This window comes from Clavelina lepadiformis, chromosome 6 (assembly GCF_947623445.1).
Source record: "Clavelina lepadiformis chromosome 6, kaClaLepa1.1, whole genome shotgun sequence".
Classification (NCBI taxonomy): Eukaryota; Metazoa; Chordata; class Ascidiacea; order Aplousobranchia; family Clavelinidae; genus Clavelina; species Clavelina lepadiformis.
This window is the reverse complement of record NC_135245.1, coordinates 4,997,038-5,139,561: the sequence shown is the minus strand read 5'-3', so window position 1 is coordinate 5,139,561 and position 142,524 is coordinate 4,997,038. Positions and strand designations below refer to the sequence as shown.

At 36.2% G+C, this 142,524-nt stretch overlaps 15 protein-coding genes across 20 annotated transcripts in view; 10 read left to right on the top strand and 5 right to left on the bottom strand.

The window, feature by feature from the left end:
• LOC143461574 (serine incorporator 1-like) overlaps window positions 1-2,904 on the top strand; it is a 2,981-nt gene extending 77 nt beyond the window's left edge. The window contains exon 1 of the mRNA XM_076959339.1: window positions 1-2,904. This exon is cut by the window's left edge and continues 77 nt beyond it. Within this exon, the coding sequence (XP_076815454.1) occupies window positions 1-1,417 (1,417 nt within the window). The 3' untranslated portion in view covers window positions 1,418-2,904.
• A 46-nt stretch (window positions 2,905-2,950) lies between these two features.
• On the top strand, window positions 2,951-7,987 carry LOC143461573 (ankyrin repeat and SAM domain-containing protein 3-like). Its single transcript, XM_076959338.1, has 14 exons — window positions 2,951-3,093; window positions 3,398-3,503; window positions 3,617-3,815; window positions 4,018-4,139; window positions 4,404-4,485; window positions 4,747-4,879; window positions 5,163-5,321; window positions 5,679-5,746; window positions 6,111-6,235; window positions 6,373-6,517; window positions 6,738-6,910; window positions 7,149-7,203; window positions 7,317-7,375; window positions 7,597-7,987. Exons 1-14 carry the CDS (start codon window positions 3,018-3,020, stop codon window positions 7,688-7,690), a joined length of 1,596 nt encoding a protein of 531 aa, XP_076815453.1. The 5' UTR covers window positions 2,951-3,017; the 3' UTR covers window positions 7,691-7,987.
• Window positions 7,988-9,826: 1,839 nt separating this feature from the next.
• On the bottom strand, window positions 9,827-33,758 carry LOC143461571 (uncharacterized). The gene is made up of 14 exons (XM_076959336.1): window positions 33,372-33,758; window positions 32,997-33,242; window positions 32,730-32,881; window positions 32,446-32,621; window positions 32,161-32,370; window positions 31,864-32,085; window positions 13,934-14,143; window positions 13,590-13,813; window positions 13,331-13,428; window positions 13,126-13,240; window positions 12,725-12,830; window positions 11,950-12,267; window positions 11,778-11,834; window positions 9,827-11,652 (listed from the first exon to the last, which is right to left on the bottom strand). The coding sequence occupies exons 1-14, from the start codon at window positions 33,510-33,512 to the stop codon at window positions 11,501-11,503; spliced, it is 2,427 nt and encodes an 808-aa protein (XP_076815451.1). The 5' UTR covers window positions 33,513-33,758; the 3' UTR covers window positions 9,827-11,500.
• A 6,517-nt stretch (window positions 33,759-40,275) lies between these two features.
• On the bottom strand, window positions 40,276-43,523 carry LOC143461899 (large ribosomal subunit protein mL39-like). Its single transcript, XM_076959836.1, has 11 exons — window positions 43,373-43,523; window positions 43,107-43,163; window positions 42,760-42,893; window positions 42,581-42,665; window positions 42,281-42,381; window positions 42,014-42,151; window positions 41,833-41,932; window positions 41,591-41,771; window positions 41,247-41,394; window positions 41,002-41,130; window positions 40,276-40,918 (listed from the first exon to the last, which is right to left on the bottom strand). Exons 1-11 carry the CDS (start codon window positions 43,434-43,436, stop codon window positions 40,709-40,711), a joined length of 1,347 nt encoding a protein of 448 aa, XP_076815951.1. The 5' UTR covers window positions 43,437-43,523; the 3' UTR covers window positions 40,276-40,708.
• A 3,867-nt stretch (window positions 43,524-47,390) lies between these two features.
• LOC143461901 (nicotinamide/nicotinic acid mononucleotide adenylyltransferase 3-like) lies at window positions 47,391-50,696 on the top strand. The gene has a single exon (XM_076959838.1). It carries the CDS (start codon window positions 48,828-48,830, stop codon window positions 49,764-49,766), a length of 939 nt encoding a protein of 312 aa, XP_076815953.1. The 5' UTR covers window positions 47,391-48,827; the 3' UTR covers window positions 49,767-50,696.
• An 8,224-nt stretch (window positions 50,697-58,920) lies between these two features.
• Window positions 58,921-62,837, top strand: LOC143461900 (uncharacterized). Its single transcript, XM_076959837.1, has 2 exons — window positions 58,921-60,930; window positions 61,051-62,837. Exon 2 carries the CDS (start codon window positions 61,069-61,071, stop codon window positions 62,287-62,289), a length of 1,221 nt encoding a protein of 406 aa, XP_076815952.1. The 5' UTR covers window positions 58,921-60,930; window positions 61,051-61,068; the 3' UTR covers window positions 62,290-62,837.
• A 3,787-nt stretch (window positions 62,838-66,624) lies between these two features.
• LOC143462183 (small ribosomal subunit protein eS25-like) lies at window positions 66,625-67,821 on the top strand (the record flags this gene model as incomplete). The annotated part of the gene is made up of 4 exons (XM_076960238.1): window positions 66,625-66,804; window positions 67,221-67,320; window positions 67,509-67,543; window positions 67,757-67,821. Coding segments are annotated over 4 exons (348 nt in total), but the record flags the coding sequence as incomplete, so codon positions are not given.
• A 2,962-nt stretch (window positions 67,822-70,783) lies between these two features.
• On the top strand, window positions 70,784-74,478 carry LOC143461677 (cell cycle checkpoint protein RAD1-like). Its single transcript, XM_076959497.1, has one exon. It carries the CDS (start codon window positions 73,414-73,416, stop codon window positions 74,251-74,253), a length of 840 nt encoding a protein of 279 aa, XP_076815612.1. The 5' UTR covers window positions 70,784-73,413; the 3' UTR covers window positions 74,254-74,478.
• Window positions 74,479-74,505: 27 nt separating this feature from the next.
• Window positions 74,506-78,458, top strand: LOC143461676 (D-glucuronyl C5-epimerase B-like). Its single transcript, XM_076959496.1, has 7 exons — window positions 74,506-75,114; window positions 75,327-75,435; window positions 75,643-75,785; window positions 76,235-76,325; window positions 76,400-76,559; window positions 76,864-77,020; window positions 77,123-78,458. Exons 1-7 carry the CDS (start codon window positions 74,650-74,652, stop codon window positions 77,912-77,914), a joined length of 1,917 nt encoding a protein of 638 aa, XP_076815611.1. The 5' UTR covers window positions 74,506-74,649; the 3' UTR covers window positions 77,915-78,458.
• Window positions 78,459-78,605: 147 nt separating this feature from the next.
• Window positions 78,606-81,592, bottom strand: LOC143461675 (uncharacterized). The gene is made up of 4 exons (XM_076959495.1): window positions 80,899-81,592; window positions 79,803-80,768; window positions 79,464-79,687; window positions 78,606-79,324 (listed from the first exon to the last, which is right to left on the bottom strand). Exons 1-4 carry the CDS (start codon window positions 81,446-81,448, stop codon window positions 79,127-79,129), a joined length of 1,938 nt encoding a protein of 645 aa, XP_076815610.1. The 5' UTR covers window positions 81,449-81,592; the 3' UTR covers window positions 78,606-79,126.
• Window positions 81,593-88,120: 6,528 nt separating this feature from the next.
• Window positions 88,121-97,210, top strand: LOC143461712 (phosphofurin acidic cluster sorting protein 2-like). Its single transcript, XM_076959546.1, has 20 exons — window positions 88,121-88,328; window positions 88,448-88,535; window positions 88,750-88,839; window positions 89,209-89,334; window positions 89,556-89,718; window positions 90,031-90,116; window positions 90,478-90,618; window positions 90,767-90,927; window positions 91,376-91,454; window positions 91,931-91,990; window positions 92,110-92,236; window positions 92,887-93,038; window positions 93,396-93,619; window positions 93,810-93,964; window positions 94,570-94,813; window positions 94,968-95,010; window positions 96,370-96,530; window positions 96,601-96,818; window positions 96,895-97,008; window positions 97,068-97,210. Exons 1-20 carry the CDS (start codon window positions 88,237-88,239, stop codon window positions 97,172-97,174), a joined length of 2,631 nt encoding a protein of 876 aa, XP_076815661.1. The 5' UTR covers window positions 88,121-88,236; the 3' UTR covers window positions 97,175-97,210.
• On the bottom strand, window positions 97,200-101,256 carry LOC143461714 (uncharacterized). The gene is made up of 4 exons (XM_076959547.1): window positions 101,104-101,256; window positions 100,728-101,014; window positions 98,619-98,712; window positions 97,200-97,472 (listed from the first exon to the last, which is right to left on the bottom strand). Exons 1-4 carry the CDS (start codon window positions 101,104-101,106, stop codon window positions 97,383-97,385), a joined length of 474 nt encoding a protein of 157 aa, XP_076815662.1. The 5' UTR covers window positions 101,107-101,256; the 3' UTR covers window positions 97,200-97,382.
• Window positions 101,257-107,961: 6,705 nt separating this feature from the next.
• LOC143462878 (alpha-tectorin-like) lies at window positions 107,962-114,770 on the bottom strand. Of its 3 annotated transcripts, none has more exons than XM_076961183.1 (14): window positions 114,575-114,768; window positions 114,283-114,463; window positions 114,006-114,180; window positions 113,723-113,909; window positions 113,330-113,511; window positions 112,490-112,598; window positions 112,140-112,335; window positions 111,830-111,993; window positions 111,538-111,724; window positions 111,005-111,075; window positions 110,767-110,932; window positions 110,300-110,422; window positions 108,713-108,830; window positions 107,962-108,608 (listed from the first exon to the last, which is right to left on the bottom strand). In XM_076961183.1, exons 3-14 carry the CDS (start codon window positions 114,076-114,078, stop codon window positions 108,367-108,369), a joined length of 1,818 nt encoding a protein of 605 aa, XP_076817298.1. In that variant the 5' UTR covers window positions 114,079-114,180; window positions 114,283-114,463; window positions 114,575-114,768; the 3' UTR covers window positions 107,962-108,366. The 3 variants fall into 3 exon arrangements, 2 of the variants coding, with proteins under 2 accessions (XP_076817298.1, XP_076817296.1); XM_076961181.1 differs by having other exon boundaries at window positions 114,006-114,145; XR_013118223.1 differs by having other exon boundaries at window positions 108,470-108,608; window positions 108,713-108,918; window positions 114,006-114,145; window positions 114,575-114,770.
• A 1,088-nt stretch (window positions 114,771-115,858) lies between these two features.
• On the top strand, window positions 115,859-122,777 carry LOC143462890 (uncharacterized). 3 transcript variants are annotated; one of them, XM_076961197.1, is made up of 7 exons: window positions 115,859-115,967; window positions 116,038-117,679; window positions 118,910-119,135; window positions 119,772-119,941; window positions 120,183-120,335; window positions 120,499-120,691; window positions 122,089-122,777. In XM_076961197.1, the coding sequence occupies exons 2-7, from the start codon at window positions 117,546-117,548 to the stop codon at window positions 122,497-122,499; spliced, it is 1,287 nt and encodes a 428-aa protein (XP_076817312.1). In that variant the 5' UTR covers window positions 115,859-115,967; window positions 116,038-117,545; the 3' UTR covers window positions 122,500-122,777. The 3 variants fall into 3 exon arrangements, with proteins under 3 accessions (XP_076817312.1, XP_076817313.1, XP_076817311.1); XM_076961198.1 differs by having other exon boundaries at window positions 115,903-117,679; window positions 122,053-122,232; XM_076961196.1 differs by having other exon boundaries at window positions 115,911-117,679.
• A 4,625-nt stretch (window positions 122,778-127,402) lies between these two features.
• On the top strand, window positions 127,403-138,038 carry LOC143462992 (uncharacterized). Of its 2 annotated transcripts, none has more exons than XM_076961335.1 (14): window positions 127,403-127,539; window positions 127,696-127,833; window positions 127,997-128,153; window positions 128,350-128,437; window positions 128,803-128,908; window positions 129,582-129,667; window positions 129,775-133,725; window positions 133,795-133,898; window positions 134,153-134,296; window positions 135,096-135,247; window positions 135,473-135,652; window positions 135,993-136,220; window positions 136,419-136,583; window positions 137,088-138,038. In XM_076961335.1, the coding sequence occupies exons 1-14, from the start codon at window positions 127,493-127,495 to the stop codon at window positions 137,167-137,169; spliced, it is 5,628 nt and encodes a 1,875-aa protein (XP_076817450.1). In that variant the 5' UTR covers window positions 127,403-127,492; the 3' UTR covers window positions 137,170-138,038. The 2 variants fall into 2 exon arrangements, with proteins under 2 accessions (XP_076817450.1, XP_076817449.1); XM_076961334.1 differs by having other exon boundaries at window positions 128,335-128,437.
• The last annotated feature ends 4,486 nt before the right edge of the window (window positions 138,039-142,524 follow it).

Sequence of the window (142,524 nt, the reverse complement as noted above, 5' to 3'; positions counted from 1 at the left end):
GTGTTTAGGACTTGGTGCTTGTGCCGCAAGTCAAGTGGCTTGCTGTTGTGGCAGCGCTGCTTGTAGTATGTGTTGCCGTGCCTGCCCATCATGCAAAAATTCCACCTCCTCTCGCATTGTGTATGCCCTGCTGTTGTTTGTTGGCACAGTTGCTGCCTGCATAATGCTCATACCAGGCCTTGAAGAAAAGCTGAAACAGATCCCAACATTCTGCGAAGGTGGTGCTGGCACGGGAGGACTAAGTCCTACCAGTGGTCTTGTCAATTGTGATATCCTTGCTGGCTACCTTGCAGTTTACAGAGTCTGCTTTGCCTTGGCTGGATTTTTTGCTCTCTTTTGTCTTCTCATGATTTGTGTGAAAAGCAGCCGAGATCCCCGTGCTAAGATTCACAACGGGTTCTGGTTTTTCAAGATCCTCATCTTGATTGGAATTACTGTCGGAGCCTTCTTCATTCCACGTGGAGCATTTGGTATGTCGTGGCATTACATTGGCATGTTTGGTGCATTTTGCTTCATCCTTATCCAGCTTGTACTTCTTGTTGATTTTGCCCACGCCTGGAATGACTTCATGTTGGAAAAACGTGAGGATGCAGACTCCCCTCGTTGTTGGACCATTTTGTTGATCCTTGCTACTTTCCTGAACTACGCAGTGATGATTGCTGCTGTAGTTTGTTTTTACATCTACTATGCTTTTGGTGATTGTTCAACAAACAAGTTTTTTGTGTCTTTCAACATGATTCTGTGCGTCGCTGTTTCAATCCTCGCTATTCTCCCAAGGGTTCAAGAAGAACAACCTCGTAGTGGTCTTTTACAAGCATCTGTGGTATCGGTCTATACCATGTACCTCACATGGTCAGCGATGAACAGTGAACCAGACAAGATCTGCAACCCTGGCCTTTCTTCTATAGTGAAGTCAGTGACGTCTGGAGTTGGTATACAAGAAAGCATAAATGGCACTACTCCTGCACCCCCAACCTCTGCTCCAATGTTGGATGGGCAAAGTATCGTTGGCCTTTTTGTCTTCTTCTTGTGTGTCTTGTATTCTAGCATTCGGTCTGCAAGCAACAACAATGTCGATCGTTTGACGATGCGCGACACAGTAATACTCGAAGATGATACTAACGATGACACAAAGACCTTGGTAAAAGATGAGGAAAATGCTGGGCAGAATGTCTACGATAACGAGCAGGAAGGAGTGGCTTACTCTTACTCCTTCTTCCATTTCATGTTCTTTCTAGCATCTCTGTACATCATGATGACTCTCACCAACTGGGCTCTTCCTTCCGATGATTACACGTCCCTCAACAACACCTGGCCTGCAGTGTGGGTGAAGATATCATCCAGCTGGGTGTGCATTCTTCTTTATTCTTGGACACTGATTGCTCCCATTGTTCTCAGTAACCGCTCCTTTGACTGAGAACAGATCTTGTATATAATATACGTGTTGTGTGTTTGTATATACCAGTACAGTATATAATCCATTTAATGTAATGTTGACTTTGTTCACTTGGCTGATACTGTTTTGCTAAAAGAATAGGCTAGCATTAGCATAAATAGTGTTAGAGATTTAGTTTGGATGTTTAACCTTTTGTCAATTTTGATGCTTGTATTTTTATCCTAGTAAACTGAATCAGCTGAACATATCGGTTTTGGTCTGTCTAATTCTGCTGTAGTGCTGTGTTTAAAAAAATACAATTTATGTATGTGTGTGGCATACTTTCTATCAGCAACGAATGAAGCTGTGAGCTGACAAGTTTAATTTTTTTAACTGTGGTTTATTTTGCATGAAACATCTTTGTGTGTAGTTATATGCTCATATTTTGTGTATTCGAACATGTTATGTTATAATATTGCCTGTGTTTTGACACAAGTTTTTTTCTTTGTAAATATTGCTTTCCTAATTCTACTTATTCATATAAATACAATCTAAAGTTAAAAAAACGTTAAAAAGTTAAGAAAACATAGTAGACATTGACTTTTTTATAATCTCTGTTTTGTGACGAAGTGCATGATAGTGATAAAATATATATTTACACTTCGGTGTGGTAAATACTTCATTGAGTTAGTTGTATGTAAAAATTGTCTAGATTATATAGTGTTTAACCAATATAAGGTCATTAGTTAGCAAGTAACTTCGGTTTGTAGGAGTATGTTAGGGTTACCAGTGCTACTACTGTAGATCAAATCCTTGCCTGAATTTATTCATTGTTGAGCAAACAGATTTTTCTGCCTTTTTGCTGTGTATTGTGATACAAGGAAATGAGTTATTTGTAGATCTGTGAGTCGCATGACATGATGTAACAGGTTATTGGCTGTAGCTATACACTGCTGACGTATTACTAACGGCTTGTTATTGTTTAGCACACAGAGTCGCAATTTTAACTTTGAGGTTTCTCTGTGCCAGTCTGTCGAATAAATTTGATTTGCAGACAATTTTCCCCGTTGTAACCATAAATGTTTATTACTGTACGTTTGAGATTGTTAAAATTATAAACTGTGCTTATCATTTCAACTAGCAGACTGTAATGCTTTAGTACACCTTTTCAGTATTAAAACCACAATTACAATATTTACTAAATATGAATACCATCCCATGTACTGTGCATGTTAGAATTGCCATGTTTCAATGTAATATAATGTCTATGTACACTGTACAGTAAGTGCATTTTGGTCAAAAGCTATTAAGTTATCGACTAAGAATTGTCAGATATAATACGTGTTCCACATAGATGTTTAAAAACCAATATAATTTGACATATACCGGTAAGCTAATGGTTAAAACTTCTTTCATAACGAAGTGTTATTTTGTTAATTTTTGCTTTGACTTACTAAGCAATTTAATCACAACATTATTTAAGTAACATTAACCCACTTTTGTACAAATTTTTGTCACACATGTGTAGAGTTTTTGGAAATGTAGGGTGATACTGACCGCATTGAAAGCACAGTAATTGTAATGACGTAATTTTAACTTGTGTACATGGCTGCTAATTGGCAGTGACCAATTTATCCACAATATGGGTGATAGTTTTGAAGAGTCAGCAATATTTGATCAAAGTCTCTCAATCTGGAAAGGTATCACACACAGCAAAGGTAAGAATGACAAGAAGGTGTGAACCTCATTAGGTTAGTTAAAAATAGGCATTAACTATTCTACCAAATTACTCGTCATAACATTACGTATGCTTTCTAATTTATGTGAAATATACTGTATGTTATAGACTGGTGATGCAATATGTGAAAATTCAAACTCTTTATATAAATATTTACTCTCCACCACGCTGCATGTAGTAATGTTCTGCAAATGATTGGTTGTACTGTTACTGCCGCATCAGTGTTTGTTTCTTTTATTGCTGCAACATGTGTAATTAAGATATTAGAAAGTATTTTATTTTAGATGGGTCATTCTCCTATGAAGATAAAGAATTTGCCCCAATACCCTTGGATATATACACAGCAGCCTCACTTGGTGAAGATGAATTGGTTCAGGATATAATTGATAAGTAATACACGAAATGGATATATACCAGTCGTATATGATATACTTTCATCGAATCGCTGCATCTAATCAGGACCATACTAGCAAGAAACTTACACATTTCACTTTTTAATAAAGGTCGGGACTCAAGTTAAAAGAAGTGAACTCGGGGGGATGGAGTGCATTAATGTACGCTTCATACATGGGCCATAATGACACTGTGCAATGTCTGTTGGAAAAGGGCGCCGATCCAAACCAAAGAAGCCCTCTAGGATACACGTCGCTTATATTAGCTTCGATGTGTGGAAATGAAGGCACCATGCAAGTCTTACTTCAAGTAAGTGAAAATTTACATAAAAATCATTCTTTATCCATTGAGTAGCCTTTAATTTTTCTGTTGCTCTATAGCAGCATCGTTTTTGCCAGCAAAAATTATGCATTCTGAGTGTTTTTTGAAACCCAGTAACCAGTAACCTAGTTGTCCATCTCAAATATTGCGATCTGCTGGGGAAATAGTCACTTTGTTGTTTAATGTACAGAAAGGCGCTAATATTGAAGCTGTGGACAAGAGAGGATGGACAGCTCTGTTTCATGCGGCCAGTGCCGGTCATCAGCAAACCACTGAATTTCTCTTAAGATGTGGAGCGAACTGTGAAACAGTGTAGGTTATTATAAAGCTTATTACTATAAAATTTAGTTGCGTAGTTCTGGCATAGCTATATTTTTGAACCGGACACTTTCTCATGATAAACAGTAATGTGTATGTGTCGTGTTAATACTTTAATTACAACATGTCTACTGATTATAGTTTTCCAAGTGAAACGTATAAGACAGGCACATGTATGACCATCGTAAAGCTGTGGTTTCATATTAAGAGTAGTCTTTTGTATGCTTGATATGCTATCAATGCAGTTTTTGATCACAGGGAACCATCGCAAGGCCTCACCCCTTTGATGGAGGCATCAGCATCGGGCCATGAAATTATAGTCCAACAACTTCTCCAAAATGTAGGTAACTTCATTGAGGATATGGCTTGTAATCACATGCTGCCTTTTCCTTCAAACAACTTAATGTTTTCTGAGGTGTTGTTTATTGACTTTGTGAGAGGGCATGTGAATATAAACCTCATTTGTTGCCTAATCGTAGATTTAACTGCCTGACCTACAAAAGTAAACAGAAGTTCTATTCACATAACTGCTACTTAACGTTAGTTTAGTAGAGTCCAAGTCTTTTGTTAAAGTAAAATAATGATTTATTCTTATATGTAGGGTGCCAATATAACCCGTCAAGACTATAATGGTGAAAATGCTTCCACACTTGCCTTAGCTTACGGTCATATGAAGATTGCTAGCTTGATAGATCAATTTATAAAATCACAAAAGCCAACATTTAAATCACCAGGTAAATATAAAGCCAACAAGGCAGATACTGATAAATTATTTTATGTATTTAACTAAACTATTAACTTACCATCTTTACTTCCCTTGCCCACTTGTATGAACTGCATTACATTACATTTGGGTCACAATATGTTTTCATTGTCGTATCTCATGAAGTATTTGCCACAAGAATTGTAGTGTGCTATTATACATGCTTCGGTCTCGTATTCTGTATTATGAATACCACAATAACCATTTCAATATCTAACGGGTATAAAAACTCACTGGTACTTTCTATTCCGCAGCGTACAATTACAAAAATCAAAAGACAAGTGGGAATCAGAACACTAACAACAAGTGTGGTCAGTCTGGTCCAAGCATACATGCAGGACCAAAAGAGTTTGCCCAGATGACCGGGATAGGACCCGATGGAAAGCCACATCCTCATGCTAATGTTCCAATATGTAAGTCGCATTGAAATTCATCATTTATTTGCTTGGCACGGTTTATTCTGCTTGGTTTTGAATATTACTTGGTATGACCTGATACCGTTGGAAACATCTTGCACATTGAATCTCTATCGCTGCATAGGGAATAAAGTCCAATGCATTTGATTTAGTTTTTGTTTGGCAAAGCGTACACGTCATTATTTTTATGTACATAAGTACACCTAATGATAGAAGTTTGAAATCATTAACTATCATTTCATAACGGAATCTGAAGCATGCGCTTTATTTATGCAATTTATGTTTGGGCTGTGAGAAGAATGACGTGATTCATTTTCTTGTTTTATGTTGGAATGATTTCGTATTTGCTTTTAGTTCTGCAAGACCAACCGTCACACGTAACAGATGTTGTTACAAGGGCAGCCAAGTGGGAAGGACCTAAGGTTATATAGACTGTCTTGAGATGTTTTCCGTGTTTATATAAAATTAAGATTTTAGAGGAGGCTCTGGTAGGAGAACTTTATATGTTCTTTTGCAATAGAAAACTTCTTGTATGTTAGCATCAAAATTTGTATGTCTTCGGCATAGATGGTGCTGTACTTAGTTCTATTTGCTCAGACATTGTAATCCAAAGTGAGTGTTGATTTCCTTTTTAAACTTGTGTATTGGGTCATTTTACAACAACTGCAATTAACAACCACAAAAGCATCAATTGCACTATGCACTGCCTCACTTGCGTTAACTTTAGGTTTTACTTGCTATTTGGATTTTTTGGTCCTGTGACTGAATGTTTTGATTTAAATGCAGGATCTTGAAACTCTCTTGACCGACATAGGCTGCAGTAAGCACATACCTGTGTTCAAAGAACAAGCCATTGATCTTCACGTTTTCCTCACACTGTCTGAGACTGATCTTAAAGAAATTGGTATAAAGTAAGTACAAAACCTTTTCTATTTTGTCTCATTTTAATTAGTAGAAGTAGCTACAGCTTCCAGCCCCTTCTGAAATGTCTTAAACGATAAGTTAAAATCATTGCCAAATTTGAAATTTCACGGACGATTTTGATCAGGATATTTGGCCCACGTCGGAAAATGATGTTGGCCATAGATCGCCTCAGAAAGGACATCCAGGGTGGTATCCTCAGTCGTATGGAACAAATTTATGCAGACTCACTCAGTGCCAGTCTTCAATCCACTCAATCCAATCTGAAAGAGGTTTGTTGGTGACCTGCATTTTTTGCCAAGCTTTGTTACCGAATGATTCTATCACCCACTGAGTTTACCCATATCGTGAAGAACTTAGCACATTTATTGAAATTTTTAATTGTTTTTTATCTTTTATTATACCTTATCGAATGTTTTTAGTGTCTAATAAGTTATGACAAGATGGCTAAGTTTGCTAATCCTTACACTACGTGGCATTTTCTCCACCCAGACAAAGAAGGAAGTTGAGGTGTTGGAAGCACAAATTGCTCAGGAACGAGAGCTGAGGAAAGTGACGGAAGGTGTTCTGATGGAGCACAAGGAGATGTGGAGTTCACTGCGAAGGTTATCAGAAAAATGGGCATCAGCACAAGTCCGACTGACACAAGCGGTAGACCAAGTCAAGTAAGTGAATTAACTACTAGATTAAAAATGAGTAATGAAAGCTTTTTTGCTGGAAGTTTGGCGTCATAATCTACGTTTAAAGACTAGCTTATACAAAAGGTTATATGAAACAAAATATTGTTTACATTCTATGATTGTGATTTACAGAATTTTTTTTCTATAATTTATGTTAATTTTATTTAGTTTATAATTTCTAATGTGACTTTCATTATCTAATTCTGATTTACATTTTTCTCAGAACACAAAGCCAACAGTTTGACAAACTTCACACAGTGAGTCGCACTGCAAAAAAGGTAACTAAGCACTTCCATCTAAACAGACTTTCAGATTTTTGCCACATTTTTCTACCAGAAAATGATTTACGTTTCCTGTTAATAATTTTTCTGGTTCGGACTTTTATTTTTAGGACAAAGCTAATGCAGAGAAATCGATACAGGAGGTGGATAACATCTTACTTCACACAAGGTATGGAGAGAAATTAGGACTTTCCTTTTTAGCAGTGCACTGTTTTGTTAATTTTTTAAATACAATATTCCTTAACCTAAAATAAAAACCAGGATATAGTTTGGCACTCTGAAGGTTAACTTTATATTTTTCTATTCTATTTCTACAATTCCTTTACCTGAAATGCTTTTAAAAAATTTAACGCCAACAGCTGAATAAACGCTCTTGTTATCACTTCACAGAGATTACATGTTGAAAATGCAGAATGTATTACAACGTGCTACATCTTCCTCACCTGTGGTATCTAGCAACAAGGTTAACAGTGGAACATCATAACACACATGATTAACCATAGCTTTCAGCTGTAATTTGCGTGATTTCTATTTACATTTCATTTGTACTGGCATTGTGTAGGTGTGTTCTTTCATCACATGGGTAATTTTTATGTCTTCCGAAGAATAGTCATTAGTCACTGCCTGCCCACTACCCGTTTAAGGCCCACAATGCATTATCCTTTTTACTGTATATGTTGCTGATTGATAGTGAAACCTATTTGAGATATTGCCACTGTTTTGTTTTCGTGAGCTTTACCTACAATGTTCTTACATCAAATAAAATCTCATTGTTGTTGCATCTTTTTGCTTGTTAAAGGTATACATCGAAAACATCAGTAACTAGACCCGCAATACAGTACAGCAAACTTCAGTGTACCGTATTCTAAAATCGCGGTTGCTATAAACTTTGCATATTTATCTTTTTGGAAATTGTGCTTTTAAAATTTCTTCTAATATCTACCAAATACTTTCTGAAAGTTCTACCAATTTTTTATTGGAAAACCGGAAGCTTGTAGCATTTCTGTTTCAAATCGTGCACGTTTCGCTGAAGAACACTGCTAGCTAGAAGGTCGCATACTACTGCAGGTAAGGTATTGACGATAGTAGGCTACACAAAACAGTAGGACATACAAACAAGGTTCCCTGGGAATGCACCCATGTGAAATTTGCATACTATATGAGTATGATAACAAATCAATATTAGCTTTATAAGATAATATTTATATTCACGGTTAAGCCAGTTATGAAAGGTAGCATCACAAAAAAGTTTGCTTTCGCGTGCAAAATCGCGGTCATTTCCAAGAATATACGTTAATTAACCTCAATGTACCATTCTAAAGTGGTGTGCTTGGAAAAGTGATAGTCAATTGTTTATTTCTACATGTTTGTTGTAACTTCACAGCTGTTTCACACAGTGCAGTGTTCCTTTGCGATATTTAACACAATTTGCTGTCGTAGCATCTACAATAGAAACGATATTGCTTCACATGCACTTATCGTACAATACGTAGGGTTGAGTGAAGCAAAAACGCGCAATAGGACAAAGATACGTTTTAGCCTGCATCCTGGGCGACCTAGTGTCTTTGTTAACCTCACCACCAGGTTCAAACTTATGACCAATAGTTTCCTAAATTAGGCAAACAAAGCATAAAAAAGTCATTCAAGTGTAATGATTCACACAAAAATTTTATTTAAATGCAAATTATTTTGTCTCACGGTGCCCCTAGGGCAACATTATAAGAGTGATATTTGATGAAGTACGGTGAACCAGTTTTATACCATGCTATTATTTCAATATAATTTTAAACAAAAACAAGCTGTACTTTACTGTACTTTAAAAATCTCTAGAAAACACCCGACATGTCCCAAAACAAAAATTTTCAGCTTCCAAAGGGCCGTCTTAACTACATGCTTCACTCAAACTTGGACCACAAGACTACGACGGTCTTGATGAGTCTTAAGTTTCACCGTGATAAGGAGTTTTCGGAATATTAAAAATAGCCTATTTTTTATACAATGTCATATTGTGCTCCATATTCTCATATATCGAAGTGCAATTGGAATTGGAAGGATTGGATGACTAATAATTAATCGAACTGTTCCATATCAAGAAGCAATCGTCCACGTAATAGTAACTCCAGAAACGTAAAGGCTTCTATAAGTCCGCCATGAAACAAAAATTTCTGTAAAATAACAGCAAGTGATATTAACGTGACTGGATTACAAGCAAGTAATGTAAATTGAAGTTTTTTAAATAATTTAATCAACCACATTTACAAGCAGTTTCCAAAAACATTTTCTGTTGCTTTGACGTCAAGAGGTATATTTCGTAGAAAAAAATATTTACGAGACCTTTTCGCTTTCTTGTTGTTTGTTCTCTGCTCGTCTCGCAAAACCCGCATGTTAATATAGAAAGAATCACAGAAAGGATCTAAATTACTTTTCTTCAGCGAAAGCTGTAACTTTGTAGCTGTGCCAGTTTCTGTCAGCAAAACCACTTTCCTGATTGAGTACAACGCATTTTACCTCAAATGAACCTAATCTCCAGTCAGCGCTAACAAATCATCATTTGCAAAAGTGTTTCGCGCCACCTGTTCACTGCATTCTCTACCAGGTCGCTGATAACAAGCAGGCAGTGTTTGCAAAATGATTATTTTATTAAGCTCGGGAATGTATGCTAAAGGAGTACAAACAATTATGGAACATCGATCTTAACTGATAAAGGTCGATTACGAAAACAACCGAACACACACGCACACACAGTACTTCTTGCAAAGGAAACTCATGAAATTGCCTCCTTGAATCGCGTTACAAAATGGCACAGCTGCAGTGCTGAGAATTGTGTTAGCTTTTTCGAAGATACAAAAAAACGAACGGAATGTGCAAAATGATGAAATAACAACAGAAACGTGTGTGAAGCGATTCGGTCGTTATTGAAATGGACAACAGCTCTGTGATCAAATTATAAGCAAGTACAAACTTCAACCAATGTCAATTCGGTCAGGGCAAGTGGGCATTTATGTTATAGTTAGTACAAACTTCATTTTCAAGCTGTTGTTTCACTTCGTCCGTGGAAAGAATAAACTGTATCGAACATAACAACGATTGTTCAACGTAAAGCTCTATACAACATACGACACGCAAAATGCTTTCATTAAATGCGATAAGCTAAGCAGCAATTACTACTTTCTCGACTACAAAGAAAATATAACGAAAAGTACAGGTTATCTACATAAAAAATCAGCACCGTATCATAACAACATCCCCCAAAAATAAAGAGAATTTTTTTAAAGCACCGCATAAAGTTTGACAAAGGCACCAGTTGGCAAATTAGGCACGGAGTCATTACCGAACTGAAAACATTGAAACACGAAAAAATCATTGTACCACTAAATTGTATAAAATATCGGGTTTCAACAAAGTGCAAAATACTTGGGCGCTAAAAGTAATGGGCAGTTTAGTGCTTTTCTGGATGTTATCTATGTTTTAAAAAAAGGTCCATAAACAAAAATACGATTTGTTACCAAGCAAATAGATTAAGAGGTGCAACAGAAATTTTAAGACAATGCCATAGTACATAAGTCTCGTTTAAATATTGTATAAAAAGCGAGTTAATGGGGTGAAAATTAAACTCAAAACGTACGTATATAATACAGTCATTCAAAATTTGTCAAAGGTATCGTCAAATCAAAAGGCGTCAATAAATAATTCACCCCTTTTTAAAAAATAAAAACTGTGCGAGCAAATAATACATGTGTAATGAAAAGCAAGCAAAGCAAGATAAAATTAAACAAAAAAGAACGGGCACAAAAAAGGCAACTGTCCCAGCTGGGATTAGATTCTTCGATGTACGAGGGAGGTACCAGACCTCAACGTAAAGCGGCTTGGGTTAGAGCAGTTAATAAGGCACGTTGCTTCACAGTATAACTTGGATACAGTGATATGTTGCATCCTCTGACTGCACATTATTAACAGAAAAAACGATGAAGGTGCTCGGTATACAGTAGTACGCCAGAAATTGTTAACATGCCTTCAATCAATAAAAATACAGCACTAGTTTGCTCCATTTCTTGAAAACTGGATTCGCAATCGAGTCAAGGCTAGAGACATTGGTGCATCGTCTCATAAGCATTGATTTTTTGCTTCAGTAAAGTTACATGATTTTTGCTTCGTTAGTTTCATACGCTTCATGTGGGTTTATTTCAATGCACAAACAGTGTTTTCTTCGACGCTATGATCTAAACTAAAACTATGGACACTTTACAATGACGAACTTGAACTTGTAAGAGAGATTCCTCTCGCTCTTCGCGAGTCAATTCGAATTTTCATTCGATTCGGTATCAACTACCAAAGACATTGGTTCCTCATCCTCATCGCACTCTGCTGCTGAGGTTTTTTCCTTTTCGGTCTTGTAAGCAGACGATTCAAGTTCTACCCTTCTGCGTTTGTTTTCCTCATCAAGAGCTAAAATAAAAGCACAATGAAAATCATCACAGTCATCACGATAAGTTAATATGGTGCAGATGATATTAGCAATTTTGGTACTATGGAATATTGTTCAAACAACAATATTTAGCCACTTAATTTACCTCCTTGAGGAGATCCATGATCAAGTCTTGCGTTTATTTCACGGGAGTGTGTTTTACCTGCAATACGAATCAAGTTAAGGATTCGTGAGTAAAACTAACTTTGTAAGCATTTTGAACCAAGTAGGTCATAGGAAGAGATTACGGGTGGAAATAAAACTATAGAAAATCTTACTTTCTGTGTCCGAGTGGGATCGTTTTGTAGAAAGATCTTGAGGAGAGCCAGAGAGAGATCGATCGCTCAGATGAGGAGATTCCGATCCCAGACGATTAGCCAGCATCATTTGGGACATGTTAGGGACACCAGGTGGCGAGATGGTGCCGGTTGACCCTTCGCCCGCAGCTCCACCTCCACTGCTTCCTGGAGAACCTACTCCGTAGTTAAGCATCGATCCGTCAAATTGCGGAAATTTGGCAGATGCGTGTCCGCTGCTGAGATCTTCTGGCTCCAGCAAGTTTCCTGGCATTTGCGGGGAGCTATCACTGCCATTTGCTGAAAAGTCAAACAAATTCAGCTTAGCAACGAGTTTGATTGATTTAAAGACCCAAGTCACGACGGCTTATGATTAGCTCGATATTCAAATAATGGCATGCATGACGGCACGTTTCATTTCCGGGTCGTTTTGTGCTAATAAGTCACCGGTAAATAGGACTTTGTAATGTGTGAGTCCAAAAAAGGCTCATATCTTGGCTACAATCTAAAGCAAATAAATTAAGTAAACGTCGCTTAAAACGCAATAATTACGCTCAGTGACAGGTCTTGCCAAGCGGTTATTGCATGGTGTTAAATGTACGTTTAGCAACGGGCGCAAGTATTTACTTTTGGCGTGGCGAAAAGCTTAATAAAATCGATCTCTTAAGACCGCCACACGTCCGCATGTACAATAGCCTGCGGGTCAAGGAGTCAGTATCGGTGCAGGAAGATAAACAAAGGTCCAAACAGATCTTACCTGGCAGATGAGAATGCATGGTGATGCGAAGGTGGGCACGGAACTCCCCCAGGCTAGTGAATGCGGCGTCACAGGTCCCGCAACGGAAGTTTCTCAAACCGACATGCTGAAAAGTCAATAGAGGACATCATGAGACCTACATTTACCCAGTCGTGCCCCGTTAATATGAGTTCGATTGCTAAGTAAGCAGGATTTGGTTACACAACAAAGCAAAATAACAAAGCTACTCACACTTTTATAGAAAAGGAAAAGAACAGAAATTTGTGAGACTCCTGAGTAAAACAAGAAGGAGAAGAAAAAAGAAAAAAGGTTTACAGAAGAAGATAAACACAAAACATATTTCAGCAGACAAAGTTTTCTTATAGAGTTTACCACATTTATAAATAATGAAGAACGTTTACCTTCATTTTATGCAAGCGAAGAGTGTAGTTCCTGGTGAATCTCTTTCCACATTCATCGCACTCGTATGGTTTGATGCCTGAATGCAGCTTAATGTGCTGTTTCAAGTTATGAAACCTAAAAAGAGTGCACATACAATTACTGATACTTTGTTGTTGACATAGCCTTAAATAAACAGAAAGTTAACATCTTTAAGTGAAGTTTTACCTCGTAAATCTTGATCCACAAATTTGGCACTGATGTGGCTTTGGTACACTCGACTGCAAAGTCCGTCTCCTCACGCTCATGTATTGGCCGCCAGGTGGCTGCAAAGAGCAGAAAATTTGTGTAACTACAGAACTTCACAAATGTTGTACAGTACACCCACATCACGATTCATTTATTGTCTCTTAACTTTTAAAAACGTTGAAAACAAATAAAACAAGATCAAAAAGTCCTGCAAAACCAACCGTAAAACGGATCTTACCACAGCTGGAAGTTCCGGCACCATTTTAGTAGCGTCATCGCCGCGCTGTTGTTGTTGTTGTTGTTGTTGCTGCTGCTGCTGCTGCTGTTGTTGCTGGGTAAAAAGCTGATGTTGATGTTGCAATATCGCTCTATGCACGTTCAATCCATTCAAGGCGGGTACCATAGAAACAGAGTTGTCCAGTGGCGAAACCACCGCTTCCTTATACTTGTCCAATGCAAGTTCTACCGAAAAAATCAAACTCATTAAATATATCAATCTGAGAAAAAGGTAAGTCGCTTTCTGCGTAATCACCGATATTCACGCCATAAAGTTTTTTTTCTGACACTGAAAATTTAACTCACTGAAGCCATTGGTCGTTGTAGCAATCCTGTTCAATAGCGCCGGACTCATGGTGTTCCTCATGAGATTGTTGTTATTCTCGTCGCCATTGGGAGAGGGCTTCCCTGGACTGGAGGACTTGCTCATTTCTGGCTTGCTCTGAAAGCTGTAAAGCCTCTGCAGGCTCTGCCATGAATCCTCGGCATCTTCTGTTGGGCTGTTGGCTTGTCGACCTGGAAAAACACCGTTCATATTTGTTATGAAGTCCGTGGATTAGTATTAGCTAATTACGTGCGCGGATTACATACTACTTCATTGTACACGTAACGCCAAAAGAATTCGATAACAATTTGAGGCATTTTAATGAACATTTTTGTTGTTTGGGTATTCTTATGCCTTTCAGGTTTCGACGTTTTGTTTCGAATGAAATTTCGTTTTTTATTTTTTGGCGAAAATAGAACTGAAAGCGCAAAAACAGAAGCGCATTTCTCAAAAAGGTCGAGTTCACTTTGAAGACAATGTTACTGCTAACAAATAAAGGGGAGTATAATAATGTTATTTTGAGGCTTCCTTAGACACGACAACTCAAGACACAACGTCATTGGCTCACGTTTCAAACTGTGCAGGTTTCACCTGGCGGTTGCATATGATGAAAGGAGAAGGATAATTGGCCTGATTATTAATTTGTTATAATTTTCCGCGATTCGTGAATGAAAGTTCTGTTAATTGCTTACGCAAGAACTGGTCGGCGTGTCCGGCACGGTCTCTGCAGGCGACTTCTCCGTAGCCGTGCCCTTTGGGAGAAGGAAATCGTGCTGAATGAGTAATAATTTAAGATAAATCATGCAAAGCACTGTCATTTTACGAACGACTTACAATTATGTATGTATAAGAGCCGCCTTAGGTTGGAGGAAATAGGCGTGTAATTGTTGACCTTGAACGGATCAAGTGTGTAGAACAAAAACATGCACGTTTCACCAAACCCTACCGTAATTGACGGGTATTAAGACTATGTAGCCCGTGACACCTAAATAAGTATTTTTTGTAACACATCTACCTTTATTTTGAAAACAATAAAAAATGCAAACTGGAATCATCATTTTAAAAGTGCACATTTTCGCTTGTATGTTGTTGATTTGCCAGTGTGGAGATCTTTATTAGTTCAATGCGTGTGGTTTGAGGACTCCGGCCCAATTATTATGCACTTTATCATAGACTTATAACGATAACAGGAAACCAATGCCAATGCACAGCGGCGACTTCGCTTTCCGCACAAAACAATAGACATGCTTATATCTGCGACCACAGCCCAAGTATATATCACTACGGGATTTTAGAAAATGACGTCATGGTTCCGCAGCTGATAAGTGTGACATAATTGAAATCACGTTTGATAAAATTAGGTCAAAATAATTTATTTTTGTCGACTAATTTTCTATCGTCAGAATGACAAACGCTTTACTTTCCTGAGAAGGTTTGTACTCTTGGGAAACCACAAAGCAAAAGTTTAGGAAAAAGGATTTTATAAAATCAAAGTCGACCAGAAGACGTAACCAACTGAGCTATGCAAGTACCGGCTTTTTCGTACCAGTCAAATACAACACAAAAGAAATAATTCTGTAAATGACGATGACATGAACATATAAGACCAAAACACAATTTGCCGGTCCCTGGGCGTGGTGTTAAAGTTTCAATTCTATTTACCATAACGACTACATAAACAACAATGATGAGTAACCTGCTTGTTGGGAGAAACCGAGCGGTCCTGCTATTTCGTGCCATGTCGAGATAGAAATAACCATACTTCAGAGAATGCGGATAAATTGAATATGTAACCTGACACAGACCGTACGAAGTGCAATAAGCGATGACTAAATTTTTACGCAATAACATACTGACGTATAGTGATCTGTTATCCTCAACCAAAGTATCGGTTGCGTCTTGGTGTTTAATAAGTTCATCCGAGTTTAAATGTATGATTTTTATATGTTCAAAAAACCTTTTATACCGCAAAAATAAAACACTATTTGCATGCCATAAACAGTAAATCATTGAATCTGGGATAAATCATTACATCCTCAATTGATTTATTTCTTTCGGCGTTAAAGGAGTCACAAATTTGAAAGGTGCTAAACAATGTACAGCTTTATTTAGACCAAAAATTTTTACAGACAAAAACATATCAACCGGACCAGAAATTCTTTCTATTCTTAGGGGAATTTATCCAAAAAATTAAAATTTTTCTTAGTGCATTGGGGACTTCCAGAAGTGCGAAGACAAACAGGACGCCGACTTAACAGACTGAGATAAGCATGAATCATTATTCATTACCCTGTTACAAAAGCAGGACAAAGCAGCGACCCTTACATGGAAAAAACTTCAAGAACAGCTTACCCTTAAAATAGCAGGGAACTGTGGGAAAAATTATTTTATTTTAAAATGTTGCGATACAAGAACTTTTTCCGGCTTGCGTTGTTAAAAATTTGGTATAGATTTACACTTTAAAAAGCACTTTCTAAGGAAATAATAGAACTGGACTGAAAAATTGTCGAAAGCGATGACTAAGTACAGTACCAGGCGGTTATCAATTAATGAGGCCACCATGAACTTGAAATAGACCGAGCTGTAATGAATTAAAATGTGACTTTTATCGTCAAATTAAAGCCATTTCCTGACAAAAACCAGAACGGCGCCAGCGCTAAATATCACCTGTTTTGTTTTTGCAACCAAGCTACTGATCATGTTAACCTTTAATTAAAAGCATAAGAATTGCATTTGCCCATCACGTTTAAAGGTACACGCCCTAAATGTCAACATAAAAATCATCTTCCAGCAGGAAAAAGAAATAAATGGCCCAGAAAGGTTACCCATTTAGGTCTTGTAAGCTTGAAGACGCTGAAATGGCGTCGGAGTCTTGGTGATAATGGAAATATCATTAAAACAACTGCTGCAAGCCTAAGGCAGCGTAAAGGCTTGTTTTTGTCAAATGATGCTTTAGATGGTGAAGAGTTGTTTCGACAACGGCACTTAATGGCGTCGAACGATTAGAAGAAGGTGAGAAAGTGGCAGGTTCCGCTAAACTAGGGCGGACTTGCCACGACACGAATGGTCACAAGCAGTATTTAGGGTGCTTGAAAATTGCTCCCAACCATTTTTCCTAGTTTTGGAAGCAAAGCCAAGCGGGGTTTTGTAATAACAACGTTTCCGCAATAACAGCAATCACAACAAACCGCGCAGTGTTTCATGGACAAAGCAATTTTCCCTTTACCTATGCGTCGGTTATAAATAAAAGCTGTAATATGAATCCTCCAGGGCGACGGTTGGGCATGAACAACAATGGACGATGAAAGGAAACAGCAAAGTTTTTGTCTATTCAAAAGCACAACACACCGTAAGCGAGCATTCATGTTGCTGCGATGTCTTTTCTTCATCGTCGTAAAAACAACGTAACTCTTTGGTGGTGCTCGTGGAATACAAAGAGCATTGGCGGGACATATAGGCATTAAGTCGGACAAGGTTACAAAAAGCAGGCACGCAACTGAACAAAAGCGAAAGGAATTCAAGAAAAGCATAATAAGAACATACAGTGTTTCGTGCGTCCCACACGGGGTTCTTCAAAACTACATAAATAGGCTGTTGAGTGGCTTGGAACGCAGTTAGATATTTTAAGTTTGCCACACGGTGCGATACAGGTCCAGACCGTTGCTAGGATCCCTTGGCTTGCAGCATGACAACGCATCGATCTTATTCACTAGCACTACACTCTCGCTTGTGCACGCACCGTTGGATATGAATCTCAAAGCGTCCGGTATTGTGACGCACATTCAGGATTTTTGCTTTTCCATTTTCTAAGCTTTAATATATTGCGTCCACTTGGAGTTATATTCATTGCACATTCGCCCTGATGTCACGAACCAAAAGCAAACAAAGCATTTCCTTTAGGACGGTTACCGGCACGCAAGGGCTGCCTCTCCTGTTTATAAACGAATTATTTTTGCTAAAAAAAGAGGCTAAGTCATCGATAATAATCGGCTTGTTTACTACCGACTACTTGAGGAGCCATAAGCACACAAATGTAAACGGAAAGTTTTTGTTTGGTCGCCTCCTGACTTGTGCAGTTTGTTTTTTAGTTTGTTAATTTCAAAGCCACACCCGCTATTATTGCTTTCCCTATACGAAAAAGCCGCGCTTGCAGCAAGTTGGTGATGGATGATTATGGAATGAGCCCTCTTTTGGCAAGCAGATGATGCAACACTTGAGAACAATAAACAAGCCGATGCTCGTCCGACCGTTTGGAGCCTTATATGTGCCTCGCGGTGGAGAGGTAGCAAATACATGCATACCACAATTTTCTAAGCAAAAATACCAGTAATCATCTTGGAATTTTTCTTTTCCATGTATGGCTTAGACCAGCCATCTATAATACTGTTTGCCGACAACAATATCTTGTCTGTCTACTACTTTTTAGACAACTTATTGATTCAAAAGCTAATTAACTGACGCAAAACACTGAAGATATTATCAACAAACGTAATTTTACCTTGTTTTGAAACTGGGCGTGCGCCGGTTACTTTCATTTCTCAAACATATGCTTGTTTATGTCCAAACGTTGCCATGGAGGCTGGCGATGGCCCCGAAAGGCGCAAGATCGATGACTCACATAGAAATACTGCGCATGCGATTTTGGAGATGACTTGGTTATTATCTTGCTACCGTTTTGAGCAATATGATATTGAATACCGTTTACGGTTTTGACATGATATTTCTATGGAAAGGTTGTTGTCGTCTTGGCAAGGAAAACCACAAGATGGCAAATGCGCAGCAGCAATAAAGTGTGGCTTGCCAATAAACGATCAACGGTTTATTAGCTGCTAAGCTGCAATGAAGTTCTTGTACAAATAATATCTTTTTGAAGGCTTTTAAATTTCTTTAGCTTTTTCTTAATAAAGGTACACGTATGATCTGGCGAAACACGCATTACGCATAGTACGTACGTGACACCGCAGTGATTAAATCGTAGGCGATGTCGGCCACGTTTAAGGTTATTTATACAGCAGGATGATGTTATTATCAGGGAAGAAAGTCGATTTCTATTTTTACAAAGTAATCCTGTCTTCTTCCTTGCTAAACTAGTCAACGTGAATCTTGTTACCGTCATGTGGTTGTTCCTTTAAGGACAAGAATAATTATTGTCCAAAGGCGTTTTCGGTTCGATTTTAGCAAACACTGGACACAGTTATAGTGTTACATTGTCTGACGAACTCACTGGTCCGAAATCACGGTCTAAATATAAGGTTACTATTTCATGTCCGTTCTATTTCCTCCAAGTAAATGAAATTCCCACATACGCTTAGGATGTCTGGACGTCGGGAAACGTCAAAGCCTAAGGTCGCCTTCCACAACAGAAAAAGGTAAAAAGTCTGACCAAAAATCAAAGGAGGCAGCGTAAAGAATACAGTGAATAGGAAATGTCTGGGAAAATGCATCAAAGCTATGACATCGAATACATCTGCGAGAAAACGGTCGAGCGATAAAAGAGATCCTTTTGCAAAATTTCCATTTAGTAAATGGAAACTAAGCCATCAGCGTCCCCTTATCTGGCTTTCAGTACCATGAAAAGTAACAGGATATTTGAATAAACTAATTAATGGACACAAGGTACACAAAATTCCACCAATCAACACAAAAGTAGGTCTATGCATGACAAACCGCAGGGACCTGGGGATAATAAATTTATCTTCGTGTATAAAAGCTTGTTGAAAGACTTTCTTCAAATTGCTTACTGACAAAACAATCGCGCGATCTTCTAAAACCCACGAGGATTGGAATTCGTAAAGGCTTTGCATCCAGGCAACCGACAGGTCGCCTCCTCTGTTGTCTCATTATTAGAATGGATTTGTATTCATAAAGCAGGCCCAGTTTGTATTCCATTGTGTCAGTACTTTGGAGAGTTGTTGTTATTAATAAAATGTCTTTTTATGCGGCAACTTGCGTGCCAACCAGAGCCCGAACTTAAAAATCAATAATTCAGTAGGAGATCAAAAAGTATTGCACAAAAGGCAGGAAAGCCCTTACTTTAATCTCCCGACACGGCGGTTTTTTTTCTCCCTATTAATGGTGCTGCTCAATTAACCCGACAGCACATTGCGATGTAACTCAATACGAGACGAGGCATTAACGTTAATTTGGGGAAAAGGGAGCAGTAAGGTGACGGTTTTGGGAGATAATGGCAGCATTGGGGAAAAGTGGCAAAATGCGACACAAAGCTCTTTCTCGTCTCGCCAACTACCAACATTTTATTACTATCATGTCTTTTCATTAAGACCACGTTAAAGTGGTTATTAGGTGCTTGTTCGACAAAGCCGGTACACAAAAGGACGACACGTTTAACGATGCACCTGCCAGCTTTACATGGATGTAAGTGGTCACAACGTAGGCATGCTATTTGGATAGAAGAACAAAAAGCAGTTTGGGCTGAAAGTAATACCCCCTACAAGGGAACAAAACGCATTTGAATGGCATATAATAAGGAGCGACTGCTCGAAAAGACAAAGAGCATGCCTCAGAAAGAATCCCACAGAACAGTCCCAACCCATCAAAACAAGGCAGGATAGCAACTATAGCTTGGCAAATTCCTTTCATTCGAAAGTTAATAATAGAGATGTCTTTATGCTAGGAACGCCGTGCTGTCTTTTCGTTCTTTTGTTGTTATTGTGCATTCGATTCCATCCAAACGTTCCAAGCAGCGCGTCGGGAAGCCGTGTTTTATGGAAGGTAATTCTAGACAATCCCAGGCCTTTCAATAAAGCAACAAGAAAGGTTGATGAGCAACAGCATCGTTGGTAACACTTTCTCAACGACGTATTGTATTGCATTGCGATGTTACTCAACCACAAAAGACTAAACGCAAGGATATCTTGTTTGTAGCAGTTTGTCACACGGTTGCTATTCTGTTTCTGGCGTTAAAACATGACGTGTATGCGCGCCAATATGTATAGATAGAAGATCCTTGCAGGATAATGTATGCTGTTATTTGCGCGTTACGTCACCAAACCTTGACCTGTCTGCTACATTTGGCTACATTATTATGCTGACATACAGCACTTATTGCAACACCTTGACAGCCAAAACAAGAAAATTATTAATGGAAATAACGCTTATGCACGGAGGTGACAAGTATTACGCAAGACTGGATCGGTTCCTATTACCTGCGCAACATATTATTTTATTCCAATTGAGCGATAAAACAGACATTTTCCCTTCAAATTTTAGACGCATATCGCAGCTGTTGCTGTCACGAAACATTAGAAGGGCGACGGTGCGGAAAAATCGCTTTCCTATCTTCTAAAAACAAGACATGTTCGCATCCGGACGCGCCCCACAAGGTGATCAACCAATGCATGCAAAATGACAAGGAGAACTGTTTGCTCAAACGTTAGCTTAACATGGAAAAGGTTTTAGGAAGTCAAATCATTTCCCTTGAAGAGACAAAGCAAACAGAAAACCCTCGGATTCTATCAAGTCTCTGCATGGCTTCGTATCGTTCGTTTCCTTTACATAACGTCAAATAAATAAACGAATACAATTGATTGCCCGAACAGAACTAGATGGGTTGGAAAAGGCTTCGTTAAATACACCACTGCCCTATGCATCCTTACGTCATCAGTTAAATGCCAATAAAAACTTATAATCTAAGATCGTTAAGTTAATTTGAATTTTGAATAGATTTTGGATGTTTGACGCACGACAACAGTAACAATAACCTTTTGCGCAATCATCGTGGCATTTATCTCAGAAGAATAGCTGCGGGCAGCTTTGTGCAAGCTGCAATTTTATACATTGTGTGTTCCTTAACGAGCTGTTAAAAGATTCTAACTTCAGTTGACGCGAGCGTTCCTGAGTATACGGTTGAATGTCACGTAATGCATGGCTCAATAATAGCCCAAGACCAAACCCAAAATTAACCCATGCAGAAATGCACTCTTTTCGGACCAGAAAAATTTGTAACGTAGATAGGTAGGATAAACCACATGGGGTGAGAACGTGAATTGTGATCCGAGTTTATCCAGGCCGTTTATAGAAACGAGAGTTACGATGCAGGTGTGACCCAAGTCATGCGTTAAGTCGTTTGCACGAAATGAATCATCCGAAGCTGTTCGTCATGCGCGTTTTTAGGTTTTATCTTTCACCGAAAGTTGCATCATAAGACTTAGGTCTGGTTTTCTCCATCAAACTTCCAGCTGCACAATTTAAGTTCATTTGGGCAGATGACATGTTTTTGGGTAGCGAAGGTCCTATTTCTTCTGGTAAATCAAAAGGGATCCATCAGTTGGATAAATATGGGCCGTACAGTGTTATGATTTCCATGCATTTGGTGCTCAAACTCCAATTCTATATTTGGCAAACACCGTATTTCCTGACCTTTTATCGCTGGGTGTATATCTCGCACGCGATTGCATGTTTTCAAAGTCATTCTGAGGTTGAGCACGCCCCCGCAACGTCGGCGAGGCACGCATATCGCAAAGTCACAAAACCGCTTACACTTTTTAATTTTGTGTTGTTGCGTTACGCTAACCCGTATCGCTATGACAACCAACAGTAGGCTTGCTTTTATCCAGTCAGACACCTGAACGTCATAACATAAATGGCGCCTGACAAATCACGTTTGAATGACATTCGTGTCCCGTTTTTCAATGTTCACAAAGTCTGTGATATCATCGGCATATCTATTCAAACAAATTGAAAAGAAGTTTTCGAGCAAACTGGATTCGGCATCAAAAGGGTAAATGATGAAAATATTTCTACTTCGAACACTTCCCAGAACCGGATTGAACTAGCATGAGACCGTAACAACTGGCATATTTTCTACTGCAGGGCAAGCGCTGGGCGTGGAGTGTAACCAAAAAATAACCAGCTAAACGCAATTGCGATATCCGGTTCGTCTTTCGACGGCTCTGCCCAGGGCGCTAAAATTTGCACTCCGGTGTGGTAACCGTGAGCAGTGAGCACGTTGCTAGCACGTGGCGAAATAAGGCAGCGAGAAGAGTCATGTGACTTGACTGCATGGAGGCGATAAAGCCAAAGATTGTAACTTTATACATTTGAGCAGAAATAGACCGTAACCATTGTACTATTTGCACTTTCTGCATAGTAACCACCGCCGTTAACTGTTATTGCGTTGGGAAGTAAAACACATTTTCATAAATCAAAAACATGTCAGTCATCAAAGGAAGACCATCTTTCTAAACGGATGATGTTTTTCATGAATCATGGCAATCGAGGTTCCTCATCAGAAAAAAAGACAACGCTGATCCGGTTCGTTATTGTCAGCCATTTATAGAGATTCAATCGAACTGGTAGTTTACTAATACAAAACAATATGACTGCATGGGACGGTTAGACGGTTTTCATTTCCTATCGTTGTCGAGTGAAATGTTCGTCACAATGACGGAGGAAACCATCTATGCTTAATTTGCTTCACTGCTCTTTTAAAGATAACGAACATGCTGTAACTCTATTTTTTCAATTATCAATTCGGTTCAAGTAAGACCCGTGGTTAGTTGTACATTTGTTTCTATTATCGGTGGAAATTCTACAAGTAACAAGCCATATATTAAAGGGAAATGTAAACCTACGTGAACTTAGAATTAATAAAGAAAAAAATGTGTATCTGAAAGAATGCAAAGGTTTAAGCGCAAACCGCAAGTTGCGTGCAATGCAGTGGTAGTAGGAAAAACTTTCTAACACGTGGTGTTGCCTGACGAGCGCGGTTCCGTAGCTTTCATAATTTTCCGGCTAATGAAAGGTTTCCGCTTACATGATAATGCCACTTCCTCATGCAGAACAATCCAAATGAGCGACAAGAAATGTAAAATATGCAGACTGTGTTATAAACACGCCTTTATGGACATACTGATTTGCAGTACCGGGTATGACGTATATGTTCAAGCAAAACACACATTTGTGTAGGCAGTAATCACGGAAATGGCGCAACGAAGTAATAGCAAACCTGACCGTAGGAGACGGTCATAAAAAGTGACCAGATCTATCTAGGCTATATTTGATAACATCAGCCAATCACAACGCCAGGATTCCTTGCCCGGAGGCAGCCACGCGGAACGAGGGAAACCGTTCCCAACAAAGACAGAAATGCAATAAAACGGCATAAGTAACGGCCGTGCCGTCGTGCCCTTATTTGTAGATATTCAAGCCGCCCACGGGTATTTCCAATATAGAAAAGATCTAACCGCAGACAACTGACTGCTAGCCGGCATCCTCCCTTCCTTGCAAAACGTCGCCCAATTTTCAGAAAACGCTCTGTAAACAAGATTCAAATATCAAGGCATTGGAGCCCTCTGGGCAAGCGTTGTTCACCGAAAAAGCATTTGCAAGAAGGCGAATATTCAGCTGATTTTAGGTGTAAATGCCCTTTCTACTTGCCCTTTGACCCAGCCAGTAACTGCAGGCGATGTTAACAAGCAACAAGTCAAAAACAACGTTGGTGCCTGTTACTGTCCGTTCAAGTGTTAACGTCACACGGTTGCGTTCAGCATTGTTTTTTGCATGATAACACACAGGATGACTCACAAACACTGCTGCAAAATATGGGCATATTTTTAGGCATTCACTCTTTCTACAGATACATCCAATCACGAAGGTTTAAGTTCTGCTTCTAAGAAACAGTGAAAACCGCAATGATAAATAACAATCGAAGCTACCACGCCTCGGCAAAGTGTCCTGGTTATATATAGAAAGCGAACATCTAAAAACTAGCATAATGGCGCTTTTTAGAAAGCAACGGTGTTTAGCTTGAAATAAATGACGGGCCGATTTCCAATTACAACTGTTTACTTTTTGAACAGTAGGAGACGTAGTAAGTGTGAGAGTTTTGTAATTTTTGATTAAATAAACTTAAAATTGACCAAACTCGAGAAGAGTTTATGAATCACATAGCTGATTTGGTAACCCCACGTCCAAATTGTCATACGGTCATTGGCAAGCTGCACCGCAGAAGCGTGTTTTCAACGAAGCAAATATTCGGTTTACCTGACGACAGCTCGACCAACCAAATTAAAAGACGTTATCTCCGGTGTTTGTTACGCCCCGACCCTCCTTCGAACCAGTCAAAGTTCCGAGTAGACGCCTGGCTCGGTTAGGAGAAAATCCCCGATCAGGTGTTTCACAAACTTGCAGACAATCTTGTCTTCAAGAGGCCAGATGACGTCACCCGCTTCTGTATGTTCTAGACAACGAGCGCCTTTGATCGATTCTGGGCACAAACGGTGTGGGAAGAATACAAAAGCTCGGGCGTTAATTTGCGGCATAACAAAAACCAACACTCCTACTGGTCATCTATCTTTCGCCGAAAAAAAACACAGCCGGGTCGAATCACGGCGAAAAACAACCCGAAAGGTGAGATAGACGGTGTCATTATGCATTACGCGGCTCACGAGCTTGGCCATATAAGGAGATTCATCATCTTTTCAAGGAGAAAATCCCTTCATGACAACACTATTGCTTGCTTCAGTGTGGTTGACGTAAGCAATTCGTCATAAGATCAGTTTTCTCGGTTAATGGCCGCTCGTTTTACTGTACATGCTAGATGCATGATGCACCGCCCCAGGAGAAAACCGGTGGAAAACTTCATACATTAATATTTTTCTATAAATACAACATGTAACTTAGACTTGAACGTGCGTTAAATCATAGTTCTTGGTCAAACAAACGACGCCACGCGGAGACGAAACGACTGCAGTAACGTGTCAGCGTGATTAAACACCTTGTTTGGAGAAAGAGTGCAAGTATCTTCCCAATTATAGATGATTACCTTGCCCTTACCTACAGGCGTGATTTAAATCACGCTCTTCATGTCACAAGGCGCTGTTTTTGTATAGGCTGATTTTTATGTAGTAAGAGACAGCGTCTGTTGATGAAATCGTTATAAAACGGGGGTATTTTTATGCGGTACTATCGCAGACGTTAGGAGGAAATATGGGTGGCTCACTTTTCAACACTATTTACGTTACGTACCATTCGATTGCTGGTGACATCATTAAAGAAATAGAAAATACCTGGTGCAACACGTCGGAATGCGTTCAGTTCCGCGAAAGTCACGGGTGACGAAATGTACACGGAAGATTACAGGTTCGGGCACACGAATGTGAACCAACATGAAATCGTACATATATGTCATTACCGGCATGCAAGACCGACATTATTTGCCGTTGTCAAACAGAGATTGCGCAACACCTTCTTTGTTGGCGCACAAAAGGAACAGGTATAAATATCTGACCGCTCCAACAAGAAGCTTACTCAAATCCAATGCAGCTAACCTTCCCATATCGAAGTTAAGACATTGTATGCAATATACGTCCATCAAGGTCCGCTTAGGCATTTCTTCTCATCAACCGTCATAGGATATTTTGCGTTCCTTGTGGATTCAGATTTCAGATTCAAGTTGTACCGAGTGGTAACCGGTAATCCAGGAAGAACTCAGACACTATTCTCCTCGAGTTAATATCAACACGCTATAAATGGAACGCGCCCTGCATCAGCAAATTCCTTGGTTTCAGAAAAGTAAAAGACAAAATGTCAAGCGCACAAAACAAAGTAGCGCACAACCCATGATAATCGGTGGTTTACCGCAAATTAGGAAAACTTTTTGTGATTCAAGAAACAAAATTGGAATAATAATATGTGGAAGTGGTTAGTTTAAAGCATTTCCCTTTTGTTGAAGTTAACAAAAAAGGAAATTTCACTCTATTCGTGTCTGTAAAGCATAAATATGTTTCTTGAAGCCAAGATGCAACATGGATATTTCATGAATCAGAACATGAACACAACACAAAAGATTTGAAATTGTCAACAAGTTACAAAACCCTTAACTACGCGGAAACTGTAATTCGATAAGCTAGATAGCAGAAAGCAAGATATTGTCACCATCACATAGGCCAATAAGGGCAGAAAAACAAGAAAATTTAATTAAAATCGCGCTGAAGGCGTTGCCAAACAAGTTGTGTAACTTGAAAGGGCGTAGTGCATGTAAATTCAAATCTAGCTCTATGCGCTCAACACTTCTGCTAACTTGCATATTTAGTCAAGCAAACGCCAGGCATTGGCAGATGAGCAACACGATAAGAAAGAATAATGTCACGACGATTTCGTCTTACTCGAGATTAACACAGATTACAAAGACATGGACAACCAATGTGATGCACTGTAAAACAGCAGAATTAGCGCACTTTATACAACAACAAAGTACGACGTATAAGTGTTATCTTGTTGTCCAGTGAAATACAGCTTCATGATTTACCGTTTAGTTGTTATGCAACTCTAAGCTGAACTAAATAAGGCCTTGATAAGGCGCAAGCAAATCCCCACATGTATTGTATCCGCGAGCAATAAGCTAGAGCTTACCACATAGTAATCAAGATGGTATGCATGTTAAATTAAATAACGCATAACGCCGACGGATATGATAGTCCAACATGGAAAATTATAATCGACGATATCTTGTGATGAGAGAAAAACAATTCCAATCTAATGGGATTTTTGCACATCATAACTATTACGTCATCCAGGTGAGCAGGTAAACAACTGCAAAGGCAGCAACTAATTTTGAGTCGATTCAGCAACTATTTGGCAAAGTTCGCAAATTCACTGCGATTACTAATTGACCGGACGATATTAATCTCCAAGGTAAAACAAGATAAATCGACAAACGCACTAGTCTAAAATAAGATCAATTAAATTTCCACAGATTTTGAAGAAACATTAACAAATATTTATGAAGAACATTAATAAAGAAAAAAGAGAAGAAAAACAATTCACAAACTGCTTTAGTTGGGAACACCGAAAAAATTGTTGTCAAGGCAACGTAAACATATTTTCGTGCATATGTAAACCGTATCTAACCATCTTAAAGTCGTTGACAATCAGATTTCAGCTGCTGGCGTAAAATTTTGAAAGACAAAGTTGTGTTGAAATCCCCGTTAATAGAATCGTGGTGCCATGCATGAATATAAAGTATCCCGAAATATAATTATTGTTTACGAAAACGTGGTTCTGATTAACGGTATGCGGCGTTAAGCAGAACCTACTGCGAGCAATTTCTTCGAAGCACTATCATATGGTGTCGTTGTAAAACATAGTCGTCCGCGAACAACATTTGGAGAGAAAACATGGTTTGCTTGTCTGCACTTCGAATTGGCACAAAAGCATGCCTTGAATGTCATAAATATGTTCAACTTGCCTAAGTAATCAAGTTCAGAAACAAAACCATACAGCGATCCAAGCAAAGATAACAAAGTTAATCCGTTGGTCGCGTGTCTAGTCGACAGCTTATGCAAACTGCATCTATAGATGGGCAAGGGAAAAGATAGGTCTTTAAACAGTTTCTTGGATTTTTACGACGTTTGTTGACTCTACTGTGTGCTTTAAGATGCTGCTTCTTAACGACCGACATATGGCTACGGTAATGCCTAAGGGTGGACATGGGCCTATGTATACAAAGGCATATGCTGCATGCAAAATGCCTTTCATAATATCTTGCCAAAACATACGGAACTCCAGGTGAAAAAACAAAAACGTCGGCACACAATCACGCAGCCATTAGGACGACGAGTTTTCCGAGCGATAAAAAGCCCATCAATTTTGTCCGATCTTGCCAAACGGCAGCATGTTCGACTAGAAAGAACGACAAACCCAGTAATAATAGCTGGTCTAAAAGCCTTAGCAGTGTGCTCCGCAAACATGATTAGACAAACGAACACCATCTGGCATGCGTTGCATGATCATCATAATGATATTCCTTCTTTCCTAATTACTTTCTCCTTTAGAAATTATTATATTCAAACTATCGAGTTTCATTGCATTGCTGCGGATCAACTCAGTAAAGAACCGCACACCTCCTCCCAAGTCCAGGATTCACGTTTGAGTGGTAAATGGGAGGGGATTTCCAAACAATTTTAAGGTAATTTGTCAGATGTTTGGACATTATTTGCATGTCGGAACGTGTCTTCCTTCTAAAAACTCCAACGTTTGAAGTTTGCAGGATGAATAACGATGACAGGGATGGAAAAAGGCAAACACATTGTTCTTGAACATAAAGCAAATGTGCCAGTCATTATTATCGTTAGAAACGCCACTGAAAAGTGCCAACACTTAGCATCAAGTAGGACACCTTGGTGTCTTTTTCTTTTTTACTAAAGAATGATAAAATGTCATATCTTAATACATTTATGACTAAATATATCAAACGTTCGGTACGACGTTAACTAGTGTCAAATTTGATACCGCTCAGACGTAAACACAGACAATTTTATAAACTGACATATAACAGGTTAATCTATGGATTGTTAACTACGCTAAAACGCCACCATTCAGGGCACGCAATTGAGTTGTTTTTTGCGTGTACGGTCATGTACGGACAAAAGGATGTGAAATGGTTTCCACAGAATAAAAATACAATAACAAGACGACAGTTAGAATTGAGAAAAGGCCTCTAATGCTTCAAAAAATGGATGACGCATAAAAATCCATGCGCTACGGAGTGAAAAATTAAATCCGTTCTTAGGTGAAGAGACACTTGAAGACTGAAGCGAACCTAATTTCCCAGACTCAGAACTAGGACGACGATGCATATAACAGGCGATTCTGCCACTTACACCAAATTCCATAATGTTTGATTCAAAGCACCTCTTAAACAAAGCGCAGCACAAGCTTCTACTTAATCTATCAAGGAATTTTTAAAACGTTTCCGAACCGCCAGCATAATGTTTCTATTCTTTATACAATCGAATTGTTTCTTTAACGAAAAACCAGCAAACCACAAATAAACCTGATCATATACAGAAACGCGGGTAAAGTAAATTGTTTTAACCCCGTCGCACACAATTAAAGAAATCGTAGAGACGTAATCCATTGAGTGAAAAAGTCATTGAACTATCGGTTGTCAAATAATGACAATGTTCTCAAACAACGGTTAGCCCAACCCAATCCCAACTATACTTCCATCGTTTCGCTTTTGTCAATCTCACATTGTGCATCGTTGCGCACTTGCATTAAGTTATTAAATATCCAGGTTGCGCGACACTCGGCTGAATTCAAAGAAACAATTAAGAAATACAAAGTAACAAGAAATATTTGGAGTGGAAAGACGGCCTTATTTGAGTTGAAACAGAGAAATGAGAGCGAATGATCAAATACGCAAGAGTAGATGACAAATATAGCTTTTAAAGGAAATGCTAACGAAAATATTTACCGTTGCTGTCTATGTGGGCCTGACTAGTCCCGCCCAGGCCAATACATGAGTCAACATCCAAAATAAACAGATTCTGCTTGTATGTTTGGTGCAACGTATTCGAACCGCTCATGCAACATTGTACCAAATACCGGCGTTGTCTTTTTAAATCGGCAAAAGTCTTTTTAATATAGGGACCGCAGATGAAACCTTATCGGGATTGCCACTCCAACTTTATCGGGCGGGTCGTGTCCGCACACATTCTTGAGATAAAAGACATGCCGCTGCCTGAAACGTTGGCGACACTGGGACGCGTGACAAGTGATACATTAAAATGCAATATAAACGTTGCAAAGTTGCCAAGGCTCCCTATGATTTATAGAAACCGTTTTATCGTCGACTTTCGAAACCATGGAAACCGGGCGGCATGTCTAACGAAAGACGTAATTCACGGCTAACCGCAGTTGCAGGCGTCGTTAAACACCACCAAAAATGTCGTAATTTCATCAAAATACGCTCCCGACGTTCGAAAGTTGGGGAGAAACTAACAACTGTTGAATTTTTCATATACAGCAAATGACACAGCTAAATTTTGCAGGAAGCGAGCTTAAGTAGCAGCTCTCATACAAGGAGATCGATATGTAAAGGGCGCTCGTTGCTCGCCAAGATAGACGGTACATTAGCAATAAATAATCACCGGATGATGACAAAAAATTAATGTACGTTCAACGGCTGCTCGAAAAATCGATAGACTTGCGCCGAGCTGCTTCGTCAGGCCGTTACCCGGTAACCGTAAACACGGTTCTTGCACATTCGTCAATATCGCATGAATATTTGTTCCCTTTAATCAATCGACGTATGTTGGAAGTCAGCACTGTGCTGTTGACCGCGTTTTCCTTTTTACATCTATTCTTATCGATCTTGCATACGTTGGCTGAAATATGACGAATGTTCCAATTAAAGGTCGACATCGACATCTTAATTGCGCTTGACAAAGAAATATTATCTAAGCAACGGGGCGTCGAGATTGGCGGACCGGATGCAAAAAATTCATAAAGGACCCTTTGTTGCGTTAATATGACGTAGAAGAGAGCGAGGTTGGGCCAATTTCGCAATCGCTGCAGGAATCGGACGAAATGTTTGGAAGCACTCGCTTTGTTCTGTGTAAAGCATTTGGCAGCGGACCACTTGAAAAAATTAAACAGGCTGCCAGAGCGTTTTTTATTAAGTGTCCGTGTGTGCGCTGCGCGAGTGCACTTATACAGGGAGCATTGAAAAAGCAGACAGCAAGAGCAGATAAGCGGGCAAAGCACTCCACATTTCCACATTGAAAATCCGCCCCAACCGTAAAAAGCGAAGGAACAGTTTGATTTGAATTAAGCCAAAATCGCTTGGCGGGCATTTCACTGGTTTAGGCACGAAGCACTTGTACAGCACTTGCATTCTTGCCCGTCCACTTGAGAACAAAGAGTGGGGCGGTATGCACTCGCTGCGTGACCAATCAAGTTTTTACGTTAAAAGGGTTTAAAATATGCAAAAACAACCGTAAAAAGCACATTATTTAAATCAGAAAGCGGATTTAACTAACGCAAAATATTTCACGCCCGCCTGCTAATAACACAGACCTTTTGATGCAAAACTTAGCGTTTGCAAAGAGACTCCGATGACTACTGAGGTTCTAGTCAATTACAAGTAATAAACAAAAAAACATACCGTCAGCTTCCGGGGTGCCCGAGTGCATTTCATCATCACTGGCAGTTTCAACTTTCACAGCTACGGATTTTCGGTTGTTACGGTTTTCGTTTTCGGGTTTGCCATTGTTGTTGTTACCGCTGTTGTTGTTGTTGTTGTTGTTGTTATTGTTATTGTTGTTACTGTTGCTGCTAGGGCTGGGATATGCTGGAGGTGATGGCTGTTCATTCTTTGGAGATGAAGCTTTAGGAATACAAACGTTGACGATTTTGAACCCAGTGAATTAAAGCTGTTTCATATGTAATGCAAGACACCCACCATTTTCTTCTGCTGGAGATCCTTTTTGGCTTCTCTCATCATCAACAGAACTGGGGCGCACAGGAGCAGCGGAGGGTTGAAGTGACGTAGGGGCGGCATTGTCGTTACTCCATCCTGTTGAAGGAGAGTTATGTACAGAAGATGATGGGGACATGGAAGATGGTGGAGACGCCATGGCACTGTTAGCCATACGGGAAAGAAAGTTCTTCCCTATAAAGGATAAAAATATGCGAAGTTGATTAGAGATTTCACCAACATTCACTTTTGGACTGTCAGTTAACCCACCAGCAATCGTCTCGGCAGCCCATTGCTGGAGCCCGACTTCATAAGGATTCATTGAAGAAATTGGTATAAGCATGGGCGGCCGGCTAAGCCCAGGTGCACGAACACCTGCCGTCCCGTTTCCGGACATTGCCGACGCTTGTAATAAATTAGTCACAGCTTCTGGTAGACCATTTGATCTATGGAGATAAGAGCACGGGCGAATAAGTAATTTTAACAAATTATTTTCCCTTTCTTGTCCCGCACTCGATTATTTGCCTGTTTTGATGAGTAATTTGTTAACTTACCGCGAGGGAGACGCGGACCCATGCTCGTTATTGTGTTGTCCATTCAACATCAACGGCCTGCCTCCAGGAAGAAGCGGAAGATTGGCCAGCCTGGATTGATTCTGGGTCCACAGCAGATTCGAACGCATAAATTCTGAACATGCACTCGCGACCTATTCGATACATAATCGTTTGAAAATGTAAAAGTCGTTATACCCACGTTATGCGAGGGTGATAACAAAAATGGGGCTTTGTGGTTTTTGCTATTTTCACTCTTTAGAAACTCACATTAAACATTTGCATATAGCTGGCTGCCGATAATACATCGATGACATCACTTGCGTTGACGTTTAAGTCCGACGTGTAGGCGTACTCTAGAAGTGGGGCAAAACCCCGTAAGGTGACGTATTGCAGTTCGATGGTCATGTGGCTTCCGCTGGCGCCGTTTGAGACTGAAACAGACGCCGTCGATTTTCCCCCACAGATGGCGGTCAGAAAGTAATCACTGCACGCAGCCATAACAACTTTGTGCGCCTGCACGTAAAAGTTTTCTTAAAAATAACACTACCAAAGCAAAATAGGCGTGTGAGTCAGTGAGTCCATGCCACCTTTACAACATCAGCGTTATCTCGGACGTCATAATAAGTTGGGCAAATTTTTTACCTTGAATTTTTGCCCTTGTACTAGTATGGTAAGGTCACAAAGTAATCCTTCCCGTCTCAATTTGTTAAATCTGGAAAAGGATTCGCTTGCGTGTGATGGGTTACGGTGCGTCAGCACCTGCGACATCCCAGACATTTTCATCGTAGATTTGAACTGAAGATAATAATCCAAACGTCTTCTTTAAGTAAATTGTTTTTCAGCTCACTGATAAATCAGCTTGGAAGAATAAATAAAACACACAAAACAAACGGCAGTTGGCGGAATCTTCTCGTTCACTTTTCAAATTTACTTTAAATAGTTATTTTAAGTACTTTGTTCATGTAATAACTTAAATTTCAGTTTATCTTAAATATCACTAGTATTCGTCCTGCAAACATAACTAATCATTCAGCGAACGCGTTAATACTAGAATGTCAATAAATAACGGCAACTCTTACAAGGCTACGTGAAAGTAAGGCTGAAAGGCTCTGAAGTTATAATAGGGCGGAAGAACGCCTTACCATTCCACAAAGACCAAGGAAAGGGATATTAATTTGAGATACTTGGCAAAAGCAAACAGAAAGAATGACACGTAACTTGACGAACGTTTGCAATGCAGTCAAGTTAGTCAAGAGCGTTGCGACGTCTTAGGTCTGTGTCAACAGAAGAAAAAGCAGAGTTTCTATGCAAGCACTTTATGGGCGCGCCGAGCACTTTGCCACAAGTGCAGAATCAACAAGAATCGCGCCCCGTGTTCCAGCAAGGCGTGTCATTCCTTCCCTAACGCTCACGTAATGCAGCATTGACAGGTTGGCAGTAAAAAAAACAGAACAGCAAATCCAGGACTGGTAGGGAGTATTAGTGTGCATTTGGGCGAGAGATAAATTATTATCAGCCATAAAATTCTTGAAAACATAACAGCGCCACATCTGCACAAAACCACTACTTCCGTTTTCCTTTTCGCTGTCGCGTTACGCAATTTTTTTCCTCCACCGGTTCGCTATTGGCTGCCTTGCAACTATCGTTGGTGTTCTGCCACCATCATAAGCTCACCAGGTTTTGCTCGCCAGCTCAGTTGAAGGCAACAATATCAGCCCTAATCGCCCGCATAAATTAAATAAAGCGCAGTAGAAGAAGTGAATATAACCAAATATGAAGATAATACTGGCGCCGTTTGACTCTCCCTAAGGAGCATAGTCGAAGTCGTTCGGCAGACGGGCCGGCGTCTATAATGCACCTAGCATCGTTATGCATACACCGAGGCTGGTCAACCGGCGGCTGGCGACCGTACGCTATACATCTTAGTGCAAGACGTTGGTCTACGCTCCCATGACATTGTAAATATAGCTGGCATGTTTAACGTAGATATGCAACTGCGTTTTTCTTCTTGTCTCTGCGCTGGATAAAGAATTTGGATAAAACACATTGGTCGCTATCTGCACTATTTAAACAAGATGCTTTCCAGGTCGCTGTATTTTAACTGCTTTCTATAAATACTGGACGTTGATAAGAACGTATACAAAGAACCACTGTTTCTTGCTACATGCAGAAAGCAGAAAACATTTTCTTCGGTAAGACTACCCACGCAAATTAAAAAACGGTAACTGTAGTTATGTAGTAAACATGTATCACACTTGTTTTTGTTTTCTCTATATTATTGGGTGGTCTATTATATTAAGCTGACTTGTACTAAGTGATATCTTACGGATGGAAAATTCCAGGTGTACGGACTAGTAAAAATCGACCTCTTGCACTGAAGTAAACAGCAATTTTGATTCACAAGCGTCTCGTATCGCCGTAAATACAATATGCCGCTGATAACTTTGACCAAACTTTTCAACTTATAGACGTAGAGGGTAAAGCGTAAGTTGCAACGATAGATTTATCAGTGTATCGCCTTGGGTCAATAAACCGAGTACTAAATTATATCGAAGTCATTGCAATAGAGAGATAAATCCAAAGCGCCTGACGTCTTTATCTTGGCTTCTTCTGGTACCTACTAATGCGGAATTCGATACACAGCGCGGGTCGCGTTTCCAAGTGAGGATCGCGGCGAAACATTGCAGCTTTGGAAGAGACCAATTTCGAGCAGGTGTAACGCCCCAGGTCAGGCTATGCATCTTCCTCACAAACAGATTGCCTTGCCTATATCGTCACCTTCTGAGCCCTCCTAATACTGCCTACCCGTTTGATGTCTGAAGACATATTGTGCCACCAGTCGATTGCATCAATTACGCTTCCCAAAAAACGAGACAGGGTGAAGTAAGTAAAAAAAGCTGATCATCGATCCTCTCTTTTGCTATCTTTTTATCCACGTTTCATATTTTTGTTTTTGTTCTCCGTACCGTAACAATCACCAGCGTTGTATAGAAATAAACTTTACGTTTAAACCACCTACACGGAACCGCCAACATTGCTTGGGTGGACCTGGCAGGGTCTGACAAGTGCGTTTAGGTTCTTCGGCTAAATTCGACTTATGCTCACGTCAAAAAGACAGACGTCACGGAGATAAATATCGGCTTAGCAACGGCCCGATTTTCTCGCTGTAATTTTTGAAATCAAACTTCAATTGTGATACGTCGCCTGCGTCATAAGTCATATCCGTTGCTTAAGGCTTAATGCCACTTTGTAAATGCATGATATGACGCAATTAATCGCCAAGACTTGCAACCATAGCGTTGACATAACCACGGAGACGTCTCAAAAGGCCAAATTTATGTTCAAGTTTCTCACGTCTCATCCACATTTTTAAAATAGGCCGCAGAGCATGTTGAAGCTAACTATTAAAGCTTATTGTATATTCAAGAACTAAATCCGAAATGACACCAATTTTCGTCAACAGGTGACACTCGGTGCCCGAAGTAAATCATGTCACGAAAAACGCGTTATACCAGCGTCATCCGATAAAATAAGCGCAAACAACTTTGCAGCGAGTGGGACAATAAAAATTCTTACTTGGTAACTGCTTCTTGTGTTTTATATCATGCCAAAAGACAGAAAAAGAAAGAATTAACACATAGCTGCTGTAAGCAGTATAGGTTTTGTCAAATATCGTAAAAGGTTATAACTTCCTTTCCTGCCGCTTAATTGTAGATATAAAAAGTGGCTTGGTTCCTGCATGTTACGTTTGTTGAGGAAATTGTTCAAGGAAAAAGGCGATTTTTGCGAATCCAGTCACCTGATCCGCCAACGCGCATCCGCAATCAATTCAAATGACTTCAAGTTATGTAAACAAAATCTAATTTTAATCTAATGTATAAATATTTTCAAAATTACCAGCATATTTCCAATAAAGAGCTCTGCGGACTTAATATTTATTGGAGTAACCAATGGAACCGTTATTGCTTGTTTGGAGTTGCGTGCAAAGTTTCCATGCAAGAGGCAGTTAAACGCCTTAACGATTTCCGAACCGTAAATTTTTACGAGCTAGCCTAACAGGAGGAACCTTGCAAATATTTGCGAACGTTTAAGAAATGTTTTACACAGCTTTATACAACACTTTGCACAGCAGAAGATTAATTTCCAACGTGCAAGAGCTCGTAAAATTGATTGTCATGTCAAGAAAAACGATGAGGAGCGAGAAAAAAAACTTTCCGTAGAAACAAAACACTTCCTGAAACCTACTAGAAGCCCTGAACAAAGTTAAAGGAAGTTTCTGACGAAAGCGTTTGTAGATGGCTTAGAAAAAAGTCGTTAAATGCCAAATTAAAATAAACCGACCTTTAACCGACCTTATACTTTCATGTTCAAATGAGTGATCAAAGGCAAATTGACAGTTAGTTGCATTTTAGAAAATTATCTTAATTATGCAAAACCACGTTGCGGTATATCTCAAGATTAAAGACGATATGCATTTGACTATCTTCATAAATCCAATCCTGCCCAGCTGGTTGGTGCAGAGAATGGCTTTTTCAAAGACAAGGCAACATTCAGGTATCACACAGGCGGATTTACTCAAATCAACAAACCTTCCAATACCTTTCGGAAGCTATAGATGTCAAACCCAAGATTTTCATCTGCTTGTTATTGGCTGAGTCTTATGCAAAAGTATTACGACAAAAGCGTTTAAAATGGTTTCAGATCATTTTCAACAAAAAAAATTACACACTTCTAAGGCACTGAAGCGAAAATAGAACCTTAATCGTGCTAAAAATATTACTTTGTTTTTTCCCTTAAACTGAAACATCCCGTTTCCGGATTTAAAAAAACAGCTCCGGGCAAAGAGAGACACCGATTTTGCCGTTTTTTTTCCTTTTTTTCAAAGTTGACTCAAGACCAGACCAAGAAGCTTGGTTATTTAAACGAGTGATTTCCAATGATGCAATGCTGTTCTGAACAACAAAGCAGCACGTCATAAAAAGCTGCCATTGAAATAGATATCACATGACTAATGCTTTCTGCTCAACGCGGCGATGGTGTCATTTCTCAAATTGACCCAACTTAACAACACAACTAATCAAAAATAAACACAAAAATTCGATTCGATTTTCAACATTTAACTCGATTGAAATTTAAAAGAGGTTCCAGAAATTTATTTTGAAACCACTCAGCTATAGTTTGTATTTTATCCAAATATCTGCCTTCCTAGTTTTCATAAAACTAAGAACGAACTTACTCATTTCTATACAATGATATCAAACAAACATTTTCATCACTGTCCGTCCTCTGTCAACGTACAAATATTTTCATAAGATATCCACAAAAAAGGATTTCTTTTTATTTTCTCGCTGCCTTTTCAACTGCGGGCACGTTATTGTTGTTCGCACGCTACGAACTGACTAACTTACCGCGCTCGGTGACAAACCTCGTGGAGACTCCGGAGGAAAAAACACTGCAATAGCATCAGTTACACTCGAATAAACCCAACTACTACAAGCTGTCCTTAGCAGCCGAAAGTGAGTAAATAAGAGAAAAAATGCTAGAAACTCTTTTCCACGCAAAGTTTTTGAATAAATGGTGAACGACACGTAAATATTTTCCACTCACCACTTCGTGGCACCGTCTAGCGACAAACATTTACCACCGGACAAAAATATTTTTCCCAAAATTATGATTAGACACACTCGCATCAAATGCGCTTTATACACAAATCAAATGTGATTTATATTAAAATTTATATGTTGAAGTCTATATTTTTAAGAGTAACTATTTATTAAGCTAAATTTTTCTTGGAACATGAGACAATGCTTTGCTGTGGTCCAAGCGGGTAAAAGATTAACTTATTTCATTTATTGTACAACGCAAACTTCTTTTTTTCAACAACATGGAATTTTTTGTAAAAAATAGCTGTCAGCTAAATTTGTATTTCTCCTTCATTCGTTTTTTTTTTTTTTTTAAAGTGCTGAGTATCCAAAAAGGTTACTGACCTTAACACGTTTAATGTTTTCATCCTTTAACGCACGTCTTATGTGGTGGTCACTTTCTCCCGCCCTCTAAACTCGTATAGTACGAAAGTATATGATTAAACGATCTGGGAAATTATAACAAACCACATGATGTTAAGAATAAAGAGAGAAAGATTAAGCTCTTCATAGATTCTGTTTTAAAAATATGGTTGTTAATAAAAACGGCTGAGATTTATAAAAAAACACGTTGGCAGTAAACTCCAAAAAAGCAAAAAACAAAGCAAAGCTCGCTAAATTTAAAGCGTACTCAGGAACCATTGTCGGTTTATAAAGTTGCTATGTTCAAGATTAGAGATTTTAATACAAGTTTACAAAAGCGTAAATTTCAATTCTACAAAGAAAAAATTAATTCAACGCAAATTGACATCAAAATGTTGAGTTGCTGGTTTTATCACCTATCTGACAACACCAAAATAATTGTGTGGACTAAAGTCATCATTAAAAAAAAACACCGTAACAGATTGCCTTTATGTGCACGGCGACCGAATTTTTAAAGCCGGTTCTTCAGGTACCGGTATATAGGTCGACATATAATTTAAAATTCCAGTAAAAGTTATTAGAAAATCGCCTTGAAATAATTAATCTATACTTTCAACAACCTTGGCACAGGCAAGTGGTAACAAATTACTTTCAAAAACCGCCACCTGAACTGTGCACGTGACGGCGTGCATGTCTGTGACACACCTCGATTGGCACACGCACATTTACAAAGCAGTTCGACCATGAAAAACTGGTGAAGTTCGTTATTTAACAACTTGAGCGTTTATTGCGGTAAAAGATTTATTGCAAAACCGATTTTGACAGCGACTTACAAAAATCGTCTTTTACTTATAATGGTTAAAATTAAGCACTTTAGTTAAATCCGCAAGTTTCTCGAATCTCCTCACACCACAATCAACACGCCCTTGTTAATTTCTGTTTTCTAAATCTTCTATTTTCTTTAAAAATTAATCAAGAATTTTTTGGTGAGATTTTTCAAAATATTTTTTGCAATGTCCTTAAATCCAAAAATAGAACTTTCCAATTTTGCTATTTTTCAAAGATTTTCTAAGAAATATTGCTATATTTCGTAATTTGAACAACAAAAAACAAGAAAATTTCACAGGTCTGTCTGCTTATTGCGGTGCTCTTGCAAAGCTAGTTTACTGTAAACAGATCACGTATTATCTCATGATTTCGACTGCTTCTAGTACTTAAAAAGATATACTTTGGCCGAGGGCTGCAAAACTTTCTAAAATTTACGAACATTCTATATTTGGCAGCTAAAAGCACTCCTTGAAATCACCCCTGACTCAGGACCAACTGTCTACATACAGTTGTAATATTAGAACTAAAAGCTACAGTGTTAAATTAAATGAAGAAGCGCACTGGCGCAGGAAATTTAAATATAACCAGTGATATTACTCCGTACTATTCCAGTACAGCGTATTCAGTCACTACACCACGTGGGATAAATATTTTTCTGCGCAAGATTGAACGGAAGATGGCTTGCCACATCACATTCTTGAGCAAAGTAGTAATCGAAGGAGAGGATTTTTTATTGTTTTGTTAATGTCAACTGTGTTTGTAACCAATGCCAGCTAACCTCAAGCCCACTGCACGAGTACAGGCGATCTGAGTTTAAAAACAGGATATTAAACCACTTGTTGTTGACAACGAAGGTAATATTGTCTAAACTTCCATTTCAAAATTTTACCAAGACCAAGCGCCTCCGTTAAAACATATACAACAAAAACCAGAACATTTTTTGCACAGGGCTGCACGTTCAATTTTAAACTGTAAGTGCTATACAATTATAAATATACGGCAAATTTTTCTGAATCAAAAACTTCGTTCGAATTTTAATTTACGCAACTGTTTATGAAACTCCTGAAGTGATGTCGTTATCACGATCGTTTGTTGAAATGTCCGAGAGACGACAAAGCAAATTTCATTGCCAGAAAAACGGTCACATTAGGCTACTTTATGAGGTTTTCTGACAAATTTTATGTCTCGAATCTCGATAGTTGGTTTCAAAACGTCTTCGGTTTTCTTCCAAATCCCTTCCCTCCACTGTCCTGTGCTTTTCATGTATTCCTTCGTCTCGTTCTCTATGGAGCCGGAAATTACGTAATTCTGCGCCTCATCATTTCCGACAGGAGGGTGAGGAAGATTCTCTTTAACCTAACAAAGCAAAACAATGATAACCTGGTAACATTTTCAATGCCAGTAGCAAAAATCGCCGACGAATTTTGTCAAGTGCACACCAGTTTTCTCGCCCTGTTTTCCAGCATCGACCACACCGCATGATGAACTTTAAGGTTTTGCGGTAAGGAGAGGGCTTGGATTCGCCACGGACACATATCTGCATCTTCTTCAAATTTCAGCTTGTGTACCTTGAAACACAACAATTACAACTGTTTTAATTGGGGAATGCTTCGTTACAAAAGCTTCATATCGTAAATGCAGGCGCTGTTTGATAACACAATTTTCTACTGCACAACAAACTTACCGCTGTAACAACGTAATGATAAATATGTGAAGTATTAGATATATGAGGCCCATTGGATATATCAATGTACTGTCCAAAACGATACAAGCTGATTTTAGCGTTTTCTTTTTTATCACGAAGTATATTGGATATTCGATCTAACTGGAACCTGACAAATTTTTTTTAAATGAAGGTAAATGTTTTGTATTGATAGTAAAAGGTAATATGTATTTATTATTTACATCGCACTGCTAGATATTTTCAGTGTTTAATGTAGAATTAACGTTGTATAGTTGTTAATTTAGAATAAATCGCTTTGATCTACGAACCAAGTTAACAAGTGTTGTAAACATAAACTGACTTACCGATTATTATTGAACATTTTGATTGCGCTTTCCCTGTCGACTTCAAGTCTTTCAAAATTTAAATTTTTGGAAATGATAGATCTCGCAATTTTAGTCAGAAAAATTAAATCTCTCTCCTGTGGTTTCCAATCTCGAAGAGATTCTTTGGTTATGACGTCATAACAAAAGGCTCCCCTGTTCACTTCCATAAAAAACAATTAATCAAGTAGTGTATTTTCAAAGGATTACCAATTGCAAAATACCTGATATGTGAGGAAGTTTGTATAGTCCGATGCTGTAGTTTTCTTTGAAGGCTTCTTGAATGACAGCTCCAAGAATCATTGCACAGGATTGCCAATATATCTATAAGACAAGGAAAGCAATACACAAAAATACAGCATAATTTCAACATGTTTACACGTATGGCAATGTTGATGTTGTAACCTTATTGACCAAATCATGGTGCCACTGGGTTGATTGGGGCATGTTAAAATTCAATATTTCCAGTTTGCAATTGAAAGGTAGTGGACGGTGCATGTCCCATGGTATTGGTTGGGGTTCTGTATCATCTTTAGCTAAAACCTTTTGAGTTCAAAATTGAAATGTTTGAAAACATTTTTTTCCATACAAAATTAAATAGTATTGTAATACTTTAAATTTAAAGTTATAAATGCTGCCTCCAGGTATCAATAGAGGTCATGAAAATATCACCTCCTTTCCAGAGTGAGGTTTTGCTTGGAGTAAAGAGTTATTTTCATCGTTTGGAGTCACAAGTGCTAAGACAGCCGAGTCCGCAACAGTTTTAGAGATATCTACAGATCAATATTGATAACAAGATAATTAGAGGTAAATGTAGCACAAAATTGAGACAACAGGTACACAACAGCCTAAAGAAGGTAAGAAACAATAAAATGTGGAAGCTTTGACCAAAAAACAGTAGTAGACCAGATAAAGTTTGAAGACCACAGAAAAAAATTAAAATAACGTTATCATATTTTGGTCAACACTCACGCAAAGCACAGTGGTGTGGGGTAGAAAGATGTTTATTCATGTACATCACAGCACTATCAGAGATTCCCCGGCCCTTATATTTTATCTGAAGGACAAAACAAATTATGACAAAACATTGTTGAGAAACGAATTGTTTTATAGTACACAACAGGCATTAGGTATAAGGCAAATAACTTTACTTCAATTTTCTCTATTCTTGGAACTAGTTTTGTCAGTTGTTGCTTGCGAATATCGTCAAACGTTTTGTTTTGAAAATTCATGATTTCAGTTCTTGTGCAGGTTGTGATTGGCTGACAAATATTAGCTTGGGGTTCTGTAATTTAGTTAAAGGTCATCAAAAAATAAATCAAGCAGAGTTCTGATTCAATACTACTTCAAATACTTCTGCGGATAATTATAAAATAGGGTGTATTTACATATGGACAAAAACCATAAGATACGGATACTTAAATTCAAACTGCTACAGTAAAATGTACGTGCTGTACAATCCAATCATCAATCTTAAACACATGTGTATACATGGTACCTTTTTGCATTTGCATTGCTCCAGATGACACAAAACATCGAAATGATGCAAAAAGCACTGTGAATATAATAAAAACATAAAATCTTCAAGCAGTATCAAATTTCAATAAAAAGATTGACAATAAATCTGTTTTGCCACTATCTAACTATCTAAATATCTTCAAAACCCAGTGTTTACATAAGTTTCATTTTTTAAAAAGCTTAACTGTGAAGTAAACTAATTATGCTTTTAAACTGACAAAAAATAGTAAAAATTTGTGTTTGAACCTGTGCTTCCATTACTTGCATGTATGCATCGATTTAACCTTAATGAACTCTGATGGCATAGCATTACTCTCAGCTGAAACGCTGGTCAAAATGTCATACAATCAAATCAAGGCAAAACCTTTCTTATAATCTACATAAAAAGTGCAAAGTAATTAACCATAGTTATTGTCGAAAGAAATTTGGATTTAACTGGTCATATACACCAAACCAAATGAGATATAAATGTGAAGTTTAACAAAAACCATAATTATTCCAAATCACTCTGTTGGCTCCACAAGAGCAGGCCTGGCAATTTGAAGTGGGCGATCACTCAAGCCTGCTCTTGCCTCAATAAATTAAAGCAAGCAATGAACTGCTCTTCTAAAGTGGAGGTAGTCACTCGCCTTGCGAGGGTGAGGTGGCATAGATGCTTAAAAGAAACGACAGAAACACATTTGACAAAATCACTTGTAATAGAAAAATAGTTTCTATATGCAAGATCAAGAAAGTTTTGAGTTTGTTCCTTGAACATGATCTGAATTGAAAACATTCTGATGATGCCCTTGTAAGTGAAATATTTCTTTCACTTACAGAATCAGTGGAGTGTTCCGTAAACAATTTCTCTTGCATATTCGAAATTCAGCTAGACTCAACCAACAATATTTCCAGTACATAAGACAGAGGTGACGAACCTGCGGCCCGCGGGCCGCATGCGGCCCGCCAAACAATTTTGTGCGGCCCACCAAACGATTTGACAAACGCCCATACATGCAAGGCATATAAGTTAGGACTTATAGGAATTAGGGTTGCCGTGCGGCCCGCTTACTCAGCTGTAACTACTGAAGTGGCCCGCGACAGCGAACGGGTTCGTCACCCCTGACATAAGATAAAGAAAAACCTTATAAAATAAATTACCACTTGTAATTCTATAGACAATCTATTATTCTAAACTTATATTAGTGCTTCTGAAAGTTTTTAGTGCGACCCTTATTTCAAGCATACAACGCCTTTGCAACCAATCAAATCACCTTTTAAATAACTAAGTTTAAGGAATGCAAAGTTGGTCTGAATTATTTCCAATCTTACTCTTCCATGTTAAAACTGACTGTAAACTGCACAATAAATAATAGATTACAAAGCTGTTCTTTTCCTTCATAGACACAATAAAAACAGTTGTGATGTGAACAGCAATTTTGTAATGCTGTGCAACCCCATCATATAATCTTTGCTCTATTCGCGATGCGTAGTTCAGATGCCAACATATTCTCTGTTTGACAGTGTGTTGGAATGTTAACCACATCATTTATAAACTACATTGTTGTGTTAAAAATTTGGTTCTCATGTCTATTCTATGCTTTATAGGAAATAGTTTGTTTTTATAATCAATTAGTAACTGTTTCATTTAAAAGTGAAAATTGGCAAAAGTTGGTTGGAAGGCATTGTGGCACTTGTCGAAATTTGACAAAAAATAGATATATACTTATAAACGGCCATCGACAACAAAATAACTGCCTGAAGCTTTGTGAAAGGATGAGCAATACTTTGGTCTGACTGAAAACATGAAGAGAGCTCGGTATCCTAAAGTTGAAGGAACTGATAAAATTATTTTGAGTTATTTGAAGTTGGCAAAAATTGGTACCAAATAACCAGAAAAATGTGACTGGGAATAATTGACGCACCTTTAGCAACCAATAACTGTGGGTCCTGTACATAAAGATAGAAATTTTGATGGATAAATAAAAGACTCAAGAGACTAGCAATTAAATTTCTTACAAATGTTTTGAATGATGCATAATTTATTTGCAATACAATGTAAGCAACCTAGATAAGCTGCAGCCTTGGATGAAGTGATCCTTGTGAGGAAAAAAGATAAGGTTTATGCATTCCTTGTGGATTTTTACATAAACTGTATGACATGTTATGTAACTCAGTCATACCCAGGCCATCCTAAACAATGATAATCCGGTTGAGTGGGAGTTGGTATCGATCATGAAATTGGAAAACAACATGCATGCTAAACTTTCCATTCACATATTTAAAATAAACAAACGAAGCCAAGTTAGTTGTTTGACTGTCAATTTATAATAAATAGACTTAAAGTTAAACTAAAAATTTGGACCTAGTGCACACTTTAGCACCTAACTTTGTGTGTCTTCATGCACAATTTTTGCCAAAGCATGCCATACTTTTCAGTCTGTGTGCGAACAGTGTGCGGTATTTCAAACAGTGAACTTCATTTTTTACAAACTGAAAAAAAGATAAAACAACTGAAAGAAAAACGTATTGTCAAAGTGTTTATTACATCGACTTCTGGCCACTAAAAGTAATAGTGCCGAAGATTGGTTTTCAACTCGTTAATCTCAGGAACTATTTGGTGGGTATGATAGCCATGCTAACCTACCACCTTAGCACAAACCTATTATTGTTATCTTGCATATTTTAAGCTCTTTGACTTTGCCACTTTTTCCTGCTCGTTAATTAGGCTATTCGTGAGCATGTGTTTTATTGTGTTACAACTACAAAGGTCAGCATCTTAACTGTCGCCCCGCACATTTAATGCCTGGTGGTTAGTCCTACTGGAAAGTAAGGCCGTTTTGAACGAGGAATCATGCGTGCAAAGATCTATAGACGCTGCCAAAAAAACGACACGATTAATGACACATGTACTTTACCTTGTAGCCATGCCTAATGCATTTAGCCTACCAGTATCAAAACTCGCCTTAGTTTGCTAGGGAATTCCCCATTTAAGGGTTCACGCTGTTTTGACTCATAGAAATCAGTTGATGTTTGCTAAACCAATGCCTTATAAATATTATAAAGTATTATAATTGTAACAGATGTGTTAAGAAGTTTATTTTTAGATTGTTGCTGACTGTAAATAGCGCCAATAGTGGTTTAATCTCTACTCATAATGCATCAGCTTGCTTGCCAATGTGCTAACATACCGGTACGTATCATTCCAGATTATCTGTTTTACACATGTGTTCTCTTTTCACTTTCATATTAAATATGTTGTTAAAAGCCTCAAAGCCTGAGTCACTCTAAGCAGAACTCATTACAGCTACGCAGCCCGGTCATAAGAAAGCCTGACTCTAAACCTAATATTAAGAAAGCGTGCACTTTCCGGTGTACACAGAGTCAGGTATGCTATTGGACAGCAGAACAACACTCTAAAAAAATTCTTTAACGGCGGTCACACAAGAGAGGAAGTTTTCGACACAACCAAAAAGCAAACAAGCAGTGGTAGCTTTACGTTTGGAGAAGGGAAGCGGGGAGGCGAGGTATGACGTGATTAAGTGTTTGTAAGCCCTAAAATCACGAGTAACGTACCAACTCCCTCTATTGGGGCCCGGGTCATGATCCTCAGGAAAGTTTTGAATTTACATGGTCTAAAATGAATATTTTTTTTTCAAAAAGCAAACTGCCCGAGATATTTTTGTGCATTTTTTCTCGTTTTTTTGCTCCCTACATTTTGCTCTAAGATCTCAAAACTTTCATTTTTTGTTGTTGCTATCCAGCGCCTAATAATTCAGAAGTTTGCCAGGAGAGAACACGACTTTTTTTCGTCTCGGCATGATGTTTTAAATCACGTGACCGTTTAAGCATCAACCTATATGAAAGCAATCTCAGAGCAGGAAATGTACAACATTAACTAATGAATGACTCCTGTCGTGAAAAACTTTGAATAGTTAGTTAAGAATAACACTCATATCCAGTCATTTACTCCAGTTTTTGGATTTAAATGTATTTGGTCTTACTGACCATGCCAAAATTTCATCACAAAGCATCATTGTGCATCACCTTGCACGTTTCAAGCTCACGAGGCTTTGCCATTTTTTCCTATTCGTTGATTGTTTGTGAACATATTTTTGTTCTATGCTACTGTAAAGGTTAGCACCATCTTTTTCTTTTCCCGAATGATTGGCGAAAAAATAAACCATACGATGACGTCGAAATCCGTAAGTTAACAGATCCGCCTTTTAGCTATTGCCTTTACGACACATCAGCATACACGTTTGGTTTTATGTCACGGTCTATCTATAGGCTATGGCAAAGGTGAAAGGTGGGCAAAGTGTGGCTCGCCGACATGTTTTTTATGGGTCTTCTAGCTGAATAGTAGTATCCCAAATTGACAAACATTACTGATTTTGCCGCTCGCTGGTGTTTATAGTTTTCCGCAAGGGACTCTTTCATTGAACGAGTTTGCCCACCCCTGGTCTATGGTTTCACACTAGTACCGGGGTTTTTTCATTATACCTGATTGTGTTGTGATTTTACTATCATGCAAATTGGAGCATACTTTATATGTGATGGTGGGAAGACAAACTCGTTTTTTTAGGCATAGAAAGCCGATTTCATGCCGTTGAGAATATGTAGTTAACAGTGTACTCAAGCTTTTTGTATTTAATAATTAAAATTACCACTGCGTTTAATTTGGCGGTCAAGAGAGAGTTGGCTTAGATCGCGGGAACGCATACATCGCGCGAAACACTTGTTCTTGGCAATTAGAATTAGCCGAAATATGTTCAAGCAATAGCAACCAATTATATGTAGGCCTACACTAAAAAACGGTTTGACATAAGTTTGGAATGCGTTCAGTCGGAACTCGCACAACAGCTAGCTCATACTAAGGAAAGATTTTCGTTAGTCTGAGGTTGAAGATTATCATACCACCACCCCAGTGACCCCACCAACGTTAGGATCTCTTTCTTTTTACACTTCCAGGTAAAGGCTCGAATGGTAAGGAGTTAGACAAAAGAAGTTATGACACAATAATTTCCCGATATATGATTCAAACAAGGGAGCGCAACCTATCATATACAGTCAGACCTAGTTAATCCATACCCCAGAATCTATCCCCGCTATCCAACAGAAAATTGTTGAGAACATATTTCTTTCCATGCGTTTTCCCCTTAAATCCGGGTACTTCTCTGTCCAACTCCGACACAGCAATTTAAGAACAAATAAGCCAGATCAATATAAAAAAACTCACTAATCCAGACTGTGACAAGTGTTACGTATGTATTTGTGCAGTACAGCTTGTCATTAAAAAGATTGTTTATGCAATAATAGTTAGAACGATAAATCAGCAATTTTATATGTTCCAATTAAGGTGTGTTCTCCTTTAGCTTGTAGTGCTTCACTGTAATTACGAATTTACTAACCCGAATACCTAGCTAAACCAACAAGTTTTTTACTCAGTTTGACTGTATATGTAATAAACTTTACATCTAAAACTATCTATTCACAACCTTGAATTTTATTACTTGTGTTCACCTGAATCTGTTGGCTTTTTGCCCATAACCAGATGTATGGTATGTAATTATTAGTATAAGTACTTTGTTTGTAACAATTTGAACCTGCTATGGGAATACAAAAGCCAAGACATATATTTTTTGTGTCAAGACAAGTAGGGACTGGTTGACTTCTACGGTATTCTTTTTGATTACTGGATTTACTTTTTCTATATCATGTCATGAGCTGCTGCCGCTTATCAAGCCAACTAGTAACTTTATCAGAATACCAACATTTGTTTAACTATCTTTTAAAAAGATACAGATCCAGAAATTTTTATGCACCACAACAGATTTTTCAAAGTAGGATTACTGAGCAAAAATCTGTGATGTCTATATGTAAAGACAGAAATATGAATGTTGTAAATGACATAAACTTTTCCAATATTAATCATAACCAAAATGAAAAGCAGGATGTGTATTTGGTAGCTTGTGGCTCATTTAATCCAATTACATTCAAGCATTTAAGAATGTTTGAAGTAGTCAGAGATTTTCTCCATGCACATTATTCACAAATATCAGTTAAAGGTGGTTTCCTGTCTCCAGTTTCTGATGGCTATGGAAAAGCAGAACTTGTGGATGGAGCCCACAGAAGAGCTATGTGTTTAGCGGCTACAGAAAATAGCTCTTGGATTCAAGTGTTAACATGGGAATCTGAAAAGGAAACTTGGACATCAACAGTAGATGTCTTAGCACATTACGAAAAACTTCTAAATGAGAACAGAGACAGACCTGCTCGAATTATGCTTTTGTGCGGGGCAGACATTTTGCAGTCTTTTGTTATAAAGGATCTTTGGCTGGAAAACGACATAAGGAAAATTGTTCAGAAGCATGGTCTGGTAGTTGTAAGTAGACCTTCTTATGATCCACATGTAGTGATTGAAAATTCGGGGTTATTGTCTGATCTTAAAGATGATATACTGGTTGTTTCCGAATTGGTAGAAGATAACATTAGCTCTACCATAATCCGAGCGGCAATACGTCAGAAACAAAGTGTGAAATACTTGATACCTGACTCAGTAATTGATTATATATTTGAACACAATCTATATTTCGTACGACCGCCAACACTAGTAAAGGAACTGGCACCGTTTGAAATACACAGGAAACTGCAAACATAAAGGTGTCAGATTATACACCTAAAATGCATGGAGATATGTTTCATTTCTTCTAGTTAAAGTACCTTTGCTTCAAGTGAAATCTAATCAGCACTAGTTTTTGATAGTTACAGTAATTGAGCAAATGCTGTACTTTCGTAGTAATGCCGAGATATATATTTTATTTTTTGTGTTATTCACTGTCTTATTACTGCGGTTTCAGACAAGTGCCTTAACATAGCGACAAATAATCAATTCTACAAGTGCCTTTTAGCGTTTATCAATTGCCATCCTTTTCACGTACAACTCATGAACTATGCAGTTAAGTGCGACATAGTTCACTTTTTTTGGATTAAAGTACCAGAATGTTTTTCAAAAATTAAGCTATGAGCCCAAAGAATGCCTCTGATCTCACCAAGCACTGTTCTTTGTGATATTTCAACCTGTAGTAATCCTGTACTGATGCTTGGCAAGGTCGGCGTCAAAATAATAAGCTGAGATTAATCCTTATCGAGGATGGTTACCTGCCCAACTTGTCTTACCTGAAAACATGGTGGAAGGCAAATATTGCGTGTGGTTGTTTCTTACTTTATGTAGAGTAGGCTGGTTTCCTAAAGTATTAATGTCTTGGAGCATGGAACAAATTTTTGCAAGACAAATTTAACTTGAAAATAACCCCTACTGGAATGCAAAAATAAAATATGGCTTTATTTTACGCAAAACACATTTAGTAACAGATGCTTTTTTGCTGTATCAGAAAAACAACAAAAAATCTTGTAGTCTAGAATCTGTATGTATTTCATTTGTGTTATACTTACATTATATTGACTTTCCTTGATATGCATTTTGAATAATATTATAAAACACTGTATCACTCTAGTTATGTAATTACTTAAAACTTATGTAAAAAAATAAATATACTGAAAATAATTGATGTTGATCTTTGTTTTGAAGTTGATAAGTGTTGATAGGTATGAACTAATTAATAAGATTTCTATGTTGGCCATGCTACAGCCATGTGCTCTCTTGGTTGTGCAGTGTGATTCGTATGTGGAGTAATAACGTTCATGTTCAAGACTGTCTAAATACAAGAGATTCTGCCGAACGTCTTATCGACTTAGTTCAACACATAATATCACGAGAGTAGCGATATTAACATGGTGGCAGCGAATCCTGTGTTGTAACAAGTTGCTCCTACGAAGTATACTAACATAGACCTACAATACTGTACCGTACTAGCCTATTTCCTGATAGTATCCATCTGCAATGGAAGGATTACGCTTACCAGAACCTCTAGACATACATTCAGCGTCTTTAGCGGAAGACTACCGACGTTGGAAAGAACAGGTAGAAGTCTATCTTATAGCCAGTGGAGCTGATGCAAAACCTAACAAAGTTCAGCGATCAACCATTCTTAATTGTGCTGGATCTGGTATGATAAGTGTAGCCAAGCACTTCATTTACACAACAGGTCAAGACAAGGACGACCCGGCAGAACTGTTCAACAAAATGGCCGCATATTGCAACCCAAGGCAGCATGAGTCCCTTGAAGCATACAAATTCTGGAGAGCCACATGGTCAACAGGCAACTTTGATCACTTTTTAATAGAACTTCGAAGTCGTGCAGAAACCTGCAATTTTGGAGACATGAAAAGTCGCATGCTGCGTGACAAGATCATCTATACTGTACCTGATAAGGTGCGCCAAGTGCTACTAAGAGAAAATGACCTCACTCTTGACCGAGCCATTCAAATCTGTCGTTCTTTTGATTTGTCTGGTGCACAATCGCAACAAATGCAAGTTGACGATGGTACCGTACAAAAAGTCAGTAGCAACAAGCATGAATATGCCAACAGAGGAACTCGTCGTCACACATCACTCCTGTCAGAGTGCAACTTTTGTGGTAAAAGCCATAAACGTGGAAAATCATTTTGTCCTGCGTATGGGAAGAAATGCGCAAAATGTCATGGTTTGAATCATTTCAAATCAAAATGTCGATCACGAGTTCACTGCATTGAAGATAAGCAAGCTACATTACGAGAGGTGGAAAATGAACCCGAACAAGAATTTTTGCATGCCGTGCACGATGGAAAAGACAGACTGACTGCTTTACTTCAAGTAAATGGTTGCACGGTACGATTTCAATTGGATACCGGTGCTGACGTCAATACTATATGTAAGAAGTATGTGCGATATACTCAACTCCAACCTTGCACCAAACAGCTGACAATGTGGAACAAAACCAAAATTAAGATAGCTGGTCTTGCAACGTTAAATGTCACCAACACAAAAACAAATGAGGTATATCCTGTATTATTTCATGTTGTTGACAATAATTTGAATTGCTTACTAAGTTATAGCACAGTAACAGAAATGAATTTGATAACTGTTAATGCTGATTCGTTTATTGCAAATGTTATACATGATGATGTTATTTTGGGTGATTTAGGTACTGTATCTTTAACTGTTGATAGTAGTGTCAAACCGAGAATTTTACCTTGTCGCCGCATACCTGTAGCCTTGCAAGAAAAAGTTAAGCAAGAGCTTGACAAATTGGTTGCTAGTAATGTCATTTCAGTCATCGATGATCCGACTGAATGGGTCAGCCAAATGGCTATTGTATCCAAGCCTAATGGAAAAATAAGAATCTGCATTGATCCGCAGCCTCTCAATGTCGCCTTACAGCGTGAACATTACAAACTGCCTACCTTGGATGATATATTGCCTGCTCTGAAGGGTGCAAAAGTGTTCAGCAAACTTGATGTTAAGCATGCCTTCTGGCACGTTAAGTTGGATGATGACTCCAGCCGACTGACTACTATGATTACCCCTCACGGTCGATTCCGATGGAACAGACTTCCGTTTGGTCTGAAAGTGAGCAGTGAAATCTTCCAAAAAAGACTACACTCAGCCCTGTCTGGACTGGAAGGTGTATTTGCAGTGGCAGATGATGTGATTGTTATTGGTTGTGGAAAGACCACAATCGAGGCTGAAACACACCATGACCAAAATCTAACAAAACTACATGAGAGATGTCGTGAATGTAACATCTTACTAAATGAAGAAAAAACTGTAACCAAAGCTTCGCAGATCACATTTATGGGTCACTTGATCTCCAACAACGGAATAGCACCTGATCCTGCGAAAATCGAAGCAATTCAACGTATGCCTTCTCCTGAAGATGTTTCCGGTGTGAAACGATTTTGTGGCATGGTACAATATTTGGCTCGTTTCCTGCCAAACCTAGCCAATGACCTGGAACCCTTACGGAAACTGACGAGGAAGGATGAGAAATGGAAGTGGAGCGAAGAGTGTGAGAAAGCAATGAATAAAGTTAAAGAAAAGCTCTGCGAAACTCCTATTCTGACATTTTTTGATCAAAGAAAAGATCTAATTCTTCAAGTAGACAGTAGCAAAAGTGGTTTGGGAGCAGTGTTGCTTCAGAAAGATCAACCCATTGAATATGCTTCTAGAGCCCTGACAAAGACAGAGCAAAATTGGGCTCAGATTGAAAAAGAGCTTCTTTCTGTTGTGTTTGGTCTGGAACGTTTTGATCAGTATACGTACGGACGAAAGGTTATAGTTCACAATGATCATCGACCCTTACAGTCTATTTTAAAAAAACCTCTGAGTCAAGCGCCAAAGCGTCTCCAAGCTCTCATTATGCGCCTGAATCGTTACGATATTGTTTTTGAATATGTCCCAGGCACTGCATTAGTAATTGCTGACACATTAAGTCGTGCCTACCCGGAACTTCTCGATCAACCAAACCGAATCGCGCAAGTGGTTACAGAACCAATTCTAGATGAAATTCCTGATGAACGGTTAAAAGAAATAAAGAATGCAATACAAAAGAATGAGGAATCTCAACTCCTGCTCGAAGTCATCAAGAATGGGTGGCCAGACAACAAAGAACATTTGCCTCCCATCATCAAACCCTACTTCTCTATTCGTGACACACTGAGTCAAGAAAATGGCATCATTCTAAAAGGCGAGAGAACCTTCATCCCTCAACCTCTTCAATCAGAAATCAAATCTCAACTCCATTCAGCTCACCTTGGTGCTGATAGCATGTTACGAAGAGCTCGCGAAACCGTTTTCTGGCTAGGAATGCCAAACGAATTAAAACAACTGGCTCATGATTGCACAATATGCCAACAAGCAAAGCCAAACAACCAACGAGAACCATTACTGCTACATCCCGAAGGCTTATCACCATTTGAAAAAGTTGGTGTTGATTTATTTGAGTTGAACCAAAAGTCTTATTTAGTCACGGTTGACTATTTTTCAAATTTTGCTGAAATTGATGTCATGACCTCAACAACTGCAAAGCACGTCATCATTTCGTTGAAGTGTCATTTTGCCCGATATGGAATTCCTAAATGCATTGTATCTGACTCTGGACCCCAGTTCATCTCTACAGAATTTCAAAGATTCTGTCAAAAATGGGCGATACAACACTACAAATCATCACCAGGACACCAACAATGCAATGGAAAAGCGGAAGCTGCTGTGAAAACACTAAAGAACATGCTGAGACGTACTGCACAAGATGGGAAAGATCAGTGGCTGGCACTTCTGGAATTGCGCAATACGCCACGACAAGACGTCAACTGCAGTCCTACAAAGATATTGTTTGGTAGACCAACTCGATCAGTGATACCGATTCACATTCCAAAAAGCAAACATCTTGACATCAATCGTCGTCATCAACGCCGCACCTCAGTCAAGCAAACCTATGATAGCAAAAGTCAACCAATGTCAAAATTGTATATCAACCAACGAGTTTATTTCCAAAGTGCGGAAAAGAAGGGATGGCAAAAGGGTAAAATTGTACGCATACTTGGGCCTCGTTCATATTTGGTAGAATCATTGGATGGTTTTCGTTATTGTCGTAATCGAGTACATATTCGTGTTGACCATAGCAAGTCTAACAATGTGTATGAAGATACTGATTTTAACTTTACATTTTCGACACCTAACCAAAACAGTCAACCCACAGCTAACAACTACACTGTTGCTAACACACGACCTAATCGTACACATAGAATGCCAGTAAGATATAATGATTATGTACTGTAAATACTGTGTTTGTGTCACCTTGTTCTGTACTGTAAATACTGTGTTTGTGTCACCTTACCTTCACTGTTCTATTTCTTGCCACTCATTATGCATGTAGCTTTAAACTTCAAGTGTGCCTCACATATATTGCGAGTAGTATGTTATTTCAGTATTTTCTGTGTAATGTTATTTCAGTATTTTCTGCGTGCTCATAAAGCCTTCTCACTGTTAGTCTTTACTTAAAGAAAGGAGGATGTTGATAGGTATGAACTAATTAATAAGATTTCTATGTTGGCCATGCTACAGCCATGTGCTCTCTTGGTTGTGCAGTGTGATTCGTATGTGGAGTAATAACGTTCATGTTCAAGACTGTCTAAATACAAGAGATTCTGCCGAACGTCTTATCGACTTAGTTCAACACATAATATCACGAGAGTAGCGATATTAACAATAAGTTATTATGCTAAGTATTTGAGCTTGACCGTGAAAGAAAACTAGTTCTTTAAAAAGCAAAGATTGATCGAGTTGAGCCTAAATGCCTTATTGAATCTAAGCATTAAGAATCTGACACCACTATTATAAACGCTTTTATCACATCATGAATAAAGCAAAGAAAATCCCTTTTGTCGCTAGTTGACTTTCCTGTATTTGCAGTTAAAAAAGAAAAATTTACTGTCAGATTACCAACATTGGTCATCTATTCACTGTCTATTTTTTTCCAATGACAGGCATTGGCTTAAATGTTGCAATAAAACTCATGTATAGTGAATATATATACGTGAATTTTAGGCTGGTAATTGGTAAGCACACACCCTGTGGAGTCAAATTAAATCAGTGCTTTCTTTCTCAAGTCCTCTATAATCAGACTCAAGTGTTTCATCACACCTCAATCTACGTAACTAGCAAAATATCCTTTTATCTCACCCAGTTCACTTAAATATTAAGCTAGTGTTTGGAAAATATCTGATGTGTGCAAGGAAAACAATTTACTCACCAACCTATTCACCAAAGGAAATTTTCACCTGTTTGCATAATATTAACACTAGAAAGACTGCGAATTTTCTCTACCTAAAAAGACCACTGCGGTCGATTTTGACCACGTATCTGTTTGCGGCTATAAAACGATTTTTAATAGCAGAAATGTACTAACTTATCGGTTGCAATTAGTTTCACAACATTTCTGAAATTTGTTTAATGAAGGCTTCAAACGTTTGAACAAAACATTACCACGGTAATTACAAGGAAGTAAAACAGTAATCGGCTATCTCGCTAGCATTGTTTTGATAACGTCTGGTTGCCTGTCACAGGGAAAGACAAAAGCATGCAGGGTCAATTTTGACCGATGGTCTTTTTAGGTATATTGCTGACCTCGTTCTGGAAATTGGGTCCTTGTAATTTCTTTGTTTCCTGTCACCACTAGCAAAGCTAGGAAAACTCACAGGGTGATCAAGATCCAATTTTAACAGACAAGGCCGTAATAAAGAAAAAATTGAGAAGCATGACCGCTGATCTTTCTAGTGTTAAGCAACTTAACTTAATTTATCAGAATATGTTATTAGCAAAAACAACAAGGAAAATAGATGTCATTAAATTACAAGATTGCTATTTATAAGACTACTGCACAGTTCCTACCTGATTTGGCCTCACGTATCTAAAACTACTGTAAAAAATGTTTGTGAAATAAATATGTATAGGCTAAAAGAATAGAGTGGTTATACATAACATGTATTTAATAATATTGCTAATGAAAAAGATAACAAATGTTACATTACAGTGCAAATAAATAATCAACCAATTTAAAACAATTACAATAGAACAGTTGTAAAACCAATTAGTATATATTTGTAAAGTGTAATAGCCTCGGTAAACAAAGGAAAGTCAGTTGGACTTAAGTCTCATCATAGTTAATGTTTCAGTTTGAATCAACTTAATCATGTATAATTATGACAAATAAATTTTTGTTGTTGTACTTGTGTGATGTATTACACAACAACCATCTTTGCCATAAAGGACGACTACTCCAGCGGCTGTTGTTACAATATGAGCGAGGTACAATTGAAGATTGATACTTTGTTTTGCTTCTGCTGCGATGCTATGAGTTTCCATTCCTTAAACGGCGTGACTATTGCTGTTAGTTGCTTAAATTCTGTGTATACATATTACTAAATGAAAAAGTTCCCATTTTTATTTATTATCCGACACAAAGGCTTATGCCTTTGGGCAAAGCTTACTGCTGTTTAATTGCGCAGTAGTAACAAGTGAGAGAGAGAGATTGCAAACATTACATCAGTATATATAGCAGTCACACTAGCTCAAGGTTGCTCAATTTATCTGTACGTCATATAGCAGGGGTGGCCAGACCTGCTTCATGCTCGAGCCGCATATATAACAAAATCCAGTTTTAAAAGAGCCACAACACAAACACAATAAAAAATACAAATTCACTCACAATGAAGTGTAGCTATTGATTAATATTAGTGCTGCGTGGTGATACTATGAGTCTCCACCTGAGCTGCAAGATGTTTGAAATTAGGCTGATATGATGTTAAAGTAGTTTCTTCAAGTGTTGATTTGTCAAAACTGAGCGGTATTTTGACTTCACCAATTTCATCACGGAATAAAATGACTCACAACAGTAGGATGTTGTGCTGAAAATAAAAATCAGCCGGATAGCTGTTTTTTTAGGTTCGGGTATTTTGCTTCTGGGACTTGTTTCCAGAACTCAGAGATTTATGAACCATTTTCAAAGCGAGATCTTCATGCAGTTTCATTTCCATTTCATTTCATTTCCCATTCTGTTTTAAAAGTTCTATTTTCCTCTCCATACTTTCTCTTTTTGCAATTATTCCTCAACGACATTTCTTGGCTAAACTCTTTTTGCAATTATTAGTATAACCGTAACCAAGACTTGAAACTAGGTCAGCCCTGACGTATAGCTTCAATCTGACAGTTTACTTAACTACAGTGTACAAGTTAGCACACTTCTGTACAATAATGTACTTTTCGGAGTGTACTTTCATTATTACTAACAATTAGTCCATTGTTACTACGTGTGATAAAACGCATTGTTTCATAATCTGATCAAACAACCCGTGTAGACCGGGAAAATGCATGTCTAATTCATCAATGCTAATTCATTAAAGAGCCGCAATCAAAGGCTCAAAGAGCCGCAGTTTGGCCACCCCTGTCATATAGTATTTAAGTTTGGTCAGCAATTGTATCACAAGATCCCAAAATCAAATTTCAGCATTTACAAAACAACCCGTGACGTAACCGTCACATAATAAAGATGGCAAAAGCATTCCCTCAAAACAATGGCAGAAAGAATTGGTTACAGAATGACTAAAGCATTACTTTACGTTTATCTTTAATACCCTAAGCAAAAACAAATAAAGAATTCAACACCAGTTGAACATTTTAAACAATGAGTACATCCAACTGAAGTGAACACCATCTCAAGTTTTGTTGGAATTGATTCAAAGTTATATTGACTTGAATCAAATCAAAAACTTGCATACTAATTATATGTTATTTATTCTAACTCATCTGGCATATTTCTCTGCAATCTTATTTTCTTCTACAAGCCTGTAATTTCAGCAAACTTTTGTCTAAATACATTAATCATAAAATAACGTCAGAATGCGCAAATCTAATTATCTAGATTTGTTATACATGTTACGGTGTCAGTTTTTCCGAAATGGCGCTAGTTTACACGGTATTTCCTAAGCACTGACGTGCATAGTAGAATAGACCTACGATATTCCTACCGTATACACCAAGGAAAAGTATGTTTGACTAACATCAGTGTATATAAGGCCCACTATATTAAGTGCAGTGAACAAATCCCGCCGATGCTGAACCAGCTACATGCTACATCCGCATTCAAGGTTGATCATGACGGGATATTCAACTGTTCTATTGCATCGCTAGTACAGCATTTCCTAAATTCCGTGGGGGTCCGGTAAGCAAACAAGTTCGCCGTCTTTCTTTCACAACTTGATTCGTGCTGTATAGCCTGTATTTTGTTCTAGTTTTGTTTGTTGTGCGCATGCGCAGTTATCCGTCCGCCATCACTACTTTGCGAATAACTGAACGCGGTACAGTACGATATTAGCAGTAACATACAGTGTACACCTGCAGCTACTATATGTTTGAATGGTGCTTTTCTCAATAATAAGTTGCTTAGTTGATGAAGAAAAGCAGGTTGCAATGACAGTTCACTTTTTATCTATAATAATAGACTTACGGTACTTCCAGCGTATTAGGCTACTCACTTTACCTTGATTTAGCATAAAACAGATCTGTATTTTAGGTGGTAAGGGTTAGCTGAGGTTATGCAACTTGCACTATAGAACTTTGGAGGACACTTTAAAACATGTTGTTGATTGGTACAAATAGAGACTATGGAACAGACCCATTAGCACAGTACAGTACTAAATACAGTTTTCATATTTTTAAGTAGCCTACTCTGTTTGAAAAGGTAATTTTCTGCTGTAGTTTTAGATGGTGAAATTTTTTGAGGGTTACAGCTATACAAACAGTCAAAATGATGATGAAAAGGCAATATTCCTCAACCGTGATAATATGAGTTAAGCTGCCTAATTTAATACTCTTCAAAAATAGAAAAGGCAATTTCTCAGAACAGCTTCAGAGTTGTGTAGTGTGTTCTATCAATCATCAAAAAGAACTGCATTGCAAAATCGATCTTTCTATTCGGTATTAAATCTACAGCAGTAGCTATTACAGCAAAGATATACATGCAGAGAGAAACTCTTTCAGATTTTTTGTTCTACAAAAGGTTTGAGTGAGTTAGTTTTTAAAATCGGTTAGTTACAACTTAAAGTTGGGTTAATGTATAATTGAATAAGACTTCTTTTGCTGTAAATGAATGAAACAGATAAATAAAATCAAACAAACTTGTTCAAAACTTCGTTCAATTCTGAAGTCCATTTACTTTCATGCAAGTTTATCAAAAATTACAATACTTAGCATTACCTACATGGTAAATAAATTTCATCCAATATAACACAATACACTGCTTTTGAGGTTTTAGCATGGTTGGGAATTTTTTAGGTATATCTGTTCTCACATTTTGCAAAGTAAAGTTTATATCAAGGGAAAAAGTTACCCAGGTTAGGTATTGCAGCCTTAGTCATATTCTGCAACATCCATGATGACATTTGATTGTTTTGTATGAAGTAATGGCAATGTTTTAACTATTGACTTTCATGCATGCTAAAACTATAAAGTTATCATATCATCATCATACTTTATCATAAGCTTAACTTGGCTGTAAATTGTACCTATTTTGGGTGAAAGATATATTTGTTATTTGTTTCTCATTTTAAACCAAAAACAAAAGGAAATAAACTGATGAATGAATTTAAAGATAGACATAGATTTTAACTAGGAAAAACAGATTTTGAAAAGAACTTTTTTAAAAAAGGTGGAATTATTCCAGATTTTAAATGATAGTATATTTATAATTAGTACATTTAAAATATATAAATATATAGTTTATAAAATATAAGTTACAATGAAAGACATTTTACAGAAAAACCATGTTAAATTATTTAATGAAATAGATTCACGCTTGCTACCATGTCTAGTTCTTTATTTCATGAATGTTCTATTTTTTCATACAGCACAATTATTACTTGTGAGGGTTAACTTAAATTGGCTCAAGTTGAGTCAATTCAAGGAATTGGATCCAGTTAAGTCACTTATCGATGGATACGAAGAACCTTATGTAGTAGATTCATGTTGTAAGAATGATTAAATTATTAATCTTTGTTAGCCCAGGAGTGAAGCAAACTACACATGTAGTATCCCTTCATTGTTTATAACATATTTAAATCTTAGTTTGTCTAGTTTTGTTATTTGTAGTATTAACTTTGTAAAAGTCTCAGCTGGGATTACTACAAATTACTCTTAATACATTAGTAGCTTATTATTATGATAGTATGTTGTGCTATAAGTTTTCAGTGTTACTATTTTGTTTAGCATAATTTGAAAGGTCAGCTTACACCAAAATATTTCTGAATAATTTTTTGAAAGCTGTTAGCTCAAATCATTCGTGGTAGTTGATGGGTAGAAAAGTTCGTGTCATAAGAAAATTGATCCCCAGGTACCCTTCAGTTAATCGTTATTACTTCGATCTAAAGTACTTCTTGTTTTTATATAAAACTCAGGTCTAATAGTGATATTTTGCTAACAATGTAATAACTTGTTCTAATTTATTTCTCAGGTTAAAGTGATCGAAGAAATGGATACAGAGCCAATTCAGACTGGAGAAAATCAGTCAGTTGCATGGGTAGTAGAAAATAATCACTTGCAAAGCAATTGTTCTAAAACTCAAAATAACTTGCCTGCTGTGGAAACAACAAATAGTTTTGTCTTTCCATGTGTGCCATCAAAAAACAAATATGTATTGGAGGAGAACATTAAGCCCAGAATATGTGCAATTTCTTCCCCTTACAGTTGCGCATGTAATCCAGTAGAGAGTAATTTTGAAACACTTTCTCAGGGTTGCAGTAGCCCTGAGTCTGGATTTGGTAGTGAACATCAGTATAGTCCATATAACGTTCAAAATCATAGCACTGACGCAACATATCACGAAAATAAAGAAAAACATAAAGATATTAACGAAGAAAATTTCAACACACCGCCACGTGAAGACCTTCAGATTATATGTGTAAAAAGTTTGGCCTTGTCATCAAAACTTGAAATTCCTAATGCGTCAGCTGCAAGTGTACTCAACAGAAGAACAGACGAAACAAAACCGGAAGTTAGCGTGACTATTGAAACACCTTTGGAGAATTGTAAACGTCTTTGCATACGAGTTCAGGGAGGGAAACGGGTATTAAATTTGAATTCTAATTTCATTGGTGACAAGTCAAAATCAGAGGAAATATATAAAAACCATGCAAGCTTCACCAACTTGCAAGGTCATACTGTTCCTTTTAGTGGGTTGCCAGCGCTTGTTCACAGACACGTTTTGTTATCTTTAAGTCATCATGCTGCAAAAACTTTTGTTCTAGATTTACTCTCAGCAGACACTGAAAATATATCTTCGTATCCTGAAAAACCTTTGGTTTCAACAATACCGAGTTTAACGAAACCTACTAACACCGCTGGTGCAGAGGCAGTTCGGAAATCCAGTCGGCTTAGACGATGTAAAACAGAACCTAACTTTGTGTCGAAGATATCTGTCAAAGTTGCAAGTAAAGAGATTGATACAAGTGGAAGCAAATCCCTAGACGTTATTTCACCTGACGCTATTGCCGCAGACAATGTTATAGCAACGAAGCGATGTCGTTTTTCGTCAAGCGCTACCACCTCTACAACAACATGCACCGAAAATGTTCAACTGGTTCCAAAATCACCAAACGAAAAACTGGACAGAATCAAACGTCTGAAGGAGATCTTACGAAAGCGAGAAGAAGATTTAGAAAAAATGCGTAAGAACTGCGGTTTTATTAGCTAGAAGGCACAGAAGTTTTGTCTGACGCAAACTGGTTCCTGTAAAGTCACGTATCTCGTATGTTATTTCGCAATGTTTACTAAGTTTCTGTGTATAAATTGTTTTCAAAAGTATCTAAACTGCCATATATGGATGCCATAATATGCCATGTATGGATACCTCGAACATTGCTGTTGAAAAGCATTTTACTTCGTTGAATTCGTTTTTTAAAAATGTTTTTATTCATATTTGTTGCCTTAATGTTTTACTTCAGTTTAAACGCGGGCGCCACACAATGCAAGTTGTTCCGCGTTTACTTTCATCATTACGTTCCCATATGCCATATAGTATATGGTCTCTAATTTCCTTTTTGAACGATCTGTATTTGAGGAATATTTTTCTGTACCTATAATATATGTTGTAATGAAACCAAGATTTGTATAAGTCTTTCATATACTGTTTTTTATATTGCTGGATGTTTGCCAATTACGGCAAATACCAATGACTGGCTTTTGTATTTTGTTAGTCTGCTTCACTTGTTGTAGCAATAAGATGGCTATCTGTTTCGCGGATCGTTAGTCATGATTCCACTCATACGGTTTGTTTATTGAACTCCACGCGCGTTAGATTGAAGTGAGACTCTATAGTTTAGGAGTAGGTAACTGGAGACTGGATGGAAGTGGTCTAATCGGTTATAATATTTCTTCAAATTCAGGTGAGACTTAAATTTAAGTTGGTATCTTCGAAACAAAATTTTGACCTGTAGTTCTTGTATTGAGAAAAAAGACAATTTTTTTATTCATGAAAATGGGTTAAAAATAATGGCAATATTAATATTAAAAAGAAATGTTACCTTTACTGGATTAACAGGGTTTAAGCTGGGGTACCGACAAGAAAACATAAATGAAAGTCATTAACGCTTATGTCAGTTCAACCACGGACAATCTAAGTAATTATAATTTTATTAGTTTAGGTATATAAAGACTCTGATGAGGGTTAGGATGACCAACCTCCCGATATGTCGTATGTCAGCTCAGCCCACTTTCCAAAACGCACGCAGTTTGTAATGCAAGTAGCGGGGTGGATCTCAACTTAACAAGATACCTTTCGTGAACTAATTAAAAACTGAAATTCGGTATGTTAATTTCCTGAAATTTTGTTTTTTCAGAATTATTTGACAACTGTTGGAAAGACACCATGAATGAAGTTTTTTGTATCAAAATCCGGCAATACTTTATCACAGGTTGATGTCAATTACAATATAATTGGAACAAGTATTGAAGCAAACGTATATTTTCCAAGGAAACTTACTAAAATAAGCAATTGCTTAATCTATCTCAGCACGGAATAATTCACTAAAACAATTATTTGGTAAGACTCCGTCATGCAAAGAAACTAATTCCTCGGTTGTATATAAGATTTGCTTTATGTGAAAAAGTTTTTACTGAATGTTGCGTGCTCTTCATACGGGTGTAAGATTTTCTTTTCTAGGTTGATGTGAGATGGTGAGTGGTTTTACATTAGGTCCAGAGTAATATCTAGGTAGCATATCTTTAAACAACAAAAAAGTAGATTTAAAGCATTTTTCTCGATTAAACATTATCTTAATTTAAAAGTGTTAATAATATTGTTTGCTGTTGGAATTATTATGTCATCACGATATGATGGTTGAATGGTTAGGGTTTAATTTTCGTTTTTTAACAAACATCGATGAAAAATGAACAATACAATATAGGCTACTAACGCTGGTCCAAGTTTAATTTATAACTAGCGTGTGAGTCATGAAATCAAACTTTTAAATTAGGCTTAGGGAGCAATACTATTTCACCGACTGCTTGTTAACGAATCAAAAAAAACTGCTCCAATATACGGCCAACCAGTTACGTAATTGGTATTTTCCTATTTAGGTAACCGGACGCCGTTAAAGTAGACCCTTAGCCTATTTTACCGGATGCTGTTTAAGCTACCGAAGTAGGAAAATACGAATATGGTAAACAGCAATAAGGCTAGTTTATGAATTGCAGTAGATACTAGGGTTGAATAGCCAGTGTCCGAATTTTACTACAAATCCGTTAATTTAATATCAATTTTTGGTTTAGTTTGTAGTAATAATAATAACTTAATGGTATTTTTGCCGCTAGTAACCGCAGGTCTTTTAACTGTACACTGACTTTCAAGTAGGTTTGTTCAAACATTTAAAGTCAAACGCATTGAACTCACCTTAGAAAAACTGATTTTCAAGCCTAAAAAGAATTTTTGATGTCCCACGCAAAACCTGTAGGTTAATATTACACATAAAAACAAACTCGACAGCCATTTTTTCATACAATTGCGCATTAATTGTTCAGCTTGGTAACCGAGTTGTCTAAGTGGTTAGTTATGCAATAACTCCTTAACTGAGAATAAATATTATCATACCAATTCCTCTATTTCTTAAATTTTTAAAGAACTTCCTTTTCTGTAGCCTAAGTTTCTTTTTTAACCACTTTTCTCTGCTTGGGTCTGAATTATGTGGCGGAGCCAGTGTGCCAAAAAATCTGCTAAAATGCGTTCGGTTTTTTATGGAAAGCAAGTTATGTCTATGGAGAAGTAGGCTATGGTGTACGGTACATTTGCGAAAATGTATGCTTGCTTGTTTAAGTTTACCTGACAGTTTTAGGTGATGCTTGGAAAAGATCGTTCAAAAATTAAATACCGTATTTTCTTGAATAGAGGTCGCACAATTTGATTAAAAATAAACAATAGAAGCTGCAGAAGACAATGATGAAATCGCTTCTTTACTGATAAAAGACCTATAAACCTTTTTGTCAAAAGAGCGCAGAATTTGATTGTCACCAAATCAACACTACCGGTACTTCCTTTTGGTTTTGTTTGCCTTACACAAATGCGGCAATAATAGCAGCTGTCGGATTAGCGGTTTTACAAAAGGAGACAATAAAATTGCAGCGGACTTACTGTTTCTGTTTTCTTGTTACCGGAACTTATAGTAGATATACTCAAATGCCCACTGAGCACCAATTCGAAGACAAAAACGTTCATGTAATAAAAATAGAAGCCGCAAAAACATTCAAAAATAAAAAATAGTACCCGCGGTTTCTATTCAAGAGAATACGGTATAAAAACATACGATCATGTTTAAAAAATTCACCAATCAAAAAAATGGCAGGATCAGCACAGATACATGCCAAACTAAAAAATTTTGTGGAAATTACATAGACTGGTTCCATTCAAAGAAAAAGAGTACACTGCAGAAGAGTTGCAATTACTTGAACTTTTTACTAAACCTGGCAGTTTAAAAGTGTGTTATTTTAGATTCTGCATGTGATGGTATGAATTTTGTAGTTATACGCTGAGAATAACTTTATTTTGCTCAACGTATTTGGGTTGGAATCAGCAGCATATCATAGTTTTTGGTACACTAGCTTCTCGATTGTAATCTTCAACCTAAAATGGCATAATTAAATGTAAATTTACCTCAACTAATTTGCTTTCAACTCAATTCAAGTCATGGAGTTAGGTTTTTTAAAAGACTAGATTTGTGCTTAAGTGCTTTAAAGCTTCGTCTTAATGTGGAGATGTCGGTTGACTTGACTCGAATCACAAAACAAATTCTTTCCAATCGATAAAAAATTACTGAAAATTTTGTTGAATGTACGAAACTGTCAGAGATAGATAAAATCAGATTTTATGCCTATATTTTTGTTTTGATGATTCGGAAAGTGTAAAATGAATCGTTAATAGTGACTTGATTTTCACTTGAACTGTGTTAATGGAAATTGATTTGACTTGGCTTACGTGACTTGTATCACGACATTGACGATTTGCTTCCATCTTTACCTCTGACACAAACTCATACTTCTGTTGATTAAATTAAACAAGTTGGGCAGCGAATTGTAATATACGCTAGTTTTCTACTTAAAATGACATACTTTGTTTGGAAACTTATACTTTTATGACCAAATTACCTCAAAATTAAACTTGAACGAAAAAAGTAGTCAGGTATTGACAGGATTCGAACCCAAACCCCAGTATACGGGCCCAAACACTAACTTCTACGCCACTGGATTTTTTTTCTCTCGTCCAAAACGATAGTAATAAACCACTCAGCGGAAATCTACTGGTCATAGTATTATGTTATTGCAAGTTAAATGGACACCGCTGAAATAGTCACTTCAATAGTTATTTAAGATAATTTACGGTATGTATTTTTTTCCTAACGTGTTGAACCTTTTACAAAAAGTGCTTTCTGACGGTAAAATAACCAGTTGCTTTTTTCTGATTACCTGAGATCAACTCCTTGTTAGTTTTTGACTAAAAGTTTGTTAAATTTATGGCTTGTTTATTTGTGTTATTTAATCCATTATTGCATTTCAGCCACCAAAGCAACAGCAGAAAGGAGGTAAAACTTCCCAGAAAGCCGGCAAACCATCCGGCTCTGGGAAGGCCAAAAAGAAGAAGTGGTCCAAAGGAAAAGTGCGTGACAAATTAAACAATCTTGTTTTATTTGACAAAGGAACATATGATAAGCTTTATAAAGAGGTGAGTGTTTGCATATATTAAATTTATTAATGTTTGGGGGCAGGCAGGTGGTTGACTTTTTGAATATTCTCTAAATCTGTTTTGCACGTTTCCATAAAGGTTGCATAACTTGGTTGATCTGTGAGGCTACATCATGTGGCTAATGGACATTAGAAATTGATAGATGGGAAAAATTTAAAGACAGAGTTCTTACAAATACAGAATTCAAACTTTGATAGCAGAAATGCAATGTCGACAAATGTTATATGTATTTGGTTATAGCCTATGGTTTTTATACATCTGAAAATAGTTTTAATGAAACAAAAAATAATAGTTATTGTGGTTAATATTTAAATCCCACCAAAATGTAAAAATACGGACAAAACATTGTTTTTCAGTCTTAAACCAACATGTAAACTTGGCATTTTTAAATGTAGGTCCCAAACTATAAGCTCATCACACCAGCGGTTGTGTCTGAAAGACTGAAGATCCGTGGTTCACTTGCACGGAAGGCTCTTATTGAGCTCTTAGGAAAAGGTTACAATTTTGATTTGAATTGGTATCATGAAATATTTTATGTTAATTAAAAGTTGTTAGTGTGCGGTATTATTAACTTTTAAAGCTTTGAGACCCTTATTATGTTGTAAATCATTTTAGTGCCAATTGAAATTAACAGCCAACAAATCTAGCATGTTACTTTACCACAACCTGATTTATAATTTCAGGGCTCATCAAACAAGTCACCAAACACAGTTCTCAAGTAAGGCATATAATCTTTGTTGTGTGTGTTTTTAGGTTGTGATGTTGTACTAATATTTTTGACCTATTTTCATTATCAAAATCATGATTCATGAAAACTTGGTGTTTAATTTAAGTGTAGTTTTCAATAATTTGTATGTGATGAAAAGCTGTAACCGCATATTGGACACATGTTTAAATTTAGGCTGTTATTAACTCTTTGTACCATTTCCAGGTTATTTATACTAGAGCAACTTCAGAAGCGTGATCGACGATGCTCCAATAAATACCTAAAACCTGTTTTGGTTTCATTGATTTGTCAAGTGTCAGTGGTAGGACCAAATGATAAAACTCATAAAACAGGATAACACGAAAGCATTTGAGTTTTGATAATTTGGTTATAATTTCAAACCTAATGTTTTGTGTGGCATCATACTGTCAGTAATGCAAGAGAAGTGAACGGCAGCCTGCCTAAGGTTGTTTCAATAGTAATGGTTTTACCATAATTGGGTATGCGCAGTGTTCTTGCATTACAGGTCAGCACACAGTGAACAAACTAGGTTTCTGTAAAAGCTATTTCACTATGAATTGGATAAAACGGCTCTCAGGAATCTAAAATATAGCACAACGCAACTCTGGCATCTGTGTTTGAGCACATGCTAACAGGAATGCCCTATTGGAATGGTTTAGTAAGGGTATACATTAGGGTTATGACTTAAAAAAAAAATTTAAAATTTTGTGTGTCCTGTAATTACAAATGATGAACTTTTATGTCCTGATTTGAAAACTCACAAAAGTTAGGACTGTTTAAACAAAAATCTCCCGCACCAAATTTTTCCAGTTTTCAATGTATGTAATATATATATATATATAAATATCGACTAATTTGAATTTGCCTGACATAATTTTAATTGCGAAGATTTTGAAATTTTTTTTTTGGTAAATTGTGTGAGCAGTTATAAGAGATGACAACAATGCAAAGCTAAAATTAAAATAAATTATGAAAGAGGAGAATAATTTCTGTTTACACTTTGATGGAAAAAAGATTGGCAAACATGAATATCAGGTAGTATGCTAAAAAAGTCCATCAAGATAAATCAAACTGGGTGTTCTAAAATTCGAAAGTGGAACAGGTCGAGATATTTTCAGCAGCTTAGAAAACCTACTAGATGAATATGATGCATGGAAAAATTTGAAAATGATCATATGTGACACAACATCTGTTAATACTGGACAGCTGAATGGCGTTGTTGTGAAACTGCAAAATGCAAGGATCAGCAAGGGTTTTGATAAACCACAGTATATTGGTTGCCAACATAATATTCTTGATAGAGTCTTAAAGCATGTATTATAGTTCTTCAATCCAACGTCTTCAACAAAACCAACTCTCAACTACAAATTTGTAGATGATGTGGTGAAACACTACGAAAACTTTCAGCAATCCTACAAGCCAGAAATTGAGATGGAAATGGTTGAAAACCCAGGATGGAGGGATGATTTCAAGTTTCTCTTTGAGTTGTGCAGAGCATTCCGCTTCTTCAAAGAAAATGGTAGATTTCCACTAATCAAATGGCATAAATTTCCATCTCTACACAATGCTAGATGGAATTCAAGAGCCATTTATGCTATGATTGCCTACTTCCTCATCCCTAGATGGAGATTAACTCTGGAGATATCATGCTCATTCATTGCAAATGTGTGGCAGGAAGCCTCGTTTTCTAACAAAAGGTTTAAAGATGGAATATACCAAAGATTATTTGATGCTATCTTTGAGCTCGAATGTCCTGCAGCCTTAAAGTGCCTTAAAACCCATTGGAATTTGGATAAGTCCATGTAGATGTACATTTTTGTAGATGACCCACGGCCACGCACTAACATAATTGCAGAAAGGGGAGTCAAATTGATGGAAGAACTTTACCAGAAGTGCTAAAAGGACAAATATTTGAACATTAATTTTGTAGCAAAAATGAAGTTTTGAATTGTAATTTTTTTTTACTTTTGGACCAATGTCAAAAATTAAAGTCAGTTTGTGCGGGATATTTTTTACGATTTGAACGAAATAATTATAATTTTCTAAATTTATACCAAAATGTTCATTGATTCCTGCTACAGGCAAAAAAAAAATTTCCTAGTCATAACCCTAGTATACATACATATTTTAGATTTATGCCATTTAAAAAACCCTTGAGTAAAGAAGAGTAGTATGTTGAAAAATTATAGAAGAATCAATATGAATTTTTCCTAAATTCCAGTTTTAGTTCAATGAAAGGATTGTAAGGGTAAAATTTGTACTCTTACCAGCATTGCCTTAATTTCATGATTTCTCCTACACTAAGGCAAAGAACTACACAAACAAGATAGTAAAAAATAATGGTAGTTGTATTTACACATAATACACACGCAGACGGTACTGATGCGCAGCAATATGGCGTTACTACAGTAAGGTATAGTGCAGTATTTACTTCCTTGCAAAAACGTCGTTATAAGTTATAGTGACATCATAATTACGTCAAATACGACCAGGCAACCTAAACCGTCATACGAGAACGTCGCGGAGTGAGAAGAGTACAACTGTCAAAATAAACAAACAAAATGCTCTTGGGATCAAAACGTATCGCTATAGGCCAGGGGCGGGAACTTCTTCGATCGGCGGGCTTGATATGAGAAAGTGAAGTACTTGGCGGGCCGGATTCCTGAATAAATACATTAATCGTGTATTTATCCTCCTATGCGAGGAATAAATCGTATTTAATGTAAACTTTAAGTTTTAAGCATAGAGACCAAAAACAGTATCTTAAAAAATAACTAACAATCACTATGTTTGACGTAGTAAGCAAGTAGTGAGGGAATGTCAGACTGTGGCCGCAGGCCACATTATCATGTAATACCGAAAACTGTCTGCGGGCCGTATGTTGCCCGCCCCTGCTATAGGCGAACTCGAATGTACGTAAAAGATAAGAATTTCACCGGAACCAACGAAAAACTGACGATATAGGCGAATTCTACTGTAGTATATAATTACCTAGTGTGTCTAGCATTTTGCGAATCGCATTATAACTCTTAAATTCTACAGTTGTTATTCAAAGGACAGAAATAAAAAGTTGTATCGTATAACGTTTGTCTTGAGAATTTTAATGACCCTGAGTTGAGGAGTTCCATAACTAGAAAGTTAGGGAAACACTGCGTAAATTAATTATCATATTCATTGAATCCGATCCGAAGCGCATCACGTAACCTTGAGTTCCTGTGAAGATTTCTATTCATTTGCTGTACGAACAGACAGCACAATGAGTCACTGTAATTCAATTGATTGCCAGTTAAAATTCACGGCGGTTACAGGTATCAAGGTTTTTCACATCCAAATCAGGATGGAATATTAGCTTAGTGCCGGATTTACAATGTAGCATTTGCTACGGGTCCCGCGCTAAGACCGTCTTCTACCTCGTCTTAACATAAAAGAATGAAAAAGACCTATGACAATATGGTAGCATTGACTGCAGTTATTCTCAACCAGGGGTTCGTGGAAAAGTTGCAGGGCGGAGATCCGCAATGATTTTTAGGAAAAACACGTTTGTCGTGTTGCCGATATAACAGTTCATACATAATTGTAAACAGCGGCATTTAGCATTACATTTCACAAAGTTTTGAAATTAATTTGGACATATTAGGGCCTCGCAGATTTTTTGTGTTGCAGGCCTCGCACCACTGACATTATTATACTTTTATTTGATTCGTACTGTCTATCTTTTAGTGCACATGTGAGCCTCAATATTGTGCCCTCTCCTGGCCACAGAAACAGGATTCCTGTAGCCTACCTAGGATGGAGTTTCTTTTGTGCGGTTTTCTGTAAACATCCATTTGTTGGGCACTTAAGATATAGGCCTATGTCGCTTTATATATTTATTTCAGCTATTAATATGCGTGTTTTCAATATTAGGGAACATGTCCTCTAGGCCTACATCTTCAAACAGTGTATTTGGTTTGTTGTTTGTTAATTTGGCCTTAATTCAGTTAAACTTATAAATTATTTTTGGGGTTTGGTGGCTATGCTAACCTACCATCTTATACCACAATTGCATTATTGCTATGTTGCATGTTTTAAGCCCTTAAGCTTAGCCACTTTTTCCTGCCTGTTAACTGTTTGTGAGCATGTGTTTTTATTGTGCTATATCTACAACGGTTAGCATCGTAACTTTGGCTATGCACAGTTAATGGCGAAAAATAAACAATACAGTGATTGGAGAACAACGTTGTCATAACGATTTTTGTGGGAGTGTATGACTGGTCAAACCAACCACATAAGTTACTAAAGTAGAAGACTAGAAGTAAGCTATTTTTACTCTTGGGCAAATTCCCTCCATTACAATTAAGAGGTTTTGAAGAAAGTATATCATTTTAAACTGTGGCTCAAGCAAAAGGTAGTCATCAATCGAAAGAAAAAGTTGTAAAAGCACAAATTATACCACGAGCTTGCTAAAAGTAATACAACTGCAGGGAAATACATGATTTTATGAAACTAACTTGTTTACAACATGCTTTTGTCAGCACTTGGTCACAGCTAATTTGAAATAAATACGTGAAAGTCTAGCTGTAGACTGTGTTTCGTTGATTGCAAAGCTTTGTTTAGAAGTGATTTTAAATGAAAAATACTACAAATTATCTTCTTACCAAAACACTAACTAGCTACTTTCTACTTTAGCACTTGGTAAACCTTCTGAAATACGTTACTTTGGCCTAAAAATCTGCTACTTCAGTAAAAGTAGAAATATCCATGGACAAAACCAATAAAGTTAGTAGTTAAAATAGAAGATATCTATTTACGTTGATAACTTAAGTAAAACTATACTACATAACAAATCACCACTACAAAAGAATATTGAAAATCCTTGATTTGTACACACACCAAAGACTTGTATGATGAAATTTGTATTTTACCAGCACTGTAAATGTTGTCCTGGTTACAGGAATTACTGTAAATTATATTTATGTCCACCAAAAGGTTTGTATCAGTATCAAATGATTGTATCAGTACTACAAAGCACAGTTAAAGCAAATCACAGAGAAGAAAAAAAGAATTATGCACCGAGGTCACTCTTGCCTATTCAATAAACAACGGCTAAACTGTCAGACTGTGTTTACTTAGGCAGTTGATCAACTGAGTGACACATTGGTAGGTACTGTTCAAACTACAGTAATGAGTTAGGGCTAGGGTTAATTATGTCACTCGAATGAATAATTTATGTCATAATTATGTCACTCAAATACTGTCACTCAAATGAACTGTCACTCAGATGATATACACCCATTTACTTACTACCGGTATATATTAAGATTGTTGGCATACTGCTATCCACACATAATTATAACCCATTGTAGATGTAGTAATCTGCAAAACAAAGGTAACTTTAATATTGACATTCAGACTATTGTTGTTTTTTTTCTGGATTGGTAAAAATATCTGATTTTTACAAGAAATATAGCATGCACAAGTCCAAGTCCGGCATGTACTAATGTATGTCACTATGTGTGCAAAGTTTTATAAATCCTGCATTTGTTTATCATTAATAGGTAAGTAACCAAATTACTGTGAGGCATATCACACATGGGTACCTCTACGCATTTGTAAACTTTCTTTTAGCTTACGTTTACTTTCACAATTGCGTTGTTAATTTTAGCTTTCTAATACTTACTCTGATGTATCTATTGACATGACCACCCTGGCCACCTGGCAGATGTTTTTTTAGTTCTATTTTAATGAATGTTGTTTTTACTTTGAAGTTTAGCATAATAAGCCTATGTGTATCAGGTAGCATGCCATATAGGCCTTACAGTATATGTATAAATAGCACTGATTCTGAAACTCGTTTTGTTTAGCTTTTTTTCGGAACTAACATGGTTTTGCTAACTCAAAATGAAGAGGAAAGGTATGCCTTCAATGCAAACATGAATAATGCGAGAAATTTGTCACATATTTTGAAAGCAATTCATTTCAAAGACACTGCCACCGTGTTTGTTACTGAAAATGGAATGAAGGTTACCGTTGAAGATGCTAAATGCATTCAAGCCAATGCATTTATTCAAGCCCAAGTTTTTCAAGATTATATTATTCGTGAAGATTCCATTACATTCTGTATTAATCTTGACATCTTGCAAGAATGTTTGAGCATATTTGGAAGCAACCCACCATCAGTTACTGCCATGAGAATGATGTATAACGGTTACGGAACTCCTCTTGTAATAACTCTTGAAGAAGATGGTGCTGTAACTGGCTGTAGTATTAAAACGCAGGAACCAGATCAAACACTGGACTTTGAGTTTTCCGCAGCAAATGTAATTAACAAAGTCATTATGAAAGCTGAATGTTTGAAAGAAGCATTTAATGAATTAGATGTGACAAGTGAAGTTTTGCAAATAACCATGTCTCCAGATCATCCTTTTTTTAGGTTGTCTACGTTCGGAACACTTGGCCAGTCACATCATGATATCCCAAACACATCTGACATGGTTGAGTTTTTTGAATGTAATCAAACTCAGTCAAACCGATACAGGCTAAGTCTCTTGAAACCTTCAGTCAAAGCTGTAAATCTTGCTACAAAAGTTTGTGTAAGAATGGACCATCGTGGTTTCCTATCCCTGCAGTATATGATTAAGAATGAAAATGGCCAGATTTGTTTTGTTGAATATTATTGCTGCCCTGATGAAGAGCTTGAAAATAATGATAATCAGTTTTGATTGCTTCAGTTATTATTTGTTTTCTACAAACTAGTTTCATTATTAACATGCTTTTACTTTTTGTTAAATAGAGATTTGTTACCATGTTGCTGTAATGTCACTTTATTCTGATTTTTATTGTTAAGAGTTGTTATATTGTGATATAAATATTGTAGTTTTTATTTCATCCATTATTAATTTAGTTAATTAGTAATTTATTAATTAATTTCAATTGTTGTTTATTAGTTGGCTACTTGAGATAAAAATTTACAAGCTAGTCTTTTCTGATAAAATTTTCTTATTAATATTTTAAAAGGTATATACTTTTTCTTACATTTTTTATTGACTGATTACGTTTACCGGATGGATGAATGTTAAAAACATGGAAACATATTAATCTGTGATGCTTTGTCCTCCATGCAAAGTAAGATGCTGTGGCAGACCTTACGCTATCTGAGAAGTCTGTTTGCATTTAAAAAATATGCAATTCTAGCTGCCTTAATTTTAATCCTTCTTGTACTTCTCTTGATACAAAAAGACGACAGTGTTGTTGAATGTGATACTAACATCAGATCGCTTTACGACATACCTCCTGAAGTACAGGAGCAATTGAAAAAGCAATGGTTAAGTGAGCAAAATCAACTTAATCCCCAGAAAGTTCTACCGGATGAACCTCCCAATCAGGATGCTAACCCACCACCAGTTGCTCCATTAGAATGTCTGATAAACGATGATTACCCTGTGCAGTGTCTCAAAACAACTGACAAAGATGAAATTGTGTACATGCCTTTTAGTTTTATTGAGAAATATTTTGAGGTATATGGGGCAATGAAGCATTATGATGGTTATGATCGATTCGAATTTTCTCACAGTTATGGAAAGGTTTGTATAATTCAATACAAAGTTTTTACTTTCTACTATTTAGTTCTACACATATTTGTTATCAGAATATACCGGTGCTCAAAAACGAAAAACTGTGATTGTTTTCATATATGTTAAGTGAATTAGCCTTAATATTGCACAGTCTTGTATTTCATTATACAGAAAATGCTCTTGAGCCGTTTTATTAGAATAATTCGCTGTTTTATTTACAGGTTATTAATGAATTGCCAACACCATATACATACCATGGTATGTTAATGAGCTTTGATACATATAATGTGGAAGTTCGTGACAGGGTAAAGTGTGTATCTGGAATTGAAGGTATTCACTGAATAATGTGGTGCTTTGATAGGAAGAAGCATATCTGTGAAAAATGTGAAATGCACAAAGTTTATATATGTGCATAGTTTACTAATGCATAATTGTGTATACAGAAATGAGAGATAACAACTGTATGCATACAACAAAGTACTGCTGAAATACTGTTTATGCTCAATTCACAATTCTTTGTTTGATAAATTTTGAAAGGCGTTCCACTCTCTTCGCAATGGGGTAAACATGGTTATTTTTATGGAATTCAAATCTGTCAATATGGCTTAAGTCATTACTGTAAAAATCTTGTGCAAAAGTTACCCCAAGAAACCGTTTATGAAGATGCTGACACCATACAGGTCTGTAGTTAAAAGTATCTTATTTGAAAATATTTAAGAGAAATCAGGTTGTGATTTAGATCTAGCAAAAAAATTTGTGTTCTAATGATTTTACTGATGCTTAAATCATTTTTTCAAAAACATAGACTAATTATGTTTGTGTTTAATTTGTTGTTTGTTGATTGTTTGATAGTGATTTGTGCCATAACATTTAAATATTCTGGTTCATTATCAGTTCAACAACATTAGATAAGATGAGAAAACCCCAATCTAAAACAGGACTTTGCAGAGCTATGATAGAAATGTAGATGCCTCATGCAGCTGCTGTAGAGATTATTGCTTTCATTTTAATGCCTGTGCTAATAGAACTATAAGTGTATAATACTTTATAAGTGTATTATATAATGATAATGCATATTTTTATTTTTGCCAAATCATGCTTTTTGTATTCACTCCTGGTCTCTTTGCAGCCTGTTTGGAAGCAATCTAATAAACAATGCATCACTCAATATGTTGACGACCCATTAATTAGGAACAAGGTTGTCAAATTTACCACACCAGGTACCACACACTTGTTTGCCTAAATAAGTTTGTTAAGGGCTCGTAGTTTTCAATTTAAATGATTTTGAAAACAGATTCAATACCTTTGGGAAGCGGACTCACCCTGCATATTGGTAATACGGTTGAGCGTGTTCTGTCATTCGATATTAGATTTGTTGGAAATGGATCCATATCAGTGATGGTGGATACCAATGACAAAGCAAAGCAATACACCATACATTACATAACAAACAAGTATTGCTGAAAAGTTTTTATAACAACTGTAGCTGAATAAAAAGTTATGTTTTTAGAATATATACTGGGATTTTGTTATTCACCACATATTAACCCAAACATCTCACTGTTATGGAACGTTTTTTCTCCTATTTACGTACATTTTATTTCATTTTGTTATTCTGAAAACCTCACTTATCCCCAAAGAATTCTCTAGAGAAAATGGTGTATAGCAATGAGATCCCATTGTATGTGCTTTACTTCTGAATGTCACTTTTGTTGATTTTGATATGGCAAAAACATTTGCAATACATTTAATTTGCAGTTTGTTGCTTGACTTCGATCACCGATCAAATATCTTTTATGGCATCGGTGCAACGCAATCATGGAGACATATTGCTCGTGATCTTGTTACTGATTTGAGAAAAGGAATTGGTTTGTCCAGTACGAAGAAAAAGAAGGTCAAAACATCTATTACAAAGGTAGAATATATGTTTCAGCCGTTCTGTTCAAAAATTAAAAAAATCTCCAAGCCATTTTTGTTTGTTCTTTATATTCAAACCATTTTGTTTCCAAAATCCTAGGTAACTTGCCTTATTGTTCGCGGATCTGGGTTTATCGATAACATCACTGTTTCCACAAGTCAGCACATGTCACAATTTCAAGCTGCCAGCGATTGGATTGTAAAAAATCAGGATCCTGAATCTGGTGGATGGAAGAATGACATTGAGAGAGTGCTTCCAGGTTATGACCCTATTCCTCCCGGTTGGCTCTCAGCAATGGGACAGGGCCAGGCATTGTCTCTTTTGTCCAGAGCATACTATGTTTACAAAAATGAATCTTACCTAAAAACCCTTGCTCTGGGATTGCTACCATTCACACTTCCTTCTAACAAGGGTGGTGTGCAAGCTATGTTTATGGGAAAATATGTGTGGTATGAAGAGTATCCAACCTCTCCTTCCTCTTTTGTTTTGAATGGCTTTATTTATTCTCTCATTGGATTATACGACTTCAAATCTTTGTTGGAGGATCAGTTTGGAATGGGAAGTGAGAACCTTCCTGCAGACACAGTTACTCAATTTGAGAGGTTAGGTGTAAACCTTCCTAAAGTATACAGTCAAGCTTCTAAGCTTTTTCAAGATGGTATGACCTCTTTGAAAGCTATGCTTCCTCTTTACGATGGAGGAACAAGGACATTTTATGATCTTCGTCATTTTATTTTAAAAATTCAACCAAAAATTGCACGATGGGATTACCATGTTACACATCTTGACCAGTTGGCCCTCATGTCATCAATTTCAGATGATCCCATATTTCAACAGGTTTTTCAGCGCTGGAAGGGTTATACAGTGGGAAAGCCATCACAACACAACTGAAATTTTTTCACTTTGACTCGTTTTTCTAACCTTCCATATTATTTCTAAATGATGTCATCCATCATCTCACTATGTCCCCCTTTTCAGAAATTACATATTTGCTTAAATTTGTAACCTTTTCTGAAACATTATTATATGATTTGCCAACAATGCTTTGTTTTTGAATTGTAGATGATTATTACGTTACTGATATTTGAACATGTGGTGCTGAAAAGAGAAATTTGCTTGGATTTTTATTTTTAGATATTCATTGCGTTTCACTGCTTTTTATGTTTTTAAAAATTCTTTACCATCAGTATTTAGGATACATTTATTGTTGTAATTTTTTTGCCAATTTGTTGCAACTCAAATTGTGTATTTCATACTAATGTGATGTACCATGAACACATTATTTTGAATTGAACATATTATATGTGAAATATTTTTACTGCTTTGTTCGTAGTCACCTCCTCTGGCATGTCACAGTCAATTTCAAGCGATCACCTTTGATTAGCATAACTTCTGTTTATTTTTACTTGACATTAGTAATTCCTGTATACGTTTATTTCAAATTGTCTGTTCTTAGCTGAGCACTTATTAGGCAGACCAGAGATTCACTGAAAGTGTTACTATGGAGGATTAGGCAAAATGACACACACTGTATGTGAAAGGTTACATACCGTTACTTCAAAAACAATGTTTCATGCAAAGCTGTGATCAATGCAGTTTATTATTACAAAGTGAGAAGCATGCACAGTTTAGTCAATCGCAAACAACTCTATTCAATATGTAAGGTCTACACAAAATAATAATACATAACCAAAATTAACATTTCTGCGACTTTCGGTCATTTGTTTTCGTCACACATTCAACATTACATAATTCTTTTCCTGAAAGTACAACTAACATCTAGAACAAAGCAGTTATAGCTAAATGAAACACTTGGCTATAACACAATGTAATTGGATTTTACTATTTTGATATCAGAAGGCTATGAGAGTATATAAGGTTAAATTACACATTCACAAGCAGTTTACCATCATTCATAGGCAGTTTACCATCTAACAATGTTACCTCAATCTCCACCCCATGGACACACACAACATAGTTAAGTTACTAATTAACAAATACGGTTATTGCACAAGCATATTTATTTCAGAGCAGGATCCGCCATACCACTGCACACTGGAGTTAATTTTGGCAATTGTGTGGTTAGCTGGAAAAAGCTCAAGTTTAATTTTCTTTTCCACTTCCTGACAGCGAAGCATGCCTGCTTAGTGAGTTGACATCAAGAGACCTGTGACATTTATTTTCTTCTAAAGCAAGGCTGACAGAGTGGGACCTAGTCACCAATGTGCCTCTGTAGCGTGGCACTTTGCTTGTATTTCGTAGATTTTCTTTTAAATTTCTCCTCTCCCCGGAACCAAAACCCTAAAAATGTGGTGAATTATTTTCCGTTTACGTCCATACTAAAAGAAATGAGTAACATAAATTACATTGAAACAACTTTTTAGGTAAAAGAGGGAAGAGAAGTGACAAAAAACAGAATAATAATTATAAAACTGTTTACCTGCTTGGGTTCTGGAGAATTACTATGACCCAGGACAGCTAAAGGTGATCGAAATGACTTGGTAATTTGAGTATTATTATGGATTTTCTGCTTTGGTTTTTGAAGGGGCTGATTTTCACCTTGAATGGCTGCAGAAAGTACATTTGTTTGTTCATCTGCGGCAATTTGTAAAAAAAGCGAAGTCTTTGATCCAGCACTTAACAACTTATGATGTCCTGGAACACCTAAAATGGACAGGTCTTATGTAATGTACATAATAATTTTGTTATATACTACAGTATAGACCACAAATATTATGATTACGACTTCCAATTTATCATTAATTACATGCATCTTTACCTTTTATAACTGATGGAATCTGAGACCTTTTCTTTAATTTTGTATTTGGCACTTCATTTTGGTTTGCTTTATTGGCAGAATTCTTTAATTTTAAATTATTTCTATGGAGCACATTTTCGTCTTTCAAGAGTTTTATTTCACTGTTGTCTGGTTGACTGATGTCAGATGGAGAAGCAATACCTTTGCATTTGTCATTATCTGTAAGCAATGTTTGGACAGCATTAGGATTGCATTCACCTAGAGGCAGGTTGAGTTGATTGACATTTTTAGTATCTGACAGCTTTTGATTAGATAAGTGACCAGGTCTATCTTCTGTTACTAAATCTTCTTCACTATTTATATTTGCTTGTACAGGTAATTCAGAGTTGTCAGTTGTGATACTAGGTCTTGTTGATAGAAACTCTTCTGCAGTTTCTTGACAATTCTCATTGGTTTCTGATGAAAATGTTGATAAAAGTATAGCATCTTTCTGTGAAGCATCTTGATGCGATACTGATCCAGCTGCTACTACAAATGCATGACCAGTGCCATTGACATCTTGGCAAGCAATTACATTATCTTTACAAGTCACAGAGTTGTGTATTACGGCTGTTTCTGCTAATATAGAATCTTCATTGTTTTCAACCAAATTAACTGCATCCATTAAGTCTATTTCACAATCCTCAGCCTCATTGAAGTCAGTTGTGTTAATGCTAGGGCATTCGCTTCCACAGTTTACAGCAACACTAGACATAGATATATTTGAACTGCTTGAAGAGCTAAGATTTAAGTGAGCAGCAAAATTTATATCTTCTGGGGACTGCACCTGCGCCACTTCATCATTAGTTTGTCCTACAGTGACATGGGTTATACTGTCATCTACCACATCATCCTGCAAGTCCACTTTGAACAGCTTTGATTTTTCCACTACTGCAACTGGTGATGACATCAAAGTATTGCTCAACAAAACTGTTCGTCGCAGATTCTCTAAAAATAAGCAAATGTTTAAAAAAATCAAAAGGCAAATTAGACTACACTAGTAAATTTCTTAGCAAATGACACAATCAAAACCATATTATATGCACATGCTTTGCATTATAACAATTTAAAATCACACCTTTATATGATAATTTTAGTGGTGTTCTTGAAAGCTCTGTTGTTGGAGATCGAGGGTCATGTAAATCACGGCTTACTGCACTAGCTGTGTTATTGTCAGATTTAGGTTGCTCTTTGGCAGATATAGGTGTCCTGTCAATCCCAACTGTTGGCGATCTTGGATCAATGAGAGTTCTCTCTTCATTCACTTTGTCAGGCAATCGTAATGGGGTTCTAGTAATTCCTTCAGAAGGGGAACGAGGATCAAGTATGTCTGAACCGATGCAATTAGAAACTGTGTCATTGACAACCTTTGGGGTTTGTAGTAAAGATTCAGAATGATCTGTTTTTGTAGTGTCTTTACATGCTTGATTGTTTACTTCAACTGTAGACACAAGACTGGGCTCTTCTTTATTCTCTTGAAGACAGCTGATTGGTGTTCTACATATTTCTGCTGTAGGAGATCGAGGATCACCTGAATAAACTAATTCATGCTCGCCTTTGTCCACACTGGGGGATAGATCCTCCTCTTGTTTTGATATTTCACAGCAGGTACTTTCAGAATTTCCCATGATTTTCTGTTGAACGATTTATTTAGCCAAACTGTAAACGTTTCAACCTGTTGAAACATTACCATGATGGTTATCAATGAGGCTAGTTTCCAAACATGGTTTAGCCTTTCAACCAATTCTTTGTTTGCCTCTAAAATTGATACACAAAATTTAATCTTCCATTAATTAATTATTTCAAAAGAAAAGGAAAATCAGAAAACACTGTCCCCTTTTTATAAGAGAAGCAAACAAGGAAATGGTTTAATGACATTGAAAACAGTTTGTAGGGGCGGATCATAAAAAATCCTAAAATCATTTTTAAGATACACCCTAATATAGAATCTTGTCAAATAGATTTATTACTGAAAAGAAATAGGAGCCACTCTTGTTGAGACACTGCACAAAATGTTTTAAGAATAGCAGGTGCAGCTCCTATTTGAATAAATACATCAAGTTTCATGGATGCATATATTGTGTGTGTCACACTTTGCTTTTTTGTGTGAATTGACTTTGGAAATATTTAACTACAAAACTCTGATGAACCTTATGTCACTTGACATTTACTGGAATCTTGTCTCGTCGTGTTACACCAAAAATTGTGAACATGCACCACTTATTTTGCAAGTTGCAACTATAGTTTTTCCAACTGAAGGTACCCTCAACATTGTTTTTTCACAAGATACCTTGGAGTATAGAGTAACACACTTAAGGTGCGTTTACTATGCATACTCGGGTATAGTGAGGGTCATTTCATACAAAATCAACCAGAAAAAATGAAAATATACACTCTTACATCTAAGATTTTTTTGTTTTACTTCTGTTATAAAGAATCCGAAAAAAAAACAAAAAATATAGCTTTCTAGGTCAATAGAGTTTTAAGATATATTATAAACCCTTGAAATTTTGTATCCACTGGCATTTTTTTTTAATAAAGTATGGTAATTTCTTCTCCTATATTACGGATTTACAGTATAACTACTACATATTGTATATTGTTTAAACATTTGTCTTGCATAATACATTGATTTCAGTCTATTGTGGTTTTGTAATTCTAATAGCAAACTAAATGATAGCTTTAAGAAAATTATATTTAGATAAAAGTGATATTAGTAGTGATTGCAAAGTTGTCTTTGCAAAGTATATAAATTGATATACCGTAAAACCTCTATTTGAGCGCCACCTCTATTTGAACACCACCTCTAATAGAACGCCACTTTTAAACAAGAGTTGAAAAATAGAGCGCCTCCCTCTAATTGAACGCCACCTCTAATAGAACACCACTTTTAGTATATACCGGTAAATGTGTTTGGTGTTTTTTCTTTTCATTAATAAACTTTATTTCAAAATTCTGACCAGCTAGTCGAAAAATAGAGCGCCAACCTCTAATTGAACGTCACCTCTAATAGAATGCCACTTTTAAACAAGAGTTGAAAAATAGAGCGCCATGGCGGTGAAATAGAGGTTTTACGGTATATAAATAGTCAATTTGCCAAGCTTTTTTATGCGATTAACCGATGTATGCGTTTTTCACCTACATTTTCTCCGCTATTCTCTTTTAAACACCGGCGCACGCATTCTTGCTCCTCCGCCGATTTTTGGAATGACACAATGCATTATGACGCAACGAGTGAGCTTCCTTCTTTTCGATTTCGACACAAAAAAAACACAAAACAAAAACGGAAGGTTGCGCTTTGCGACGTAACAATCCTTAAATAAAAATTAGTCTTGTTGTTCTATTGTGATGTAACGATCCGTAACAATCCTTAAATGAAACGTAGTTTTGTGGTTCATAATCACTGTAGAAAAGGCCTTTTTTCGTGAAGTTTTACTTTATTGTTCAAATTATTTACGTGCTACTGTCTCTATAGCCTTCAGCCTTGCGGTGAATTTAATCACAGCTGTCTTTAATTCACAACTGCTGTCTTCAGTGTCTTGCCGTGTATTTAATCGCTGCGGGTTATGGGAGATCTTGCGATGATTTTTGTTTATTGGTGAGGATAATCTTAAGCAACTTAACACTTCATCAAAGGAAATATGCGGTTAAGTGATACAAGTCTACAAATCAATCAAGAATTCCTATTCGATTAACCGATTTATACGATTAACCGTTATGCGATTAACCGTTGAATTTTCTTCACAAGTGAATGGGAATGGTTTGGGATTATGCAATGCTATGCTATAAAGCGATTTATGCCTTTAACCGATTTCGACTGTATATAGATCTGCACTTTACTTTAAAAAAAAATTTATATATCTATAAAAACAATTTTACTTTTCAACTGTCATGAATTATCACTAAGACTTGAATCTTCGCTCGGGCGCCAAAACCTTTTATTTTATTGTTTTATTTCTAAGTCCTTGACTGCAGAATATAACAGTTTTTACCACGATTATGGTGGTGCAGAAGCAAACTTTTGTTGCGCAGGTTTGCTTTAGTGTACTATAATGGTTGGTATTGCAATTCTCTCTATGCGGAGTCAATGACAAAAAAATAAGCGATATTGTACAATACACTAAATGGGCTAGCTTAATACCTCACTTAGAAAAATAATGAACAGAAAAACAAGAAACAGTTGTTTCCAGGCTTATGAGTGGAGATAAGACACTGTTTCGAATGAGTATCTGAAAAGATTAAAAATGGAACGGATGGAGTCGACCTTGACATTGGACTCGCCTGCCACCAGCTAACTACACCGAAAAAAGATTAGCCTAACTAATTCTAATTCACTCCTCTGAGAAGTAAGGGAGCTTGGCATTTAAATATGAATGCGTTGCATATAGTAGTAGCAGTACAAGAGTTGCTACATATCACACAGCTGGCAACGTCTTCATTTTCATGTAATGCTATGAGAAAACCAGGTTTTCTTCATGTGAGATTGTCAGAGATGGTCTTAATTTTCAGAAGTACAGTCCAGGTAGTAGTTAAGAGGCAGGTAGTAAAGAATAAAGATAGGGATTTTATGGGAGTTTTTACAGTGCAATATAGTCTCTTGACTGAAGTGATTAAAAAGAAAGTTAAAGATATGATAGCTGTCTGTTCACTTAAAATTTGGCATGTATAAATATAAGTTGTCAATTTTGCCTACAAAAATTCATTAAAAAAGTGACACTAACAAACTTAATTAGTGATTTTTGGAAAAATTTCATACATTAGTTACTGTTTCAATGGAAAAAATTGTACATTCCAAGCTATATATCATAGTTTCTTGCTAATCTGACTTAAATATTATATTTTATTAACCTAAATCTTCCTTCTAATCTAAATCTCATTTCAATCAAACCCAACATAGTTTAAGTTGACAGGTCTAGTGCACAAACACGTGACGCAATTGCATACAATTCCCCTGATACCGAAATTGTGATGTCATTTACACAACTAGATTGGGAAGTTTCGTTCAATGCACCGAATAAATGTGCTAAAAATTGTTTCAACTTAATTATAAACACGAATTCTCACCCAGAAACAGCATACTTTCCAACCTGGGTCTAATAACCTAAGTAAAAAAGATTAAACTGCTGGTTGGAATTTCAATTTATAACGAATAAACAAAGAATTCAGCCTTAAGTGAACGTTGTAGCGTAAAAGTTTTTGTGCAATTTCCCTTCAAAAACTGCCATACTTTCCAGTCAGCCCAGACTGCAGAGTATAGCCGTTTTCAGCAAAATCTTGGATTTGCCAAACTTCCAAGAATGACAAGTGTCTTGCGCAAAATGCTCAGACGCAATGGAAGTGCGCTCTTAGGTGCGCAATAGCAACCTGACCTATAGGCCATAACAGTGATCAAATAACTCTAGCCTAGCGTAAAACACAAGGTGGTTGAAACCTAAAAGTTTGGTGGTGATTGATGAATGCATATCAGCCTTTCCGTTTGCAAACTTTTTAGCCTGCATGGAAAACTCATTATGACGAAAAACTTGCGTCCCAAATCCTGCAGTTTCTGCTCTTGCAAGGTTAAGGTTAGGCCTGGACGCCGTTAACGATGGCCAAGTGAGACTTCTAGTCATAAGCTTTTTCCGTACTTTCTTTCGCACAGTGTATTACCCACCAGCCTAATAAACAATGACAGCGGAATAACGACTAAAGTATCAAAATAGTACCACATCACAACAAGTCTTTCTATTTTAATGATGATCATGTCAATCATCGACATTTTTAAATCTCCCCAAAGCATGTAGACTCAAAGCAGTAGAAGAATATAATGTGACGTCAATCTAAAATCACTGCAATCTGCAATGCAATCGTTACAACGCTTTTATGCGAAGTTGGATTGTAAATTGTAGTAAATAAGTAAATTTAATCTGAACAATACTTTTTGCGATTTTTGAAAGCATAAAGATATTGCAACATCATTTATATGAATAGTTTTTCGCACAAAGTGATTTTTACTTTGTACAATATTGCCAGTAAGACCGAATAACAAAATATTTCGCTTGTGGATTTAATCACTTCAACTCCGCATATTTGTATAAGAAAAGGAAAAAATGCGGAAAATATTCGATAGACCTTGCAGAATGCATTTTTTTGTAAAGAATAAAATGAAGATACAGTAGTTTTGTAGTTGGGACATTAACATGGTGTTCCGAAATGTTTTTTCCTTCTTGTTGTTATTATCCGAAATGGAAAAAGTCCCTAATCAAAATCTTTTTTGGTAGCTTGACCTATACACAGGGTTGCCATCAGTCTCAACTGAAAAATAAGGACGACTAGAAAATGAAAGACGAATACCACCTTAAACAGTGTACAACAGGAGAAAGCAACCAGTGTTCCTAAAAAAAAAAAAAAAAAAAAAACAAGACACTATCTGCATGTTCATAATTTTGGTATCTCTTTGGTACAAAATGGTATCGTAAAGGTGACAAAATGCCCAAAATACGAACCTCCGCCCTAAAAATAAGGACGAAAGTGAAAATAAGGACATTTCTTAGAAATAAGGACGGTATGGCAACCCTGCCTATACATGATTCCATCCACTAACATAAATTAGGAATCACAGAATAATGCTTTTATCTATTCTGCTACTTCACCACTCTGGTGAAACACTTTATATTGTATATTTAATTAAGCTGGTTGTTTTTATTTTAATTTCTGGGGAACTTCTAACGTAAAATGTATTTTCAGCACACGACCTTTTGGTGGTCACATTATGCTGCATTGTGAATTTGTCATAAAATAATAAAGTGATTTGTTTTCATTTGTTAAAAACTTATAATTTGTAACATATTACAAATTATTACTGGCAAGCTTTGCATCACTATGCACTGCCATACTGTTCCAATTACTTCCATTAACCAGTCCTACAGCTTATATTATACTACATTTATTTTAAGAAGTTATGCGTTATCACTGAGCTGACAAAACCAAAGGTTTCTGTTTACATATTTAGCATAATTTTGATCATGAAAGTGGTTTCACAGTGTGCCAAACAAACTGTTAGACTATTATCTTAAGCCTGTAAACTATGTTACCTAGATTTGCTTGGGTCAATAGTATGCAAGTGCACAACCACAGGATGCCTTTGTATATTAAACCCCGTTGCTCAAATTGTGACGTCGTCTATTTTTTGTTTTTTGAAAGAAACATGCTCAGTTGTGCAATAGTCAACATACTTAGCATATGTAAGTTTGTACAAGTGAATTATATAAGTTCACAAGACAAGAGGTTCCATAATTACACAATCATTTTCAGGAACAAGTGATTGGGAAAACCCCCACTTTAGTCAATTAATGGGGACACAGACAGACTGATGATGTAGACGATTATGGGAGGCTTAAATATGTGGCACGCTTATGCATGGGGTTCATCAACATGCACGACGAACTTTTACTTGTTCATGCTGATTTATAATAAACAAACCCTGAGACGAAGTTGGTTGTTTGAATGCTAATTTAAAATACACTAAATAAACAATTGAAACTTCAGTGCACGCCAATCACATCAAATAAGTCAACTAATCCTCAAAGATTACAATGAGGTTGAAGAATGTTGTTGCAAACCAGAACCCAACACCGCCTGTTTTTTGTGATATTATTACTATTTTTATTTCAAGAACCTACAGTAGATCATCAGTTAATTTTCTTGGCCTATTAGCGCCCCATTCTTTTCTAAGTTAGTAAAACTTGCAATGAAATAAAATTCTGATTATAAATATTGCTGCTGATATCACAAAAAGTCCAAAACACTGCCATTCTCTTCCACCTCCACAACTTCTGCCATCATTGTGTGGAAGATCACCCAGAAGTTGAAAATAGTGTTGTTTGACATAAGAGCACTTAAAAGTAACTGCTCTTATGGGTAACATCATATTAATTTGTTTTACAATTTAAACTTGTTGCTGGTTCCCTACCACTTGGTTATATTGGGTTTGCATTTCTGTCTGCATTTTACAATAGTTATCCAGTTTTTGTTTTTTTCTATTTTGATCATTCTCAAACTTGAAAAGCTGTTAAGTATGATATATCATTGTCAATGATCACTTGAATTTTTTAGCCACTATGATGAAATTGAAAATACAGAATGACATATGACACAATCTAAGAAATGCAAGTTATATATTTGTAATGTTACAATAATGTCTGTGTTTTGTACGTATAGCCCTACCCTTTTATTTTCTGTTTTTATTTATTGTAGTTGTAGTAAGATCTTAACTTGTTGTCTCCTTCGTTATCTAACAAAAACAGTACATGATAATGTTTTAATCTCAAGATATATATTTAGCTGATAATGTAGGTTGATTATATTTACATTAGCGTACGCAGTGATTTTAGCAATAAATCCAATTGTAGTTCTAGCAGAAAAACATTGTTGCAGAATGAATAAGACCAGTGGTGGACAGGCTTCTGTCCCAATGAACTTATTTGCCACTTGGGACATTGATAAATCGTCTTCAAATTGTATTCCAAGGTTTGTTCAATTGCCGAATAATGTTGGTTATTCTTTAAAACTTTCACCCAGTATTGGTAGCTTGTCCTGGCCAACGTTGTTGTTATAATTTACTCTTTTAAAAAGTTTTTATCATGTAGAATATGCACCATCACAGTTTGTAAACTGATAGTCCTCAAAGAGTTGGACAAGGACTTGCCTTCAGTGTTTATTGCTGTCAAAATGCAAGTATGTATTTTTAGTATGTTGTTTTGCAATAGTTCTAATGCAGTTAAGAGTAGATAGTGTAATTCAGAACTTTACTTTAATGTTAGACTGAAATCATATACAGTATATAGAATTGCTAACTTCTTTTTTCACACCCCAAATTTATTTATTGATGCTTTTAGCTAGCAATTTGCTTGATTGCTTACCTTGTAGCTTATAAATACTTACTTTACAGGGTTCAAAGCGTGTCTTTCGTTCAAATGAAATTTTTTTACAAAGCAATGGACTTGCTAACACAAAGCTAGAACTAACCTTTTCCCTGCAGGTGATTTTTTTCCAACTGAATCATTTACGATATTTTTGTGTTGGTTTATACTCCACAAAGCCCAGAGCATGCTATTATTACTTCAAATGATAACTTGAAAATATATTTATGAAAAATAATAGGTATATAGTATATCTATGATAAAAGTAGTATAAGTAAGAATTGTTGTAAAACAAAAGTTTTTTGTGTTGCTAAATGCTAATTGTGCTTTTCAAATAGCGTAAAATCTCATTTACATCCGTTAATTAATCATCGTACCTTTGAAAATAATTTGTGAAATGTCTACACTGTTGTTATGAAAGCAATGTGCAATGTTCTGTAAAGCATTTTTCTTTCGTAACTAATTTCTGAATTTTTTTATTGTTGTAGTATCCTCATTTTGTGAAGAGAGACGAGAATAGGTTGCAGATTATGCTGCAGAGAAAGAAAAGATACAAAAATCGTGCAATGCTTGGGTATAAGACGCTTGCTGTGGGTAGAGTTGATATGGCACAAGTAATTTGCTCGTTTTCATTCAATTTCACTTTTTTAATTTGCTTTCCTGTACAGTTGTGTTTATTAAAATGTTGCATTTGAACTTTAAATATTTGAATTTATTTTACAGCATTTTACTTTACGTATATTTGTGAAAGTTTTCAATGAAGATAAGTTGCCTAGACTAACATAGAAACCTCAATCCCTGTGGATATCAACCTGAAGTTTTCATTGATTTGCAGATAATTCAGTGTCCTATCGTGTCTGAATCTGCCCTGGATGTGTTCACAGCAGGAAAGGACCAAGAACTTATTTTAGCGGCTCACATACTAATCTCAAGCATGAACAGTTTGCCCATTGATGCTGATGTGGAATCTGACAGAGCTGGAAAGCACAGTGGCGCAGGTTTGATAAACATTTGGTGCAATACAGCTTCACAACTAATGTACTTTGAACAAATTTTGTATCCACTGGCATTTTTTTTAATAAAGTATGGTAATTTCTTCTCCTATATTACGGATTTACAGTATAACTACTACATATTGTATATTGTTTAAACATTTGTCTTGCATAATACATTGATTTCAGTCTATTGTGGTTTTGTAATTCTAATGATAATGATAGCTTTAAGAAAATTATATTTAGATAAAAGTAATATTAGTAGTGATTGCAAAGTTGTCTTTATTTTGCAATTAGTCTATTTATTTCTTTTTGAAGATCGATCTCCTGATGTTGATAATTACTCAGATGATGATGAGGAAACTTTCTCCTCAGACCAGGACATGGGTAGTGATAATAATCAGGTATATATTTATATTCGCTCAGGAACCAATTCCAAAATATATATATCCAAATCCAAAATATTATAGGATTATCTAATTGTAAATAATTTATACCACTCCTGTTGCCGTGTGTAATTGAAGAATGGTTGTATGGTTGTATGGACACAGCTGGATGTGTCGTCACTCTGTAGTTTTGTCATGCTTAGTTGTGCGAAGATAAGCGATTAGAAGAACTACTGTATAATATCGCTTGAAACGACAAAACATTGTTCTATGCATCATGATAATTACTAGCCATGACTGGTGCTCACTAAGCTTATCTTAAATTATTGTCAAACTGTATTGAATAATGACAGATTGCAAAGTGTATGCCGTCTTATAGGAATACGTTGACACAGACGGGCGAGCGCAGAAGCATAAAAACAGGAGAAAAGTAAGAATGTCATCCTCATCTCGGCAGCAAAATTTTATAAAGACAAAGGTTGCTGCACTTCTCAGAAAGTTTAAGCAAGTGGCTGATGAAGTAGGTGTTAATCTTCTCTCTATAGGCAGCAATGCTCAAGCTTTAAATTTTGATAAAATGTATTCCACTTGCCAGTGTGTGTCACTTATACTTGAAAAATAAAGCAATTTGCCATACATAAGCTATTTGTAATCTAATTGTATTTTAGGGTCTGGAGCCAGATATGGAACAAGATCCAGACAGTCATCCTCAAGTTCCCATTGATTACGATTTTCTTTATGATGAGTTGGAAGATTTTAACTTAAGTGACAGTTGTCCAGATATTGAAGACAACATAAGTATTGTTTCCACTCCGAAGCCAACACTTAGGTTTGCCTGCACATCTTTTTCATATTATTCAAATGTCCATTTATTATTACTAATACGGCTTGCATTGTAAGTAGAGGGCCATATATATACTGCAATAGAAATTGTGAAATGTTCTGTACATCTTAACTCTTAAATGACATCTGAACTTTTATATTGTGGATGATCCATTCTATGTTAAATATTGTGTTGTTAATAAACTTAATGGGCATTAGTAAACTCAAAAAGACATGGTAACTTCTGATTTGAAATAACCCAAGTAACACTCTGGGAAAATATAATAACAATAGGGATATAACCAAAACATGAGCAATTTGCTGTGGATTTCTTTTACAATTTTTATTACAGGTAAATGTAGATAATAATATGATTTCTTGATAATAATAATAGGATGATAGTGTTATACTTTTCCATTCCAAGATAATCGCATCATCTTCTTTTCCTGTTTCAGGCCGTTTTTTGATCGGATTTCTCATTCAAGTTCCCAGACAGAAATCTGCAGCTTAAGAGAGCAAACCAGTGCAGACCAGGTGAGTTAAACATATTTTTAGAGTAATTTTATGATAACTAGTCATATCAGAATGTTTCTTGTAACATTATAGAGTGAAGTTGAGAAGATGTTTGCAAAACTTACCAGTATAAGCCATATGAAATTGAATTTTTTGTTTCAAGATTATCACACATTACTTTATTTCGCGTAAGGAGAAGTTTCTCTTGTTGTTACTAATGTTATAACAATAATATTAATACCGTAATAAGCAGAGTCACCACAATTTTCTTTCATGTTTTCCTGATTTTTTACATGTTGAAAATGCTACTATTAATAATGTCATGGGGACAAATCCCCCGCCCTTTGTTGATATTCGTGTCTTTACTCTGTACAAGTAATCTTTCTGTGTCAATGCCACTAACCATTATGCTTGTTATATTATGCATTGCAATTAGACTAATTCTAAATCGTTTGTCGCATGTTTGTGTTCATTATGTTACTTTTCATGTATAACAGAATATCTTTACAAGAGATGTCAGAAACCTTAACAACTCACAAACTTTCATTGATGACGAGGTAAAAAAGTAATAGATTGTAAATCACTTGTAAAATATGCCCATGCCTGTATTTATGCCATTTCCTGCCATATTTGTGGTATTTTAGATTTTTGTAATATGTGTAGTTGTTGCTACCAGATATCATCTCTGCATGTCTCCAAGAGGTTATCTGGTTCATATGATTCTGTTGAGACTGGAAATCAAATGGCAAATGCTGAAGTATGTGGGCAAGCAAACATGACATCGCAGTATTCACTATCACCAAGTATGTCTATAAATGTGTATATAATATGGTATATGTCATGGAAATTTGGTGCATAACAGTTTAATTTTTTGCCTTGTCATGTATGGTTTTGTCTTAATGGTCGGCAAACTGTGTACTGTATATTAATAATAATGTAATGGGCAATATATCAAATTGAACTATTTCATTGACATTTATACGCATTCGTTTACACTTTGAACCGAAACTGAAAGTTACAAATTGAAGTAATCAGGCTTTAGATTTTTATTAACTGTTCGGTCCTCATCACTGGAAAATTTTACGCCTTTCTATTGTTTAAAAATGAATTCTGCTATTGTTAGGTACTTAGCCCAAACTACTTCCATGTTTTCACCACATTTATTGATGTTAGAAATAGTTTAAAGACCGATTAACTAAGGGTGAAAACATGGTAGACAGTCAGTTATACATAATGAAAGATTTGGACTATCATAGCAAAAGTTGACCCACCACTAATTTAGAATATTTAACTTGGAAATACTTAAAAGAATATTTTTTCAGAGACAGAGGGTTATATTTCATGCATTGCATGTATGCAATTACATTCTCTACTGGAAATGTGAAGAGTGAAATATGCTATTTGCTAATGTTCATGAAGTTATGAATTATACATAGGTTTGTGCATGTTGTAGGACAAAACAAAGCAACTTCCAAAACTATTTCTGCCCCAAGTTCGCCAGAAGTTAAAAGTGCCAAATCCCATGACACTTCCAAGAAACCTCATTCACGATCTGCATCATTTCGAGAGGCTCCATCTTCAGAAACACACAAGGAGAAGTTGTCGGTATGAAACTCTTATCACATTTGTCATAATTCAAGTGCAGAAGAGCATGTTTCAAGCTTCAGTTTTGTTAACAAGTTATGAGTATTCAATACACAATTACATAAATATTTATGAAAGATTGCTGGCTGCAGCATGAAAACTACGGACTGATGGTAAAAGTGTTGACCATGTAGAATAAAAAAAGCATTAAATGTTATTTACTCCTATAGAAAAGCCTAAAAATCAAAATATGTTACTTTTTTCCAAGGTTCACTTTCTGTTTTGTTATACCATTTAGCATGTTTCAAGTCTTGGCATTTTGTCACGCTTTTCTATATTTTGATTTTAAAACATATTTTTCCATTCTTTTATCTTCAGGGCACTCATAATGAACCAGTTAGCGGCGAATCTCTTTTCACTGTGGATCTTGAAGATGGCTTGCCTGAAAGTGTGCTCTTGATTGATGGCAACGACAGATATGGTCGTTACTTTGCTAACGCTGTAAAGCTTTCGTTCCTTGGACTTCCTCCGTCCGTCGTCACTCATTCACTGCAAGATGTTCAAACGACATTCACTGTTTTTCTAACAAGATTACAGAAATAGTGAGTTGAAGCAGGTTAATCTTTGTAAACTCTGGTAATTATTATTCTTTGCTGACCTTCATGTTAAGATACAAATGATTGCCGCTTTTATCCTTTCAGGTTTCATTCATAACGGTGTATGTATTATTGTATTTGCTATACATATGAAAACATCGTTATTTGTCCGTGATTAGTTATACAATGTTTTTAGCTTAAACAGCAACTCGCAATCGCCCACGCCGGTGAAAGTAGCTGTAATAGGATCAGACGCTTTTCTCAACTGCGTTCTGCGCCAGTTCGTGGAACATTTGTCAACCAGATCACCAGACTGGCAAAGTTATCTCATTTTTTTCGTTGTTCCACTTGGTAAGAGGAAAACTTGTTCATTTAAAATGTTTGATAAAGTTGTCTTCTTGCCTGTGTAAGAGACTGCCAATTGAAGTTCAAAGAGAAAAGGTGGCAATAAATTCTAGCATTGGAGAGATAGCGGTGACAGGCAGATGCGTTACAGTGTTCATGAAATGACCGAATATATCTAAGCCCGATTGCATTATTACATTGAAATCTGTGTTTTTACGGGCCAGATACCATAACATCAGCAATCGCATAGTACGCTTTGAAAAGTAAATGTATATAGGGTCCATTTGAATTAGACATAATTTTAAGTGATCTAAATTAGCATTTCTTATTTTGCATTTATTTAGGTAAAGCATTAATAGACAGATATAAAACTTATATAGATATGTCATCGGGACAAGTTAAATTGCTGTGTTGAATGAAATTTTCATTTAAAGAGAGTTCAAAGAACTGTCACGTTATAGTTGTACCAAGTTTGCTTGGCAACCTTGGTAGTTGGTACTGTATTGGGTTATTTGCTCGATGAACTCTTTTCAGTTCTATTGGTTTAGCTTAAGTTGTATAGTGAGGAGGCATTCATCAATCTTCAGTAACTTCATGCATTGTCTTTTCAGGCTCCCATAAACTTTCCAGGCATTTATCGAGCATTGACGTGAGATACTCAACGCTGTTTGGCGAATCGTCGTGGAAAGAATCAGTTGAAAAACTCCTTGATTTGCCTGCAAGTCAGGCAATGTCGAATGACCAGAAGCAAGTTGTTTTGACTGTCGCCTCCAAACTTAAAGAATACATTAGCGAAGCGTCCTACGTCACTCCGCTCACAATAGCCGAAGCTATGCTCACATTTCGTCAAACGAGGTTGGTTAGGCAGGAGTAGTATTTGTTGCTGCATTTGTGATGTGGATGAAAATAGGGTGTCCTTTTTTGTAAAATATCCTTTCATCGCCTTTCCCCGGCTTTAATGGTAACTTTTCCAGTTCTCTCTCACGACTTTTGGTTTTGTATTTTACAGCGGTGATGAAGATTGTTCTCAAAAATTTCTTCCCTTCATATGTGTAAGTAACTGCTGTATTTACCATAAAATACCCCTTGTAAAATCTATTCAAGGGGCTCTGCGTGCGAGTACGGACTTCATGCACTATCTTGGCAACAAGTTGGCGATAACCTAATCGCATAACCTTTTTCCTTTGACCTGATAAAGATCTCCCATGAGCATGAGTTAGAGGAATGTTACGACCAAACGGTGCCGTAAAACACAAGTCCTTCAACGCATTTCGTTATCACCTTGTGAACTTTTACAAGTATGTTAAGTTGAATAAGGCAAACGTATTTTACCTCAGAATATTCCGCCAAACGAATGCAGTGCAGCTTGTTAACTTGAAGAAATCTTGGAAACCACTTCGAGTTTTCCGAGGTTGATAAAATTGACGAAAAATAAAGTCAAGACTTAACTGGGCGATAAAAAACGTATTAAAGAAATCAAACGTTTCAACTATGACATGTTTCTAACACTGTTGCAACTTTTAAACTCTGAAAACTTATGCAGTGTGTTCACTTTGGAATTGCTCATACGTTTCTCTATGGCAGTCCTGCACAAACGTCAATAATTTCCGGAGTCATATTTAGTTACTGTATATAGTTTATTTTGTCGTATGGTTTGGTACGGCAATCTTTATCTTAGGACTTAGAAAAGTGATCGCAAGACTTAAACCCGTATAAGCGATAACGTAACGCCGTCCTGACTATTTAATAAAACGTGAACTGAATAATCGTTTGTAAGTATTACGTTTGTGATATAGGACATTCTATTTCTACTACTATAACGCCTTTGGCGTTGGCGTGGTGCGAGATGCCGATCCAGGTATCAGAAAACCACCTGCATCATTGAAGCTAGATTTGGGTTGCTGACATTTCGCTTAGGTTGTGCTATATACAGTAACTTAGCCCAAATGAAAACTTTCGAAGACGGGATTATGTGTCACTTAATCACATAAGTTGCTTGTTATGTACCGGCCGTTACTATATTGGAACGAAAATTCAATTTGTTACCTTCTATAGGCGTTGTGTGTACCGTAATCGCATTCTGCTTTAGGGTTTGTTTGTGCAGAGTGTTATTGTAAACTGGGGTGCCATACTGTGTAAATAAGTTCACGCTACTGATTAGACTAGCATGATTGGGTCCGCCTCTATGCGGGTTAAGAGCCTTTTAAAAAAAACGCAGAAGAAAATCGTGCCAAACACATACAGTGTTTGCGTTGTGTGTAAGCCGGAAATGAGGTCACACGGCTTCCGGGCATGACGTGTAATGTGGCATCAGTAGTACCACGCAGACTTCTTCCCTGAGTTAGCTTCTTCATTTACTCTGCACTACTTAACGCTAATAGATGAAAAACGATCTCTCCCTGTTTTAATAGGACGTGAAGGTTGGAGAAAAAGAGTTGCTAGCTGCTGTCGATTCGGACAAAGAAGAATGTATTTCAGCGTCCGCCAACCCGTCAAATCAGTTACCGGTTTCTGCCGCTGCAGTGACGTCACCACCTCTTTCGCCCTCGGTCGCAGTTGCCCCCCCTGTATCGTACGTTAACTTCCATTAAATGTCCGTAGTTGTTTTATATAGGAATTGATCGTTTATTGTTTTAACGAAGCACCGCCGCTCCACCGGGCAATCCTGCTGGTTTAAATCAACCATCGGATGTAAAACTTGGTCTTCAAGTCGATTACTGGAAGGAACGCGACGCAAGCAAATACACGTTAAAAACGAATTTCAAGTCTTTTCAAGTCAGCAGGATTCCAACTAACGGAGATAGGCAGTTTTCACCCGGTCTAGCTTTGGATGTTGTAACTAAGGGGAAAAAGAATTTAAGTAAGATTGTATTGCCTTTTGCTAGTGCACTCTTTATTTTATGTAACTTAACCACAGTGCGTTTAAAAATTATTAGTGCGCCTCCCCGGAAAGAAGGGCAAGGAAAAGGATTCTGACTCAAAAAGTCAAGCAGTTAGCAATATTACTCGTTTGATTTGCGCTTCTAAGCACCAGCACTGCCTATTGCAAGGTGAGAAACGTACGTGTGGTGTGAGTAAATAAAAGCTTTTTAACGTTTTGTGTTTGTAGTTAAAATCGATGGAGTTGAATGGCGTGATGTCAAGTTCTTTCAGCTCTCCTCACATTGGTCAAGCCACGTTAAAGCTCTTCCTGTTGCTGTTTTTGTGCCATTATGAGCGTACTTAAAGTAATAAAACTCAATTCTACCATGATCTTTTATTGCTTTCATACATATCTACAGCAACACACAGAATTAATATGGGGGTGGGAATGTAGTGAACGCGCAGTTAGTCTGTTGCAGTATCAATCAATTAATAATTTTCAAGTTTTGTCATTCTGAATATGAAAACAGTACAATTTTACAACACTTCAGTGATGTGATGTTCATCTATCACAGCCCATCACTCTCTGTGCTTTTTTTTGCCCCACCTTGCTGAATAGTTCTTCCGCCTTCAAATCAGATAGATCTTGGCACTGAATTAAAACCGTAAAGAAGATAATTAAATATAAAAATAATTAAAAAATAAAAGTTAACCATAATTAAAAAGGCTGCAAGTATGTTTCATTCAAAAATAGCTATATTTGCTTGTGCAGTCAAGCCTCGTTATAAGGTATAGCGGGCGAATTGAAAATGTATACCTTCTAACTATAGTTTGTTGTGACCTAAGCTATTCAAGTAAGAAAAAGATCAATGTAAAGAACAAAAAAAATGTAAAATAACATTGAAAGCATCGCATTTCACGTCATTTGCCATCTAGACTCATACATAATAATGTCATTCTGTACACGTGAAACAGCTTAGATGTTTGTTGGCAATTATATTAATAATGTGGTACAGTATTGAAGTGTGTGAGCAAATACGGTGGTCAGAGCTTTAAGGGAACACCACTGAACGTGACATGTTTCAAATCTAACTAAAGCAAATGAAATGATTTAAATTGAACTCCACGAAAATTCTTGATCGTAAAACAACAAAACAGCCGTTTGACGCTGCCACATCCATTTGTGCAATTAAAATATGCTTCTGCAATAAGGCAATAATGGGCTAACAAATGAAATGATAAGCGCAGTGTGAGTTATCACTAGCCTTCAGCGTAGGAGAACCATTGCAACAACTACTGTACAATAAACACACTTTCGTATGGTTTAAAATCATTGCATGCAGAAATTATGTTCTTTTGGTTTAATATAAATGGAGAAATACAAAACCACAATTTTCTTTGCGGAAATCAACGCAAGTGTCGTCAACGCAACGTCTGTCATTTTTGTATCAAATTAATATACCTTTGTGATATAAATAATTGTTAATTGTACAGTAATAAATGCTTTTATCAATTAACAAAGCACATTTCAAAGCAAAACTTTGACGCTGAATCCATGTTTACGTTATGATGGTGTTTTCTGTTACCGATATGAGCAAAAGGCAATGGCTTAATTCGCGACTTGAAAATTTGAACATTATGGAGATATAAACCTACTAATAAATGGGGTAGGTAGTAAAGAAGTTCAACTGTAGTAACTAAATGGGGTTACAATTAAGCTTTTTTACAAACAATTTTTGAGTCACAAAAAATTCTGTTTGACAAACACTGTTCTCATAGCTAGTGCACACCCATTTACCTCCCAAAGGACAGGGGCATCTAAAGCTTGCCTCACAGATGTTGCAGTTGAACCATACAACATTCTTTGCTTTACTCCAATGTTGTCTGGAATCCTATTTAAAACATTTTGTTTATTAAAACTCTTATCTTCATTACTCATTTTCCAATAATACTTTTAATAGAATAGAAACCACAAGATGTTTGATGTTTTAAACATTTTCTTCATGAAAATTGTACTTAAATTTCTACAACACAATAGATCAAGGTTAAGTAAAATGTGTCAAAAACAAGAAAGTTTTCCGCATTTAAGTGGTTGTGATCAGCTGGAGTTAAATCAGCAAGATAGAACAATTTAACAGATACCAACTTTTCTGACCCAAAATTCCTTTGACTACACAGCTCTGTGTGACACGGCACAAGTATGTCACACAATTGGCTGAATGTGACGTAGTACAAGTTGTGCTTACCACAGATATGATCCTGATTTTATTACTATGAGAACATTACAAATGTAACAATAATAGGGATGTGCCGCTACACACACGAAACCAAATATATTCGGCAAATAATAGTAAATTAGCAGTATTCGTGTTCGAAAGAATAATGTGTACTATTTGCCTACAAATATCATTTACCAATGATTATAACGTTACTGCTTCAACAGGGAAAGTTTTTACATCAAACTAAGCGCAAATTACGTTAACCAATTTTAGTTTCCTTGCTTTTATTAAATCATAAAAAAATTTTTATTATGCGCTTTTGTTGTTGTATTCACATAAAATTGCAGTAAAGCGAAAATACTTCAAGAGTTCACAGCTTTTTCCGCTTTATGAGTTTCCTAATTTGAATACATTACTTTTAATATCAAAAAAATAATTTTGGCAGGGTCAACAATGTTAACTTCAATGGTATTGCAAAAGCACAAAACAATAGCATCTCAAAAGTTAATTATAACTTATTAATGCGAGCTTGAGCCTGTTTCTTTTGGTGTAAATATACGATCAATAATTCCGTTAACTTATTGTTTAAAATTATGAGTAGTGTTTGGTTGTACTCGTACCCCGTTTTAAAAATCAAAAAGCCAACAAATTTTCCTTAATTCAATGAACACAATTCCATTCGTTCTTCGCTATGTTAATACCAGAAAAGCGCTGACCCTCTGCTTATGACACCTAGTTAAGTCGCAAGACTATGTTTAACTAAATAAAACTAGATTAGGCTACAGCGTTACTTTGATGTAATATCAGATGCTGCCTTGCTTGTCATTGTTTTTTACTTCGACATTAAACAATCTAATAATCCTTTTAAGGACAGGCTTCTCCAAAAACAACTGGAGTAGCATTGAGCGAGTCTAATGCTTTACTCGTGACAATGTGGAGTGTTAGACATAATTACTTTACCAATTATTCAACTTTACATCGGCTCTGACGCAAGAATTGCGTTTTTTTTTAAATTTTTTTATTTGCATCGAGTTTGCATTATCAAATGTTATGGAAAATTACATTGGAAAAATATTTAGTATCGTTAATCGAGTTACTGGCAGACAAACAAACTGACTTTCTGTTGAAGATAAAGTTGCTACGTTGATCATAACAAAGCTGACGAGAGGGCTAGTTAGATGAGGAAAATAAAACAATAGGTGCTTGAAATACCCAAATGATTGCAAGTTGTCTTATACTGCTATTACGGATTAAGTGTAGAACGATTAAGTTATCAAAATAACGTAGCCAAGACACAAAAAACACGAGTAGAGCAAATTGATGTTAAACGCGTGTTCAACTGATGTCAAGATTTGAGGCCGGCAAACAGATACGGATAAATTTCGGTTCGTTAATACTAAACAAGATACTTGATGTCGCAAAAACCCAAATAATTTTTAGTTTAACACATCTCTAAAAAAATACTTTTACTGTGATGTGTTACAATGTAATGCAGTGGTTAAAAAAATTTTAAATTAGTAACAATGATCTAATTTTGCGATGAACATAACGAAAATTGGAAAAATTCACTTTTTTTCGAATATTATACTCAATGTGTTTAACGATGTCTGCCAAGTGTTAAACTTTACACAAAGGCAAACATACTTTTTCCTGTAGCCGTATGTTGCAGATATAAATAATAAACTTACCACGAAAGAAACACGAGTGTGGAGCTTTTTCTTGAATCATGTGAAACATAGTCACAATCGAAGAGTAAATATGCAGGTTGATCGCCACCACATACGTTATTAAGAAGTTCAACTACTTTATCAAAATGCATTTCATCTTTGAAAAACGGAATTGTCTCAATCATTCTAACTACTTCAAGTTTGCTGGTATTTTTTACAATTTGCATGATTAAAGCTTTGTAACCACCAACTTTCCCACATTTCAATGCTTCAGTCTTGGTTTCCTCTTCAATTTTGATTCCACTAGCCTACAAATAATTTTAAAAAAAGTTAATACATTTGCTTACGTGCATTTTATAAATTTAATGTGTGTTTAAGTAGAAAAGAATTAGCTTACCATTTTACTAGGCAGTGTCTGGTTATTGTAAGATTCTTCAATATATACACTCAAAACCTATTTTCTGTAGAAAATTTTATTGTTATGAAATGCATTTTATGGTAAACAGAAACTAAACTTATGGCTTACACTGACACATTTAGGAACAAGAACGTGATTATTAAAATCCCAAAAATTTAATTTTGAATGAAAGTCTGCATTTAAAAACGTATTATGACTTTTAAAAACACAACACTGTGGTAAAGTAAGGCCATGGTTATGACACAATGAAATATCAACAAACAAAGGCGGGTCTAGAAAATAAGGAGGGTGTTAACTGTTCAGATTCACACAAAACAAAAATTTTGCCAAGTTATACAATTGGTTGGCATGCTTTCATATCTGATATCTCCGTCAACATTGCATTGGTTACTGAGCTACAAATATTTGTGCACTTTTAAATATTAAATCTTACTTAGCCTAGTTCACTCCACTGCTTGCTTTCACTGTTAAACTATCCGAAGTATAAAACTATATGTAAACCTTCAAGATTTGGTGCTTGCCTTGCTTGCTTTGGGCAACGCATTTCGTTGATTACAGTGCCTGTTGGTGATTGATACGTTCGCAGAAACAATAAATGCATTCATTAACGATGCCGTCATCCGAAAAGCAATTGTTGCATCACAACTCACATACAGCTTCAGAGCACACTGACACAGTACAAGCCTATATATCAGTATTGCACCAGAGCCTTTGATAAGTTTTAGTTAACGAGATAACATAATGTCAGGGGACCTATGTAAAAACATCTTATTTGCAAAAAATTTGACCAAGTTTTTAAAATGAGAATTCTCCAAGAAATAGGAATTTTGCCGCTGGTGTACTTGCCTTCAAATCGCCATAGAATATTTGCTAGAGAGCCTAAAATATTTGCGCCATTTTTTAAAAGACTAATTTGTTCTGAGCCAAGCTCACTTCACTGCTTGCTTTCCTTGTTAAATTACTCAAAGTAAAAGACCGAATGCAAATCTGCATGGGTTGTTGGTTACCAAGGATAATGCGTTTTGTTGGATACTCTTTGGCCATTAATAGTTTTGCTAAAAATGAAATGCGTTCATTAACGATGCCAAGATATGTTATCCGAAAAGTGATTGTTAGATCTCACACACAGCTTTAGTGCACATGGAAGCTTTATCTATATTGCGCTATCGCTTTTGATACAAAGTGTTTAACAAAACCAGAAAATCAGGTAACGTTAAAGAACTTATCTAAAAAAACTTATTTGCAGAAATTAAACGCAAGGCATAAAGAAGCCCACATATATTTTTGTATGTCATATTGAGATTGGAACAGTTTTTTCTCTATTTGTGTTAGTAATTTTTTAGCTTAGCCATGATAATTTGAGTGACAACAATGCAAACTGTGTGCGTTGCCGCTCTCGTTTATTAGCGCAATTAAAAAACTCCTTGTTATAATAAAACAACATGCTCTATACATGCCTAATTTTTTGGAATGGAAATGGTTAAAAAACAAGGATGATCGCTTTTGGTACAATCGAGTGAAACTTATTCTACTTGATTGCACATATCTTGTTGTCCATTGACAAAGTTGGAATTTAATTGAAAGAGGACTATAATAAACATGCTACTTTTGTCTCGGCGATGTGACATCTTGTTAAGTGAAGATGACCAGATACGTCTCCATCATGAAAAACTGTATTTATCACGCTTTGAAAGTCTGCAGAGGTTTTGCGCCGATCAATTTGCACAGCATAAGAAGAATATCACCATAGACTACTACTATTATAGAAGATGTTGTTTCTTTATTACGTAAACTTTATCAGGTATGGTTGCGGCAATTCTTGTAACTTTTGTGTATTCCGTATGATCACATTTAATACGCAGTTATGACAACACACCACATAATTATGCTCCTGTAGGATCTGACATTGAGTTTGGAGCTAATGCGTCGTGTGAAGTTTCAGAATGATGGTTTGTAAAATAATTGGCTTAATGCTGAAGTATTATTTTTTTGCAACTTTTACGGCAGTTTTGGAAAACTTAAATCATTTTAACACATCTTAAGATTTCAAAAAAATGCAACACCTTGCGCCAAAATATGGATGTTGTACAGACTCCCTAATTTGGCAGCCGTGCATAGAGTATAGGTTAAAACAGCAATTCTTCCCCAGAAAATTGGCACAAAAAACAAGTATTAAGCAAGCTTTCCAGTAGGGCCTTTGGACTGGAAAATACGAGCAGGGAGTTAAATATGCTTGTTGAATATTATATTTTAATGTTTGTATATATGTAGTTTTAGTAGGTATATAAATTAAACATTTCTAACATATCCAGTATCGTAACCTGCTTTTCCATAGACATTGAGTAACTTAACTTGCTATTGATAACATTGCATTTTGCCATATTTGATCTTATTCATACACTGGCTCCACCACAAATTTCACACCCAAGCAGAGAAAGTAGTTATAAAAGAAACCTAAATAAAAGATGGCTTCCCGAAAATTTTAAGAAACATAGAGGCATTAATGCGCAAGTGTGCAAAAAAGAGCTCTCTAACTTGTTTCTTTCGTGAGATATCACAGTTTTTGCGCTGGACATTGAAATTTCAATTAAAGTTTCAAAATTAGGTTTTTCCGAAGTGAATGAGTTTGACGCGATAAAAATTAATATTTATTGTACGTAGAGACTTCAAATTTGGTTTACAGGTAGATGAAGAATCTTGCTTATAACCTGCAAAAATTCCAATAAATTTAAACAAGAATTAATATTAAAATAGCAATGTTTTGGTAAAATTCGGACACTGGGCCCTTTCGTAGACTTGCTATCCGACCCTAATTCATTATTGTTTATTATAAATTGGCGTTTAAACAACCAGTTTTTCTTTGTTTATTTAGCTATTATAAATCGGCGTGATGGGTAAAATAATAGGCGTATAGATGATGAATCTCGTGCGTGCAGGTTTTGTTGTGCGTCTACTTTCCTTTGTGGCTTACACCGGTAGATATAGGCTAGTTTACTTCTACCACTGTATCACACAATAGGAACTCACTGTAAATCGATAAAAAAAACAATAAAATCAACTTCACCGCTTTAAAATGTGCCAACCGACTACTTTATAATTAGCCTAGCTATTGGCAGATTAGGCTTAATCGTTACTGAATACATAAACTAGCCTACACTCAATTGACTTTCACCGAAACGCAGTAGTTTCGTGATCTGTTGTCTTACCGTACCGACTGATCGGTTATAGCCTATCGGCTGAGTGTTAAACTGGAAAAAGTAAGAGTTTACATCTTTCGTCTCCAACATTTAAGGCGAAAAATAAAGCGAATGAATGAAGACAAACAATCTCTTAAACCAAATGAAAAACGTCTACCGATAACCACAACATTTAAAAATCTTTCATACTCGGCATGGTAGCTGTCAGCCGGTTAGCTAACCATAAAAGGACATTCTTTCAGGTAAGCCAATCACACCATACCATGCCACCGCCCAGTTTCCCAAACACACAAGGAAATGCTTCATCCAGCGTAATGAAATATGCCCTTATATGGAAATGTGGCGCTATGCTTACGTTTATCGTTACATGGCGTTTCGTATTTTATGTTTTTTATCGCCACCTTCTATTTCTATGCCATTTTAAGCAAGTAAGTAAAAAACTGAGGTTGCACATTAGAAGGAAGATAAGTTTGAAACAGTTATAACATAATAGGGGAAGTGTGATAACAATGAGACCAAAATCTTCTCATTCTTAACTAACAAAAAAAAAAGTTTTAAAACATTTTGTTTTGAAATGTTTTGTTTTGTTAGATTGTATACTTAGTTGAAATATTGGAGGGCTCAATTTTTTTCAAGGCACTCAAAACAACCTAATTTTAAAATCAAAATTTAATGTTTATCTGCTTGCTGGTCCACTTGTGGGATCTTTGAAAGAGACCATGTGACCTGTGATATCTATCGAAAAACTGCAAATTATAGTGTTTTGCGTAAATGTTTGGTGTAGTGCTGTTAAAAGAAAAAAATTACGTTAAAAAATAAAACATAAATTAATAGAAAAATATGCATGTTTATTGTTACGCTTTTAAGTGTGCAATAAAATAAATATCCTACGCTTTATTTTGAACCTATATTAATTTTTAAATGAATTAATCACTAGATTCAGATAAGTTCATCAAATGTTGAGTACTTGATCAAATGAATGTTATTTTATGGTTTGTTAATGTAAATTTTTCTATTACAGTACAGTTTTATGGGGCACCAATTTTTAGTGAGTTGGGCCTCTAAAAATCTTAATCCGGCCCTGATCATTATAGTAAGCTACTGTTTGCGTGATTGTGAAACCATAGCCTATATCAGGGGTGGCCAAACTGCGGCTCTTTGAGCCTTTGATTGCGGCTCTTTAATGAATTAGCATTGTTGAATTAGACATGCATTTTCCCGGTCTAGACGAGTTGTTTGATCAGATTATGAAACAATGCGTCCTATCACACGTAGTAACCATGGACTCATTGTTAGTAATAATCAAATTACACTCCAAAAAGTACATTATTGTACAGAAGTGTGCTAACTTGTACACTGTAGTTAAGTAAACTGTCAAATTGAAGCTGTACGTCAGGGCTGACCTAGTTTTAAGTCTTGGTTACGGTTATACCAATAATTGCAAAAAGAGTTGGTGAAGCCCAGGTGGAGACTCATAGTATCACCACGCAGCACTAATGTTTATCAATAGCTACACTTCGTTGTAAGTGAATAAATTCGTGTTTTTTATTGTTTTGTGTTGTGGCTCTTTTAAAACTGGAATTTGTTATATGCGGCTCGAGCATGAATCAGGTCTGGCCACCCCTGGCCTATATCAATATGCCTTCTGCAACTTTTCCTAAATAAATTTCATCCATATACCTTTACAGAAAATAAAACTGGCCGTCGTCTTTATCGTAGTTTGAACTACAAGCAGTGCCCGAAATATTTTTCGGTCACCCAAACTGGACGTTAGGATAGAAGTTGAGCAGCCCCTAGATCATCTACTAAACAATGCACTGACCGACAGACCGTGTTTTCCGCCAGGGTCTCGATTGATGGAGCAATAAAGTATGACGTTAATTGATAATGCCACTTTTGAGGCTTAATGCCCTTGGGCATGGGATTAACGATGCTTGCTTCTGTTCAGTGGACCTAGTAAACAGTTCAAAAGCAAAGACTTTCTTCAGCTTCACTCCGAAAATAAAGATTATCATTATACCATAGGCATACGAAAAGTTGTCTGCACTTTGCTCCTCCAGCCACACTCAGAATACGTAGAGTATAGCCTACTACCCTTTATTTCTGAAGAGTTGAGATATAAAGCGACCGACACCGGTTGAGCTGTCCTACCCATGCCATCCAAATTCAAATCGAGAATCCAGTGGGATTGGAATAGGCGTCGGGAAAGAAATTAAAATGTCTAGCAATGGCATTCCTGCTTCTTTGTATTTCGCCACGACTGCCAGTAGTCCGCCCAAAAGACTGGATTGATCTAAGTCATATAGCTACATTGAGGTAAATAAGTCGTTTACTTCCATAAATATTGTGGAATTCTGGCACAAAATATTGTTAACGTTTAACAGCATACTTAACCCGGAAAATACTTGACATATTTGCCTCCGTAAAAAAGTTTTCTTGGCTTGTTGATATCTGAGTTCTCCATGTGACTAAACAGCTGGATTTTCCAACAAATCTTTGCTAATCGTTAACGTTAAGATATACTGTCAAATTTGATTATACTTTAAGATACATACACTACAACGAATTAAACCATCACCTTGGCCGCACAGGCCTAATGTGCTTATAAATTTTTCGATCCAACAATTAACTTTGGTGTTTCTTGTCCAGTGTTTCAACAATTGCAGAAGCTTTTTATTGAATTTCAGTTTTTATCTGTGCTTCTTGATGATTTTTGTAAACTTAATTGCAATATTAATCTCATTTTGGTAGCCTATAACTTTTGCAGTAACCTCACGATACACTTACTGTAATTTTGGAGCTGCTTTCAAGCTGGAAGTAAACAGCTGTTGTGTTCATACTGCATAGTTCTTTGACTTTAGCTAGCTAGCTTCCCAAAATCCATTTGATTTTCGTCCTTAAAAAAAGATGTTTGTTTCCAATGTTCTTTGAATCGGTCGTCGATTTGTAACTTATATGATTCGTTATTAACATTATAGCTGTGGTTAACTAATAAGATAACAACTAATTATGACGAATCATTCAAAATGAGATTTGGTATCATTCGGAAACAATAATTATGTCCGACAGAGGAAAAGAGGGCCAGTAAAAAAGGAGTCCTATAGCTAACATGAAACCGGACCGCGGTATAAAAATAGGTTGGAAACCGCTGCGGTTATGATCTTCGAGCGTAGCACTTCTCATAATGGCTACTCAGGCCCGATCCGAGCAAGCGCGGGACCCAATGCGAGAACTGATGGCGAGGCCGCCCTTTGCCGATTTTAAATAACATAATAATAAGGCCAAATATTAACACTTTGCAAATCATTTTCCATCAAAGGTTTAGTTCGTAATATACTTTCAGCAAAACTTTTTCTTTTATTCGAGAACAAATTGGAAAATCACAATGTTATCTGTGCAAAACAAAAGCCAAGTTGTTATTTTAGTTCGATGCTAAGCAGTGTGGGGCTCAGCGCGATCGTATTGGCCTTATGCGGGTCCTGTAACTACTGCTAACATATAGATATTTTACCAGGGAAATTTAACCAAGACTATATTATTCTTGACATTAACCAGCCACATTGCTCAGTCAATTGTTAACATCAGTAAAACATCCAAAAGGCTACTAAACAACACACAAGATGCAAGACACAGATGAGACTTAGGTAATATGCACTGATACTATTTCCCACGAACAAAAGTACACGATATGATTGTTGCTCCACAAAAATCACATATAAGTTAGAAACGCTGTAACAACACAGAATAACAACAACTACTGACTTAAAAAAGAAATGATGTCTGTAATTTATACGTTTTAAGCCAACAATCTGATATTTGTGACCAACATTTTAGTAATACTACTAATATTATATCATAAAATACTACTAAAATATATACGTATACATGCTGATAAAAATTGAAGCGTTTATTTATTACGCTCAGTAGTACGTTAAAGATTAACAATTCCACCCGTGGTTTCGATGGAAGGTGACAAAGATCGCACATTTTTTGTTTCTTTACAGGTAAAAAACTACATACCATATTATCTCAAAGAAGAACCACGTTAAATATAATGTGCATCTTGTACCGTCGAGAAGGTAGGCTGAGTTTGTCGAGGTAGTGGGTAACACCGGCCTATTACTTGTTTGAGATGAAAGTACTTGTTAGTGAAAAGTACAAAAACTGTCATTGCAATCAAGAAAGCAAGAAGAGCGGCACTTCCTAGAACGATGTCACGATCAACCAGTATGTAGTCTTTCTGGCCAGGTGGAACATTAACGGGTTTGTTCTGAACACGTTCATTTGCTGATAGAAAACAAAACAATTGTTATCATAAAATATGTTTTAATACAGTTGCGTATTTAATGCAATCTTAACATTACAAAGGCATTTAGGGAAAATTAACTTACATTCCAATAGCTCGATGCAGAGTTTTTTGTTTTTGTGTAAAGTGTAACCAGGTGGACAAGAACATTGTGCCACTAGTGTGTTAGTGCCCTTACAGAAATGAGAACAGCCGCCATTGTTCTAAGTTGACAAAATCACCAAAGTTTATAACTGTGCCTGATGAGTTAGGCCAACGTATATGAATCAGATGTGTACCATTTATTGTAAACTGTGGTAAAAAAAGGAAAATATTTATGATTAATTTTGTAGCAAAGTACACGTTTACCTTCAACCAAGTTATCTACTTTCAAGCAGTACAATGCTTATCAATTTATGCGTATTCACTAAACAAGGAGACCACTGCAAACATAATTGTCGGGTTATCGTCTTGCATAGTTCACAAACATTTGTCTTTTAATGCAACCCTCATTTATTAATCAATAAACAATCTGAAAGAGCTAAAGTTTACAAGCTACTGTTTACTCCCAATTTCTTTGCTTCCTGGTGATTTCTTAAACTCATAAAGACTGCTATCTCTTTCTTGTTCATACGATTTGCACCATTGCTTGCCATGAAATCAGAGCTTTAAATTACATTAGCATAAAGTAAAAAGTGCTAGACTCCAGTACCGACTATTACGTGAAGTTATGGTTACCGGTTCCCTGATTTCGTATTCAGTGAATCATTTCGAGTAAGAATAAAATTTCCGGAATGTTGGTAAACTACGTTTTCTACCATGTTTTCTAGTATTTTGGCTATTTCATTCTTACCCAAAATCACAAGTTGCAAATATTACGCACTGAAGGTAAACATTTAAATGTTAGTTTGATTATTTATGCGTATACTGGTTAACCAAAAAAACGAAAACCAGTTTTTATTGTTGGTTGTTTATCCACTCAACGCTAAAGTAATCCAAACCCCGGAATAAAAAACAAACTAAAAAATTCTTTAATTTATGCAATAAGCCAGAAGTTGGGAACCTATGGCTCGCGAGTCAGATGTGGCTCTTTTTATGACGGCATCTGGCTCGCAGATAAATCTAAGCTGGCATTTCTCAACACGATTGTTACGAAGAAAACTCTTCTGTTATTTGTAGTTCTGTAATTTCTGTACCATGCAGTACCAGAAATCGCATTAACAGTAAGTAGCATGTTATTAAAGAGTAAATTCAGACATTTACCTTTGTCTAAAATTGTTGGTTTTGCTTAAAAATGCACACGTTAGTTGCATTAATTGCTGAAAAATATTATATGGCTCTAACGGAAATAAAATTAAAAAGATGTGGCTTTCATGGCTCCCTTCGCCAAAAAGGTTCCCGACCCCTGCAATAGACCTATATTTATAGACATGGACAAACTAACTCATATATAGCCATCTCTGTAAATTGTCCAAAAATGTCGGAATTTAAAGTTTTATTTGTTATACAGCTAACTTTTGAGTCGTGGTAAGCTATTTAACTTTTTCCATTATAAATGTAGTTATTTGTTTCCCTTTTTATCACTAGGCTAATCTGCGATACCAATTCTATTTTGGACAATCCAAATACTTTTAATTGCAATTTAAAATTGGTAAAATCGCAGCTTTGCATAAAAAGCAGTTATTAAACTTACTTGGGAGCATATACTTTTTGACTCTAAGTGCTTTATTTTTATTGGACCAACAAAAATATCATGGGAATGCTTATCTTCTTCATTAAGCTCCAATAAGCTCCTTTTTTTCTTCTTATCGCAATTCTACCAACAAACAAAAAAACAAGATGTAAAACTTTTTCAGTTGGTTTTAAAAACAAGAAAGGAAATCGGAACTGTGAGGCTGTCCTTTATAGGTCTTGGCCTACTTGTGGGTTTGGTGGCCATGCTATCCATCAAATAGCACAAGTTTATTATTGCCATCTTGCATGTTTAAAGCCTTTTGGAGTTTTGCTACATGTAATAGGCTAATTGTGAAAAATATACGATAAGTTACAATACTATAATACTATACCTATTTGACTGCAGAGTGAAAAGCGCTGTTTATTTTATTTCTAGCTAATACAAACTAATAAACTATTTCAGCATATTTTTCTTATTTTACTGACTGGTTCGATTTCGCATCCGGAGCTTGCAGGATCGCACAAAACAATTTTGCAGACAACAAAAATAAGTTGCTCTACGTCTGGATCTGCCCATTCGAAAGAGGTAAAGCTGAAGCGGTTTCGCTTATTATCGGTCTCCAACAGAACAGCTCGCTCAGCTACAGGGCATCTAGGTTGAAGGCAAAATACTTGATGTCGAGAATATGTTTAACATCATTGTGGAAAACAATGTTGCACTTACTGATCATTGATAATAAGAAGTTGAAAAACGGGATTCAACGGATAACTGTTTGATAATTCGCATCTTTTTACCTAAAATTTACATAAATTCAGCTGAGAAAAGTATGAAGTAAATCAGCAATGTGCCAAACACGAGCCGGAAGCAATTTCAACAACTCATAAATGAAGTAATTTAAACAAAAACGTTTATTAGTCCAAATATGTCCCTATACTATTGTTATCATTAATCTAAACAGAATGCCAAAACGGACTTTTTAAACTGGATGCCTTTTGGCATTTTCGTACACCAGAATTTTCAGCATCACCTGTAAAACCTGTGTTAGGTCTGCAGGTAAGCAAAATTCTGTTACTCTATTACTATAATCAGTTTATAAACATAACATATTGGCTGCTTACAGAAATATTTCCTATATTGGTCTTAGAAGGATATTTCCAATTGTTTTTTTTAAGGCGAATGTTTGAGGTTCTGTGACCAACTTGTATACAGAATGCAAACACGTTCAGATATATATAACTCAGAGCCTGTATTGATACCTTAAGACCCAGTCGTTCAACGTCAGAATTCAACTGAACATTAACAAAAATTTCGTCTGGAACAGTGGTTGTGGGGGGATTCCCCTCAAAATCGCTTTCGAATTCAAATAAAAAGTCTTCGTCTTGAAATATAGAAATATCAACATCAAACGATCCTTCTTCAGTGTCCGCAAAAATTTCGACGGTTCTGAAAAGCAAGAAAAGTAAGTTCAACGTAAAGCTTATCATTCACATATTTCGCTGAGATCAAAGAGTAAGCTACACTAGACTACCAAAAACATTAATACCGTACCTCCTAAGAGGTTCAACTCCAGGACTAGATTGAACGTCATATTCTAGTGGATATGAACAACTGAATTCCAATTCTATGTTACTGGTAAGATCGACAATTCCGGCGAATGCTTCGTCACGTGCGGTTCTTATGTGGTAAATGTAAGTGATGTGCGTTGTATTTTTCTGTAGCAACAATTATTGACGCTATAATTACTTCAAGCTCGAGTTCCTATTAGTAACTGAGGGATTGGTATATTTGCATGCTAAAATTTAGACTTAGTGTCATATATCAGTATTTCGCTTACGATAAATCTCATCACAATTCTTACTACGACTTCTGCTCCACAAGTATCAAAAGAACCTTGGATTACAAATACAATGTCGTTGAAGCCTTCCACGTTGTACAAATCAGCTTCGCATTCAGGCAGATGCATTTGAAGAGTGGCTTCTGAGTCGTTTTCTCCTGCAAGGATCAGTTCTTCCACAAAATCAAATCCGAGATCGATCAGGGTGCAGCGAAACAGTCTTTTATGTCAAAAATGAGGAAGAAAAAATAATTTTTGCAAACAGCTGTAATATAGCTCACCTCCCATAAAACACTTAACCTTGAATCCTACTAACAAGAAACAGGAACAATGATTTCCGGGTTAGATTGATGATGGAAAAGAAAGTTTCTTACCGTACTTCTATTCGGTCAGACAAGCAGCTTACTCGAAGGTTAAGTCGGTCATCTATGTCCGTTGCAAATCCAGGAAGGTACGTTGTGTTTCCGCATATAGGATCGGTTACTGGCAAATAAATATATACCTTCGCAAGTAAGGTTGTAACGTGGCCTTTAACTCTATTTTCACTAGGTGTGGCTTCTCCTGCACACAGTCACAGAAAAACGTGGCGTACAGTTGCATTGTTTGCTGTAGAAACTTGAAATTTGGTGACTTTTCCTAAAAAATGTTCAGCAATCTGTCCATGTTTGTTTTATAAAGTTGGAGCTTGTAATTTTTGAGATATTGTCATATTTTCATAATTTTGCTCTCTCTCCGCATTGAAGCGTATTACTCATTTACGCACCACTAACTCGACTAGCTATTCTCTTGCGTTCTCTTCTCACGGTCAGCTGGTTTTCCGCACAGCGGGGGCGCGGCGTAACAAGAAAAATTTCTAGAAATGTATCACTTGTGGAAATACTTAATTTACACTGAACTCACTTTCTTTTGCTTTACAATTATGATGTATACAGGAAGCCAGATGTTTTTGCTACAAACCTGTCAAAATCCGATCCGTTTACGACGTATAGTTTTCGAGTAATTAACGATTGAAAATGTGTGTGCAGTGTCGGCCACACCTAGTTAAAATAGTAAAGTCGCGAGCCCGGTATGGATAGGGTTAAAGGATAAATGGATAAAGGTTTTATAAGGCCTTCAACAGACCTAACTACTGCCGCTGCATTAAAATTTTATTCATCAAATCTAGTTAAAGTCCTCCTTTGTGGATACATGTGTATACTTCCATTTTTCCATACCGGTTCGAAGATGATTCGTCATGATGGATGATCGTCCTAGGGGCCTTGCCAATAAAGAATTGCTGATAGCCATGGAAGCAAACTTGGTTGCCCAGCAATCATCGCATTCTATAGCTTCATCTTCATAATCGTATTCCAAAAGAGTTCCAACAGATGAAGAGAGTTCTCGACACGTACAAGATCTGAGCCAGAAACAAACCAGATGTAAACTTAGACAAATGAATACAAATGGTTCGTTGAGAATATCGTGCATAGCTACACGTTTTGAGCAAACTGCGATCTGATTCCGCTTGTAATCTTTTTAGTAATGTTGTAAATAAGCTAATTGTGTCACCAGTTAACGTGGATACAATATTACAAAATAATAAGTAATCGGCGGAAGTGACTACTTACGTGCAAATCATTTCATTCTGCATGACGTCAATTACATCCGAAATAAAATCAATGCTTTCGTCCGTTTCATCGGTCAAGTTTCCGGTAAATTCAGCAAGAAACATTGCATTAAATTCTTCTGGCTGTATCACTGGACAGCCCTCGCTGTCTTCTCCACGCTGTGTTCGATTAGATAGAAATCGTGAGCCTTTTAAAAATAAAGGAAGATGGTTACAAGCATATGCACAGAGCTGTTACGGACTTGCGGTAAGAAATAAACAAGCTTATACCGGTATAGGCTTACCCTGGTACTGCATTCCGGTGGTATTCAGCGTATAATCAATGATGCAGTCTTTAAGCTGATCTAAAAGCGGCATACTTGGTGAAAGCAGGTCGTTTGCTTGCTCAATCCAACACTCTGTTAAGATTGTTTGAGAAGATCCGCTGCGAAAATATTCATTTCAGGCTAATACAGTTTCCTGTCAATTTTTGATGCATATAAACTTGTGTCTGTAGTCAAGAACTTGTCGGCAAGCTGTTCAACCACGCCAAATAACAAATTTGTCTAGCTTAGCCTTTACCTGCATAGCGAAATTGTCTGGGAAAACCATTGCGAGTGCACGACTACAAAATCTACTGGACCAGCCCATCTCAAAGTACGAGCGTTCTGCTGTAGGCAATCGCTGAAAAACGTGCGAACAGCCGCAATATCTTCTGCTGCTCGCTTTTTTCTTTTAATGCCCAAATGTGGAAGGTGGCAACCTTAAAAGAAATTTTGTCTGATGTTAAAGTTTAGCAATAGTGATACAAGCGATAACATAAAACTACTGCTTTCATACTGTCAATTAAAATTTGGAAAGACGGCAAGCTCACCTTCAATTTGGGCTATCTCAAAGCTAACGCTCATTATAATTATTGACAAGATGAATACATCAGTTGTCATTCTCATTTTTTCTATAGCCTACTTGAGGTCGACGTCCAAATACGACTAGATACTACATACATGACAGCAATAATAATAATAGGCCTTAGTGCATTTAACTAAAAAAATAAAGCGTTGTGCTAACGATAAACTATTTGGGTAGTGTGCATCGTTTTACCGGAAATGAATAATTAATTGTTAGGAAGCATTGTTATATTGAACAGATTGTCGTCTCTTTTGTACGTTGCGTAATGCTTCTACGAATCTACGGCATAAACAAGGCTTCCGAGAAGTTTCCATACACCGGTAGACCTACAATAACAACCTCTTAGGGTCCCATGGTTGGTAATATTCTTTCCAAATTGAAACTCTAAATGCTGAAGCTTTCACGAGTTCCATAAACAAGTGCAATATTTATGCTTTGTTCAAAACCAAGCGCCATAAAAGGAAAAAAAACGGTCGCCAGGAAATACCCAGACACAGTAGCACAGTTAATTACAACTACTGTAATCGACGTCGAAACGAAACCGAACCTCAACGTTCAAAGTGGAAGACCAAATGATGTCCTAATTTCTACGTCACATTTACAGATGTATAGGTGACATTTTACAATCGACACTGGATATTCGTAATATTAGCTCTTGCTTTTATACGCCCACAGAAAGTAAGAGCCGCTACGTCTTTTCGATGTATAATTTAGACCAGAAGACAACGTCGAATTTTTTTTCGTAAATGTAAGACCAGATGACGCAGAAATTTTACGTTTCATCTACGTTCAATGAGAATATCTTTCACACGTTTGAAAATCGACGTTGAGTATACGTCAAGCTTTATTGGCGTCCACACCACCCCAGTCAGTACATTTTAATTTTCCCGATGTCTGATTTTAGTCAAACCCATAGCCTACGTCGAAACCTTTCACAAAAGTAAATTGAGACTGTAAACGTAGACGCCCACAGGACATTCAACGATTAATTATTATTGTTGATAAAACGTACATTATTTATTGTCATACACCAACGAATACATAAAAAAGCTTTCCTGGTAAAAATGTGAAAGTTAGGTTTACGCAGTATGCACGATAACACTAGAACTTCAAATTCTTTCATTTGTCGTAATTATTGGGGACGAAAATATGTGCTGACGCCGGTGGTCACAGACACATATGCAATAGCGATGACATTTACCACAGATAAGTCAGTCAAATGTGGCAAGATCTCGAAGGGAAAAACGTGCTTTATGAAAGCACTGTATAAAATGAAAGAATAAAAGGGGACATTAGGGGAAATCCCATTTCCACCTTCATGGTCGGGGAAGGTAAATAGGTAATCCAATCTATCCAAGGTAACTTCACATGAGAGGCAATAGATTAATAGAACTACACTTTGTTTTCTATTAACTTTACTTTACTCAGTCATGGAGTCGGAGTAGCCGGACCACAAGTCGATTCCACTATTCCTGGACGCCGGCCGGAGTTTGGAAGTTATACCGAAGCCGGAGCTAAAAATACAGACGTACGCATTTCGTAATTGATAAATATTTTGGGAAACAGTTCGTTGGTAGGCCTAGTCGTTGGTGCAATAGAATATTGTTATTAAGTCAATCATATTCCAGAGCCCTATACTGCAGAGTTTAGCATAGGCGCACTCAAATACAGTTTTCCATAAACAGATGAGCTACAATGGTGCATTTTAGGTTCATAATTTTTCACTTAATGAATTGGACAGAACTTCTGCGCACTTCACTTTTAATTGATTTAGAAATTGAATTAGTCAAACTGTTTAATTTGCGCACTTCAAGTGCATCCAAACATATTTAAGGTTTCACTGCATGCCATCATGCCTAAATTTGTGTTTTTGCATGCATGATTTCTGGTTGAAAACTGCCATATTTTCCAGTTGACTGTTGCTGTAACTGGTAACTTTGCTTTAAATACACCTGATAAGTATGTGGAATACGCCAATGAATTTACCACTAAATTTGCACCACACCAACATAAAATCTATAATACATTGGAAAAAAACGCTAATTCTGGGCCAGTAAAATGTAATAAGACTTTTTAGGTTCCCTATATTTCACAACAAAAGTTATCAACCCTCTTTGGTTCTTTTTAAATAGCAAAGATTTTACTCAGGTGGTGAGTAGCACGTTTAATTCTCTTAACACAATTAAGAGTAAAAATATGTTAAAGCAACTTTTACATAGAATGCTGCACTAACCAAGTACCATGATGTCATAATTATCAAGTGTGTAGGATTTAAAGCACTTTAAAATATAAGCTATGTAACATTCTCCCAATATATTTTTGGTATGTAAAGAAGTTTGTATGGTTGTAAAGATGTTTGTATGCTAGTCACCAGAGTGAAATTTCTACAGTGCCAAAAACCAAAAACACTTGCATTTTAAAATGGAATCAAAGAGGATAAAACAGTGGCATTTTAGATGACAACATTAAATGCATACTCGGGCGAACATTGATTAATTGCTTGAACATTGGGCTGGATGAGGTGTTGATAGAAAACCAATGAACAAAAGAAATATCCACAAATGAAATTTAGTTGTTTTTAGGTCAACTAAAATTAGCTTTAAAACGTTTGCTCAACAATAGCTAGGAACAGTTTCATATTTTGTCTTTGTTGATTCATTCTTTAGTGCTTCAACTTATATATCTTGTTCCTTTACATTTTTCTTGCCAACACTTGTTTTCAATTTAGATTTTGCATTTATTATTCGTATTTTTCTCTTTACGTTTTCATGTTTTTTTTTACATGTCTCTTTTAGCATTATGCACAGATTAGATAAAAATAAGGAAATATTTAATTAGCTGAAAAATCCTTAAATGTGCCGAATTTTCAGATAAAAGTGTTACTTGCAACTATAAGAATCTGCAATTTAAGTCTTAATTCTGTGTTATCAATTAAAATGGACAGTATTTATTCGCCCGAAAGTAACAAACAATTTTGGAAAGAAAAAGTTGTTGCGTTGGAAGATAAGGCTCTCAATCTAGAAGTACAACTTTTGGAGAAAGCGACACTCCTGGAAACAAATAAAAGCAGGTTTATTATTATAATCTTTTTGTTTTTATTTGCTTATTTATATAGCACCATGCCGTTATGTTTATAATAAAATTCTGTGGTTATGCTTGTATTTGTGTTAATATATAGTCATTACAGCAAAACTTGAAATTAATTCGCTTCTGGAACTAAGTTGAGCTCAAAAAAGTTTGAATTCCAAAGCAAAGTTTCTCGTGAGAAACGATTTATAGTTGATTAATGCATTTTCAAAATATCATTTATTTTTGATGTAGTATTGCCTGAATTCAGAACTGTCTACCAGGTCTACTGAACAGGAGTGTTGTTAATGCCTTACCCAAGGGCATTACATAGGTATAGCGCCACTGGGTGTCAAACACGGAACACAAGCTTGCAGCATTTATTGTGAGGCCAGCACTTGATCCACTTGGCTACCGAGTCAATGTAGATTCATATCAGATCTCAAAACCCATTGAATACCCTTTTTCTGAGTGGATTCCCCTAGGCATCCTGGCTCTATAAAAATGGGTGCCCCTCAAAAAGTTCGGATGCCCTAAGCTTAATTTTCCAAAAGACACAATCAGACAATGTAGCGTTTTTTAGGCCTAACATTTCATAAAAGCTCTACTTTTTATCTCCAATTTTGTGGTCACAATTGCCAGAGTAATTTCCTGCAAATATATCTCTTTATATATACAATTTACTCATGCTGTGCACTTAGCTTGGTCTGGCGCAGATCAAGCTTTAAACAGTGGCATTATCCAGGCATAAGTTGCATGAGCAACCTTGTGCTCTGTGGTGAAGGCTGATCATTAGAAAAACAATGGGTGCCCAGTGGGCAACCATTCAGGTCAATTTTGGATGCCCAATACAAAATTTGGTTTCCATGGCACCTGGACACCAATTAAATCCCAACCCTGAAACCCCATAGTTTAGGTGAGAAAAACTGTGATAAATACCTCAATTTATGTTCAACAAAAATTATATAAAGCAATACAGTTCACATGAAGTTAAGAGTGAAAACATGACGTATGACAAAATTGTTGTAATGTATGTATATATATAGTTGGTCATTATGTTTGAGTTCCAACAAAATTTTGACTTCTGCAGCAACATTTTCCTGAAAAAATTGTTTGGAAGTTGGCTTGTTTAAGTTTAAGCACTACTAAGTTTGGAGGGTTTACTGTATGTACTTGGTATTCATTTTAACGTGAAATTTAATGCATTGGTGTTTAATTTCTTTGTATTTTGTAGATGTACTGACATGGAAAATCAGATGCAAGCTCATGTATTGAATAATATTGCATTGGAAAAGAAAATAACGGAACTTGAATCTAAATGTAAAGAAGTCACCCAACAATTGGGAAAACTTGAGAATGAAAAAGAAGTTTTGTTAGAAGAAAAATGTGATCTTGAAATTATTATTGCTGAAAATGATGTCCATACACAAGCCCTACAGGAACATATAGAAGAATTAGAAGTTAGATATGTCGCCTACTAATTTGTATAACATTTTGTTCTTTTTACAAATGGTTCATTCTTTAACATGCTAACAAAGTATATATTGCTAACCTTCTAGCTTATTGGCCTAATTTAATGCAAGAGTCTGCACCTGTATTACAGTAGAATTTGACTAATTTGACACTTTGTAAGAATTATGAAAACGTGCAGAATTAGGCAAACTGCCAAATTAAACAGGCAGTAATACACTGACAGACACATTCACACAATTTAAATGATTACAAGCATTCCTTATACAAAACATGTTCACTCACACAATCAAAATGTGTTCACTACGAACACATACATTTATACGTATAGATAAATGGTGTTCATCACATTAGACAAATAAAATTCTTTTCGGGATGAAAGAATAGCGTCAAAGTAGTCAAGCTGTTGAATTAAACAAAATTGAATTAAAATGACCATTAGAGTGTGTACAATTCTGCCAAGGCCATAAAATGTGACGAATAAAGTGAAGTTGAATTTGGCAAGTTGTACTGTATCTAAAAGACCCTTTTCTTTTTGCATCCTGACATTTAGTGATGATATGGAAATAACAATATTTATTTCATTATTATTCCATGCTAAACAATGTACTTCTGTCTTTTGTCAGAGCACATATTCCACAATGCGAGACCAAAGAGATGAACAGCATAATTACTTTCTTCAGAGAGAAATATCCATGAAAAATGAGTTGCATGAACAAATGGAGACAATAAAAGATGAAAAATCTCTTCAAAGCAAGGATTTGGCTGTTTTAAAAACAGAACATCTCCTACTAAAGTATACTTCCAATAGATATTACATATTAACTGTTATTATTGTATTACAGTGTTAGCACTAGTAGAAACATGCTTAGTTTTCTGCAGACTTTTGCAAATGAAGCAACAAAAGGAAATCCATTGAGTTTTTTACCTAGCATTTTAACATTATTTTTATGTGCTCCGCATATGTTTCGGAGTTCTCTGTATCTTTTGAGCATGTTCTCCACACCAATGACACCTGACTTATGTTTTCACTGCAGGGATGACCTGAACTATATCCAAGCTCATCAGGGATTATGGAACAAAGAAAAGGAAATGTTAAGACAGGAAATAGGGGAATTAACTGATAATTGCCATTCACTTAAAAATGATCTTGAAGTTGAAAAAGAAACTGTCTCAATGCTGTCATCCAAGTATAATTAATGAACAATTATTTTTTAGCTGGTTCTTGCTTAGTTGCTTATGTCCACATTGTTTTACTAATATAGGTGTTACTCATATTGAGAAAAATTATTTTTTATGCAGACATTTTAATTTTATGCTTTTGCATTGATATAATGATCTTTTTTTACTTAGAAATACGAGTCTTGCTGAAGAACTTTTGACCAGTAAAAGTCAGTTTCCTTCTAGCCCTTCCTCATTGCCTTCAAGGCATCTGACAAAGGAGACCACATCTGAAATTGAAGAACTTGTTGAAAAATTCTACCAACAAAAATTTAAAACTGCTGAACAGTTCAATGATGACAGGGTCACATCGCTGTTAAACCAGGTACATATTTCATACATTCAGTGATTGATCAATTCATTTTTTAACAAAAGTGGTGTGTTGCTAATGTTCTTTCTCTTAACTCTCTCACACTGTGTTAAGTTGAAAAATTACATAGTTATGTAATAGAATAGTGAGTTAGTTAATGGCTGGTTTTAAATTAATTTGGAAATTCAGTTAAAGGGTATACCGTGAAAGCTCAACTCAACTCAACTGTGCTCAACTCGAAATTTTGAATCAGTTTGGTAGCTTTGCTAATTCTTGATCACTTATTAAAATGCAAATAAAGAACTACAGTCAGAACTCATTCATCCAAACCATAAAATCTGCAATCTTCGCTATCTGATGTGAAACTGCAGTAAACAGTCTTTTTCCATCCTTTTTACCCTTTAAGTTCATAAACCCAATTTTGCAATGCAATTTTGCAATGCCAAAAAGGGTATGCCAAATCAATAGAAAAATGACTGCTAATCCAGATTTCGACAAATATTACATGTTCATAAGTTAGTTTTTATACTTGTCGCACATTAATATTTGTTGACCAGTTATTGACCAAGTTTCTGACTTTCTTCACTTGAAGTATTGATTTTGGATGCAGTTGGATCTTAAATACAGTTCTTTTTTGCAGCTTAATCTACCTGTACTTGGTCCTAAATGTATGCTATCTTACGTAATATGATTTGGGTGTGGTATTTTTTGGGTTTTGATTATCCCAATATATACATAATACATCCCTAAACCGATATTTTTTTGACAAAACAAAGTGGTCTGGATTAATGAGGTCTGACTGTAATCCTATTACCTTGATGTGTTTCTGTCGCCCCCAGAGCATATTTGAATGTAGTCAAAGTTCATTCATTGTAAAATAACTACAATAATGATTCACTTTGTTAATATTCATAATTATTTAATGATAGCTGATGATACATGATAGCTTTACTGATTGTTGCAAAGACTTAATCAGTACTGTGAACAAAATTTTAATAGTCTTCCTGCTTAGGAATGGAAATTAAATCTGTTAGTAAGATTGTAAAGCAAAAAACGCTGGTTTACTGATCACTAAAATGTGTCTGTCATTACCCAGTCTTGCTTTCATTTGTGGCCAATTTTACTAACTTTAAATATCGTGATCTTCTGATAAGTTACAGTAGCTGCTTAATCCATTTCTTCAACTTTGATTTATCGGTTTTTCACTTATATTTTGATGTAAAAATATGCAAATGATGAACAGTTTTGTGTGTTAGACTTCCTTGTAAGTTTCCTGTAGCAATTTTTTGGGATCATTTTTAAAGCCAAACTAAATAATTTCAACTAATAAGTGCAGTTTTGATGTTCAATTTGTTATCTAGTTTTTGTCTTACCAGGTTAATGCGCCAATAATGCGGATGATTTTGACATAGGTTTCTGATTACGAGCAACAACTAACAGCGGAAAAGCACTTGCGTCAGGAAACAGAAGTGAAAGTTGCTGCTTTGGAGAAAGAGTTGCACAAAATGAAGCAAGAGGCAGAGAGCCTCTTATCATTAAGCATAAAACGCTGCCGAAATGGCCTTAACTTGTCGCAGAAAATGACTTCAAATAGACTAATGGTTTTGAGTGACATTAGCAATTTAGATGCCACTTTTAATTCAACTATGGATTACAGAACAGCTAACTCTAGCGTATTTTCATTGGCTGATGGTGATTCATCTGCAAAAAACCTTGTTGCTGATACCAGCTCTCCCAGTCAGCTTGATTTCTGTTCCGAAAAAATTAAACTTGCCAACGAAAGAGCAATAGCAGAATTAAAAAAATTGTCAATCATAAAATGATCTGTTAGTCATACAGAATTGCAATTTGTTTTAGATTTTACCACTTTTTATTTTGCAAGGTGTATTTAATGTATTCAACACCTACCTGTGCTTTTTACACTGATATATTCCACTTGGTTTTCCAAATCTGCCGCCGTTACCACTTAACTGCCTTTTTATGTTGCAGTTCTCTTATTGCACATTCCTATACGTTTTATTGCTGCTATTTTGTTAATATTCATACACATATATAGTTTTTTCTGCAAAGGCTATGATCAAAATACAAGTTCCCCGAATTACCTGTGTTGGTTTACCGAATTATGTGCTTTGGTCTAGTTACAAGAGATGCTCTTCAACAAACGCTTCAAGAATTGTGAACAGTTGTTCTTTCAGGAAGTGACGTTTGAATTTGACTTTGTGTAAGGTACAGATGTTGGTGTCGATGTGTGGTTTTTTGTTGGTTTGTTACCAAAAGGTTTAAGAAGCCTCCACTACCAAGTTGATGGATTTCTCTATGCTTAAGATGGATTAATCCTTAATAGCAAATTATTTCATTCAAAATTATAAATCAATCGGTGTTTATATATTATATATAACATTCACCATTAAACACTCACCAACGATTTACCTTCGTTCACTGAATTCAGAAATTTCTCTTTGTTCTCCGTTGTCATGCCAAATTTGTTCCAGGCAATGTGACGTTGACATATCGCATGAATCAAAGTAAGTTTTCTGCTCAAAATCCCTGGAGATTGCCGTGAAGATCAGAAAAAACTTACAAGGTTAGAAACTTAACTTACAAATAAGAAAAGAACTTTAAGGGAAATCCATGTTTTTGATCAGAAAACGCTGACACATGCGACATTTCAACGTCACACAATCACAATGCCTGGAACAAATTTGGCATGACACCGTGCAAGGATAAATAAAGACTTACCAAATATCAAAAGTTCAATATTAAACCTATCATAAAGAATTAGTTGAAATTCAATGTCAAAACCAATTAATATAAATAAATGAATGTTTGTTAATTTTATTGAATACTGTATCCTAACATTTGTGACAATGTCAACATCATCAGCTGGTTAATGAGTGTAGTCAAGCGTATCTTTTAAACAGATAAATTACTAACGTTAAACCACAAACAAAATACTTATTACAAAAGTAATCGCTGTTAGCTAAATTTTATTATTTTATAGTTCTGTGAGTTACACAAATATGAAATCAGGCTTTGTCATCAATTAAACTTTTTGATTTTTTCTATAATTGTGGCATAGTTTTCTTTAAAGTTGTTGCTAGAATACATACGCTAAACGAGAGTACACCACTTGGCTCTTTAGTTTGAACTTTGTCAAGAAGTGTTTACATGACAAATTTAAACGCATGGGTTGGAGTACTAGACCTAGACTAGGATATATTGACTTATGATTACGCTAAAATTTAGCTGGTGACGGCCATGGAATGGTGTAACAAAGTAAGCACCATTTTTTGTTTCTTGCAATCAATGGTGAAAAGTAAACAAAGTAGCCTTAGTTTGAGGCCTTTACGATGGTGGTGGGCTTATGCCAAGAACTTAGTGTATAACTCAAAAGGTCTGTGGGTTTGGCACCCATGCTAACTTCTTACCATCATATAGTACAATATTCTGGGTCTAGTGCAGAAGTGCACAAACGAATGATGCCACAATTTTAGTAGCTGGAGTCTAATATACAAATACATCCTCTGGTTGTGCACTTCTACGCTAGACTCAATTTGCTTTTGTCACTATTTCAGGAGAAAAAATCATGCATTTGAACCTCAAAGCTATTTTTTACAAGTTTTTTTCTTAATCTGTTAATTCTTGTTGTTACTCTTGTTAATTGATAAGTAAATTAAATGTTCTAATGGTAATCTAGTAACGTGCAATTGTAAATGTACATTACACTTTAAATCTCAATTCACTTAAGCTCTTAGTCTAGTAAATAAGATCAACTTTCTTTTGAACTAATCGACCAACATCTATCTTTACGAAATTGTTACAAAACCTACTTACATACGTTGAGTGAAATAGTAAGTGCTTTTCATTTTTTTATGGCTTCCACTATTTCAATGGAAGAAATTGTTTGTTCAAACCAATTTTTCACAGGTTTTTTGTTGAACTAACTCAAATGTTATTACACAGCTACCTAAACTTAACCTAAATTTTCCTTCTAATTCGGACTGGTAGTTTAGCTTATTGCTTGACTTATTATAATTACAGGAACATAGTAAAATTAAAAAAAAGATATAGGTTGGCATTCTGAAGGCTAAGTTTATTTTTGATTGTTGTATATATATATAATATAATATAATTACAAGCCCGGACATCGCACAATGTTATTGAAAAACTTGTAACTTATTATTATGCCATAAGACCTTTGTTCTCAATGGAAATGCATAAAAATTCCTAATACAATGTTCCATCATGGCAATAAAATACTCATTATAGTGATTGTACTAACTTGATGTTGTAGTGTAGTTATTTAATAAGATGTTATTTAAAATGCGGCAGTGATTTGACATTTTGCAAAACTTAAAATATAATCAGATATCATTAAAAAACATTTTGCACAGTGAAGCTGGACATGCATGACGAACCACTTTATGAAAAATAATAAAGCAAAAAATGACCACTGGCACACCGTATCTCCAGTCACTTGAAACTTTCCTCGATTTAAATTGTCCAAATAAGAGCCATATTCAGTATAAATCTGAAATGTGTTTTCGATAACATCATCACGCCGAACCACATATCCAGCAATATAAACCGGAGCCATTTTTGTGACCGCCAACAAACTGTCTTCTATCGAGGGAAGTTTTTCAATGAAGTCACGCAATGTTTCTGGAAGTATAAATTGGCATTGTGCACAGTTATGTCCAGTAGGCAGATTTGGAGTAAAATCTCCAGACACATGAACATGAAGTTTCAAAAACAGTTTGGTTTTTCGTATTTCATTTTGTTCCAAAGCCTTCTGTACCGAAATAAAGTATGTTCCACCGAAATACTATAGTCTCAGACTAGTGTCATCTCTCAATCCACCAACTGACCCTTGCTTCTTAATCTTAAAACTTTATTGCCTCCACTTGTTTATTTAAATTCCAGCACCTACGTACTAAACTTATTTTACCTGCAATAAAAGTTTCTCTTCCTTACTGATTTAACCATAAAGCTCTTAACTTAAGAGACTGAAGTAAAAAAAACTTCTCTTGAACTGTTTCATTAACTATGGGTATTCCGACAGTTTAAATTTACCGACATTTACATGGAGTGCAACGATCTTATGACATGATAATAAGCCTTCAGTTATTCAATGGCGTTGTGCATTGTCCAGTCCTGTGATTATAGTAAGCCATGGCTCATTGTCTTTAAACATGCATGATGGTAAAATTATGCGACTGCTGAGGTCGCTGGTGTAGCCTATAATGTTTGCTTATAACATGTGAGGAATTTTTTTCTGATTTAACGCATAATTACTATCATAGAAACGTAATGTCTAGTACTCTGGTGGTACTATTGCAATATTCCTGATATTTATCTTGAAAAAAGTACAGATATACTGTATAAGGCAATGTTATGGTAGGCCAATCGCATCGTTTATTTTTTGCCATTAACTGTGCCGAGTAAAAGTTATTATGTTAAGTCTTATACATATAGTTACAACATTATAATGAAGAGGCTTACAAACCAATTATTAAAAGGAAAAAAGTGGCAAAGCTCCAAGGGCTTAAAACATGCGAGATGGCAAGAGTACAATTGTGTTGTAAGGTAGTAGGTTAGCATGGTCCCCAAACCCACAGCATAGGTAAGTTTGTCAATTTAACAAATACACTCAAAGCTATCATAAACAAAGAGAAAATAAAAGAAAAAATTCATAGGGAATCATAAAGGGTATGCTCACAAACTTTAAAAACATTGTTATGATTTTTACTGGAAATATTGTTAATTTGTTATTAATGTTGTAATTGTTATTGTATCGGAATATTTATCTGTGAACTAAGGAAAGCCCTTACTTGACTTAAACTCGACAAGGAATTTCTCATTGCTTGAGACCCAGTTACTTAACTTGCCTTGTGTTTTTTCAATAGATGTATTTTTTATTCGGTTTTATTGGCCTCCAAATTTTAAACTTTTTACTCAGACCAGGAGCAGGTGTGATGAGTTAATGCCTTGTCCAACGGCAACACACATATATTGCCATTGGATATCAAATCTGAAAAAAGAGCTCACCTAATTGTAAGGCCAACATCTTAACCCCTACACTATTAAGCCAATGAATATTTCAGGAATATTATTTTTTGGCTTCAGTATGCATAATTCTAATATAAAATTTTAGCTTACATATAAAGTCAATTTTTCTTAATTTTATACCACATCCAATTATATCAAATGAGTTACATTTTTAATCAGAATTTTTGCAAAACCCTAGATGTATGTGTTGAAACAGTCGTTTATATTTCAGGCAGTTTATTTGAATCGATCACTTTAATCTTTCAGCTTAATGTTGTTATAATTTAAAATTTTCAATGGTGTAGCCTATATATGAGTTGAAGTTATCTCATAGTTGAAATTAGAGTATCTTCATTGTGCAGTTGGTCCAAAATGTTGAATAGAATTTCAATAGCAATTCAGATAACCAAGAACGTAATATGCCTGTATCGCTGATGACAACAAGTTTTTTTTCAGCTCAGAATGCTCAAAACAAAAGTAACAATGTCAAAATCTAGATTTATTCCAAAGATAAATATTGGCTCTGAAATGATTTCTATATGATAATCGATTTTTAATTTAAAACTTGTCATTGTTGCAGCATGATAGTCTAGGCATGTCTCATAAAATTTTTGTTTGCACAGAGTGTCAAAGAAAAACTTACTTGGGATCTTAAACCTAATTCTTCTTGTGTTGGCAGTTAGTTTTATATTTCTGCAAACAAAAAGTTGACTTTTATTCAAATTTAATAATTGTATAGGCAAACTATTGTTCAAATGCTATTTAAATATGAGATGTATTGATGTAGAAAATCAAGAATCAAACACTATGGAAAGGTAATTTTGATTACAGTTTGCCATGCATTTTGAATTACTTGATTTAAGTATTAAAGTTAGTTTCACGAGACTAAACACTTTTAGCATATTGTTCGAGCATATGACTATGTTCACGTGGATGGTTTAATATTTAAGTTAAAATGAATTTTTATGCAGAAATACTCAGGATAGTCATGATATTGTCCACAACGAAGGGGATGAAACTTTACTGATATACAAAACTCCTCATCACCAAAACACGTTACAAATGCCTGTGGTGCAGTTGTCAAATGAGAAGCCCTTTTTTGAAACCAGGTCAGTTAAACAGATTTTTGTCTAACGTTTTGTGTATTTATGGTATTTACCCAGAAGCTATGGTAAAGTTTATTTTAATTTTGCCATTTGTCTGATATGTGTCATCTTCTCCAGACTTCTTATATTGTTTCAGTATTTGATATTTTATTTTCAATGTCTTTAGAATGGAACCTGCAGCTTTGGAAGAAAAAGTAGCTCGACAATCTAATAAAACATTATTTTCAAAATCAAACCGATCACGAGCCAAGTCTACTCCTGAAGTATCTGTCTATTCAAACAAAGATTTGTCAACCAGCTTATCATCAAAAAAGCAAGCTAAAGTACAAATTTTAAAAGGCTGTATTTGTAAAATGATGGAGAAAGTTATGTTTCCTAGATATTTTAAACGATACATTAAGTTGACATACTTGGGCATCAGTATATGAGCTGCAGTTGGTATTTCACTGTAGGTGATAAATTTTTGATATAAGTTATGTAATTAAATTTTACATGATCTTGTAGATACCAATGTTACAGGTTTCCGCAAAAACTACAAAAACGAAGCCTGGGAAACTTAGGTCAATGAGTACGCCAAATATTAAGAATGACATCAGCAATAACAGAGGTATATATGTACTTGCTGTGGAAACGTAGTGAAGTGGACTAACAATATTTGAACTGGATCTGGTTATTACTATCAACCTGCCTAAAGTTGGTCATGAACATTAGCTTGACTTGATTTCTCACCCACTTAATCCAAATCTTCACCAGCAGGCTTAAGTTCATTCATAAGCAGGTTTAAGTTCACGTATAAGCAGGCTTAAGTTTGCCTTCGATAAAAAAACCTGTCAAATATAAGTGACATATGATACTGTACGTTTTGTGAACAAGACACAATATGTGCTTTATTTTGTTACATAGCCATTATTATAGAGCTAGTTAAAAGCTTAATGGCATTGATATATAATTCTTGATATTTGTCTTTTACAGGGGTGGACCGCTTAGTTTCTGTAGATGAATCAACTGATGGAAAAAGCATGTTTCCCGGTAGAATGTTGTTACCAAAAATGGATGAAGCAAATTCTCAAAATACTGGGTGTGTACGGCATTGCAAACATATAATACATTTATACTTATGCTATAGCAAAGCAGAAAACTTTAGATTTAGATGTAGATGATTTGCACCAACAACGTGGTAGCACCAAACTAAAGACACTGAATTGCAATTGACTTGTTGGTTCTGGTTGGGTTAAATGTACGTAAGGAGGTTTCATTCAGTTCTAACTGAAAATAGTGCACTGTAATAACAGTAACTTCTAAATATGTTACCATAATAAACTAACATTAAAACTGCATTAAAATATTAACTTAGTTAAGGAAAGTATTTTTTTTCTTTCAAACATTTCAACTAAAATTTGGTAGCCGAATGTTTATTACGCAAGTATTTCGATGATGTAACAAACAGATTTTATTATTCTTGATATGATCATCGACCAATTATGCCACATTAAATTTGATAGCAATGAGCTATGTGGTGAGAGAAATTAAGCTCCTGTGTGGTATATTGAACAATAATTTCATTAATGTTTTCTAACAAAAATGCAGGTATATCTACCTAAATAATGTTTTAAAGGTAATTAACTCTTTGATCCACAACTGTTTGTGTTGGTATTGATATAGTAATGATATAAATATGACGTAGCACAATTTCGCAAACTGTACATAGCACCCCATAGCGACTTTGTTTAGAACCGTTATATGCTTTGCAGGTTAACATTACAATCAATATCCAGATCGTCTACACCATTTGGTAGGGACGATTTGATTGATCTAGAAACACCAAGAAATAGATCAAGTAATGCTTTTTAATTGGTCTTAAATGATAAAATAATAAAAACTTATATTGTTCCTTTCCTTTTTGGTTGTATAATTATTGCTTGGTAATATAGAATTTATTTTTAGGTGTTACACCTACCGGTGGCCGCCTTCCATACAATCCTTTCCATACACCCAGAACCTCAAATGCAATGGTTCGACTAGATCCTCTCAGCAAAAAGTTGTTCCCGTATGATCCAGATCTTCAATCATCGGATGGTTTTCCATCTAGCCAAGCATACATGTTGCCCTCCTCCCCATTATTAACCGTAAGAACTAAAGTACATTACTATGACAATCTTGAATCGTTGCCGGCCACTCCATTGACAGCAAGGGGAAGAAGATCAGTGTTGGAGCCATTACAAGAGAGCTCTGAAAGATCTCTTACTCCAAATAGTTCCACTTTGTTTGAACAACAACAAAACTCAAAAGCAAAAGCAAAAGCAACCTCAAGGCAGAACCTTGTGGATAGCCTAGATTTTATTGCAAGACAATCAAACCCCAATGACATGTATGACAATTTTGGCTCTCTGGTTAATGCGGCTAGCATACTTGATCAAGATGTTGGTACAAACGATATGGATGTAAACTCAGCAGCAAGTCACCGAGAGAAGGAAAATATCACTTCAAACAATGGAGTGGAAAATCATATCTCAGGAGAGCAATTGTCACCACCCTTAATCGACAGTACAGCTGACAATACTGACAATAATGGAAAAGTTTTAGATTTTCACAGCTTAGTCGATGAAAAAAAGAACTTGGATGTACTTCAAGTCACACCTTCTTGCACGAAAAGTATTCTGCTTGATCCAAGAAGCAAAACCATTGACAATGGGAAAAGTAAACCTAGAACATCCTCAGCAGTTTTAGTACCTGGGTTACGTGCCGAAGAGTTTGCTTTGAAACATAGACAGACAATGAGTAGTCAGTCGCTGACAAGAAAAATCAGCAGTAACCACAGTAGTTCTACTTCCTCACCTGTGCCTGAAAACTTTAAATTGTCGGCAAATGCAAACAGTAACTCCAGCAAAATGTATAAAAATACCAACAATCTTGGTATACAAAATACAAATACAAACAATTCTGCTAAAAATGTTGTTGTTCAGGCTGATGAAAAAGTGAGTAATCATGAAGAAAATTCAAAGATGGAAACTAGTAAGGTGAAAACATTTCTTGAGAGGACAAAAGTTGACAATGCACAGAATACCAAAAGTAAAAATCTGGCCAAATGTGATGACCATGCTATCTTCGTTTCAGGCATGACCAAAAGCAAAGCGTTTCTGAGTGAGGATGACATTATGAAAATGATAGATCCACCGCTATTAATTTTGCTTGAACAACCTCAGCATATTTCATCCGAAGAAACTTCAAAATTGAAACATGTGCAAGAAAATAGTGCTGCTATCAGTACAAAAAAGCAAGTATCTACCAATGATTCAGTGCCTGTTGATGCTGGTAATAATGTGATCAGAGAAGACAAATCAGCAGCGAGCAGAGGCGATGCTTCTAAAGACACAGAGAAGGAAACTGATTTTGTATTACCAAATTCATTAAGTTTATATGTGCCAGACCAAGATGTTGCTTTAAAAATAACCGTAAATTTGGATGACCAAGAAAGTAAGGATAGTTCAGTGTTAAAGCAAGCCACTAAATCAGCTAGAAATGGCTTGTCTCAGGATAAATCTAAGGCCAAAACAAAACCGTTATCATCAAAAGCAGCAGAAGCAACAAGCCGATTGTATAAATCTCCGAATAATGTTGAAAATAAAAGTAAGTCTGACACAAAGAAGTTACCCAAAGCAAACAAAGTATCTGTGAAAAAAGAAGACACAAAGAGTAAAGCCGGAAAAGCTTCTGATCGAAACAAAGATACATCTGACCAAAAAGGGCTAAATAAAGCTGTCAGAAATGTAAAGGAAATTCAATTTTCTGCCAAAAAGAAGAAAAAGTCTGCAATGATGCCTTCAAACAGCAAAATAGGCTTTTCAAACAATCCAAAGACAAAAGACACTCCAAACATTTCCCCACATGATATAATAGGAACTTCCTTGTCTCAAATTTCAACAAATGTTGAAAACGAAAACAAATCCTCTGACAAAAAGGCAGTGCACACAACAATAGCTGATGTAAAGGTCACAAAAGAATCTCCATGTATTTGTGACAATAACTCGCCATCCGTGAATGAATTGTTTATAGAATGTGACACATTACCTAAAAATACACCAAGAAATGAAAACAAAAACTCATCTAGTTTGTGCTGTGATGAACAAAGCTTGAAATCAAAAGATACCCCTTGCATCAAACAAGATGTGACGTCACAAGGAAAAGGTGATGTTGAAATTAACAATGATACAATGCCAAAAGAACCGACACAAAACCATCGTTATAGAAAACAACCTGTGCAAACTCCTGTAATCGTTGAAGCCTTCCCATCTCCTAGTGAAGAAATACTTTTAAGTAAAGTTGCTGAAACCAAACCAAGGTCCTTACGAAGTGGTAAAAGAGCTAGCACTGCCACGGGTATCATTAGATTAAAAAAGCAACCAAAAACCACTACAGGTAATAAAATAAAAAAGGTTAATACTCACAACAAAAAGAAAACGAAGGAAGATATAAAGTTTGCTGAAATTCCCTGTAAGTCTTCTGCGGAGCCTAGAGCACAATCTGCTGGCTTAACCATTGAAAAACGCAACAAATATTATCAAAAATCAAAATCTAGAGGCAAGAAATCGACTTATGTTATTGAAGAGGAAGATGATTTACTGGATATCGATATTGAGAAGCATGCATTGATTTCTGGATTATCATGGCATGTTGTTGTACCCAAAAATGAAACTGGAGACCATCTCATTCTTAAACCTGACAATAAATTGGTATTGGATCAGCATGAAGCTGCGGACTTTTCACAAGGAAGTAAATTAAGTCCAATTCCAGAATCAGCAACTGTTTCGATCAAGTCTGTTAATTCTGACCACAAAGATAATCAAACTGAGGCAGTGAACTGCATTTCGACTGACACCGTGCAAAATACTGATAATATCGTGCCAATAAACAACTTTGGCCAAAATGATTTTGCTCCACAGTCACCACAATTGCATAGACCTACTAGCACTGCATCCAATTTCAGTCTTAATGTTGATTTGATAGAAGATTCTATTCCTGATACGGTGACACAACAAAAAAAAGACACACACAAAAGTAATGCAAGCTCAATCAAGGGAAATGCATGGGATGATTCTGAAGCTGGTCACCAACTCATTCCTAAGGAGATTTTGAACGAAAAGAAATTCTCTGTAAGTGGAATTGCAATTACTCAGGCAAAGAACGAAGAAGAAACTTGTGGTTCACCCACGATCTGTGATAAACCTGTTGAAAATAATTCAACAGTTTCTAATCAAGATGACATGTTGCTTTCAGAAGAAAAATCACAATACGACCCTGAAGATGATTCGAGTGGTGATGAATCTGAAGAGTTGGATGAGCTTGAACTCCTTCGTCAGGAACTTCTTGCACCAAGATCGGAATTGGATGCCCACATTCTTCACAAACTGAGTAGTGATTCTGAAGATGACAGCACTCCAGATGCCACTTTAAATAATTCCTCTACGGTACAAGACAATGATACCACAATGATCAACTTAACCAAAGCGAGTAACGCTTTAGAGGAAAGTGTGTTTTTGCACACTCATGAAAATAGTCCTCGGGAAATTGTCATACAAGACAGAAGAAGATCACCTGATCAAGAAATAAATGCAGCTTTTGGCAATAAAATTAATGTACTTCCTCAGGAAGACCGTTGCTTTGAAATAAGTGATGATGATACCTTATGCCCTTCAACACTAAGCTCAGATGGAAGGCAGGAATTTCTTCAGCATGAAAGAGGAATGGAACTGAGAAGAGCTGCCTCAGTATGTTCCATTTCATCACACGATGATTCAGAGATTGAAATGCTTGAACACATGAGGCGGACACTTCATGCAGCAGAGTCAGATGAAATGGAAACCCCAAGATCTGAATCTGAATGTAGTATCAATATCGGTAAGACTTCTTTTGAAAACGTTTTTGTTTGCCAAGTGTTGTATAACTCAAGTTTTAATATCTTTCTAGAAAGCGATTTGGAGGATCGACCAAAACCAATTCACAGGCAACTGACTAAGTCAGCATTAAAAAGACACAATTCCAACATGGAGGATGTACGTGATCAATCAAGGGTAAGATTTGTTAAAAACGATTTTAACTACTGTATTACTAAAGGTTTATCATTAAATGCTGAGTAGTATGTGCATTTAACCCAGTAAACTGCACATTGCATTTGGGATTCATTAATTTTTTGATGTTGATGATGACTATTCTCGGCTATCAAATCTCAAAATTTTGTCATTATTTTTATTGTTATGTTTTTACAATGGTATGATCTTTTGGCAGATCTAAGCTTGTTTTCAAAGAAGCCTATACTTTGTTTTAGGCACTGTTGGAGTCTCAAAACTCTCAAAGAAGCAGCACCAGCTATGTGACAGAGTCATCAGTGAACTCTATTGCTGACCTTAACACTGAAAAGTGTATGGGCTGGAAGAAGGGCCCAATGATTGGTCAAGGAGCTTATGGAAAAGTGTGTTCCATAATATTTCAGTTACAGTGAAATCTTGTTTACTCGATTCCTTTTTACTCTAAGTTCAATATACATCTATATAACTTAACTCGTTTTGCTTTCATATACATGTAAACAACCACGATATCACTACCTCAAAAGTTAATGTCACGTTCATTCAACATTTGGTTTGTCAAAGTATTTTTTTGCTCTAGTGCGGCGAAAAAAGCTTATGTAATTTAGAAATTAGGCAACAAAACACTCATCATTTCAAAAAAGGTTGCATAATCATATGTCCAAGCATATGTATAGGTGTTGAAGTTGATTAAGTGGTACTATAACAAAATGTCAATGCAGTATGCAATCACGCTACCCTTCTTTTTTCTGAAAAGTTGACCAAGCTTCAATAATTTAAACCCTGAATAATTCAAAGTTATGTGACAGGTCAATTTTGCTTTGAATTTATGAACTTCCAGTGTAATCGGGACGCATTTTTTATTTCGTTTATCGATGAACTTATTCCAATATTTTATTTATTGTTTCCATTTTGATCGTTTTAATTAAATTACAACTGTCTTCTGTATTTCATCTGTGAGAGATGTGTTAAGGTACTGATGTCATTGTTCTTTTTCATTGCAACATTTTCATTTGAACATGTTTTAGTTTGATTTTGAACTTTTATTTGAATATATTTTGGAAACATGTAACGTTCCATAATTTTACAACCTTCCCAATTTTTCACCGTCCATATCATTGTGTGTCATAACCACTGTGATTTTAAAACAAATGAAGATTAATTTAATTTAATTTTTTTATGAAGGTGTGGCAAGGTATGACTCACTGTGGACAGCTGATCGCCATAAAACAAGTTGAATTGTCGTTGCTGAATCGAAATGATGCTGAAAAGGAATTTGAAAATCTGCAACGTGAAGTAGATATTTTAAAAGATATGAGGCATCCGAACATTGTTAGGTTTGTCTAAAAACCGTGTTAACTGTTGCAAATAGTTAAATAAATTTTGAATCAATCATTGTGTCATTTATATCGTATATTTTATATATACATCTTACTGTATCATTGCGAAATTTTATATACTGGTATTATTGTGTTCTTTGGCATGTCAATATGCGCATCAACCACAAACGCTGAAAAACTAAATTTACTGTATTTAGTAATTTTGTATTTATTTTTGTGCAGTTTTATAGGAACAAACTTAGATGGCAACGTGGTTAGCATATTCATGGAATTTCTAACGGGAGGTTCTATATCTGGAATTTTGCGAAATTTTGGCCAATTACATGAGCCAGTTTTTAAACGATACACAAGACAGGTTTTGGAAGGGGTAAAATACTTGCATACAAGAAACGTTGTGCATAGGTGAGTACAGATCACAACATTTTGGTTGAGCAAGTTTAGTTTTAAGTTGTATAATTTATTCTTGGTAATGTTTTGTACACAGTTTGTGACGTATATGCCTTCTGTTAGTTGGATTTTTTGCCCTAATTCTAATCTCAATAAGTTTCTAGTTTCATGTTACACCAACATCATAAACGATTTAGTACTTGACAATAATAAGTATCATTATGTGTCATAAAACCATAGAATTATATAGCAACTTTGTCAAAAGTAGATTTTTCTAACTTTTGAAAACATCTATTAGATTTTTCATTAAAGATTTTTAGAGAATTATTTTTATAAATTTTATTTATTTATTCAGAGACATCAATGGAAACAATATAATGCTTTTACCAAATGGAATAATAAAGCTGATTGACTTTGGTTGCTCAAAACGCATGCATCAACGATCCATGTCTGCTAAAAATATGGATGATGCTGACGAAAGCATTACAATAGAACGTCAACTCAAATCTGTTGTTGGCACACCATACTGGATGGCACCTGAGGTTATAACTGGTCAAGGGCATGGGCCAAAGTCTGATCTTTGGTAATATTCTCAGTGTTTGTAACAAAAAGTTATGACAAGAGTTTTTATAAATCATGAAACCAGGTCTTAGTTGCAGTGCAATCATGTAACTAACACATTTGCCGATAGTTAACATAGAAAATACTGGTACCGGTAATAAGTGTGTATTACACCAATAACCTAATGTTTTTGGGTTAAAATTTTTCATTTGTTTTGCAGGAGTGTGGGCTGTACTGTAATCGAGATGGCCACCACCAATCCACCTCTGCATAATTTAGGGCCAATGGCAGCAATGTTCCATATTGGTGAAGGAAGAACCATGCCAGGCCTGGACAAGAGCCATTCAAAGCATGCACAATCTTTTGTGGTCCAGTGCTTCAGATTGTAAGTGTTAAAGCCAGAATTTCTAAACTTTCGAAGTAGATTGGTCACTTATAGGTGGTATGCACTAATTCGGGAAGTTTTTAACTACGGAATGCATAGGGCTGTGTTATATTTAAGGTTTACGTATGGCTATTGCTGGGAGCAATTTTTAACTGAATATATATGCTTTACTTTAGATTAAATCTATCTTCCTTTGCTGACCTTGTTATGTATGTTGTATATTTTTTGTGTAACTTTTACTGAAATGGGTAATTTTTGCAGTTATTATTAAATATCATAGAAATAAACAGGGTATTATTGCATATCATGGCTTTCAAAAGTTCAAAACTGTGTGTACTGCCTTACTTTTTCTAAACCAAAGATTTGCTTGATGAAGCTTGGCTTTTTTTTATGAAATTACTGTTAAAAACTACTAGAATAAGTATTGGGTATAGTGAATTTCTTTTTAATGCTTCAGAAACAAAATGCTACCAGTCATATTTTTAATCACATTTTATGTAACAGCAATGCTGATGAAAGACCGACAGCTGAAACACTCCTGCGCCACAAATTCATGCGTAATAAGCGCCATGAAAAGGAAAGATAATTCTTAATTTGTGTTAACTTCCCCTTTGCATTTGTGTCTTTTGAGTGCTTTATTGGTTACTGTGATATTATTGAATATGCATTTGTTCATCTAAGCCTTTAAAGTTATCATTTATTGGTTCTTTTAATCATGTTTTAATGCCCTTGACTTTTGTGATGCTTTTTATTTTTCCTTTTTTTGACTTCAGTAATTAGTTTCTAATCTTTTGTGTAGATTATAGTATCATGCTGGACGTGATAGACATCATGGTTGAATGATGTGTTTTTATAATGTTGTTTCTTTTATATCACCAAGATTCAAAACTATTTTTAAAATTCTTTTTTATTTGTTCCATTTTGTTATGTACTACCTAATGCCTTCACTTGTTGTGTCTTTTACCAATGAGCATTCCATTTTAATTGAAGTTTACTATTTTGCCGAATATGAATGCGTTTTTCATGATAATAAAATACTAATGCGTCATCTAGTAATTCTGTAGTTAACTAATTCTCACCATCCGACACAAATTATCAAGGTACATAATTCTTCCTTTCTATTTCAATACATTTTATCCCATTTTGTGTTTCCAGGAAGCTCACTTATCCGAAAACTCAATGTTCTGGCAGCAAGCTTGTTTGAATTGACGAGATAGCACTGTAGATGTAGCCATAGCAAAATGTCTTCCTTGCGAACATGCATGCATTAGTACCTGTCTTAATTAAATTTGTAACTATTATTTAATGCATTCTCTTTGGTTTAAACGTTCTTGGATTCGGTTTAATAAGGGTAATACCGATTGTCAATCAATATTCTCGGATTAAGCTTTGTTTCAAGTCTACGCTATACGGTTTGATGGCTCCACACTAAAAATCACACCTTCTTCAAACTTGACAATTTTTTTCAAATTTCGCATAACAAACTACTAAGAATTATACAAGCAATGCATAAGCATCAGCTTGCTTCATCACCTCTACTCAGGGTTACCATTCCGTGCTTATTTCTAAGATTTGTGCATATTTTCACGTACAATGTCTTAGAAAATACTAATGCGCTTATTTCTAAGAAACGTACTTATTTTCACTTGCGTGCTTACTTGCGGGCAGAGATGCCTACTTTGGGCATTAGCCTAAGACCCCTTTAGTATACTATTTTGTACCAAAGAAATACCAAAATAAAGAACATGCAAATAGTGTCAATAGTGCAGTATTTTTCTTTCGTTTCCTAGTCGTCTTTATTTTTGAGTGCATACCGATGGCAACCCTGCCTATACTCTAAGATGTTTTTACGTATTGTATTGAACTTTATTTTTAAAGTATATACTTTTGAAATGTTGCAAAAGCTTGTGTATAGAAATCAAAAATAAAATTTAACCTTAATTAACGGGATCACGTGAATTGACCGTGAACAAATTCACCGGCGACAACTGGTAGTGGTCAACTGACCGGCAACAAATTGGCCGGCGATCAAATTAACCGTGACGTAAATTGGCCGGGGATGAAATTAACCGTCGATAAATTGGCCGGCGATGAAATTAACCGGCGACAAATTGGCCGTCAAAAGGTCAAAATTCTAATTCACTATCTAGTCGCGCATCAGCTTTAATCCCAGCCAATTTAGTATGTGTATTGCAGTCAAGGTTGCCACTTGTAGGGTTTGTTGGCCCCTTGTAGGGTGTAGGGTGACCCTACGGGTTTTTCACCTTTATTCATAGATTTCCTATTGTTACATGCATTTTCCCGGTCTAGACGAGTTGTTTGATGAGATTATGAAACAATGCGTTGTAGCCTATCTCATGTAGTAACAATGGACTCATTGTAATAACAATGGACACTTTAGTTAAGTAAATTGTCAGATTGAAGCTGTGCAGAAATAAAAAAAAAATTTTGTTAAAAAAAGGAATTAATTACAAACAAATATTTACTTTACATATCATATACTACCATCAACTTAAACACAATAATTCAGCACTTGCACGGTCAATTTACCTCCCGGTCAATTTTCATTCCGGTCAGTCTGTTCCCGGTTAGTTTGTTCGCGGTCAGTTTACATCACGGTCAGTTTGTTCGCGGTCAATTTACGTCACGTTCAGTTGTCCCCGGTGAGTTTGTTCGCGGTCAATTTCCCGCGGTCAAATGTCATGGAACCCTAATTAACACATCCAATCCAACATCTTTCATTTTTATTTTACGGTACGGTATACCGATTATGCTTGGTTAGCGAGGTTTAGACAATGCCTTTATTGTATGAGTTCTGCTTAGAAGAAATCAGACTTTTAACAACATATTTAATATGAAAGTGAAAAGAGAACACACTCGTAAAACAGATAATCTGGAATGATACCTACCGGTATGTTGGCACATTGGCAACCATGCTGAGGCATTATGGGTAGAGGCATTATGGGCATTATGGGTAGAGATTAAACCACTATTGGCGCTATTTACAGTCAGTAACAATCTAACAATAAGGTTCTTAATACATATGTTACATCTCCCTTCCTAAGGTTGATGTAAGCATATATTGATCGACACAAGAAATCAATAACGATCGCATCATAACTGGTTGCTAAACAGTGACACTGATTGCAGTAGGCAAGCATGAAAAACAGTGGAATGTAAGTGACATATACTAGTGTGAAGACTTGATATAATAATAATGAAACACGACAGTGGTGAGTCAAAATACAAAACAAAGGCACATATAATACTACACGGCAAAGGGTGCGCATGATCTATTGAGAAGAGTAACATGCATTTACTTACACACTCAGGCAGTGACAAACTCGTTGTATCGAGATGGAGGCTTTATCTGCCGTCCGCTTCGCGAAACTCGTACGTTTGTATCACGCACATCGGTGATATCATTAGCGGAACTGCAAGGCCTTGGGACTTGCGTATTTATGTTATTATCACATTACCTTCATAGTATTCGAATTGAAACTCAGGTTGAGCTCGTACTGTTTAGTACAATTGTCTGCGATTTTTGCGAATGTCTCCGTACTCATTTTAAAGTTTGATAGGACTGTGGCTCAAATCTCCGGTTGGTGATTCCTTGTGCTCTGCTTCTGTTACGATTGTGGTATAAAACTTCCCTTTTGCAGCTCTGGTAATGGCGTCTTACCTCGATCATTGTATTTCTTTTGCATTTGTTCAAGATTAGCCGCAATATCAACAATGTGCGGTTCCAACATTTTAGTTGAAACTGGAAGTTTGCTTTATAGCCTTCTGTTGATTACATTTGGCGCTGGAGACTATTGCAGGCTTGTGACAGGTGAGATCTTGTACTCCAACATTGCGAGATATGGATCACTTCTATCATCGATAGCCTTTTATAAGATGTTTTTTATTGACTGTATGGTTCGTTCAGCTTATCCTTTCGACTTTGGAAATCCTGGACTGGATGTTGTAGTCTTAATATTCCAAGCTTTGGTAAACCCTAAAAATTCCTTGCTTTGAATCGGCATATTGTCGCTGACGACTTCTTCTGGGATTCCATGGCGTGCGAAAAAAGCTTTGGATTGTTCTACAATAGTTGTTGCAATCTTGTCAGACAACAACATCATTTCTGGATACTTGGAGAAATAGTCAACGATCACGAATTAATCTTTTGCTTGGAATGTCAATATATCTATAGAAACTTTGAGAGAGCGTTCATTTGGTATGTCATGTGGTATTAATGGCTCACGTTGGTGATTTCGTTGAAATTTCTTGCATGTTTGCGACCAACTTCTCAACATCTCAAGATAAGTCTGGCTAGGGCAGAGTAGTAGACCCATTAACCAGAAAACCCACGTAGGACCATTTATAATATTGTAGGCAGGGTGTCGAGCCGGAATTGGACCTGAACCTTTAAACCCGTCTGAGCAGATGTTTTTTGAAAACCGAACCGGAACCCAATATATTCAATTTGTTTGAACTTGAACCGTTGAAGATTAAGAGAAAAAAAAAAGATCCAGAATCGAACCTTCTTCGATTATGGTAACCACATTTTAATTAAAAATAATTTCATTCCAGAGTTATAGAAAACGTGTCTTCTTTGCCTATTTCAAAACGTAAAAAACTTGGGCAGTGTAGTTGAAGAAATTAAAAATAATATTTAGCTGGACATTGTCATTCGAACCCGGAGCGAACCGCAACCGAACCGAACTGTATTAGCAAGCCTGCTAAACCTAAACCCGGAGCGGAATGAATGTGTGCGTCCGATACAAATCTGAGCCGGAGAAGAACCGATAAAATAAACTTTGTGAAACCTTAACCGAAGTTAAACCGTTTTCCATTATACAGTTCGATTTTCCGACTGTAGGCTACAATGTAGGAAGAGTTAAAGTCGACTTAAAGAACCAAACAGTTGCAATCAAAGCAAGAAATTCTAGAATCATATTCATTAACCGAGTAAAACCAATAAACATGTAAGCTTAGTAGGCCTATAGTAATATTGGTAAAACTAAGATGTTTCGGGAAAAAAGATCTGCCTCTCTTCAGAGTATATAAAAATAAATTCATGATGTGAAATTAACTGTGAAATAAGTATTTATACATTGGCCAACTCCGTACGTAGGCCTAACTTCACAAAAAAGACTCGAAATTTAAACAGCAGACATGACGATCGATAGAGTTAGGCTACTTACAGGTGCTAAAGCACTGTTAAAAATAAAACCAGGTGTAAAGATAACAGACGTGGCTTAGTTTTGAGAGGGTCTCGACATTATCCAAGTACGCTTATGGAACTGGCAACCGTGTACTCAATAAGAAAACTGAAAATAATACAGGGAGACTCTCCGCTATGACATGATTACTTCATCGGCCTACCTCCCGAAATAGAACTGGAAGCTAATTAAAACCAAAACGGTGTCGGAAGCCTTTTACCTTACTGAACAACTTGGATGCAAATCGTGACTATCACTTTTCGTTCGATTTTGCCCTCAAATACCTTGCTGTAACTCGGAACCGATCGCTCACGTGCTGCCGATATCTTGAGTCACTACACAAGAAACTCACATTTAACCTCGCTCTGCTTTGATAAGACGACTGGTGGTTCCGGCCGGGCTGCTTGAGCTGCTACCCTCTCCCACAACAGCTCTCGCCTTATAGTATTTCATCGCTGTGCACCTGCCTGGAATCGCGGTTCTCATACCCAGTATGTCGATATTGTCATAAACGATGTACTTGCGTACTGTGACTGATGCCTGGGTCCCACACGACTGGACAATTTCCTTATTGCTTCAGGGAATATATCTGCTGGGCTTCGCCATGTTTAAAGCTAGGTCTCTTTTTCGCGCGTGGGCGGGCAACACACAATTTTATCATCGACGCCAACTCCAATGCCATCACACTATCGCTTACCATGACGGCGTGTGTACAGCTTAACCGGCATTCTGTC

Coding starts and splice junctions, on each gene's coding strand:
- LOC143462890 (XM_076961197.1), top strand. CDS start 117,546: ATGGACAGTATTTATTCGCCCGAAAGTAACAAACAATTTTGGAAAGAA. Junction 119,942..120,182: donor ACAGAACATCTCCTACTAAA/GTATACTTCCAA, acceptor TTTTCACTGCAG/GGATGACCTGAACTATATCC. Junction 120,336..120,498: donor GTCTCAATGCTGTCATCCAA/GTATAATTAATG, acceptor TTTTTTACTTAG/AAATACGAGTCTTGCTGAAG.
- LOC143461714 (XM_076959547.1), bottom strand. Junction 98,713..100,727: donor ACACTCGTGTTTCTTTCGTG/GTAAGTTTATTA, acceptor TGTTTTAAATAG/GATTCCAGACAACATTGGAG. Junction 97,473..98,618: donor ATGCCCCTGTCCTTTGGGAG/GTAAATGGGTGT, acceptor GTTTTAATTCAG/TGCCAAGATCTATCTGATTT.
- LOC143461571 (XM_076959336.1), bottom strand. CDS start 33,512: ATGAAAATGTCTGGGATGTCGCAGGTGCTGACGCACCGTAACCCATCA. Junction 32,622..32,729: donor GGGTCCGCGTCTCCCTCGCG/GTAAGTTAACAA, acceptor TTATCTCCATAG/ATCAAATGGTCTACCAGAAG. Junction 32,371..32,445: donor GGCTGCCGAGACGATTGCTG/GTGGGTTAACTG, acceptor TATCCTTTATAG/GGAAGAACTTTCTTTCCCGT.
- LOC143461900 (XM_076959837.1), top strand. CDS start 61,069: ATGGATACAGAGCCAATTCAGACTGGAGAAAATCAGTCAGTTGCATGG.
- LOC143461677 (XM_076959497.1), top strand. CDS start 73,414: ATGGTTTTGCTAACTCAAAATGAAGAGGAAAGGTATGCCTTCAATGCA.
- LOC143461712 (XM_076959546.1), top strand. CDS start 88,237: ATGAATAAGACCAGTGGTGGACAGGCTTCTGTCCCAATGAACTTATTT. Junction 89,335..89,555: donor GTAGAGTTGATATGGCACAA/GTAATTTGCTCG, acceptor ATTGATTTGCAG/ATAATTCAGTGTCCTATCGT. Junction 93,965..94,569: donor TTTTTTCGTTGTTCCACTTG/GTAAGAGGAAAA, acceptor TTGTCTTTTCAG/GCTCCCATAAACTTTCCAGG.
- LOC143461901 (XM_076959838.1), top strand. CDS start 48,828: ATGAGCTGCTGCCGCTTATCAAGCCAACTAGTAACTTTATCAGAATAC.
- LOC143461899 (XM_076959836.1), bottom strand. CDS start 43,436: ATGCTATGCCATCAGAGTTCATTAAGGTTAAATCGATGCATACATGCA. Junction 43,164..43,372: donor TGCAAGTAATGGAAGCACAG/GTTCAAACACAA, acceptor TTATATTCACAG/TGCTTTTTGCATCATTTCGA. Junction 41,395..41,590: donor AAAATGTTCAATAATAATCG/GTAAGTCAGTTT, acceptor AAAATTTGTCAG/GTTCCAGTTAGATCGAATAT.
- LOC143462878 (XM_076961181.1), bottom strand. CDS start 114,650: ATGAGAATGACAACTGATGTATTCATCTTGTCAATAATTATAATGAGC. Junction 114,146..114,282: donor CAGACAATTTCGCTATGCAG/GTAAAGGCTAAG, acceptor ATATTTTCGCAG/CGGATCTTCTCAAACAATCT. Junction 108,831..110,299: donor CAAAAAGTATATGCTCCCAA/GTAAGTTTAATA, acceptor TTGTCAACTTAG/AACAATGGCGGCTGTTCTCA.
- LOC143461676 (XM_076959496.1), top strand. CDS start 74,650: ATGCAAAGTAAGATGCTGTGGCAGACCTTACGCTATCTGAGAAGTCTG. Junction 75,115..75,326: donor TTTCTCACAGTTATGGAAAG/GTTTGTATAATT, acceptor TTTTATTTACAG/GTTATTAATGAATTGCCAAC. Junction 77,021..77,122: donor TCAAAACATCTATTACAAAG/GTAGAATATATG, acceptor CCAAAATCCTAG/GTAACTTGCCTTATTGTTCG.
- LOC143461573 (XM_076959338.1), top strand. CDS start 3,018: ATGGGTGATAGTTTTGAAGAGTCAGCAATATTTGATCAAAGTCTCTCA. Junction 6,518..6,737: donor CTCAATCCAATCTGAAAGAG/GTTTGTTGGTGA, acceptor TTCTCCACCCAG/ACAAAGAAGGAAGTTGAGGT. Junction 7,204..7,316: donor TGAGTCGCACTGCAAAAAAG/GTAACTAAGCAC, acceptor TTTTATTTTTAG/GACAAAGCTAATGCAGAGAA.
- LOC143462992 (XM_076961334.1), top strand. CDS start 127,493: ATGAGATGTATTGATGTAGAAAATCAAGAATCAAACACTATGGAAAG. Junction 127,834..127,996: donor AAGCCCTTTTTTGAAACCAG/GTCAGTTAAACA, acceptor CAATGTCTTTAG/AATGGAACCTGCAGCTTTGG. Junction 133,726..133,794: donor TGAATGTAGTATCAATATCG/GTAAGACTTCTT, acceptor ATATCTTTCTAG/AAAGCGATTTGGAGGATCGA.
- LOC143461675 (XM_076959495.1), bottom strand. CDS start 81,448: ATGGGAAATTCTGAAAGTACCTGCTGTGAAATATCAAAACAAGAGGAG. Junction 80,769..80,898: donor ACTAAAATTATCATATAAAG/GTGTGATTTTAA, acceptor GCTTATTTTTAG/AGAATCTGCGACGAACAGTT. Junction 79,688..79,802: donor GATTCCATCAGTTATAAAAG/GTAAAGATGCAT, acceptor TGTCCATTTTAG/GTGTTCCAGGACATCATAAG.